The 125,546-nt window shown below is 32.7% G+C and overlaps 1 protein-coding gene across 1 annotated transcript; it reads right to left on the reverse strand.

Moving 5' to 3' along the window:
- Window positions 1–14,349: 14,349 nt before the first annotated feature.
- Window positions 14,350–81,817, reverse strand: nord (neuron derived neurotrophic factor nord). The gene is made up of 12 exons (XM_085952886.1): window positions 81,400–81,817; window positions 65,409–65,591; window positions 48,885–49,000; window positions 38,715–38,809; window positions 37,522–37,670; window positions 22,930–23,105; window positions 20,282–20,376; window positions 18,450–18,620; window positions 17,846–18,064; window positions 15,707–15,843; window positions 14,989–15,135; window positions 14,350–14,780 (listed from the first exon to the last, which is right to left on the reverse strand). Exons 2-12 carry the CDS (start codon window positions 65,588–65,590, stop codon window positions 14,633–14,635), a joined length of 1,635 nt encoding a protein of 544 aa, XP_085809012.1. The 5' UTR covers window position 65,591; window positions 81,400–81,817; the 3' UTR covers window positions 14,350–14,632.
- Window positions 81,818–125,546: the final 43,729 nt, after the last annotated feature.

Below are 125,546 nucleotides of genomic sequence, written 5' to 3' on the forward strand. Positions count from 1 at the left end.
GTCCGCTCCAACCCTCTGACAGAACAGAAAAGCGTAGTATTATAAAAATAATATACCTACTATGACACCCCCGTATGGTCCCCATTTGGGGATGTCTTTGTGTATCTGGAGACGCCCGAATCGGTATCAAAGCCAACAAATAATAAAGCGCTGATTACGAAAATAAATAATGTTAAAAGTCGGCCGGCAACATTGTCTTTGACCGTTGGAGATATGCAACGTCGCCCAAGAAAAAAAACCGTTGGGAATGATTTTTCAAGATGGCGCGGAGATCGCGACAAGCAGCAAAATCGCGAACGCGTACATTTCGCCCTCCGTAGAATTAAATTATTAAAAAAATGTAACCATATAGTATAATAAACGTAAATAAACTCGCCGCTTCCATCACAATTCCGGTGCCTTAATTATCCACCTTCATCCCAAATACAGACGATAAAAAAGAAAACAAAACACAAAGTGACAGTTGAGAGAAATTCTCTTACCAAAATGGAGGGAAGTGATACTACTTAATATCTAATTTAAGCGATAAAAATAAAATAAAACGTCAAGTTGTCAACTTGCTGTAGGTATAAGTGAAACAGATGTCGGTCCTAACAAAATAAAAATGACTATATTAACATTGGTCTAATAAAGTTTAGAGATAATTAATTATTCAAACGTAAAAGGGCCCCGCATAAAATTTCAACCAAACCTTCGGAAAGGATTTATCATAATAGATTATCGAACATTGAAAATGGTTTTTATTGTAGTATGGTCATGGCCAAGCCCTTATTAATTGATCATGCATAATAATAGGTAATATTTTTTTGTTTGTATTTTTTTTTACATATTATGGTAGAATATGTCGATAAGTATTATATAAGTAATAATGCAGTAAGTTGTATCATAGGAAGATGGGTATTAAACCAGGTACTGATCCGATAAATCAATTACATGCATACACAATCTATCTACCTTTACATTATATTATATGAATGTATTATAAATATTTATATGTGATGTGTTTCTTTAATAAATAATATTTTTAACATATATTTGTAAGACTCAGAAACATACATGATATTTAAAAAAATCCATGCATCAAAAACACATTCTTAAAACGAGTATTTTGACCAGAGCTGGAAACCGGAACCGGGAACGGGACCAGAGCCCTAGATTTCTTGAGAGCCCCGAATCGAAAACGGAACCAGGTAAAAATCTTGGGGTTCTGAATATGCCATTGCTTTTTTATTTTTTATTTTGTCATAGTACTGTTCTACTTTGGTCTTCCTTCACTTATGATGGATCCAGTTAAAAACATATTAATTAATATAATACATATTCTGTTATAAATATTCATTTTGTAGGTGGAGTATTCAGCAATATTAGGTTAGGTGTATACTGCCAGTGTACGATACTACGTTGTGGTTATTAACAATGCGAAATTACTTTCCTACAGCTAATTTATCATCAATCTTAGAGCTGTTCAGACGGAGACACTAGTGTGTCACGCCATGGATACAGCGTCCCGCGGGCGGCTCACTCCTTGAGCCGCCGACACACTTTTTATTACAGCAGCTAATTTTTATGTCTCCATTGTTGGTGTTTCTAATTTATGACGCGAACATATGCGTTGACTCATCCGCTACTGAAAAAGGAAATGGGACTCGTGCAAAAACGAGGACATGTAATTTTGACTCTGACGTCAGAGACACATTAGCTATTCGGTGGCTGCAATAGCCACTACAGTGTCGAGTAGCTGGACACAGGTGTCCGGTGTGAAACGGCCCTTAGTTACATGGAAGTATTTTCGGGTTGTGACTGTAAAAACGTATTTTACTAATTCCTTGATTGACAAAGTGACTAAAATTTAAGTCGTCAAATGAATGGTAAAGGGCTGAGAAATTCTGCGTAGCATTACAACTAGAAAGTTTCATTACCTCGGCCACATTATAATATGACAAAAGTACTAGTACTGCATTTCCCAAGTAATCATCTACGAGCAGATCAACGGTATCCATAGCAGAGGAACATCCGTATTTCGTGTATTATGAACGTTCGTGATTGGAATCAGTGTTTGCGGGTCTATTCTATACACAACACTGTTTTTGGTCCGCTACGGCAGCTAAATAGGGTAGGAAAGTATCGAATTATTAACACTTATTGTAACGATTACAATAATTTAGTTATACTTGTTAAAATAAGTAGGTACCTACTATGTTTTTAACTGCACCTGTCGTGGTTGTAATAAATTTTAGACCGAGACGGTTTTGACAGTTCAGACGGTTAACTTATTGTAATTGTTACAATAAGTGTTAAAAATTCGATACTTTCCTAACCTATTTAGCTGCCGTAATGGACCGAAAGCAGGCTTTTGTATAGAAAAGACCCGCAGCTCCAACAAAGTGTTCCGGTTATCAAGCGAGAAAGTAAAGACTACCTACCCTAATGATAGCCAACAATAATATGAAGAGGTATTCCTACAATGCAGTTGTCATTTTATTATACTGAATGTTTAGTCGATACATTCAAACATATAATATGTATCTACCTATCTAGGTACCAACTCAATATATATATCGTAAATGTATGCTCACCTTGTCGTACATTCCTATCAAATATTACGCTAATAAGTCAATGTTAGTAGGCTATGAAATGCACATTATGCTGTTTACCCGCGTACTTGTTTATATAAATAATTTTCACTTATTGCATTTTTCCGACAGTAATAACTGCCTTTATTAAATTATTCATTACGGCCTTTTGCTTTAATCATAACACATTTTATCTTATCGCGGAAGTATTCATTATCTATGGATTTAATCTTAATCCATAGATAATACAAATATATTTTTAGCAAAACGGCAGGTTAAATATATAATATGTATGTGTATAGTATAAACCTACTATATTTATTAATAACTATACAGCAGTAGCGAAGGGTGGAGGTAGGCTTTTGAGATTCGCCATATATAGTGCACATTCAATTTTGTTATTCATACGTATCGTATTTGTATTTATTGAACAAAGACTATAAATTACAGATGGTTACTTAGTTTTTAAACAATAATTAAACCCTACCTAACGAAACTATAATAATTTGGGTATATTTTGGGCGATAAGACAAAATTGTGCACAGTTTTTAATTCATACTAATTTGTTTTCGTTGGATTAATAATGCATATAACACGTCATATTGATGCTTCATTTTTTTAAATTCATTACGCTCTGTCAAAACCAAACTATAATAGAAAAAAATATTATTCTATCTATAAAATATCCAAAGTTATGTATGATTTAATTGCATAATTTTAGATATTTTGTAGATGGACGAGTATTTTTTTAATGTTATCTGTTATGTCTTGGTTTTCATCGTATCCGGAAATTTGTACGTAAACAGTTCACCGCAGGACACTTATTCGTGCGCCGCAGTACGTGAAACATGAGTTCGTGCAACATTTAATCAAATGACGAGTTCTTCGTTGAACATTTCACCGTGGAGTATTTATATATAATAACCGGAAAAAAAATCTTTTTTTTCGGTTAGGTATATGTTCAAACACGCGCGTTAACATGATCTTACTCCCTACTTCAGTTTTAGTTTGTCAATTTATGGCTACGGCCGTATGTTGTAGCTTAACCACTGGGGAATGCCAAAAGAAATGGCGTATTTCAAAAAACTATACCTTATTCTTAGGTCAATAATTATTATAAAGCAATCATCATTCGTAGGATGTTTATCACACTTGAATGGTCAAAGACATAGCTTATAATTAGTATCTTTAGAAATCTTCAAATGTGTTAATCTTGCCCATTTTTTGAATAATAAAATGCCTAATTCTTGTCAAATTTGGGATCACAGATATTATCAATGTAATTTTTTATCGTAAATATTTCACTATAATAATGTCGACATAAATTATACTAATGCTTTTATAAATGCGTTTAAAAATTAATAAATGTAAAAAATCTTAACACCACTGCACATGTATGTACTGAAATATGACTATATTCTAAAACATTAGAGCGAGAGGGTTAAAAGAATACTATTTTATGTAATAAAATACTTTATGCAGTCATCAAATATTTAAAATAAATATAAAGGATAATAAGGCTTCAAAATTATATAAATAGATTATCTACAACGTTTGAGGGAGGTCCAGTATCATGCTTTGAAAATGCAATAAAAGCTCTATTTTGACCTACGCTGAGCATGTCCCCCCTTAGCAATTAAGTCAGTTATCACTGTCGGAAAAATGCAATAAGTGAAAATTATTTATATAAACAAGTACGCGGGTATACAGCATAATGTGCATTTCATAGCCTACTAACATTGACTTATTAGCGTAATATTTGATAGTAGCATACATTTACTATATACATATTGAGTTGGTACCTAGATAGTTAGGTATTCATTTTATAAAATGTTATACGAACTCATGTTTCACGTACTGTGGCGCACGAATAAATGTCCCACGATGAACTGCATACGAAAAACTTACATGTAACCGGTTTTTGTAGGGTTTGATTGAATTTTCAAAAACTAACCAACACCATCGCTAAATTGTAGTAGTATTTAAATGAAAACAAATACGTATGAATGACAAAGTTTAATGTACACTATTTATGGCGGATCTTAACAGCCTACCTCCACCTTCCGCCACTGCTATATAGCCCGGGTGGGTACTGACCGCCTCCGAATGTACTTTTCAGCATCTACTCCCTTTTATCTTGGATCACCAGTTGGACATGAAGAGAGTCCGGATATCCTAATTATGGAGATTATTTATGTGTGCATTTTCTCCTAAGAATATTAAGACGGGTTAAAGAAAGCTAAATGTGATGGGCAGACAATGTCAAGAGGGACGAAGGGAGGCTGAGCGTGACTGATCGGAGATTGAGGTATCTGGATGACGGTTGTGTAGTCAGTTATATACCTAAATGGTTTGTAGTGCCAGATTATATAAGTAGAATGTTCTACTTTAATCATATTTTTAAATACAATGGCCTCCCCATGATCATTTTCTGGATCCAGCCTTACAAGGGTTCTACTACCATATCCAGTGACGTCTCTAGATAAAATGCCGCTCCATTTTTTATGCAGTATTTTTATCATCGTTTCATGAGTCTAATATCTAAGAAATGTGTTGTATGGATACATTACTAACAAAATATCAGACTGTAATAATTGTGTGTCGTTTCTAGTCGCCAGGGACGTCGAAGGGCAACGGACGTAAACTAGATATCGCGAACCCGACAAAATCAGTGAGCTGATTTTTTAATGGAAAGGTGTTTTCGTTATTACTAAGTTTAGGTAGCTATTTCTATATATTCCAAATGATTCTCCTCGATTATCCGCCCTTCGAGTAACTGCCGCCCCCCAAGCGAGGCTCAATCTGCCTACCCCCACGGGACGTCACTGACCATAATATCTCATTTATTGTTTCGAATAATCGTTTTTATTTAATTAATTATAGATTATCTAACTTGCAATATTTAGTTACTATCCATGCGTCTGATGTCTTCTTTTACTTTATTTTCCATATTGACTGATATATTCAAGGATTATATATATAAAGCTAAGCTGGAGTGCTTTTGGCCGCCTGAATAATGTCTTCAAAAGTGACCTTCCACTGTGCCTAAAGCTCAAAGTGTTCAACCAGTGTGTGATTCTCGTCATCACATAATATGCGTGTGAAACATGGACCCTAAGTAAAAGAGAGATTCAGAAACTTAGAGTAGCACAACGTGGCATGGAGAGGTGAATGCTGGGCATAACGCGAAAGGACAAAAAGAAGCAGTCAAAGGTTTGCTATGTGATAGAGTTCATTAAAAGCCTCAAATGGAGATGGGCTGGACACATAGCTCGAAGAAGAGACAATCATTGGACAAATTTAGTCATCCAGTGGTATCCAAGAGGTACAAAACGTCCGCAAGGTAGACCTAGAAGCCCGTTTAATCGATGAAATAATAAAGTTCTGCGGAAGTACGTGGCAACGCAACGTACAGGACCGAGAGAAGTGGAATCAGTTTGGAGAGGTCTTCATCCAGCAGTGGATAGATTCAGACTGATGACGATGATAATATATAATGTAAAAAAACTAGAAATTTTTACTAATAATTAATTATGTTCAATAATAATAATATTATATTGATTGCAGAGTGATTTTGAATTTGTTCTATTATGAACTATTGTTCAAGAGAAAACCTTATTTTCCGATGCATTTTGATAGTTTTCAGTATACAACCAAGGATTTCCCTGTAGAATATACGTATGATATTGTATTTGGTTTTTTTCAAATATATGTATACTCTTTTTACTCTGTATAATAATATAGTAATCGGAAATAACGATAAATTTAATAATATTTTTCGAGACATAACCTTGATAATATTATATTCTATGAGTTAAATATTTATTTATTATCTTTATTTATGTATTTGATTTTGACAGTCTGCACGACCTTGATATACATTTCGAAGAGGTCTTCTTTGAAAAAAATAAATATAAAATATCAATTGTCGATCTTGATTTTTTCTGAGGTCGTGCATTGAACTCACTGTCTTTTGTTAACAGGGTCGAAATGGTCATTTAATATTTTCATTAATTGAAATGAAATGTAGGTAAATTAAGGTTTTGTCAGGTGATATGTCATTAAAACTATCGTTATAATATCTACGTATTTAAACTATATTTATTTCTTTCATGACATATAACGAACATATTCAGAGAACAGCATCATATTATATTCCATAACACGGACGATTGTATGCTACATCCCTAGTGATTCAACTAGGAATTAGTAATTTTGAGTAATGGGTGATCAAAGTTTTGACTTACCTAAACTAACTTGCAGAAAAGTGACAAAAAATCAGCCCTACGAGGACAACTAGTAATATTTTCGAGTTGTGCTTTTGTGGAACTGTGGAGCAGCAAAACTTGTAATTTTTGACTTATCGTACTAGCCATCGATACATATATCAGTCATCGCATGAGTTATGAGGATCCTCTGTATCAAAACAATGGCGGAAAATGGGCGTCAATTAGCAAGGAAAACTGGAAAGTATATCCGAGCCAGAGGATTAGCGTTGAAATCCAAAGAAATAATTCAGTCACTATCTTTATGTAGATTAGATATCATAGAGATGTTGGTGAAGGTATGCGACCTGTTGGTAGTTACGTAATGTGTCTATAAATTTAGGAAACTTTCTAAATGTAGGGAAGAAATCTTTTTATATCCGTTTTTTGTTATTTTATTTTGTATGTACTAACTGTAAATGACCATGAGAATACATCATTTATTAAAAAATATTTAAATTCTAATAGATTTAAATGCAAATACCATCAAGTACATTCGGTCGATATTAGTAATATAATAAAAAAATATTTATCAGACATAACGTTTCGTCTATAAGCATTCTGACAATATTTTCTTGAAAAAAAAATGGATAGATCTGAAAAAATACTACACACATGACGTTGCCGACGGTATATGTACATGTGTTGGTTTTTTTTCTTATAATTATGAATTATGATTCGATATCATGAGCAGCCAAATTAGTAGAAAAATGTTCGGTTACTGTAGAATGTAGATGTATCTTGTATAACTAAGTTTGTCCAGCAAGTAACGGTAGATAGACTTCGGTGATTTTAAATCTGCCATATTTGAATCACTTGTAATTTATAGTAAAAACAATTTGAGGATATCGCGGAGCGATTAATTTTACTAATCTGGCTGTTAAACCACTAAATATAATAATTCAGTCAAAATAACGGTAATATAATATATTTTTGGTACAGTTCGGTTATGAGGAATACAGCGGAAAACACATTTTGAAAATACCCGATATACTGGATTATTTGTTAGTTTGTATTAGTTTAGGTAAGGTTAGGTTTGGTTAGGTTAACCTAACAGATAATTCAGTATATCGGCTATTTTAAAAATTCGTTTGCCGCTTTATTCCTCATAACCGAACTGTACCTAACATATTTTTTATGTAAACAAATTACGTAACCATTAAAAATTACATGGTTATTAATTTGGATTGAAAGCCGTTACGTATTCATTTATTTAAAGTTTCACTGATACTTATTGAGATTCAAGTAAAGGTATTCCTATTTAGAACATCATCATGTATTCAATTTTATGAAGATAAAATAAATAAGTATATTATTTGTATAATGATTTAGTGTTTACTAATTCGTGCCTGGAATTATTAGTATTTTTTCACAGTGCAGTGCGAATATTCTCACATATCTTAATTTGCATACTATCGACGAAGGTCGCTTAACAATAGATACCGTAATGACTTGTATTTATATTCCATCGGTTAATAAATAACATATTACAACTAAAAAACAGCAATATCTAGTACATTTTTAAATATCCATATTATGACTTATTTATAACGTTTATCTATTAGTTTCCTTTCCGTCCACACCAGATTTTTCAAATTCCAGTCTTTTTGCATTATTCCAGGTCAAACCATCAACCAGTAACTCCGCCGTATACACTCAATAGATAGTATTTAACGACCTTCTAGGACGCCGGAATCAGGTTGGCTTGAAGAACAGGCCAGCCAGGTTGAAGTTCTCTTCTGGCATCCGCAGCACGTGGCCGAGCCAGGTCCAACGTCGCCTCTTCACTTTCAGAGTGATGAGAGGCTGCTTGGTGCGTTCTTTTATCTCCTCGTTAGTGGTCCTAAAATCATACCACCCGCACATCCAGTATCCGTCGCAAACACCTGTTTTCGAAGCTCAGTATACGGTTGCTCTGAGCTTTCGTAAAGTTTCGAAAGTAATTTATTTGCTTTAAACACATGTTGTGTCTAATTAACATTTGAGACTTTAACAGTTGTTTGTTATTGTAATATATTTTTGGGCTTCCACTGCGTGTTCTTTATCCTCCATTCCTCGACATGTGAGTGAACACGAGAGGAAATACCGACTAAAACACTACACGATGCCAACGATTTCCGATTGTCCATTCTGGACCACGATAATCAACCCTCGCATAAGTTGAAATATATTAGGATACTTAAACTTTTTGTAGACTTCGTGATTGTGAAGTATCGATACGATACCAGGTCGAATTTTTTTTGTCAGCACGTATCGATAGATTAGATATATTATGTTAGAATATTTAAATGATGCTTTCGATATAACAGCCCTAGTTGTGATGTGTGCGCCACCCTATTTTACAACGTTTTTATTAGCTCGTATTCTTGTTTGTCCAGTACAAATCTTGCAATCGATTTTTAACTAACTTCCCGACTAGCTAGACATTTGAAACTTTTAGAATATATCAGAACACGATGCCAATGCATTCTTTTAATACGTTTAGCCATCTTTAAGCAGAATTGAATTCATTTTCAGTTAATTCTGTTTTGTATGGAAAGTTATTTCAGAAAAATCCGTAAAAAGTAAAAGACTATTATTGGTTGCTAAAGAGGTGGTAATAGCAACAAAATTATTAATATATACGTGCGTTACTATGGAAACCAAAATGAAATGTCAAAATGACATTCCAGTATTCTATATTTGTTTGTTTGTTTTTTATTTACTTCATATCAAGTACATGCTTGAGCATATTGAGCGTAATAATTCAACAGAAAATTTAAAAACGTTGTATATAAAAAGTCCTTTTTTTATCTTGTAATTAATTTCTTTAAATTGTTGGTTTCCATTGAAATACAGTCTAGTAAAATATAATACCTATATCCGATAAATTATAATAATGTTATAATAGTAAATAAATTTATGACATATGTGTTATAATTACATTTCAATCTATATATCCGCCATTCGCACTAGGTCAGTAGTCTCGGCAAATTCGCTGCAGTGAAAGTATTGTAATACCATTTCCGAGTTCATCGTATCGCTTTACCCTTCCGCCCGATTCCAGCTAAGCTCGCCTGCTGATTGTGTTCCGATAGCTGATTAGCATAGAGTCAATGTCACAGGAATCAGTCATCGCTGTCAGCATGAGACGTCGCAGCGGACGGGGTCGAGTACCTCCTGCATGCGCCGCGGAACTCACTAATCGAGAATAATGTTACGTTGCGAGTGTTTGCGCCGTTCACGGCCACGCGTTGAACTTGGTGATATTTTACGTAACTTACGTTATAGTTGATTAGTATTACATTAGCAATTTAGCATACTAATTCTGGTAAAGTGCTAATTAACACTTGATTTTCAAATGCTTGTAACGTAGAAATTCGTAAAATAATTTAAAAAAGAGGATTTGTAAACAATTACCATTCATGTGGAATAAAATAAATGTGTCAGCTAAAGCATATGTTTGCCAGTTGAATGGATAAACACGATTACCACATCAGAATAATATTAATACTATCGATCGAGGTACTTGATGGAATTTGAATTTAAATAATTCTTATGGATTTAAGTTTTGTAGGCACCATTCTATTGAGCTAGATAGACCAGAGACCAAGAGAAGACCTGGACGGCTGAAATTGAGATGTCTGGACTTATGGGAGATTTAAAAATGATCGGATAAAACAATTGGAGAGTGTCGGCGCTGGTTCATCAAGGATGAAGGAAGTTTTTGAAGGAGGCCAAGACCCACCAAGGGTTGTAGTGCCATAAATGATGATGATTCCATTTGAGTCGTTTTTTTGCGACCCGGGTTCACATTTCGGCATCTTTAGGCACGAGGCAGTGTGTGACAATGTCAGTGTGTATTTACCTTTTGGTGAGTATGCATCGTGCCTAAAGATGCCGAAACTTGAAACCCGAGTGAGTCGCAAAAAACGATTCAAATGGAATAGTACAAAACTTAAATACATTAGAATCTCAGAATAAGTTAAATCAATATTAAGAGACATACACTGTAAATATCAAACGATTATAAGTACACCGTAAATTATCCATCGTCATAGATGCGGACTTATTAACTCATTGAATCAGCATCCACTTACATAATATTATGATAAAGATTTATGGCATCTATATACAATTTTGATTTTTAAATGCCATAACAATATTAACAAGATTGGAATAACGTTGTATGGGAACCCCATGTTCGGAGCATCGAATATTTTTTTTTTATATACTTATAAGTATATTGAAGTATATAATATATTCTCATATTTTCTGTTAACACCACTTTTGAATGTATGTAGGTACCGAATTTCAACTCAGGGTACACGGAAAAGGGCGATAAAGTAGTTGACTGTTTGAATACAGATAAGTATTAATTTGTTTAAACATAATAGTGTGCAGAGTGAATTTAATCATACGTATTGCCCTTAAATTATTCAATTTTGACCATAGGTACCTTTCATATTCATTTAACGTTATATTATTAATAATTTTATGGGAACTAGTTGTTAGCGACTCGCTGACTGTTGAGTTCTTACTTTTGATTATACATACATTGAAATAATAAAAGTGTAATTTTTGGTTATAATATGTTATAGGAAAATGGCTAATGAGAATTCCTAGTAAAATGTATATTTATACAACCTGTTGAGGCACAAAAATAGCAATTCACTAATAAATAATTACACAATAAAAAGAACTTTTTATATACAACGTTTTTAAATTTTCTGTTGAATTATTATGCTTAATATGCTCAAACTTGTACTTGATATGAAGTAAATAAAAAACAAACAAACAAATATAGAATACTGAAATGTTATTTTGACATTTCATTTTGATTTCCATAGTAACGCACGTATATATTATTGCTAGAACCACCCCCTTAGAAACCAATAATAAATAGTCTTTTACTTTTTACGGATTTTTCTGAAATAACTTTCTATACAAAACAAAATTAACTGAAAATGAATTCAATTCTGCTTAAAGATGGCTAAAAGTATTAAAAGAATGCATTGGCATCGTATTCTGATTTATTCTAAAAGTTTCAAATGTCTAGCTAGTAGGAAAGTTAGTTAAAAATCGATTGCAAGATTTGTACTGGACAAACAACCACCGGACAAACAAGAATACGAGCTAATAAAAACGTTGTAAAATACGAGAATCCGGGAGCATCAGTTGTATCTTCTGACAAAAGTGTAGAATTAACTTTCAAAAAATTAATTTAACCGTTGGTGATGTAAATTGGAAAATCAATAGTTATATTCAACCAAAATGCTTGGTTACAATATTACACTTACATAAGGGTAAGTTTAAATGAGCATTCTTATATAAATTCGGTAGATGATATATTATTGACACCATGATTACTTTAAAGAATTCATGGTTTTTTATTGAATTTTTATATAATATTGTAGTCTCATCCATACCAAGTAATATATTATGAAGTAAAAATATGTTTTAAATCTGAACGTTTATTAAATTCATAATAAAGTATAATGTAAAATAAAATCACAAACCCTTAATATAACTACTAGGGTGCTTCTTAAATAAATAAATATACAACTTATTAATAATTAAAAACAATATTCTATAGCATTAAGTACACGGTATCTGAAAATAACCCTTTACAAAAGTGGCTACCAACTTAAATCTGGGAAAGTTGTATTTTCTACAAATACGTTGTATAAAATTGTGGGGTGTGTTTTTTTTTTGTCAAAAATAAAAGTTAGAGATAATAAACACTTCGAAGTTTTAGTTATAAATAAGTTTTATTAGTACTTATTCTACACTAAAGGCTTGTTTACATGGCGTAGTACTAGTTATTAGCACTCGTTACTCGCATCAATACCGACTTAGTACGTACTCTACGACAACCTCACTTGCACTCGTAACTTGTCGCAACGTGTAAACCACCCAACTCTTAGCAATGCTTCAAATACACTCTATGACGATCGGTCATATATATGTCGAAAAACCCGTTTCTTATGTTGGCGTCCTGTGTCATAGGGTGTCACAGAGTGTAAATACGATGTCATAGCTGTCATACAATATGTATGTATAAATGTCGGAATGGCATAGATTTGACCATAGACACTAAAACGCTCTTAGCATATATGTGCCCGATCGTCATATAGTCTATTTGAACCTTAACTACTGTGTAATTATTATCTATGACTACATTTTAGTGGCTAATAAGAATACGAGCAGACGTATGCATTTTTGAATTTTCTTTTGTGCTACTAATACATTTTTATTTATCTGCACGTCGTGTAAACTTTACGCACCGTTTACGGAGTTTAGTGGCTAGTCCGAATTGCGAGTACTAATGATTGTTATCAAGCCCGTGTAAACAAACCCTTAAAGATGAATTATATTAATTCATTTAAAAATAAGTAGCTAAAGTACTAATAAATCTTATACCTAACTAAACATTTGAAATTGGTGAACATGTCGTTCCAAAATAATTATTTATTTAAATATTTTGTTCAAAATTGAAAATAGGTTATGTTGAAATAATAATATTTTTTGATATATACTTTTTCATAAATATGTCGAAGTGCTTTTCAACCATTTTTGTTTGCGCACCTCCAAAGAATTTCGTTTCAATTTTTATAAGTATAAGTCCCATATACGTATATAATATACTACATTGTAATCAAAATCTATATTACCTACATTTCCAAGTACTTTAAGTGAGTTATTTTTTTTAATAATACATATAGCATAATATAAAAAGCAAAACATTTAGATATAGTTATGCACGTGTTTTGTATTGCGCGAGAAATTAACTTAAAACACTAATATTGTATTTACTGTCAATAGAGTTTAAATACCAGAATTTCAGAATAGTTTATTAAACTCTTTTGTACCTCCATGGGTAGCTCTCCCATACACCCGGTTGAATAACGTTGTTCTAGAATAAGACTGACCAAGCGATACTTCTTAATTATTACAAACATTATTTTTATTAAGCAGTTTTACAACTAGTAATATGTTTTTATATAAATATAAAACAACTACTAACATAAAATTATAAATTATCAAAAGATTCTATGAATTAATTTCCGTTTTTTTTTATATTAATATATTTATTATGCATTGTATTGTATTTCACATTGTATGGTTTATTTAATTTAAGTACCTATCTGCCATTATAATATTATAAATTATGTCGATTATATCGATTACTACAATCGATTAGGTATACACTACGTAAAATATTTTTTTAAATAGGTATAAACCCAAAGATTAAATGGAAAATAAAACATTATATTCAATTTTAAAATGACACTGGCAATATTGATTTCGGCATATTTTTTAATATTATGTAGGTACCTACGTATTTTTTAAATTTTTCTAAATATTTTTTATTTTAGCCAAAACATGAAATTCCAATACATATATATATCATAAGGTATATTTCAAATAAAGCTTTATTTAAAAAATATATTACACTTGAAATATAATTACTATTATTAAGAGGAACAATGAGATTACGATTATGAACAATAATTGTATAAAATGCCTTCAACAAATAATTATAAATCTATTATTAAATTATGATCTACCAACTAAATACCACTCGTAAGATTATTTAATACTAAAACTTAAATAATATTATTTACAATAGGATAGAACTTTTTCGGAATAAAACATCTTGGGATTTAAAAATAAAACTATCTACAAATAATGTTTGTTACAAAGGTAGGTATAAATGGCTCTTCTACAAAAATATGAAATAAATAATATTGGGGTTGTAAATGCGCGACTTTTTCAAGATAATAGTAAGTATTATTATTGATTTGTTTCAATCTAATTATTAGTACATGTAGATTTTGTGTGAACAGTGAGTAGATCATATGATAAAGTTTTTCCTCCGCTCTTTTTAACAGTCACCTGGACAACGTATCTTCTTCCAGCTCGAAGACCGCTAATTCTTTGTGTCATAACTTCTTGTTTTCTGCGAAAATCAGAAAAAAAATGTTTAGTTACCGGAAAAATTATCATGGATCTCCTAGCGAATTTTCCATATAATTTGTAAAAAAAACTGGTTTGCGTCCGTGGTGGAAAAAATTGTTTTGCTATTTTTGCAGAGATGCCTCTCATATAAATTTTATTTACAACTGTGTATTAAAATTACGTGTAATCAATGTTTTAAAATATAATACCTGTCAGTTGGTACGGTCCAATCCCGGCAGTGAAGAAGGTGAAAATCTGCAGAGGCACTTTTCCTAAGGCGGGTTTCCAAGGCGCACTGATCTGGAGCACGAGTTTCTGCCTCTCTTCTGCGCGATTCTCGAGCCACAACGCAATACCTAAAACAACATTGAAATAACATGTTTATGGTGAAGTGAAAAGTAACACTTTGTGCAAGTTACATATATGTGTCAATTTTATACATGTCGATATTAATAAAATTAAACATGTAATGTAGAAAAATAAAATTGTATAAATGATTTCATAGGAATATGGTGAATCTGAAGATGCTGAAAAGCAAAACCAAAGTCGATAAAACTCATTTGGAAAAATAATTTAAGTACATATATTTTTTTACTAAACAATCAATTACCACAATTATTATTATTTTTTCCGCCAATTAACCTCAGTCGATACCTTGATTTTGATACATGGTACTTAATCATAAAATAATATGTAAAAAGATGAGATCCTATCGTTTTAAGTTTTTTTTTTTTAATCATTGTGATTGTGTCTTTGACTTTAAATAAAACATATTTTTCTTATTAGGTAATATTTTTAGATACGTATTGACGAATTGAAACATTTTAAAACGTAGATTGTCTCAAAGGTTTCGTATTTTTCCGCTATGTGTCTCTTGTCGACGGCGAATTCACCTTAACAACAATCTGAATAGTCTTGTGTGCAAACCTTATTGCCGTAGGATCAGGGGAAGGCAGCCATCCGACTGTGACGGAATCACAGCTCTTCAAGGAGTCAAACTCGCGAACTTCCGTCTGACTGGGAAGTTCCGGCAGTGGAAACTTTTGCTTAGTTGTGGCGAGGACCTGAAAATGTAACACAATTGCATTTATAATTTTAAACGGGCAAGGGAAAATGAATATTGTGCAAATTTTTAGCGACAGATGTTGAATGCACAGCGAAGCTCTTTCTACAATCGCTGTAATACCAATAATTTGTGGCTTAATATTTCATAATTATTCAAACAGATGGCACTTTGTGTTTAATTTTTTAGATCATGCAAATCAATCGACAGTGGCTAGTAATTTGAGTTTAAATTCGAATGAGATAACTCGCGAAATTTGTATGTGCGACCTGTCGATCACGGCCTCGGCTAGAGCGAGAAAACACGCTGAAGGCATAATATAACCGGTATTCTTCCAAGGAGCCGTGAAATTTTTCATTAGCATAGTATTGAGGTGTTTGCATTGCAACGCAATAAAAAAAGGGAAGTTTCATCTTCAAATGAGAATATAAAAGGGAAAAATTCTAATAGCCGAATAGTTCCACCCTTTTCTTATATAAATATTTTGAATTACGATAAGTATAGATATACGAATGTTCGAATTTAGAAATAAGCTCAGTACAATTATACTAAAAGTATTGAATGCTATGTCAAAAGTTAGCATATGGCGCCTCACTCAACTGACAATTAATACTGGTGGAACTATAGTAATATTATGTTATAGTAGGTAACAGTTTTCCCACAAATTTGTTTTATGGATTGTAATAGTATTGTAGATATAATTAAGCACATTTGTCTGATGATTATTTATTATCTATATTAACTATTCACTGTTTTACTGTATTATTTCAATAAAAATGTATTATACGTAATGCTAAATAAAGTAGGAACTGTAATTCGAGTACTGCGTCTTAAATTTTTTTTTCTTCGGAAAACCTTAATTTTAATTTACAGATTTAACGGGTCGTAGGTAGGTACTATCAAAAAGTTTGAGAAGCACTAATCTACTGAATATAGGTGTAAAATTATTTTGAGTATACTTTAATATTATTGACATGATGTGATTGACAATACTTTTACTTGTAAATTTAATGACGAAATATTACTCCATAACCATAACCATGGTTTGTTTTCGTAAGAAGTCATTTGAAGCACGATAAATCGATCAAAATAATGAAAGTTTTTAAACGATTCTGAATTTGCCACGTAAAATGGCACGATTTATGGAACTTTCAAAGATTAATATTTTCACGATGCAATGGGAATGAGGTAACGTTGTATAAAATATATTTAATAATATACAATTTAATATTAATACAACAAGAGAGCACAAATTTATATAAGTACTTACTTATTTAATAAAAAAAAAACTTACTGCTTGTTTGAGTTAATAACTATTGAAATGAATCATTAATTTCGCTACAGAATAATATTCATAATTAATTGTGTATTATTCTACGAGTATCTATACAGATATAATATATCCCCATATACTTAGTCATGATTCCCGTTTACTGCTGCAGTGTAGAAATTGTGTAACAATACCGTAACTCGATTGTATATAAATAATAAAAGAATCAAGACACACTTTTTTAAAAATGTTTTTGAAATAAAATACATTAAAACTACGAATCAGTCAAAAATCTCACTGACACTGCCAATGAACTTAACTAGAGACCGGGAAGTTTAGCGTGAGGCTCCGCGGCAGCTACGCCGCAGAGCCTCACGTTAAACTTGTCGGTCTCTACTCTTTAATGATAACAATATTTAACTATAAAATAATATAGAATAACAAGAGGAGACTGCTCAATAAATAGGTACACATTTGATAACGTTTTTTTTAATTGTAAATTTATCTTTGAATTAAAATTTTCTTTGAAATAATTTTAGATAGGTATGTATTGATTAATAAAAACACTGTTCATTATCAGTAGTTTTCATTCAATTGTATGCTTAGTTGTTAGACGTACGTATTCTCTCCAGGAATAATCAAAATCAAGATTTTTTTAAAATGTGGAATATAGTTAAAGATTATTCAATGTTTGTATTTGAGAGAATCTGTCATAACATCAGTGAAATCTCACCTCTACTCCTGACGTTCTCCTCAGTTCCTCTCGATTCGTAGCTAAAACAGTGATGATGTAGCGCTGTCCTTGTCGAACAGCCGGCACCAGAAGCCTCTCATAAGAATTTATTCGGCGTTTCTTCATCACGACTCGTCCTTTCAGGAGAATCTCCACGTCCACGGAGCCACCGCAAGGCATTATTGACACCAACATCGTATCAGTTGTTTGTTTGCCGGCCTGTAAAAATCAATTGGATATGGTAACACACAATAAATTGCTGCAGAGTTTAATAAAAAATCTTAAATGGGAATGAAAGGGCATATATTATCAGTCTTTTTAGATATCATCCATAACCTAGAGGTAAAATATATTTGAAACGTAGACCTAGTGACCGATGGATCGTTCTGCTAAAGTATACACAATATGTCCGAGAGAAATGAACTCAGTTTGAATACACTTCAATCAGCAATGGATTGATACAGGCTTATGATAAACCAGATTATTTTACGTGGTATTAAAATAATTAATTATTATCAATCTCCCGGCCTCGTAGTCGTCGTTGAGTATGTCAATGCCTGTTGTAGGCTATTGTGGCATAAAATGTATAAAAAATCATAGTTACCTTAAATCGGAAAACTGCCTTTCCGTCCAATTTTTTGAGATTTACGTTTTCAGGTTTTCCATCTTTAAGGCGAGATTGTTTTATCTTTTGGTCGTATTGATGAAAAGTTGATCCGTATGGGAAGGTGAGGTTGGTCTGTTTGTTCACCGCAAATAAATTGAAGTAGTACATCTGTGGTGAAGAAATATTTAATAACACATAGCAAGTGAGTAGACGGTATGTTTGTGTATATGCTTGATAATATAATATAATATGAGACTAGGGGTCGTCCATATATGATTTAAAAATCAATATTTATATACATATATATTTCTTTTATCGTGTTAACTGTCAATTTATGGTATAAATGCATTGTATTAAGTATTAATTTAATTTAATAAAACGAAAAATTCTTTAAGTACTTTTTCACTTTTAATAAATAAATCTGGACCGGTTTCGTCCGCCTCAGAGGGACGTTTTCAACTGAAGTAAATTAAAAGTACATATATATTAATTTAACAAAGTGAAGTTTGAAGTGAATCAATAGTATAGTTAGTAATATAAGTGAAACAATCACAGACACACAGGTTTTGAGAAAATCACATACATGTATTGTGATCTCACTGGGATCGAACCTGGAGCCCTCAGATTAAAGACCAACGCCTTACGTACTGGAATGCGAGTGATGATAAATTACACCATAAGGAAGAGGTCCGATATAATGTGATGATTTGTGGGTTGGAGGGGGTCGTAGAAAATATAACGTCACAAAACTAATCAAATATAAACTCATTATCTTCTGAGAATAATATATTTCGTGAGAACATTATGCTGAAATCGATATTTTTAACGAATTGATTTAGAGAGAGTTAAAAATTTTACGTAATTTTGACAGGGGGGGGGGGGGTAAAATATTTTGCCTTGACATGTGGCGATAGAGTAGGTGAGGGTTTGAAAATATCAAAAATCATGCGACAGTAATTTATGGGCGATTCCCAACTTTTATTCCAACAACAAAATTCATGTAAATATTAGAGAGGTAGTAAAAAAAACATACTTATGTACTATGTATATACCTTTGTAATGTATTTATTTGATTGAGTTTAACGTTCGGGGTAGAATAGAGGAAAAGCTTCCGCCTTAAAGTCCGTGGATCCAGTATGAAAAATTCACGTGTTGAATTTGAATCAGAATTGGATCAGAATAATTGAACCAAAAGTTTGGATCCAGGATGTGGACGTAACAAGCATGTGCCGAAAAAATATTAAACAGTTCTTTATTTAGATATGGGTAACCGAAGTGCTAAGATAGTCATACTTACTGGTTGTATTTGTGGAAATTTGTTTCACCCCCTGTATTTTATTGATACAACATACTGTACATAAAATTAATATTATACGTATTACATATTGATTTATTTATCTGTTGTCGAAGGCTTCTGTAAAAACGCCTACTTTATACATCAAATCTGGAATATTATTTGTGACGTCATCGGCGTGTATTTTAAAATTTTGTATGCGTGTAAAAGGCTGCTAGTAAACGTGAGATTTTTACGACTCCGGGACATTTCACTGCTTATTATTTAAATTATAAAACAAGTGAATATTAATTATTCTAATTGAAAGGTAAACATTAAATGTTAAATAATTGAGTTGATATCGAGTCTTCACAACTTTACCGACGTCTATAATTTAAAAAATGTATTTTTATTAAAGTAGGCTGTAAAGAATCGTCTAGTAAGGAGTCTTCGCCACTACCAGGGTGGATTACAAATCCAGTTATTATAATATAGTGGAATTTTTTATCACAAACACAATGAAAAGTTACAATTTTAATAATAAAATGGTGCCAACCTTTCCATGTTCTAGATTATCAACAGTATGATGAGTTCTTGCACCGACACAAGAAATGAGTACATCGCCCACATTTCCCTGATCGACAGATTTTCCTGAAATTGATAAAAAAGAAAATAATATACTTACGAATTTCCCAGCATTTAATAACCTTCTAGCACATAATATAAGGTATGTATGATAGCATGGTCATTGGTAACACATAGCTGGAGATTAAGACTCACTATTATAGTACGGATGTGACACGAAACTGTAAATTGCGATGGTAGTGCTAGTTATTACACGTACCTCGAATGTAATATGGTAAAGTTGATGTGATAGAAAGTGATGATTGTTATATATTGAAATAAATGGTAATAATTTGAACAAAATATGTAATGTATAACAGGTTACCTGGTTACCACATTGTATTTGAAGATAATAAATAACTAGTATTACCATCGTAATTCGCAATTCAGTGCCACAGCCTGAAAATAGTCAGCATTGCTAGAAACGAACACGAGATCGTATTTTATAGTGAGACGATTTAACTTTGAACATTCGCAGATACCAAGCGAGCGAATGTTCATTCTTCCCCCACTCCTCGCCAAAAAGCGTTTACGTTGACAGAATTTCGCTGGAGTGGGGGAAGAACGAACATTTGGTCACTTGGTCTAAATCAGGACTTATCGTGGGTAGGAATTACGTACAAAACATATATTTATTGCTACGCCCCACTTATAAACAAACCCTATTGTTTTTCTTTTTCATGCTCGTCACTACGGCTGTCTAGTTTCCTGTCAAAACTATTGAAATTCACGCTTATGGTGATATTTTCAAAAGAAATGTTGACAAAGTAAAATTAAAACGTGTCATAATTGTAGTCTATTACATATTCCATCATCCCTATCTAGCGTCCTGTCATTTTACCCCCTTATTCGTAGACATTGAATTATAGTGATTCTAAAATGTCACTTCAAGCAAAACATACACACAACCACGCATGGAAAGTAGGTATACACTACGGACTGTATTTAGCAATACTTGTTAGTATAGGACGCTCATACACTACTGAACGATCGCACCCTCTCACGTAGATTTGGGTTTCGGTAATTTCCCGATAGTAATTGTAGAGAAATTTTCGAGATTTTCCATCCCGAATCTCGAGAATTGAAATATTTAACATTTCGGAAAATCCCGGATCCTCGGGATTTGAGATATCTTTATTATCAAATATTAATTGAAAAAACGATTTTTTTTAATTGAAATAAATTAACAAAATTTGAGTTCGAGTATGTTACACAGGTCACACAGTATGCAAGTGTGCAATCGTGTGATTTTAGTTCTATATACGATTACGTCTTTAACTTTATTTACGTTTAAAAACGAACTAAATGTATGTATAATATTATGAAAAAACTGGACAGAAAACACAAAACGTTCAAAGACTGGTCGGGGCATTTAACACAATTAAGCCAACGCCGACTCAGAATGAGCGCATTTTTTCAACATCAGGGAATTTTGTGTCTCAAAAGCGTACGCGATTGTCAGACGCAACCATTGACAGTCTGTGTTTTTTGAAATTCTATTTTAATAAGTAATGTTTTGAATTATTTTTGTTTTCCTGCTTCTATTTGTTTGTGATTTTTTTCGAACTTGTCCGTTTTTACATTGATTTTAGGATTTCTTACCGTTTTTTTTTTTTTTTTTTTTAATTTTCTCGATATCTCGGGAATTCAAAATTTCATGATTTCGGATAATCCCGAATCTGGAGATTGAGATTTTCTCGGGAAATACCCAACTCTACTCTAACGCGTACCTACCTCGCTCAATGCAGTGAAGGCATAGACTGGAGTTACCAGTGGCGAAAACTCCATACTAGGCGATTATTTGAAGCCTACCTTCTTAAGAAAAATATTTTTTAATTGCATATTGACTTATTTATATAATCACTTGATTATATATTCTATAAAATAATTTATTTTGCCAACGAGAGACGCCGTATGTGTAGGAATGTATTACACAGATAATTACAAAACAATTTGCAAAGGTTTTAAAAATATACCACAGCGCGTCATCTGTCTTGAAGTAAATAAAGGTCGGATTATGTTTCAAATAATTCTCAATTTTTTTCATATATACTTTACGTCTCGTAGCCCCGCCCAGTCTATCGAATCATATGAACTAACGCAAGCTCCAATCACAGAGACTAAAACCGAAAAAAAATCTATGGTGTTTAATCGAATATTAATAAATATAGACAGTTTTTAAAAATAAAAAAGAACTTTTATCTAATGATTTTCGACGTTTTGAAAAAATACGTAATTTAAACTGATCGCTTATTTTATGTCGTCAGTGAGTTTTTGAAGTTACATTAAATTAGTGTGTCGTTGTCATTAGTGTGTACCTATTCATTAGTAGTAATATCGTAATAACTTCTTATTTCTCGTAAGTATACTTGACAAGTGTGTTCTTTTTATCAGTTCTCCACAGCCTACCTCTTTCCAAAAGTCACCCTTCGCCACTGGGAGTTACAAGTAGCGACAGCTTGTGTCTACCACTGGCTACGAGTGGTTGCATCTACGCTAGGATTGCCAACCGATAAAATTATATCGTTCAAAATTCACAATAAACGCTGCCTCCTGATGTATAAGCTCATTGGTAGATACCTTTTCGACTGTTGTTGAGTCTTTGTTTAGCATTAGGGCGCCCTTCATTTGTTTTCATAGCTGGTCCTGCGTTGAATCCCAGTGCGGCTCTGTCTCCGCGAGCTCCGCAGAGTGATGTATAGTTTCGCCTGCTGCTCACCACCAGGCAATACTCCGTAACGTGAGGGTCAATTGGACTGGAAGTAATAAAATCGATATATTATTATAGAGTGTTCATATTTAACTCAAGTAAACTAATTTATATATAACTGCATAATTCATTAAGAAATATATTACTATTCTAGTTAGTGCAATATATTGTCTAAGCCGGATCGCACATGTAAACTCGTCTTGACAATATGCCAATGTGATTTTGATGGACTTCACAAAATACTTGTAATTTAATTTACCTCCGCACACAGCTGGAATGTGACATTTAGTTTGAAAATTAAAAAAAACAGCTGGTGTCGCAAGCAACAAATTTTACGCGACATGGGGTGCAGGTATAATACCAACATTTCGCTCTTCATCATTCATTTTGGCTAGCCGCGTGACGTCTCGGCATGGCCTCGCCAATGCGCATGGAAGAAAGTTGTCAATTTACAAAAGATTCAGAGACTATTTATTTGTTAGAAACTACATAATATTCGTCTATTAATCAAAAGCCGCATACATATTTACCTTTAATAATTGAATTGCATGTAAATTGTAAAGTTTACATTTCGCCGTACCACAGTTCACCGTGAGCTGTTTTACCAGAAAGAGATGGCCGAATAGCATTGGGATAAAAAATACGCGTTATTCGTAGATACATACAGTAGGTAATGTTCCAATTTTATTAGATTCAATAATAATATTAATATGATATTAATTGGTATCAAACACCAATGGTAGTGTATCAAACAGCTGAGCGCTGTCATTATTAGCAGATATTTCACGACTTAATACTTATGAGCACCCACGACATTTTTATATAAATTATAGGGCATGATTGTATTTATAATTTATTTGCCAATTTATTCTCTTCTGCGTTTTCCTTGTATTCGTATTTTATTAATACATGAATTTGATCTTAATACTGTACGGTCATCTCTTTCCGATATAACAATATCTCACGATGAAGTGTGATACAACGTAATGCATATGCAATGATGCAATGATGCATACGTAAAACTTTTCGGGCACGAGTCAAGACCAACACCAATACGTAGTGTCAGAAAAATAATTAGAAGCTTTCACGCGAGCTTTTTCGTGTCTGTGTGGTTTCCGAGGACAAAAATCTCATCGTTTCATTTCCGCGATGAGTTAGAAATGTAAACTGGTTTAAAAAAGCGATGATTGATTGGGTCGGTGTGAGAAAATGCTGCCATGCTGGGGTCATTGTAATGACGAGTGAGAGATGCGAGGACTGTGTGGTGATCGGAGTACCTTTGTATTGTTGACAGTGACGCACCAGTCGGACGTAAAACAATCACTAGATAAGACTCAGGTAAATTATTAATATGACGAAGTAAACTATTTTTTTATTCAACGAATTAATCACATGATTTGAGAATTAACATTCTACATATTGAACAAACATAATTTGAAAATACCTCAGATATATAGGTATCTACCAGTGGCAAAGGGTGGAGGTAGGTTGATAAAATCCGACATAAATAGTGAACATTTTTTTTATTCAAACGTATCTGTTTTCATTGAACTAAAACCTTTTCAATGAAACCCCGACTAATCCAAGCCATAGTAAATAATAGTCAAAAAATATTCGTTTATCTATAAAATGTCTAAAATTAAGCCATATCTACATCATTTTAGATATTTTATAGATACAAGAATATTTTTTATCGATTACGGATTGGTGAGGCAGGGCTTAATGAATTAAAAAAAAAAACTACCTTATACCATCTGTAATATTATGGATTCTTAATTCAATGAAAACTAAGTATGACTGACAAAGTTTATTGTGCACTATTTATGTCGAATCTTAACAGCCTACCTCCACCCCTCGTCAGTCGTGACGAGTCGTCACTATAATAATTTTATAAAATAATATAATATCATCTTTGTATAAGCCACATATAAAAATCATTTATTACCTCTAACATATTAAAAAAAACTTATTTATGTGTACTTTTAGTCTAATATTATAATTTAACTTTTTTAAATTTACTGAAATCCGGCATGGTAGTTTTTTATTCTGATTTTTGAAGAAATGGTTCAAATATAAATTTTAGAGGTACCTAGGTAGATAAATGTCATAAATGAAATATAGAAACTAACGCCACTTAAATCAATTGGTGCTTTTCAATTTTATAAACAATATCGTTTCATTAATAATTGTAGATTTTTACAGATAAAATAATTGATATTAAACAATACTTTCTTTCGATCATGTCCGATACTAATAGGATCATATGGGCCTACTCAGAGTGGAGGATTGTATTGACAGATTTTGTTTTTACGAGACATGGATGTCAGCTACTTGCTCAACCTATTAGGTCCATACTCTGATTCATACACAAATTGAAAAACAATATGTGTACTTGTCAGACCCAGGATTCGACCCTGAGACCCACGACGCAATAGACCAAAGCTTAAGCCACGCGGTCATCGTGGGTGACAATACTTAGGTATGTATAATTTAGTCTTTCGCTATTACTGCGGACGAGATATTTTTTTGTCAAATTCGAAAACAGCGAATAAAATGAGATGATACTTTTAAGTGTGCATAGATCTACTATGCTACAATCTTGAGCCTGTAATTAAATTAATTGAAGACGAAGAAAGTCTTTCCCCCGGATTCCAAGAATTAAAAAAGATATTTACTGCCACTAACGATAATGGAGTTTGTTGGCGCCAAATATCATGACGTAAATCCAATCCCATATTTCCACCTTATCTACTACACTTATAATTGTTGTCATTCAGGCCCTTTAATCGATTAACGAGTGACTCCTCAACTGTGTTTGTAAAAGTTACCTGTAGACCACGAGAGTGTCAAGACTTGCACTAATTTGACCGCCATAACGTCATCAAACCAGTGATTCACAAACAATCATAAACTTATTATTACCCACCCATCCGCCACAAGTACAGTGCAACCGTGAGAGTAACCGTCGTACTAGTTGCGGGAGTGCGTGAATACGGAACCAACTCTTGCGCTCTAGCCATCTTATCATCAAAGGTTAGTGCCTGGACTAAATCCCTGTGTAACCGCCCTCCCTCAGCATTCAAAACCTACAGTCCACTAAAAATCTTCACCAGAGTTGATAGAGTTAAATATATTATATTATGAATATCGATTGATTTTAGAACAATACTCCTAAGAGTAATATTTTGAAAAAAATGCCAGACTATATTTTAATAACCTATTTTTAGACACCTAGTTATAGTATGTATCAGTCCAGAACAATTAAAGTCTGTAGGTATCTATTAGTTAAAGTGTAATCCGGTTCTACTTCTTGATTGTGAGGGTAACCTAACACAACGATGAATAAATGGTGTTGTACATAATTAATTGATTAATAATTATTAGTATTATTTCCATTTCTATAAGGAAACAACTAGAAATTTCAAGGTTTTCAGTTAATAATGCCATTCGATATGGAAATGTATTCTCTTTACAATTCAGTAAAAAGAATAGGTAGTCAAAAATTTCTTCAGTGTATCATAAAATCGGAAAACCCTTTCAGAGTATAATCATTAATTCATTTATATACTGGAAATTCTAGATTAATTCCTTATAAAATTGTAAAATTTCATTGTGGATTGCTGAATTCCACTAAACTAAAAAAAATCGGTGCGTGTACGTACGCGCGTTAGAAGTTATACTTCTTTGGCGTAACAAAACAAAAACAAAACTTGTGGTAACCTAGATTCTTCGACTAGCTCTTAATTATCTTGTTATTTCTCGTTGTTTTTATTTTTAAAGTAGCAACTGTCACTCTGACGTTTAATCGTTTGTTAACGTAAGGAATTGCAAATGGTCGACAATAATAAATTCGTTGCCTGGCTAGGCAACGGAACAATTCTACTGTTAAACTTGCGTTTGTATACACTATACAGCTGACTGCTTCGCAGATATTTTCATACTGTCGTAGCGGTGTGCGCGCGCAGCTCTCAATTTCACTCTCGCCCCAAAAGAAGTATAACTTAAAAAATATACAGTTCCTCAAAATCAAGGTTTTAAAATTAAAATGAGAATTTCTGCGAAAAATTCAAACACGATTATCTTGGAACAAAGAATATTGAAATATGGTATCGATTTGTTGGTGCGCTACTGATGATTGGTCGCAAGGGCTAGGTGAGTTTTTTTATTTTATTAAAAGCTGTTGCGATTTATGGGCAAGCTTGAATTGTGGCTGGTGTCAGATTACACTTCTTCGCGTAATCCTGACGCACGTTTCAAATCGTTTTGCTCTCTGCAATAACCGTTAAAAGCAACAAACTAACTGTTTTTGTCATCGATTTTGTTGCAATTGTTTCAGGTATTTTTTTTACAAAGTTACATTATTATAAATAAACTATAATCGATTTAACTTTTGTATTATTCCATTTTAGTCGTTTTTTGCGAAGTGGGTTTACCTTTCGGAAACTTCATGCACTATTAATTGTAAGTGTTCATCTAGGATCTAGGTATATAAAATTGGTGAATATCAAAGTTTAAATTAAAGTACCCTCAGTTGATAGTATTTGACTGCTGACTAGATAATTACTAATTAATTACCACATTTAAATAGCATGCTAATTATATCTAATGTCCACCTACTCGTTATGCGCTAGGCGCGTCGTTAGCATGTTTTATGTCATTAGTGTGTTTTAATATTGTTATTTACCTGTTACATGCTCTGTTACAAGGTGATAAAATTGAAATTGTATAGAAGACGCAAAGAACTGCTTTATAAGCTCAAGAATAGACTGTTTTATATAAGCCTTTAAATTTTTGGTAGAAGAAATAGTAATTATATAGGTAGTATGCGATTATTTAAATAACATACTTACATTTGTTTGCATACAAATATCACGTTTATTCAAGCCTACTCGACCTTTTCAAAATCTAAAGAAACACGGTATTTACACCATAAACAAAATTCAGCTTTGTTTGGATAAAAATAGGCTAATAGCGAGGAGCTTATACCGTGGGTATCAGAAAAAATGAAACTATGTTTGTGATATAATGAGATTTGTATAGGAATACATAGTCTGATACAGATTTCGACATCGGTTTTATTTTTCTGTGTCTGCTGTTGAATACAATACTTACCTATTATCGTGAATAAAAATATATATTAACTAGCTAAAGTACCCGGTTTCGCACAGGGTCGCTTCGTGGTTATATTTATCGTAGATATTTAAAAAATAATAAGAGGTAATTATTTTTTTAATATCAAAATATCTGTGTAATACAATATGGCAATATGAAAATAATTCTAATATGAGTAAAGGTCAAACAAAAGAACACTAAATTAAAATCGAATCCAAAATATGCAAACGTTATTAATATGTAGTAAAAAAAATCAAAATTGGATGGAACAAACAAACAATAAACTTTGTATTTTATATAATACTAATTTAGAAACCTTCGCAGGTGTGCGCACAACAACTGACAAAAGTTTCATCGCAATCGGATGAATGGTACAGGAACGCATACGAATAGAAGAAGAAGAAGATGGTTGTACTTATTCAGAAACCTTCACGGGCGTGCACACAATTGGTCAAAATTTCATCGCAATCGGATGAATGGTATAAGAACGCATACGAATAGAAGAAGATACTCGTAGAATAGAAGAAAAAAAGAAGAAAATGGTTGTATCAATTCAGAAACCTTTGCGGGCGTGAGTACAACTAACACTTGATCAAAATTTCATTGCATTCGGATAAATGGAATAGGAACGTATACGAATAGAAGAATATATAATAGAAGAAGAAGAAGAAGATGGTTGTACTAATTCAGAAACCTTTGCGTGTGTTACCACAACAACTAACGAAGGTTTCATCGCAATCGGATGAATGGTATAGGGACCATACGAATAAAAGAAGATAGAATGAAGAAGAAGAAGAAGATGGTTGTACTAATTCAGAAACCTTTGTGGGTGTTACCACAACAACTGACGAATGTTTCATCGGAATCGGATGAATGGTATAGGAACCATACGAATAAAAGAAGATATAATGAAGAAGAAGAAGATGGTTTTTCTAATTTAAAAACCTTTGCGGGTGTGCGTACAATAACTGACGAAAGTTTCGTCGCAATCGGATGAATGGTATAGGAACCATACGAATAAAAGAAAATAGAATGATGAAGAAGAAGAAGATGATGATTTTTCTAATTCAGAAACCTTCGCGCGTGTGCATACAACCACTTACCAAAATTTCATCGCAATCGGATGAATGGTATAGGAACGCATACGGGACAGACAGACAGACAGACAGACAGACAGACAAACAGACATACAGACATTCATTTTATATATAATAATATATAGCTTATACTCTTCGCGCAAGTGCAAGCAATACGTTGACAAAGTTTAATCGCAATCGGATGAACGGTATGGCAGCGCATAAAACACGAACAAACAAACAAATATTGTTTTTTATATTACAGATTAGGTATTATAATATTATTTGTAAATAAAAAGCTATGTTATTTAATGCAAATGTACACACGTGAAAAATACGTTTACGTCTGTGAACCAGTAATAATTGTTAATCCGCAAAATGCTGAAAACGAAACAAAAAGTATACAAAATTTTCTATTACTTACCGCCACTGGCTAATAATTATGTATATATTATTTGAATTTATAATAATTAACATTTCTCTCCCCTATTCCGACAAATGAAGTGACAAGACAGACGTATACGAAGAACCAGAGATTGAATAAAAAAAGAGGTATCAATCATGTCATAGTAAATCGATTGTTTCATTCGCTGGAGTGCTCAATTTTCCAAGAAATCAGAAGAATTGAAACAGCTATCATTGCCTTTTTTCTTGATGGTATACATTATTGATAGCTTCTAAAATATGCCATTGTGTAAAAATACGTTTCTTGTAGAATATTGCTGCCAATTGAAGCCGCCAGCACTGGATGATAAATATACTGAAATAAAAAACCGGTGTGTGTACTTATGTACGCGCGTTAGAAGTTATACTTGTTTGGCGTAACAAAACAAAACTTGTGATAAACTAGATTCTTTGACTAGCTCTTAATTATCTTGTTAAATTACACACTCAAGAAAAAGGACCGCTTATTGGAACGCCGTTGGTTTATTTCTATACACTTTAACTTATATTACTAAATTATATAATGGTTCTCGTTTTTTTTATTTTTAAATTACCAACTTTAATCGTTTGTTTACGTAAGGAATTGCAAATGGCCGACAATAATAAATTCGTTGCCTAGTTAACGGCACAATTCTTAACTTTATATTATACTGTATAATCGTAACGATTGCAGTATCATATTGTGGCATAAAGGTAGTGCGTTCGGCTGATAACCGAAAAATAGATGGTTTGAATCCAATCGAGTGCGTTTTTTTTTCGTGTGAAAAAATAAATTATGCCACACGCCAAAATACACTCTGATCTGATTTCTCAAACGCGCCAAAAGAAGTATATCTTCAAAAATAGGTATCCCAATACACTATATCGCATTCTCAATACTATATAATTATTATATAATATATAGTATTGAGAACGTGTTATAATATATTTTCTATTTTCTTCTGTCTTTCCGATGGTTTTATTACGTATTTTAAGTGTTATTTCATTTAGAAATGAATATTATAGGTTAACCGAAATATTAATATTTACTTCAATATTTTAAATAAATTGTATTGAATCTAATTGGAACATTACTGTTTGTAAACTAGCGCCAAATTTGTAACATACGTATAATATACTCCACGGTGAATTAATGTTCAACGAACAACTTGTCATTTGATTAAAAGGTATACGAACATATTATGTTTCAAAGACAACGGCTCATGAAGAAGTGTTCTACGGCTGCAACTTACATGTAAATATCTAAGGACCGAACAGTGTGAGGGGAGCTAAGAGAGGAATTCATCCAGCAGTGGACCGTCCCCGGCTGATGATGATGACGACAAGTCTACGCACGATATTGTGTATTGCTGTTCTGACCTGCGCAATGGCAGTTGAATTGCGAGGGATACGTCACCCGTGAGTAGTCGTAAGTCGTTCCTTCAATATCAACTTTGGAACAACAATTAATTTTATTCATTCAAGCCGCCAATCAAGGACATCATAAACTGGTTTTGGCTTTATGCTCTGCGTATTTTAATGCACTAATGCATTATTTTTGTTTGCATATTATTGTCATGAAATATGAGGCGAAGTTTTATTGCGCGGAGAAATACAGCTGGGGTGACCATACGGATAATATTAATTATTGTATTGAATTTTTAATTTACTACGTTTGATTATATAAAAATACGTGCAAGCTACGAATAAAAATACAGTCCTCTGCACAGTAAGGCCATGGCACAAGCATAATGATGACGTAGTACTCGTAGATTCGTAGTAGTAAATAAACGGTGTATTGATTTTACATTTTGAATTAATGTGAAATCATTTTCGTTTGTAAAATTTATCAAAGTACCAGTAATTGAAATGATAATATGTACTGGAAATTATTGGTCACATTTAAAATTGTTCGTAATAATGAAGTAAGGAATAAATTTACTGGTGTTTTAAGTGTCAATTCTTGGCGGGAAAACATTATATTTATTGAGTCAGTATTAATTTTCTTCGTAGAATTACATTTTACAAATGTTCATATAAATTATATTAAATTCTAAAGGATGTTAAGTCGATAAACTAGTCTCGATAATGGTGCTACAGCCGAAATTGCTATCGACATTGAAACATTCTATAAAATTTTATATAATTTATATTATAAGCATTCATTACAATAAAATAAACTATAAATACTACAGTCATACTAGGTCAAAATAACTCCATATCTGGAAAAAATCTTCGTAAAGGTGAGACTTTGAAGATGTTTAGTGTTGGTGCCCAACCCCAAGAATAACATACTAAAAATCAACATTCGTACGTGCAGTGATACTGCCGCCATCTTGGAAAATGGTGGGTGATACCCAGCTTTCGAGCTATATCTTACTAACAGAGTTAAATATATCGAAAAATATTTAAAAAAAAAATATTTGTTGGCTTCAAAGTAAATTTTGGATTGGCAAAAGTAAAAAATGGATTTAAAATGTTTACGAAGTCCAAACTAACACTTTGTCTTATTTTATGTCTTCAGATTTATATTTCCGTCCGTTCCGGTGATGTCACATCGGGTTACCATACTGAGTTGACTATATTACTGTAATTAATCCTTTCCATGCGGACGGAACGCCTGTTGTACACTAATTAATTGGCCATTCGATATAATTAGCATGTTATTTAAATGCGGTAATTAAAAAGTAATTAAATGCTCCGCAGTCAACAAGGGAAATGTCTATTTTGACAACATTAATCTTTTCTTCTCTTCATTAGTCTTTTATGGTTTCATCATAATTATTTGCTATTTTTTTTTACATAACATAATCAAAACTGAATTATAAACATATGAATACACTCTTATAGCCAAGTTATAATAATTATTATCTTACTTTCATATATCTTTCTCACAATTAATAATTGAGACGATTTACCTATACATATGTCTACCGTTGTCTCATACGTGTTTAGATAATATTATATTTCTTTTGTTTGCAATGGAATGCGACGCTCTGTTTGCAATGTGCATTTATAATTTATAACAGGTTAAATAAATATAAAGGCTCACAAACTTATGTCAAAATAAAAAAAATGTACAAAATATTTAATATGAGTAAGCACAAGCGAAAAAGAAAGAGGATCTTACGTTGCTGTATTGAAGACATCTTCTTCTTCTTTCGACCATGTCCGATCCTAATAGGATCATATGGGCCTCCACAGAGTGGAGGTTTGTATTGACAGATTTTTGTTTTTACGAGAAATGGATGTCAGCCACTTGCTCAACCTATTAGGTCCATACTCTGACTCATACACAAATTGAAAAACAATATGTGTACTAGCCAGACTCAGGATTCGAACCTGGGACCCTCGACTCTATAGGCCGGCATTTAAGCCACTCGGCCATCGTGGGTGTTAGACATAATGGCTATTAAAGATCAGTTTATTTCACAAAACAACTACACTCCATTCTGTTATGATTATAAAACAACATTTACTTCAATTAATGCTAATACTGAGTTGGGCCATACTCTTCAAGGCTCTAGTAACCCGAATTTGGAGGTGGATGATACTGTTTCCCCGAAGAATTGCTACGCAGTTTATACAGATGGCAGTAAAGTTAAAGGTTCCCCATCAGTTGGAACCGCATGTATTTGCCCGAAATTGAACTTTCAAATAAAGAGAAGCATTGATCAAAATGCATCTGTATTCACTGCGGAATGCATTGCCTTAAACGATGCATTGGACCTAGCTCTGGATCACACTAACAAAACATTCCTTATTTTTACAGACTGCCTTAGCGCCTTGCAATGCTTACAATTTCCAAAATTTGACGTAAAAACTAACTTTTATATCTTTGAAATAAAAAGAAAATACAATAAATTTATACAGTTAACCTTAAATAACAGTACAATCACATTCTACTGGATTCCTTCACATATTGGAATTCAGGGAAATGAAAATGCAGACAGTTTAGCCAAAATGGCAACGAAAGAGTTGACTTTAGATAAGCTCCGTATACCATATACAGACTTTGTTTATTCTTTCAAAAATATAGCTAAAACCAAAACAGAAATATTTGTAAAAGAACAAGGCCAAACAAAAGGTAAAAAGTATTTTACCGAATATTACAGTGGTAAAGCAAAACCTTGGTATGCCAATAAAGGGCTTGATCGAGAAATCATTGTTACCGTGAATCGCTGCAGAGCGGATCACTACAGTCTTGCATCATCCCTTTATCGCATAGGGATAGGGAACAGTCCAAAATGTCTATGTGGAAATGCCAATGAAGACCACAATTACGTTATTTGGCAATGTCCACTCTATGACATACAAAGAAAAGAGCTAGTTCCAAGGTTGATAAAGAAGGGGTACCAGTTGCCTCTGGATATCGAGTTGTTTTTGACCGAGCCCAATATTGAGGTCTTTTTTATTATAAAATTGTTCCTTACCAAATGTTCTATTGATGTTTAAATATTATTATTGTTATTATTTATCTTACTGTAATCTATTGAAAAAATCTGTTATAAACATGTATATAATGTAACAGCTGAATAAGCCTCCATTGAGGCTTCATGGCTTTTAATAAAAAAAAAAGGTTAAATAAATCTGATGGATATCTGTTAATTATGTTTTTAATGGATAATGCTATTTTAATTATGTGTGTAATATATTATAATATGTAATATATTATATGTAAAAGCCGAAATATGAGGAGGATTAAGTGCACTTTTTAAGTGCACTGATTAAGTGCAACGAAATATTTGTAGATTAATGGGGTGGGTAATCTAAGATGATATTACAGTAACGGGGGTGTAAATAAATATCTTTTAATGGCGCAAATAAAATAGTAGAAAAAATACTTTATTTTGAGTAAGCATATAATCAAAATGGCCAACGCGTGGTCTTCGTAAATCTTAATCGCTAGTCGCTACGGTTGAGTGCTCGCCATTTTTGAGCCGTGTAATATTTTTGCATACACATATTTTAATATATCGTCTAAAGATAAAAACATGTATCCTTTGTTACTGGAAGTTTTTTAAGGCCGCCATAAAATAGAGCAATAAAACAATCATGGTCAGAGGTTAAAGATACCTCATTTCATCAGTCATCACATCGTGGCTTTTGCGAAGAAGAGGAGTTAAAAAATAGCTCATATTCAACTAAAATTACTAAGTTTATTGGTAGCTTTTTATTCAATATATGCGAAAAGGACATCAATCGTACAATACGCATCGCGAAAATACGGAAAACCATTGTCATAATATGACATAAATTATGCGATATTATGACAATGGTTGACATAATAGTATTAACAGGCCGAATCGGCCACATATTGCATAGTATGCCGGAGGATATACCGGCGAGGCTATATCCAACCCCCGATGGCAAGAGAAGAGGCCGAAATTGAGATGGTTGGATTGTGCCACGGGAGATTTAAAAATGCTCGGTCAAAGCAACTGGATTGTGTCGGCGCTGAACCGTCCAGGATGGATGAAGTTTTTGAAGGATTCTAAGACCCATCAAGGGTTGTGTGCCATAAATGATAATGATTATCATATTAAAATATATCAAAGTTCACCTGGACAAGTATTTTTTTAAAATTCATAATTTTTCAGAGGATTTGACTGCAAACAGGTCCGCACACAGGAAAATGGTACCTATGCGAAAATTATCCATAATATTTTATTATTGATTTTTTAGGCCGGCGGGGGGGGCAGGATTAAGAAAATCTAGCAGGTGATAATGACATCGCGTATGTATTCAGTGGACTCCCGCGCTTTTCTGGATACATACCTATTACCCAGACATTCCGAATTTTCAGTCTAGCGATGAACACCTAGCCTGCAGTTATAACTACTGGTGCTCACTTACGAGTTATTGTGACCTGTCGTATCCACAAGTGGTAATATAACGCGCTTGGCTAAATGGTCATGACTATTAGGGTTTTTAGTAGCCGTTTGTGTCGTATGAACTGTCTTGTTTTTAAAACAAACCGCGTGAGATTATGAAAGGAAACATTGAATTCCCCAGATGATTGCAATTATGCCAATTTATGAGTGCCACGGGTGTACCACTGATATAGATCTTGTGAATGGTAGAATACCGAGATAAGTAGAGCCAACCCATTGAGAATGGCGTTTGACAGTAAATCACCCGGGTCACGATCCTCAGTCATGAAGTTCTGATGAAAAAGAAGAAATAATATTCTATTCGCCTGAAGTATCTTTATGTTTTCGTTTCTGGGGAAGGGGGGTCCGGTCAGACCAAAATATATTTTCAAAAAGTTCCACAGTTAGGTAGGCACCTATTTGAAATCACATAATATATGACGACAATAATTTATAGTCTGATTATCGGGGGTCTAACAAAGTGAAGTGGTACGTTCGCCACGATTTCTCGGTATATTATTGTTATGGAGACGGTAGCATACAGAGATCACTGGAGATTTTTTTTTACCATAATATCCTATCCTATTATGAGTGGAGGTTACGAGATGTGTACTTCCAGACTCAGGATTCGAACCTGGGACCCACGATATTATAGGTCGACGCTTAAGCCACGCGGCCATTGTGGGCGTATAGTGGGAGATATATATTATAGTAATGAGAAACTGAGTCACGATATTCAGTAATGAAGAATACGATATGAAGGAACAATTTCGCATACATAGCGTTGTATGTAAATGAACGCCTGTTGACAGCGGCTCAGTTTTTAGTTAACTAAAACTTTGATAACCCATGAAGCCATCTATTAATCGTTTAATTATAAAGCTGGGAGCTTTTCTTTGGCGGAGTTTGAAACATCTAAGTTATTGGCAATAATTCGCACAAGTCATAGACGAATCAATATCTCAAAGGATAGGAGCACTTTCCCGAACAGTGAACAGTGAACACCACTGCATATGAATATACCGAAATATGACTATATTCTAAAACATTAGAGCGAGAGGTTTAAAAGAATACTATTTTATGTAATAAAAATACTTTATGCAGTCATCAAATGTTTAAAATAAATATAAAGGATAATAAGGCTTTAAAAATATATAAATAGATTATCTACAACGCTTAAGGAATGTCCAGGATCAAGCTTTGAAAATAGGATAAAATCTCCATTTTGACCTACGCGGCGCACGTACCCCCTTAAAACTTGTGTACCTATATTCAGAATTAATCAGTGAAGCCCTTTAAACAAAGCAGTTAATAAACTAATATTGTTTATAATAACATTGTTTTATTTTATTGTTATTGTAAATTTTATATTTAAATGAATAATTAATTGTTAATTAAAATTTTTATTTTATTAAATATTGACTAATCCTACATATTTGTGTTATATTATTTGAATGTTATTGTAAATGCTTTTTGTTTAATTTTTTGTTTGGTGGTAGGTATTTTAATAATTTTAGAATATTTGTTTAGCGTCCTTAATGATGTACCTACCTAGTAATAAATAATATCCAATCATTAATTTTAATTTAATTGTTAGTGACAAATCACTATTGGACGGATAATGCGATGCATTAGTAGATTATTTATGTCGTCTTTATGATTTTGTTGTGGTAAATACCTGTTTTATTATTTAGTTAAAAATGTTTCTTTGGGGCGGACGAAACCGGTCCAAATTTATTAATGTAAATCATTAATAAGTTAATAAACATTTAACTTCCACATTGTAAAACTCCAGATTTCCAGAGGGCTTGAAATTGATTCAAACAGTCCCAATTTTTAATTCAGGCACCTCAAACCTTTTAATCTACCTCACTCACCCAGCTTGACTGGCGTTAATACAAAGGTATTGCAAGGTAATAAAAATACATAAGACTGAAGATTGTGTTAGTGTTTAGATTCCCAATGATATTTTAAATACCTTTGATCCCACATGACGGTGAGTCGTTTACGCCTTTGCCGCCTCTGCAAACGCATCCTGGGCATCTGAGCCATCCGGGCAGTGTGAGGGGGAACCGGCTCGCTACTTGCAAATAATTGCACATCACTCGAACGGTCCACCGCGGATAACTAACATAACAAATAAAGACAACAATTAAAAGTTAAACACAATTAATAACAGAATTGAAAATTGAATGGAGCAGCATTTTTTTACTTATTTAATAATGGGGAATATAATGTATTCGCACAATTAATTAGACTGTTTTCACAAAGTGCTGACAATATTTAAAAAGATGATATTCACATCAGAAATAGATGGTTTCAAAAAATTTTTTTTTTTTAATTATCGAATTACTAACAAAGGTGGTTGTTAGTATTTTTTGAACAATCACAAGCACCCACGCTTTGAGAAAATCACATATTTTTTGTGTCCTCACCGGGATCGAACCCAGAACTCTCGGGTGGAAGGCCAGCGCCTTACGCACTGCACCATGAGAGCCCACTAATTAACTTCAACTACAGCCAAATGGTAGATTTTCACTAGGGAAAGAAATAGTTATAGTAACACTAAAAAATGAATAGGTGTATCGACGGAAAATAATTATATTTTGCTGTTCTTTACTGTTACTCGTATATTAATTAAAATAATATTTTTAACATGAGTATTCTTAATAGTGTTGTGCATAGATATCTATTATATTCAGATATAATATTTAATTAGCTATTTTTTTATTCAACGAATAATTCACAAGATTTAAGAATGTAACATTCTAACAAACGAATGTAACAAAATTTTGATAACATTTCTGAGAAAATATATTATAACCAATAGAAAAAATCTTTTTGAAAAAAGAAAGACACCCCGCAGGAATCGAGCCTGCATCTCTCGGATATCGCACCCACGCACATAGACCACTATGGTAAAGGAGTCACACTTAATTTCGACAAATTTTAACTAATGGCTTTTAATACTTATTGAAGAGCTTTCCAAATTGAGCTACTATTGGCGATCGGCTTTTGTTTTTTTAAATCAAAGTAGGTATTACTTTAATTAGGTGCTAACCGACGTCACGGATCACTCTCTTTTGTTGTAACTATAATATTATTATATCGGTGATAAAGTATGTAGGTAGCTAAAATATTATTTTTGTAAAAAAGATAAACAATTATTACCTCTACGATGTATTGTCCAATTTTTGCCGAACCTGTCTTGAAAGTCTCCAACTCATTGCTTTTGAACTCTTTCAGTAAGGTGGTGTCCTTGATATCTGAAAAAAATACAATGTGAAAAAAAATTAAATACCTAAGTAAAATTTAATTTATGCTTTGGTTCATATGGGATTCCACAGAGTGGAGATTGTAATAACGGATTTTTAACGAGAAAATGATGTTGGTGATTCGCCCAATATTTTGGGTCCTTGCTCTGGATTAAACACACATTGATAAAATAACATGTAATTTTTGCGCGATCTGTACCCACTACCCATGACTGAATAGTTTTGCATAACTATTCCATTGTGTGGATAAAAATATTAAAATGTAATGTTGGTTGAGAATGGAAAAATATTTTGAATATTGGAGTTTTTAATAAGACATTTTAATGATGTAATTGATTTAGAGAAGGATACATTGTATTTAAGTATGTTTAAATAATAAAATTATCGTATTTTCCAAAACAAAACAAAAAACATGGAGTACAGAGCTTGTTTCATCATTCATATAATATAATGCTTGTTCATTTTATTATGTTCCGACCTTGAGACTAGGGTAACCATGTGTCTTCATACGATTAAAGCACCAAACTATTTAAGTATTAATATGATGACAATGGATAACAAGGTAATACACGGATAAATTATATCATATACCCTTAGGAATATCATGAAAATTTTAAAAAAGTCTAGCTGTTCGAAAAGTAAATCACATTATTTATGTATGCATATTATTTTCATGAGAACAAAGATTAAAGACATTTATTTTATTGTTAACATATTTGGTACAAATTATGTAAGAATGTCGCTTTTTAAGTAAATTTGGTGTAATATTCTAGTCTTTTGATGAAAGCTGTTCACGGTGTCGAAAAACGCTGGCTTTAGCGCCGTATGCTATATTTGACAGAAGCTCGCTTAGTTTGTAACTCATATTCAGTCAATTCAAATAATAAATGAGTCGATTATTTCCAAAATTCACCTTGTCCATTTTGTTTTATTTTGAGATATTCACAAAAAACCAATATAGAATCTCTACATAGAAATTTTTTTCTTGGTCGGGTGATTTTAATATTTAAACTACAAAGCTTTTCCAATTAAACAATTGAAAGTTATTTGGAACATGATATTATACTTTTTCGTATTGAGCGAAAAATTCAAAATAACAATGTAACAATGGAAAAGATGATATTTGAAAATTGCCACCAGACAGACAATATGCATTTTGAAATTGGATGATATTTTTCAACCGTTATAATGACTGCGAACAATTAGTTTTGGAAAATGTTTATAGAACAAAAGTGTGTGCCACTATAAGGAATACAATTATTGCATATTCAGTTCATTTTTGGTCAAAACTGGGCAAGATGATTTTTGGAAATGGGCGATCATTAAATCATTTTATAAAACATTATTCTACCTTTAGAATGTATAAACTATGGTTGCCATATGTATATATTACATATGAGATGACATTTTCATATAAGTAGGTAGACTGACAGTAACAGATTATATTATGTTATGTAAAATGCGCAGCTTCAAAAGAATGAACATGGTAAAAAAAACATTTCAAGAAATGGTATGACTCAATGGCTATGCACTGAAAAAAAGAATGCAAACGGAGGTCTGTAGATACTCGTGACAGGTGTGTTGACCAATCGCTCTCAAACATTCAGAGAAACAAGAAGACAGGATAGTTTGAACAGCGATTCTTTTCGGAGGCGTCAATAATTGTTTCTGTCAATACCACAGGCTAACTTATTAAAAATAGACAGATACGTAATGGACACAAATATTAATATATTTTTGGCTGCACGGTACTGCTCCCTATGTGATCAAATGTGGTGTGGGAATTGTTATTTTGTAGTGATTTTAATATAACATCAAAGTAGATTGTTGTTGTCATAATATGACATATTATATCACTTTAAGTAACCGATTTCTTATATTTGACCATGCCCGATCCTGTTGGATGTTTGTATTAATAGATTTTTGTTTTTACGAAAAATGGATGTCGCCACACGCTCAGCCTATTAGGTCGATACTATGACTCGAAACACAATATGAAAAACAATATGTGTATTTGCCAGACCAAGCATTTGAATCTGGAACCCACGACATTATAAGCTGACGCGTAAACAAGAGTAAATCAGTAAATAAGTAAATCAAAATTAGCTTGCCCACTCCAGACGCAAGCAATGATAGCAAATGCCACATTATATTGTTTTGAATATCTTCACTCAAAGAATATTAATAGTAAAAATACATAAAAATAATTATTAGGTACTTATAAAAAAAATATTTAAATAGGTTCGCCTGTGGTTTTAATATGATATGATTTTAATACCGTTTGTGTACGAATGGAACCATATAAGATTGATATTGATATGGACAGAGCAGACTGAAAGATGTTCCTTCAAGGTAAAGGGATGAATTTGCTACAAAACCTTCGTAAATGCGTGTTTTCCGTATCCGTGAGATGTTGTAACGGAAATAAATGGTCGTATAGCGTTGAGGTTAAATTCATATCTCAAATAAAATAAGTACTCACAAATGTGTAACAAAAGCCGCCGGAATATTTCGAAAAGACATAAGAAAATAGATAGGTAAGTGAATTAGAAATACAATCATATTGTATAATTTATATAAAATTCTGGTAGGTGCTCGTAAGCATTAGGTCGTATCTATCAAATTACTGATAAAATGACAACGTTATTATCAAATATTTAATACTAATCAATATCAAATTAATGGTTTTATTGAATCTAATAAAATTGGAACATTGAAACATTTGAAAACAAAATACATAGCACGTCACTGAAAATGTATGGGATAATATCTTTGGGGAGCGCATTGACTAGTCTTTCACCTTTCGTTAATGGTGCTTGATATGCTTGACACGAGGAAACGGTTCCGACCCAGAATCGACAATGGCTGCGACCACGTAGGTAATTGATAGGCGCATGTAAATTCAAATTATTTTAGGACACGAGGATTGGAAACCACCCCTCGCGATAACAGGAAAAAATGTCTCAAGAGCAGAAGTGACCTACAAGATTCAAGAGAGTGATAAGTAAGCATGCCTTGTAGAAAGGCAGTCGGAAAATAATCATTTGACGAATTATCTAAAGGAAAATAAGGAAGAATTTTCTTCTGAACGCGCTCTAAAATAAGCTTGCAGAAAACCTCATAAGGACACCAGATAATCAACACTGAGGTTCTATTAACAGATTTTTTGTTTTTACGAGAAATTGATGTTAGCCACTCGCTCAACCTATCAGGGCCATGCTGTGACTCCAAACACAAATTGAAAAACAAAATGTGTATTAATTGCCAGACTTGCAGAGAACCTGAGACCCTTGACATTATAAGGCGACGCTTAAATCGTATGCGTTATCTACAACATTTTTTAATATACCATATTATTGTAGTTTATTGGTTTTCATCGAGAGTTATTATTGTTAGTTAACACCAATAAATAAACAAATTTATTTACCAATTTAACCCTGCATCTGATTGAAAAGATGCGGTTTTAAAAAGCCGAAGAGATTCGAAGGTCACAAATCTCAAAAGATGCACTCACAATGATCCATAAAGAGATATTTGACCCGCAGAATCCTGTACATTCAATATTGGTCACACACATGCGGACTTTCTATGGGATAATATATTGTGCGCATATTAAGAGGTTATGTATTATTTATTAGCTACTACACGATGTAAATAAATAAGACATGGATCAAAAATAAAAATAAATGTAATATAGTAAATAATACAGTTGGATACAGACGCCAATGGATTGGGAAGAGCTAGTTGGCGTTAATAGTAGCAAAGTTCATTTTATATGGATGCAACATAATAACATATTATTATCGCCATATAGGGACAAAACTCATTAAGTGCATTTAATGAATTTGTCATTTGATACAAGGAATATTATTGTTTTGATATGGATAGTATTATAGTCTGCGGTAAAAATGAACTAAATAATAATAATTATATGATTTCTAATTGACGATACATACATGGTAGGTATACGATTATACATTTTCAATTACCTAAAATCGATTCGGTTTTAGCAACTCTAGTTTTACATTTTGGAATTTTCGTGCTCTATGTAACTGGTAAGGATTAGAAAAAATATTATATTATGTATTTATAAATAAATCTTAGTTTTATGAGTCTTCAAGTGTTATTAAAATATAAAATAATTCCTATTAGGTGTAGGTTAGGTAAGTTAGGTTAGGTAAGTGGTTCGTCGACCCAGTGCAATATAACAACATAGTTTATTATCAATTTTGTCTTTGAGACATTTATTTTGAAATCTACGTACTTTGCGCCTTTTTTTGCAAGCTCCTACATATTTTAGATATTTTCCAAAGACAATAATTTCATCTGAAAAACAATGGTGATAGAGGTATTCGCTGTTAATAGTGATTACTCTATTCTTCCAGTCAAATCGCTTTAATGTATTTTCTAAAGTGCGGTGAATAATTAGGGTAAGATCGTGTCACCGTGCTGGACACATGAATTGCTACTAATAATGAGTGATAATGTGCTAATCCAACAAATATTATTTAAAGTATGGAATACGCAATAACTTATCTTTATAACCTGTTTGTATACCTACACTTTCATATATTTAGGATCTATCTCTCTATGATGTTTTCTAGAAGGTTTCATTCATCTTTTTTGAAGGTCTATTTTAAAATACCGATTCAAAGTCAACAAATTCAATATTATCAGGCGTAAATGCTTGTTAACTTATGTACTTAAGCATTTTCATTGTATTGTGGTCTCGATTAAAAATAATATACTTTTATTGTTAGTCGATTAAGCCCTTATTAATTATTGTTCTAAATATAAATAAATAAATTTGGACATAACGGTATCATTGTATCATTTTCATTAATCGGTTTTTGAAAGTCATTCATTACATTAAAAAAATGTAGCATTATGCTTTGGCATATTTTTTATGGATTAATTATATATACAAGGATGACTATGTTAATGCCATATCACTGAATAGCGAATTACAATTGTAGTGCTAATTATCGATTATCTTAGAATGCAATGCAGTAACCTGCTTGCAATAAATTAATATTTTCGATAGCAATTTTCGTTCAAATAAGCAACAATCATCTTTATAATATAAACAGTTTACCATATTATTACATTCGAAGTATGAGCAACAAATATAACTAACATCGAAGTTTACAGTTTCGTGTCACGGCCCTACAATAAGCCTTGTATGGCATTAGATATTGTGTGAAATTACACACGAACTTATCGGTTTTTGGAAATATAATGACCTCACATTATTGCAGATTCTAAAGAAAATCAATTAGTGTATGCGCCGGGAATAATAATTATTCTTAGGTAACGGTCGCCGCATAATATGTGTTACTTTTTGTCACGAGACGAACAAAACAGTTTTAAAAATTTCGTAATACATTTAAATATTTTTTTACCGAATGTCATATAAACAGACGCCGAAAATGACTTTTCAGTGAAATCGTCTTGTAGGCGGCACATACACGATATATTTATATAACACCATACTATAGTGAAGTGACATTACAGACACTTAATTGGATAGAAGTGGTTTTAATATTAAGTTAAAAATCGATGTTTTTAAATTTCGAATTATTCAAAAACTAAAAAAAAAATTGAACTATATTTTAATTATTAAAATATGTAACAAAAAGATCAGGGAACACAACAACATTGCGAGTTGGGTTGCCTTCTGGGCGAGGCTGTAACAATATTTAAATCTCGAGTGTGAAGAATTATGGGACAATCTGTTATTTTATTCTAGTCACGTCTGTATTAAAATGTAATGCATTACGTTTTGTGACATAAACGAAACGCGTGTTCAATAATGGTAATATTTGAGGACACCGTCATAAAGCAATAAGCCGAATCCGGCTTTAACGCCATGGATCATGGACTGGCCACGAACGCTTTTTGTATATTTTAAATAGCAAATTATTTTTTTTCTTTATTGTTTATTACGTCATGAAAAAGTATGTTGGCCGAAATCCGATGGATACAGGTTTGAGTAGGTACCGCTTTGTACCAATATTGTTCTAATAGGTGTTCCAAATTATGTATCTATATTCAGCGCTCGAAATGGAAAAGTTCACGAACCGGAGCGTTCGACAATTTTATAAAGGTATTACATAGGTATCAAATTGTATGTGTATTTTATAAAAATAAATGTGTTAGATATTTTGTTATATGGCATATCTAGCTCAGACGGTAAAACTATTTTTTCCACGAGACGGAGCGATAATATTATCGATTTCACGAACCGGAACGGCGCTCCGGTCTGCTCCGGTCCATTTCGAGCCCTGCCTATATTTATTAATTATCTTCGATTAATACTAATATATTGTCTTATTATATATATTATAAGTAAAATGTATTATATTCTATCTTTCGTATTTTGTCGCTAGATATCTCCAGTAAATACAAAGTAGCTCTGCACTTTGCCTTAATATATTTAATGCATATCAGATAACTTAGGTGTCATTTATAAAAAAATGCAGAATCTGATTTCTTTTTTGTTCGATTGCATTAAAGAAATTGAATAAATGATCTATTTTCGTATTTACAGCATCAGACCTGATCAATTAAGTACCGTTCTAAATGAAGCAGTGTGACTCGCCGATATATAAGATCAATGAATGAATGAAGCGATCATTGAACATAACTGAATAGAAGAATATAAATCGGTTACCCATTGACACATTTGAACAGGGGATGGTAACATGTCATACAATATTATAATTAATGATAAGTAGTATTAATAGAATCTTATAGCTACTAGATGTATAAAATACGTTTAGAGCTAGTGTAATCCTGGGTATTCGGGAGAAATCGAAAATGTTTTTTTGTATTACCGGTAAGTCATACGAATATATGAAGCGCCTAGTTTCAAAAGCCCCTAAAACGGTTTTTGAAAATTTTTGAGTTAGATATGTATTTAGATGGATATTTTTGTTACCTATATGATGGTCAAAAATTGAACTTAAAAAAACGCCAAAAACCGTCAATACCTATGATCGAAAAATACGGTAAATTTCAAAACACGCTAAAATGGTTGGCTGTGCTTTTCAAATACCCCTAAAATGGAAAGCCAAAATAGTCTTTAGAATGTAACTAATTAAAAAATAAATACATAAAGTTCACAGATTTAATAGATGTTTTTTTCTCATTTTTCTCAAAACTACCTAAAATCATTTTTCTCATTTTTCTCAGAACTACCTAAAATCGTTTTAGGGGCTTTTGAAACTAGGCGCTTCATATATTATTATTATAGTGTGTTTTTATGATTTTCTATTTCTGACGAACCAAATATTATTGTAAGTATATTATAGTCAATAGTGTCACCCTAATGGCCCCACGTCTTGAAGCGGGCCCCTAGGTCTAAGCTCATCTTTGTCGCCCCCCTACTTATCGCTAGAGTTAAAAGCAGTGTAACGCTCTACAGAAACGTTTTCCAAATAATGGTCCAGTTAAAATTAAAAGAGTATTCAGTGTATTTTTCGCGGATTTTTTGTATTTTCAATAAATCCACTTGATTGTTGTTTAATTTAATAAACACATTTTTTTTAGTACTTATTCCACTTTTAATCAATAAATTCCGAGGCTGACGAAATCGGTCCTAATTTATTGATTAAAAGTGGAATAAGTACTACAAAAAATTGCGTTTTATTAAATTAAACAACAATACAACGCAGTTCCACCATGAATTGACAGCTAACAAAATAAAAGAAAAATCCACTGGAGTTATGAAGTTTTCGAATATCGACACACAATAATCAAAATTTTCATCACAGAATCACATATTTTAAAATATTAAAAACTTCAAAGTAAAATAGCACCGCAGGCGACTTCTTTTACCATTAAAACATATTTGTGATCGTTATCTCACTTATAAGGTAGACGCGCCACGCGGGCCCCCCCAGAATCCGGCCCCCCAGGCTAGAACCCTGTCAGCCTCCCCCTTGTGGAGGCCATGGTCACCCATGTAAGATTTTCTCGAGATTTTACAAAATATTTAAAGGTCCCTTAAATTTAAAACAACAAAATCTTATGCATATGAGCGTATTCTAAAAAGGGTTATACTTATATCCCGAAATTTTACTGCACGAGTACAGCCTCCCGGTACCGTTTATGTGAATCGAATTGAATTTATCATTATTTATCAATCTGGTACCTATAATAGATACCTTTATAATAATAATAATACTCCTTCGACGGGTACCTTTAGACCACACTTCCGCGTATGACCCTCCGCGGCCCTCGTAGTTCAGTGAGTAAGGCAGCGGTCTTTCATTCAGTGGCTCCGGGGTCGATCCCCGTGAAGTCACCAAATATTTATATGATTTTCTCAAAGCCTGGATATTTGTGATTGTTTCACTTACATTACTACACTAAAACCATTGGGCTTCATGACCTGTTGTAGTGCGAAAAATGACAGGTATGTAATACAAGAAGTATTGAAAAAACACTGGAGCAATAAGGAGGGGAAAAGGCTTCGACTGATCAAATTTGAGGGACGCAAAAGAGGCTTTTATTATGACAGATATTTATCTGCAATTCTTGGTTTAGAATACAGATCAAAGACTAATCGAGCTTGTCTATGTTGGTCTTGATAGCAAATTTTGGAATTTTTTTAGTGTGGTTGAATTAGCAACTATATACAAAATACAATTTTCGAAGTTGGCAGCATTGTATTTTATAAAACTTACTTTCGAACTGTTTATTAGCGATTTTAAATGATGGTTTACTATTAAAAAAATCTTCTCGAACGCCTGTAACATTAATTTTGAAATTATATTATATACTTACGTCAGATTTCATATTTCAGTACGGCATTGGCAAATAAATCTCAGAGATAGACCGTGTGAAGTTTTGAACATATTATGAATCTCCAGGTAATTTAAACATAGTGGTAATAGGATTTTTTAACATTCACTTTCATATAATACTAAAACTGAAGTACCCGGTTTCGCAATAGGTCGTTTCATTGATATCCATACGTTTATCTTACTTAACTAAACAATATTAATAACATTCTTCAATATTAAATTAATATATTCTGTATCTAGGCATACAACAATATGTCAAAAAAAATTCTGACAGGAAAGTCAAACAAAAGAATCAAAAATCGAATCCAAAATGTGCAAACTTTATCTTTCGTGAAAATTTAAAATTGGAATAGGCAGGAAAGGTAATTTGAACAATTAACTATTTTTTATTACCACGTTTTTATTAGCTCGTATTATTTTTTGTCCGGAAAGATTTTTTCTTGTGTAGTACAAATTTTTTCTTGTTTGTCTAAGATTTTTAACTAACTTCCCGACTAGCTAGACATTTAAAACTTTTAGAATATATCAGAACACGACGACAATGCATTCTTTTAATACTTTTGGCCATCTTTATACAGAATTGAATTCATTTTCAGTTAATTCTGTTTTGTATGTTTCGGAAAAAAAACGTTAAAAGTAATATTTACTACTCACTATTATTGGTTGCTAAGTGAGTCCTATCAACTAAATTATTAATATATACGTGCGTTACTATGGAAATCATTATGAAATATCAAAATGACATTTCAGTATTCTATATTTATTTAGTATTTCTATTAAATACAAAAAAAAGTATTTATTAACACATAGTATTGTCAAGTTTATGTGATTCAACAGAAAATTTAAAAACGTGGTACCTATATAAAAAGTTCTCTTTATCTTGTAATTATTTATATGTATAGTTATTAAGTCAGCTGGGGCCAAGTGGGAAAAGAAAATCAAAACAGACATAATGTGTTGACTTTTATATTTTAGATAGATAAATAAAAGCTCTGTCTTCGTAGAAGATGCGGTTATCTTATATTGTTTATTCACAATGTAGCTACCCACAATGGCCGAGAGGTAACGTGTGTAAAATTGTGTTTATTTCAATGTGTGTTTCGACTTAGCTTAGATCTCATATGTTGAGTGGTGGCTAACATCTATTTCTCGTAAAAAAATCTGTTACTAAACCTCTTTGTGAGAGATCCCATAACGGATTGTAAAGCCAATTAAAAAAGGTAATTAAGCTGTAATTTAGTTAATAAAGCGATTACCTGCCAATGCAGAATGGTTATTTGGAGTATATCTGACTGTCCAGACGACGGTTGAAGAACACGGAGTTACAGCAACGGATAGAGGAATACCAGCTCGTTCTGATCGAAGAATGACTCTGAAAAATATATAGAAATTATTTAATAAATACAATGCTTAAAGTAAAAAATGAGGTATAATTGATGGGAAATGCATATAGGTTAATTTTAACTGTCAGGTTTCAAATAATTGCAAGTATGTATTGACGATTGAATCCATGCTCAAAGACTTAAATGGAAATGGGTGGGTCATGTAGCGCGACTACAAGATGAGAGATGGACAAAAATAATTACTTCATGGAAAGGCCCAAAAGGGAAACGCTATAGAGGAAGACCCCATGCGAGATGGCAAGACGACATCATAAAGACAGCGGGCCCAAATTGGCTACAAATAGCCAAAAACAGAGCCCAGTGTGACTCTTTGGAGGAGGCCTTTACCCGAAGAGGGGTTCTTACAAACCAAAAAAACTAATTACATTACTATATAAACTAGAAAATCAGTAGATAATACAATCATAGATAGGTATATTTACATAATAGATATATTCATAAATTATATATATATTCATTAGATATAGTCAATTAACTGTCATTTACTTTTGTTTGTAAGAAATAAAAAGCCTTTTTTATTTATTTATGTATCGACGAAAGTTCCTATGAAAGTGTCTAAATACGTAATGTTAATTAATTGGCGTTTAGGTCAATGATTCCCAACCGCAGGTTCAAAAATAGTTGTGGGCTATTTAAAAAAAAATAAGAATTTTCATCTCTGAGTTTTCAAAGACATTAAATTATTGCCCGCATTTTCAAATACCTGTTCATGACTTGTTCGGCTATGTCAGTAATAAAAAGGAAACAGAGCAGCAGAATGATTGTCAATGTGGTAATTCGTTTTTCGAAATATTGAAGGCATGGCTATCAACTACCTACATGTTCTAGAAAAAACTTAGCAGCAGATGTCGCATTATTTTTTGAAAATTAAATATTGATTTCTCGAAGTTCCTAAAGATCTGTAATTAACAAATTATTTTTCGGTTTATGATTATTTCAAATAACAAATTAAAAAACTACTAAAGAAATACCATATAAATAATAGTTTTTATTTCTGAATTAACGGTCCGCGAAATACTTTTCCAATTTTAACCGGTTCCCAGGTATACAAAGGTTAGGAAACACTGGCTTAGATAACTAAATTCTATTGGGCACACATTTTTACAGCATACTTTAAGGCTATACTTCAGTTGAGGCATGGTCTAAAAAGATCGTGGGTAGGCGATGCGTGGATTGTGCAAATGACGCGTGCCGAACGAAATATAATTTGTCATAAAAAATCAACATGCGTCCATTTAATGTTATGTTTATTGTTATATTACTAATAATAATAATAGTATATTCATTGACATGTTTTCTTTTTCAAGTAGGTACATACGTTGTAAAGTTTTTTTAGTCATCTTTACACGATTTAAGAATATATTCATCCGACGCCATGACAAAACAAATCTACGTGCGCACACCTCAACTGCCAGTCTCCGATTGACGACGAGTGCCAAATTTCGTCGCACCTACTGTTTAAAATTATTTGCCGTTTCACTGAAGTACGCTCTTAAATATTGGTATTAATATATCATTTTAATTTTTAATCCGTTATACTCATCTTTAAATTGATATATTTTTAAAATATCACTGTGGATATAATATATTACATATTCATTTTCCCTGAACGCATTATGGAGATTTTTAATTATTTTGTACATCTTGCTTTATACATCACCAATGAGAAAATATTTTTCAAAAAACAATTAATTTGCAAGTGCAAAAGTGCCACCGATATTTATGCTAGTTTTTGAATTTACTTACATAAAACGCAGACCAATTTCGCGAATGCCATTTTAGTTCAAAGCAAGTGAGCTTTTAAAAGCTTCCTCTGGAGTAGGCGTAAGGATTATATTATTTAAAGTGACTTTTGTTAGTCGCCGACCCAGTTTGATGAAAATCGTTATATTTACAAGATTCATGCGATATGCCTTGCACTGCACAGACAATAAATCAGCCAAGCTGTAAATTATATGTGACAATTTTTGTCGTTTATGTTTTGATGTGTTAAGAGCCAAAATGTATGTAGGTACTTGCTAACGTATTAAGTCTAGCAACGAAATATAATTTATAGTAATTTACCTTATTTTTATTCATTAATTGAACTAGCACTCACTTGGTAGAGCTCCATTATAACGTCCAAGTTTTTTGTTAATTCAATAATATTTGACTTATTTATTTTTACAGATTTTTTAGGCTTATCTTCGGAACATATTTTCAGAACGATCTTAAAATATCTAAATAAATAAAAAAAACCGAACGCCTCCAATTCTAAGTCATGTCAGAAAGAAAGGGTGTATTATGTTTAACCCTTGCACACAACAGTGGCGTAGTTTGATTTATTTTTAATTTTAATATATACGAGTATTATTTTATTTCACTACAAAGATTTACTTTTAACATTCAATTAAACAGGTTCATTATTATAAATACATTAGCATTATTTTCCTATGAATATAAACGAGTGTGTTGGAAAAGTTGGATACAATTTCTGCCTATCTGACCGGTGCAAATTGCTGGATAAGTTCCACACTGTAGAAAATATACTTATAATTCAAATGTCATATTTAAAATAAAACTCGGCGCTTCACCCTTAAACCCTGACGACTAAAATTATTAAATATGGAACATGCTTTGCCTACTGATTCTCTGAATGCTCGTTGTCCAAATTTGAAAGAAAATTTATTTGTCAAAGTAATCGAATCCAAAGAATTCAAACAATTTTACTTTTCTGAAAATTATGTTATTACAATAATAAAACTAAAGAAGTTATAATAACAGACGAACAATACGTCGCAGTAGCCTACTAAGCGTAAAATAAAAATAATCGGCGCGCGTAAGTAATCGGGGCAGGGCGCAGGCCGCGGGCGGGCTGCGCGTCTATAGTTATTCTACGTCCATTATTCGTAACGCTTTTGCGTCGGAGATCATGAGTAAAACATGTTCCATGTTAAAAACATCATTGGAACTCTTTTGGAAAATACTGTATATTTTTCTAGTATTTCAACATTTTTATTGACTCCAGAACCGGTATCGTCATTAAGATATTCTCAATGGGAATTATTTTAATACATTGTTGACGTCTTAAAGGAAAAATAGGTCTTGGAGTAGGTGTATACGAGACATTTTATTCAAATCTGGGGGCGGTAAATAATTAGATTAATGATGAAAAAAGTGTGTTTTTTTGGAAATTTTTCAGTGACTATCTTATTTTATCGGGAGACAAAGCGTTAAAAGCTTACTGTTACTTGCAACATCAAAAAAACATGCAAAAAGCAAAAGTTTTCGAAAAAAGCATCGTAAATCGTGATGCGGTCGTCTGGATCGAAAAGAGTTTAGCGGAATAATATTGTTGGGAGCGTATATTTGGAAATGCTCAGACATTCGTCATTCGGTGAGCGCGGGACCTCCCATTCGTACATAAATTAGCCCCTGACATATCCACGCACAGGGTTGGCGAATTTCGCCGTCGAAAAATCGCGGAAAACTTATCTCTGTGCCCCTGCCCTGATTGAATTGATTGAATACGAAAACATAAAAATATTAGGTAAATCACCAATGATAATATATAGGTACACATCTAAAAATTATATATAACTAGAGACCGGATTATATGCAACATAAAAACCTTGAAATATACATGAAAAGTGTCAAAATATGCAAGATTAAATAATAAAAAAAATAGTAAGTTTTAGTTTTTTTAATTAACATTATTATTATTATTAATTAACAGTTATTTAACATTTTGTTACTCTTGTAAACGTTAACAATCGTTCAAAATGTTCAGTATGTAGTAAGATTATGTCTTCGATCACTCAAAATATGTTTATATATAAGTGGAAAAGGACCGTTCCACATCCACTGTGGTAACTGGGCAGTATTTGAATTTGGGTGCTATGTTAGTACTTATTGTTTCTAGCTAAAGTTCACCCGTCCCAATAAAAAAAAAACTATTAATTGGACACAAATGTTGAAAGCCTGGGTTATTGTTCAAAATGTTTTCAAACTTTTCTCTAAGTTTACGCGGAAATACCTCTGGCAACAACGTATACTACACAATATTGTAAAAAAAATAGCGAAAATATGTATCATCACTAAATTTTTGGTAAAATATGCAATAACCGGTGAGAATGGGCTAAAAAATATGCAATTGCATATAATCCGGTCTCTATGGTCACAAGAACGGTGACCATATTTGGAAGTAATCAAAAAGTTTATTTGAAAAACATATAGTGAGTGAAGCGTCGATGTGACTTAATTCTAGAAAGTACAAAATACACTGAATAAGAACGTAATCTTATACTTTATTATATAATTATCATAAAATAGAGTTTTTGCCGTAATATTATCAACTTTTCTGTATTTGATGATGGTAAATTTTGCGTACTTACGATTCTTTCATTCTATTTGCTACACTAAAACTTTAAGTTATCAAATATTATGTCAATAGGTAGGTACTTTCAATTGTTGATTTTTTAATGAAAGTGAACGAACTATTTTTATAATCCTGTATCGAGACACTTTTTCTGTTCATACTCATGACATTTAAACGCAAATAAATGGTAATAGTAACAATTTTCGATAGTATTATAATATATTTTAGAGAATATCAATTGCTACAATGTACATACAGAAATCACCGTACATGTATATATAAAGTATATTGTGCATATACGCAGTTTGTTGGCCTAAAAATAAGCAAATATAGGGTGGCTTTCAAAACCCCAAATTTAAATTTCAAAACAAAAAACAAAAGTGGAGCTAAAATAAATAACTGTCATATATAATGACTTACGTATGGTCACAATATGTAATAATTATAAGTCATTCGTTCACACCATTTGGTCGATGTCTTGCATACGATATAGGTAAGTGAATTTGACTTATTTAATGAGATTTTAACCAGTGATTTAACGGCCAGCAGAGTACGGTGCTCCAGGGTGGGCGATGGAGGTCCTAGGAAGCTAATTATAGGGTCACCATACGCGTAGGTACATATTAGTAATAAATGTGCGTTTATTTTTATAAATAAAAGTTTCCATGAAGTTTGGTGAAATTTTTAGTATTACATTTTCTAATAGACGTTAGTAGGTAAAGCATTATTTTGAGAACAACCTCATTTAGTAGTTATTCGTATAGATATTATTATAAAATGTTGAAGAAAAAAGTTCTATGATGATAGAGCCATGAAAGTGAAGCTGAAAAAATAATAGTAAGACAAATGATTAAATTGATTACAAGTGATTTCGCATTACAGTGTTACAGGCCTAGTATAAACTTATTTTGAAAATATAAAATATTTATTTAGAAGAACAATCACGAAAAATCGTAAATAAGAGTTGATATCGGGCTGCGGTTTTCATTTTATTTACAAATCAACGCATTCAGTCCTGACACCAGAGGAAAATTAATTAGTTTTTTATTTACCAATTTCCACTAACATAAAAAAGGTTGTGGAAAATTACCTCCTCTATAATACTCGTAGTTAAAATTCTTGGCTTGATATTGCTTTTTCGAATATTTTAGGCGTTCCAAATATTTGAGAACTGATTTCAGTACACAAAAAAAATTCAAGTAAGTATGCCAAAAGAAGATTTCTGTTCATTGGTACGCTAGTGAACAGAGCATTTGAAGAATAAAAGTGCTATTATAAACACATGAGAGAAACTTCTGAGTTTTCCGAAAGTAATTTTATTTCATTATGTATTTTTCGTAAATAAATAAATACAGATGAATGCGATTAAATAAGGAACTGTACCTACATTGCAATAAGGGTGCATATTAAAAATTGACTGCCATATATTATCAGCATCATTTACTTATTTTGCTAACGTGTTCATATGTTCTCTCTTGCATATTTCCACACAAATTAGGTAGGTTGTTATATTATTGTATGATATAAACAAAATGAATTCTACCTCAAATGAAATAAAGGTAGGTGCACGATATAAATTCGCGAACACGTCTTTGTATGTTGCATGGACAGCTGAATTATACTAATTATACTCCGATTACACGTGCATGGATTTCCTGCTGACATATTATCGTGCAAATTGGAAGATTGCATGCATGTATCAAAAACATTCAGGAGCTTCTGAATTTTCACGCAATAGTTAATGGTACTTGCATGGCGACGCGCATGCGCAGTACAACGATAGTGGCGAACCTGCGGAAGAAATACGAAATACACCGCAAAGAATATTTTCACGTCTACTGATTATCTACGAACTTCAGCGAACCTGTCCGAACATGTACGAACCTGTCGAATCTGTCAAATAGCACAACATGGCGTCTCGCTAATGCTTGAAGAATGAGATTGGAGAGACAGTCAGCACTTTTACGTGATTATCGCGATAGTTTAAAGTGCAAACTATTAGTGCAACTAAATCCCTGCACGTGTACAGGCGCTATTTGTACAGGTCAACGTTTATAATATTATTGATTCCCATGCTAGATACTTAGTAATATTTAAAAAAATATATATATATATATATAAGTAGGTATATAAGTAACAAGTATTCAACGAGTGTTTCCCTGCTCCAACAATATTTAATATTGAAAGTATCTTGAAATCTCGCAAAATAGTATCTCTTCATGTTAAATATTTTCAAAACGATCCCGTTTTGTTTTGAGTAGGATTAACTCTTTTTGAAAAGAAAAACTCAAATTGCGTTGCGATGGATGTTTAATTTTGACACATTCCTCACAAAGCACATTTGATTAATCTTGATGAACGAAGACATCTGTTTTTAATTATATACAGAGATATATTTTGAATTTCGCCAATTAAGTTGTAATGTTTATTGCATTTTATTCTACACAGCTCCCATAGTAATCATAGTTGAACATATTGTACGAATGTTAGAATATAGGACTATACTTGAAGCGCAAAAAAAGTATAATATACCGCCGTCATCTAATTTAGCTAGAGGCTCCAATTTTACAGTTTTATTTTCAATATATATGTTACGCCGAATGTGCGAAATTGACTATTACATGAAATGGGCAAAATTTTGCCTAAATCATGAAAAATGCAAGCCCGTTGCCTTATTCACGAATTAGGCAAAATATCTGTTAAGTGCGTGAATTCGGTAGTATTTTTCTGCCTAGTTCATGCATTGGGCAAATTAGATAGTAGCGCTACAGTGGTGTTTTTGCAACTAAACCAAATGTGTTAAATGCTCATACATTGGTCAAAATAGATGGTCGCGCTCCGGTGGTGTATTTTGCAACTAATAAAACTAACCAAATGTGTCAAATGTCATTGATTATATAAAAATATACCAATAACTACAATGACGTTCATATCCATTTACTATGCCCAAAAAAATCTAGAACTATAATATGATAACGGAAGAATTTTATTAAAAGGTATTTTCGCGATGTGATTCGTGCTTGGGTATCAATCGTGCAATGGTCGATTGTTTGTTTGCGATAGTATGATTTGATAGTTTGTTGACACTTATTAGCTACCCTCAAAATGGACATTCAGTTGAATTCAGAATTACAAAACCTAACCTAACCTAACCTAACCTAACCTAATAATAATATTATATTATGTCCAATTATAACTAATAAAACCATCCGTATTAAATTTACTTTTTCTACTGTCATGTTGACAGTATAAGAATTTCATACCCTGGACAATTCACGCAGTTGGCAGATAATTTACCTAATTCATGAATAAGGAAACGGGCTTGACTATTACATGAATTAGGCAAAATTTTTCCCATTTCATGTAATGGTGAATTTCGCACATTCGGCGTAACATATACAAATTACTTTCACAATCACATTAAATTCAAAGTAAGCATTAAGTAGGTACCTATATTGAGCTATAACTTGAGGGACACATTTTAACGTATTACGAATACAGTAGGTAGGTACTTGTTGTCGGTTTATAGTGCGACTAAATTGTTTGCCAAACATCAATAAAGTAATATTCTGTTCGTTGGCGCATTAAAAGATGGTCATCACCGGCGACCCGTTTTGACATTTCGTTTCAATGACGTACCTACTATTTTTTAAGTTTTTTTTAAAAACCTAATAAATTAAAGTTTCTTTTTTAGTAAATTTAAAACAGTAGAAATGCTTTTGACTTTATGAAATTTTATATATACCTATGATGCGGGTGATATTGTGTGGCGTTGCTTATTATTGAATCTGCAATGCGAAATGACGTACAGCTAATTTAAACAACAGTCTTATTTACAATCTATCAGATTCCTTGTCATAAAATTAGGTTCCGCCTATACATGTTAGGTTTTTTTCAGCGTTTTTATGAAAAACTAATAGTATTTCTTTTTATTAACACACATCGTCTGTAAGCTAACTACAGCTTTCTTAGAAATATATTATGGTCTTATATTAAAGACCGTGCAACTTATGCGGGTCGTATAGTACAGAGATAAAATTCATGTCTAAATAAAACACAGTTCTTGTCGGTTTACAGGTAGCCAGCGGCAAACAAATTTTAAAAATAGCCAATATACTGGATTATTTGTTAGGTTAGGTTTAAATTGGAACATTTTTGTCTGCAATGCTCCACGAACAACACGTATTTTTTTCATCTCGGTGCTATAGAGATGGCCATATAGTATACGGATGATGAAATCATTCAAGTTAGGTATCTACGTGAAGATGAGTGAGGTGGACGTTGATTTATAAATTCTTAAAATCGGATCTGTTTAGTTCATCCTCGTACTTCACGCAACTACCTATTTTATATATTTCAATTTTTTTGTTCTTTAATACTGTTTTAACAACATTTATTTATTTCCTTCTTCCCTATAACATGTTGCAAACGTCTTGAGTTTGTAATTTGTAAAGTTCTCTATTAGTAAATAAATAATTTAAATTTGACTAAGCTACAATAATTTAGCCTCGTATTTGCTACGAGCGGCCCTTATCGTAATATTGTCGATCTGGCATTTATAGGGTATACTTAACGTTTAATTGTTAAAAAAGGTGTTAAGAAACTGGTAGGTACATGGGGACGATGACAGCAGTCAGCAGCGAAAAGATGCGGAAGATGCTCCAAGCGTGCCAAACCGCTGCATTCTTTGCGGAATTGGTCCGGTGCAGTAAGATTTCCATGTCACTTCGACTATATCGTCGGCTGCATAAATTATTGCCTTTGTTCGAAAAATGTATGCCGCGTGATTTACCGCTCTTCGGATTATACAAAAAAAAAAAATCAAAATCAAAGCAAAAAGGCGGGAAACTTTGTGATATGATACATATGTCTGAAACTCTTGGACAAGGTATTTCTTGTAAGTAGTTTTTTTTATCAAAATGCATTTTGTTTCGGCTTGATTTATACGCAATAAATTAAGTCGATTTTTTTAATGAAATAGTTTTTTTAAAAAAAATATTTGGCAACATTTTCCATTGAAATTTACATGATACTCTTGCATCGTTTTGATAAATACAATAAAATTAGATTGTACGTATTTTTGAAGGATTAAAATTTAATATTATAATTATACATATATGAAAAACATGACATGAAAAAGCATAGAAATGGTATTAAAACTGTACCTGATTTAGTGCTGATAATGCGACTGGCGCGTTTGCATTAGTTGGCCATTATATATATTTAACATGATACTTAAATGTGCTAATTAATTAGTAATTATCTGGTGAGCAGTAAACAGATATATTAGTAGTATCAGAAAATTTAAAATTTGGGTGAACAGAGTGATTGAAGATACACTTGTTTTATCTAACCGACTAAAAATATAATATATTTTAATGAAGATTTGTGTTATTTATCCATTCTGCGAAATTAATTACAATCTTATCTATTCAATACCTATAAGAATTAATCGACATATAACACAAATAGTATGCGATTATAAATTCTATATAACTTACTGTTTTTAACGTTTGTAAATGAAGCGTTGTTCTCAAATGGTCCAGTATTACTATTTAATATACATATATATTATATAAGTTCATATATATATATATATATGTGTATATATGTGTTTAGTGTTAGCCAAACATTTTAAAATACTAATATTGAGCAGATTATATCGGTATTCACTTTTTATAATAATTTAGGTGATAATGTGCTTGATGTGAAATTCTCTAAATAAATAGGTAGGTAATCATGAAACCAATAGGTAGCTAGAAACGATTTATTTAGCGCATATGACCTCTGAGGGCCTCGAAACATATCAAATCAGTCATACTGTTATTAAATTTATACAAAAAAATTGTAAAAAATATGTTGGTTTTTTTCACACACTGAGTACTCTATTAAGCATAAAAAAATCATGCAAAAAAACATCAAAGGTTCATATAACACAACCACTCAAACATATACGTAGAATGGTGTCAGATTCTTCTGTCAGTGTAGGCGATTCATTTAGATGTTGGCTCGTTACTTTCAAATGACAAATGTTCCAAAGTCATTTTATCGTGGCAGCAATGCCGGAAGAATTTGTCCTTCCTCTACTTGTGTACAACAAACAGACCACTAAGTAATATTGTTATGTGGTTTCACTGTAATCTTTAACAATATTTTTTTTAGGTACCAACACGATATTAAGTAAGTATCATTCTAGAACAGGGGTATATTTTTACTAAATTGGTAGATAGAGTTTATGCTTTTTATTTAATTTCTTATCGTGAGGGCTTCCATGTAGGTACCTAAACCCGCCCTGTCAATATCCCAAATTATTAAAATGTCACGATATTTATCTGTATAATGATGATTTCTATGTAATATATGATGACCTTGATTGTTTTCTAGCATATATAGACACATAATCCGTTATTAATACTAATAATACTATAAATAAAATATTGACTTACCAACTTTTGGCAGCATCCCCTCGATTAATACGAGTGCTAGATTTTAAAAGACGTCCATTTCAAGATAGTTCTGATAATACAGAAAGCGTCAAAAGTAGGTACGCCATCTTGAAAATCTGAAGCGTTTGAGGTTAAAAACACAAGTACATTGATTTATCCTTTTGAATGGAAGCGAATTCTCGAAAGGCTCTGATTGGCAGGTTATTCAATTTGTTTTTGACGATCGTGCGAGAGTGAACTTACGCATTTTCACTTGTCCAGCAATTTCAGATGCGGCAAATTTTTGCACTAATCTAATTTTACACGTTATTTAGTTTTAACGACTCTCATAAATCACTACGAAGCGCGGCGGTTTTGCCTTTGCCGCGAGATCACGTTCGATCGTATCACTGAGATCAGCGTTCGGTGATCACCTGTAAACGATTAACCTACCCGTCCTTTAATGGATTGCAGTATTAACACATTCACTTCAACTACATGGAAAGATACTCAAAATATGCAAACACATATGCCCACCCAGAAGTTGTACGTAAAAAGCCTTTTTTAAAAACTATTTATTTAAGAATAATATATAAAATAAAAGAATAAGCGATTGTCTCAATAACATGCAGACACAGAAAGCATAATTAAAATTAAATATTAAATACAGTTATAAAAAATACATTAGAGAGAGCTATTAAAAGTGATTACAATACACATAGGTAATAAGATAAGGGAGTGAAAAATAAAATATAGGTACCTACCGAAAAATATAAAACAATATATTATATGACGGATAGTCAATATTAGAAAAAAATAAGTTGTACATTTTGGAGCAACTTAATTAAAAATTAAAAGAGGCAAGAGAACAAAACAGTTTCACTCGATCATTGTTTCGTTTCTGCAGGATAATATATGTTTAGACGAGCATTTTCTTGTTATGGCAGCAGTAAGTTCATGTATGTGTAAACGGGATATTACCCTAGTAAATTTTTCTGTTCTTTCCTTCCTGAATAACAGTTTGTAATCACACGGGCTTAGTACTAATCATTAGTATTCGCTACTCGCACTAATACTAATGCACATTACTAATTCGGCCTGTTTACAGGTGACGGTATTAATGCGAGTAGTAGTTACTAATGATTAGCACTAAGCCAGTGTGAAACAAGCCTTAATGGAACATTCTTGAAGTAAATAGAGAAATAGTAATATTGCATTGTCTAGGATTAATTTTCCATGAACCGATAAAAAGTATGTAACAAACTGTGCTAATTATGTCATAATGTGAAGCTGGTTGGAACCAGCCAAGTTTAATTTGAGAAACAGCATGCAGTTCGCCGTATCACACTATAATATCGTATATATGTACACACTATAGAAATATATGGCCATATATTAAAGACCGTTCAACCTCTTTAGGTCGTATAACACTGACATAAAATTCATGTCTAAATAAAACACGGTTCTTGTCAGTTTACACTATACAGGAAGCCAGCAGCAAACAAATTTTAAAAATAGCCAAAAGGTATACTTGATTATTTGTTAGGCTAGGTTAGGTTTTCATTATTGAATTCATGAATCTTGCCAAAATTAGCTATTAAAATTGAATTAATGTCCATAATGAATCTAATAAAATTTGAAACCGTATAGTATACGGTCATCTATTTCCGGTAAGAAAGCTCACGGCGAACTGTGCCACGGTGAAATGTTTTACGTAAAACTTACATGTAACCCTCATTTTTATAGGGTGCCGGACGAAATCCCGAAGGCCGAAATCCCGAATGCTGAAATCCCGAATGGCCGAAATCCCGAATGGTGGGAATCCTGAAGGCCGAAATCCCGAAAAATAAAAAAAATACAAACAGCAATAATTGCGCAAGCTCAACACTTATCATGAATTGCGCAATTTTTACAAGAGAGACAAAAACCATTTTTTAGAACAATTTTTTGTCGCTCTTATCTTTCGGGATTACGGCCTTCGGGATTCCGGCCATTCGGGATTTCGGCTTTCGGGATTTCGGCATTCGGGATTTCGGCCCAAACCCGTTTTTATGTATTGTGATACTGTTGAAATGTTTACTTTCCTCTAAAAATTGATTGTAATTGTAATAATTATTACCAGAATCGGATTTATATTTGAAGTGACCTTGTGCTAATACGTAATGGGAGTCCCAACTACTCAACTTATTCCGGTTTATCATTGGATTAATAAAATTTTTGTAATAGTTGATATTATTATGTATGTTTAAGTTAGTTAAGTAGTTAAGTTAAGTAGTTAGGTAGAAATATAACCTGAAATGCTTTCCTCAATGATATATTTGAGTCGCCCAGAAATTGTATGTGTTTTGTGATATGTGAACAGGGGCGGTGTTTGATATATTTGTGCATTGCAAATAATTTTCCAGTGGCATATTTTTTGCTGCAATTGATTTCACACCCACGATGGCCGCGTGGATTAAGCGCCGGTCTATAGTGTCGAGGGTCCCAGGTTCGAATCCTGGGTCTGGCAAGTTCATATATTGTTTTTCAATTTGTGCATGAGTCAGGGTATGGACCTAATAGGTTGAGCAAGTGGCTGACATCCATTTCTCGTAAAAATAAAATCTGTTAATACAAACCTCCACTCTGTGGAGGCCCATATGATCCTATTAGGATCGGACATGGTCAAAAGAAAAGAAGATTTCAATAATATTATATTTTAATGAAAGTATCTACCTTCCTACTTTTGTCGAGTTTGTCGTGGAGGCAGTTGTTTCCTCTGAGTAAATATATTTTCGTGAATCTTTTCATTATATTTTTCTGGAGTCAGGGCCCCTACCGATTCGGGATCCATAGGTTATAGCTCTTTAAGCTATATGGTAAATCTGGCCTTGCGTAATACACTCCCAAGTTTTACGATACTATTGTAAACACGGAACAGATTAATAAATATAATTCCGATAGGCTATATTCAATACAATACATTTTGGTGCAGGGTTTTGAATGTGTGAGTGTCGTACGAAAATGAAACACGCATTATGCACGTGCAATAGTGTGTGTAATACACTAATATTAAATGAGCGTCAATGCATAAACCGAGAGCAGTTGTCAGTATTCGACGTAGGTATGACGTAGTCTTGACACGTGTTTAAGTTTATCCCGGTTCTTACTTACTCGAGATCAGTTGCCTGCTTCTCCTTACCCGTTAGGTATTTCAGTTCTCATTATTTAGTTCCCTGATTGTAATTAAGATATAGTTGGGTAAGTTGGGATGTTCTTCTTTCTCTTTGTGTGGATGCCATGACTGAGGTTCGTGACCCGTGTGATTTAACCGTCAAGCAGCCTTATCCGCAATTTAGCTTTACTGGCATTTTTCTTTAATAATACAATATACATATACCCATCTATTAACCTCCATTATTTTGTTCACTCTATTTTTTAAAATTTATATTTTAACAGGGGGTTCACTTTAATAAAAAAAAATACTATTACAATTATGAACTTTATGTTAAGATTAGAAGGATTTTTTTAGATGCGTTTTTCAGACTGCTGAAAGCTTTAGAAGTCCTCTACTAGTTCAGTAAATCATGATTCATTTATAATGAGGGTGACTGCGATTTCTTTATTTTTCAATGCACATTTTTGCTACGCGCGTCTACATCGACGTGGCGGGGTCAGAATGGTGACCCTGGCTATTAAAGGATCACACATTACGCACTCAGCTGTCGTGCGAAATCGCATTAAATCTTTGCGTTTGACTGAAATTTGTTTCGATGAAATTGCGGATTCCTTTTCACCATTTAACTAAATTGTAATATATATATTCTAAATTGTAAATAATCTGCCCACGTCGTCAAATTAAGGATAACTCTAGCTTAATAAAACTAATGATTTAAATCTTAAAAAGCCTCCCACCATAATATTAAAGAAGCGATGTATACATTACTATAAAAATATAACCTTTTAGTTTTTTTATTCCTAAAACTACACTTAAACATTTCTAACAATAGGTCGGTTTCTTTATACTTCTTACATACTTATGTATTTTTATATCTATGTAAGACGTATAAGTTATTATAAATTTGATGTTAAGTGAGGTGTGATAAATATTAATTTAAAATCCAAAGCATAGTCGATATGCCAGGGTATATTGCAAATTATTAAAATATATTTTTTATTTACACGTGATTAATTTAAGCGAAAGATATTATGTTTGACGTTTCGGTGATTTCCTTCTACTTTAGTTTTATAGCAGATGGTGATTTTTAAAATTGGTCGATTCGGAGGAATCTTTGTGAGATTTGGAGGTCAGTTACCTTTATTTGATTTTAAAGTGTGGCGGTTAGTACGAAAATTTGAATACCTACTCATTTAAATAAACAAAACTACACAATTTTACACGTATATATTTAAATGAATAAAGCTGACCACATGTTGAACGTATGGATGGATTTGATTTAAAAAGTAGTGGTTCTATAACTGGAAACATTGGGTAGGTACTTTTTATTATCAGTATATATTAGGTTTATGATTTTATATGACATTTACTGTTTGTTCCCTGAACAGAGAGTGTAAATAGAACCATCTATGGACAGAAGCCGAAATCTGCAATTTAATACATTTTACTGATTCTTTACGTATGTACATTATTTAATGTATTTAAATATTATGTAATAAATGCATATGTAGGTAACAAAAACATTAAAAAGAAAAATATTTTTAACCGATAAAACATTGTTTACAGTAGGTAGTTAAAAATACAGAAGCACCTGTACGATTGGTTCGAGCTTTTAATAATATTTTTTTGTTTCTAAATGTCGTGTTGTATACGTCTTGAATTAATAATTTGTAATGTTCACTATAATAAGTAAAAATAAATAAAATTTGAATATAGTTTTCTCTTACCGTCGCGCAGTAGCCTCTTTGCTTAGTGGGATAATGTTTTGAATATATGGGTACAATGGTATCCAAAAATAGAATAACATTTATAATGAAAATTGAATGGAAAATTTGTGATAGTGAAGTGTTGTTTAATTGGTATTTTGTTCGGTGTCCTCAGTCAAATATATTGTTTGTTTAAAGCTATACCTACTTCAGCTGAGGCGTGGTCTAAATAGCTCGTGAGTACGCGACGTGCAGATGGTGCAAACGACGCTAGCAGAACAAAACATAATTTGTCATAAAAATTCAACATGAGTCCATTTAATGTTATGTTTATTATTATATTAGTAATAAAAATAGTATATTCATTGACATGTTTTCTTTTTCAAGTAAATTCGTAACGTTTTTTAGTCATCTTTATACGATTTAAGAATATATTCCTCCGACGCCATCACAAAAGAAATTTACGTGTTCCCAGCTCGACTATCGCTCTCCGATTGGCAACGAGTCTGAAATTTCGTCCCACCTATTGTTGAAAATTATTTGCTGTTTCACTAAAGTATGCTCTTAAGTTGAAGACTGACAATGGAAAATCACTGCCAGTTGTGATACTGGATAGAAGATCATAGCCAACTTGAAGTTGGACATGCCTGGTGTTGTATATCTAAATTCCAGTAGTAGTTAAAAATTGTCAATTAAAAAGTATATGTATGTAATGAATTTGGGTAAACATACCTCTTGACTTCATCCTTTTTTAAGTAAATGGATACTTGGTGCTCCTTTGGAAGAATTCCTGTCTGCTGGAAAACTAGGTCAGGTGCTACGGTAGCCATTTGTCTTAAAGGAGACGGGGAGCACTCGCTAAGGTCAAAGATATTCGAAATCAGCACCGCAGTCAAAAACCACCGAAGAATCATTCTGAAAATGACAAACAAAATATTATTATACTTACATAATAGTTTTAAGAATATATAATGTTTTGTATTAGATTAGAATGTCATAGGCATTGTCACAGATGGCTCCTAATACATTATTTTAAAGGAGTACTACATAATTATTGTCTTTTATTGTTTTAATTAATTAATTGTATAATGTTTTTTGTATTATTTAGGAAGTACTGTCCGACAACAAGAAATCGGCGATAACAAGAAGTCGCTGTAGTCGCATATAGAAGACTTCTCAGTGACGTACCTGTCATGGCGGCAACGCGTGCTAGAGACGTGTTTAAACTGCGTCCAACGCAACTGGTGCGTTGCCTATCAGGTGGCCATTAGATATAATTAGCATGTTATTTAAATATGGTAATTAAATATTAATTAAAAGGTCCGCAGTGAATGGGAATGTATCGTCTCTCATTTTAGATGCTACTCTTTTTCTTCTTTGCAATAAACCAAAAATTTACTAATAATAATCCTAACATCACACCTGATCGTTTTAGAGATATTATTATTATAAAAAGCTTCAAATTACGTAAATTGATAGATCCGTACACCACGGGAGCGTAAAATAAAATGATAAATTTGGGGGCGTTCCTCATTTGAAAACGGAAGTGTGCTTAGCTGCACAGGATGGGGATTGTTAATTCACAGTTTGAACACGTGGACAAGAAGTTCTTGTTCGACTATAGTTTTCAAATTTGGTCAAATCCACTTTTTGAAAAAAATGAGAAAATGCGATATTCCCATTCCTACTTTGTTTATTTATCAGCAATAAATCAAACCCATCAGCTCTCTGATCACCTCCATAACCTAGGTATGGCATTCAGCAAGATGGTATCTGGCTTTGCAATGACGCGATTGGCTGAAATGGATTTGATGCTGTTTGAAAATAAACCTGCTGGATTTGGTTGCTGAATTAATGATGTTTTGATGTTGAATTTGGTGTGTTCTGAAAATTTCACATGTATTGTAATTAATACTTAAAGTGTCAACGTTTTGATTGTTAACACCAAGTAACATGGTGTTTTAATTACAGAATCAAGATAATGACATACGAATAAAAGAATATATAATAATATTATGTAGATATTATATTATATATATATGATAGACTATCGCCCCTTCGAGTCAAAATCCGGCCCTGTATAGAGATAATAACATTAAAATTGGATTCAGGGAAAAACAAAAATCACATTGAACAGGGAGATAAACTGCATTTTTTTAACCAAATACCCAGAACTTTTTCATTCGATTTAATTTTTATAAATTTTGACTAATTCATATCTATGAGTATTATAGTATTTTTAACGCTTTCTATATTCACCAGCGGCCCGATTATTAAAAGTTTGCTGATCTCTGTTCTAAACGATATAATCCCACAAATAACTCATTTCCCCCTAAATGTCCTTCACGCCCTTGGCATAGCATAATATTATGTAAGTATAGAACAAAATATTTTCAGAGCTTTTATGGCTAAGATGGTTGTGCGAATTGGTGAAAAACATAAAGCTTTATCTGTAAATATTTGACTGAAGAAGAACCAAAACTGATTAAAAATTTATATAACAAATCCTTAGAATACTGTTTCCCGCAATAATATTTACCACCAACAATATAGGGTGATTTTAGCGTGGTTATGATAATTAACGTATTATTTTTAGTTTCCCTTTAGGTATTGTGCATTTACATTAGTGTTTCTTTTTGTTTTAGCCTTGTTTGCACTCCGATGGAAAGTTTTTTCTGTCACTTAGTGCAGTCGTCGTAGGGTTTGGATGTTAGTCAACTGTTTATTTGCATTTGTAATTTTCCAAAGCACATCTCTGTATTAACACTTCCATAAGTAAGTATGCATCAAGCTACATTGTTGCATTATTATTACATCATAATAATTCTGTATCTGAGAGTCAGTTTACCTTTTCCTCAGTGTAATGCACTTACGGCTGTATGGTTTTTATAATTTTGGGTTTCCGTTATAAATAGACTAAAAATGTGAATTGGCCCTGAAAGATAATATTATGACAATTTATAATATATAAATTGGGTAAGTATTTAACTTGTCGACGCGCATCAGCTATTTATTGTTTATTTTTCTATCTGGATCCCACCAGATTGCTACAAGGGCACATTGCAATACTTTAATTTTAATTTGTTTGTATTGAGGTATTATAAATGTTACAATAAGTTAGCCGTCTCTAAACAGTCACTATCTCGCTCTAAAAGTTAGCACAGCTAAGAGAGGTGCTGTTAAAACATAGCACTTATTGTAACGATTACAACTAATTTATTGTAAGAATTATAATGCCTAAATACAAAAATATAAAAAAACTACCATCGATAGCCGCCGATAGCAGTCTTGTGTATAGAATAGATGCTTTACTGCACCTAATTAAAATATAAAATTTAATTGTTGTTATCTGTGAGAGTTAAGTGATATTTTATTAATATTTTTTTGGGTCGCGAAACCGAAGTTATTCTTCTTCTTCTTCCACGGCGCTACATCCCGGGGTGGGATTTGGCCTTCTCCACAACCGCTCTCCACTCACTCCGGTTTCTCGCCACACTTCTCCAGTTACCGGGTCTTCCTATATGAAGCCAGTCCACTTCTACGGCGTCAGCCCATCTCCTTCTTGGACGGCATCTGGGTCTCTTCCGTTGGGGTAGCCACTTCGTCATGATCCTTGGCCTCTAACTTCAGGCATTCGCTCCACATGTCCCGTCCATCGTAGTCTTTGGGACTTACAGTATGTTATGATTGTTTGCTGTTCAATCAGCTCTTCCAGCTCGTGGTTCATTTTTATTCTGTAGTTCCCATTTTCCAACGTGGGTCCAAAGATTTTGCGGAGTTATTACCATAATCTAATAATTTGGATTACAGATAAAAAGGTTAAGAAACCCCGCTTTATATTAAATGTTACTGTTGATAAATAATTAATTATTTAATGATTGATTATTTGGTCCGCTTGTATTCTAGTTTCGACCTTTTTACAAGACTGAATAAAATAATGATTAGAGTATACACGTCATCACAGTGGTTTCTCACGTAATCATTGATGAATGAATAAAATTCGATAATGATTAATCATCCGAGTGAGGTCTTTCGCTAGACGCGCAGGCTAATTATAAATGGGTCAGCGTTTTGCACGCACGTTCCGCCAAGCACGTGGTCTCACCCAACCGTTTCCTCGATCATAAAAGTCAGAAATTCATATAATTCATAACGCCGAATGTGACGTCTTATTTGAGACGTGTGTAAATAATAAAATAATATGGCAGACGGCGAGCCTTGCTCTGGCACTATTATGTTGCGGTAGGTCCGGCATTTTTTATGGATCTTGTAATATAATATTTTTAATTCGTTTGTTCGCAGGCTACAACGGATATGTGAAACTATTAAGTATGGTTGTGGTGGAGTGACGTCTATGCGACATAAATACTATTTATTTTATTCAACTAAACAGAACTGCCTACTGAAATTACCATCGCTATCAAAATTTCAAATCTGTTTCAAAAATGATATACATATATATTTCATATTTGTAAGTACTTCTTTTTGCTATTGTGAGAAATAAAGTGTGTATGCTGATTGAATATACTGACTGCAGAATCTCTCAAAGATAGTCAACTGTAGGAACTTTTGGTTAAATTAGAATAGTTTGTCAAAAGACAGATAGATGTCGTCTAATTATAATGACATTTTTGATGACGTAGGTAACAGATCAGTCGACAATGTAATTTGACGAGGACAAAGCCACTAGTGAACTAATGAAATAATATGATAATTATATCATCATCATCGTCATCGTCTTCCACTAGATTTCTCCAGTGATTGTCCCTTCTTCGAGCTATGTGTCCAGCCTATTTCTATTAGAGGTTTTCAGCGAACTCTATTACATGGCAAAATGATAGGTATATTATAATATAGTAACATATAAACAAAGGCTTCGATAGGTATAGGTGATAATTGTCGCAATATACCTATCTATCTACGCCACAAATTCAATACTCACGTGTTTAAAGGCTGTAATAATCTGTACCAACGTAAATGTATCAATTTAATAAATCAGGGTATCTACCGGAAAATTATCGCAACAGATAAATTGCACTAAATTTGAATGTTTTTCATAATCAGCCCCCAAGTAAATAATTTAATAATAGACCATTGCAAAATAGTTTTTTCTACGCTGTTGAATTAAATTAAATTTCAGGTACTTATTTAAAAAATGAATAAAATTGAAGTTATATTTTTATATAATTATAATTATTAAATTTAAAAAACTTACTAGCACCATCTATTTAATTAATTTTACGTTGACATTTAATTAGTGTATGCCTATTTATCAGTAGTTGGTACTTATTATCAGGTACTATTATTAAGGCCCGTAAGTATGTATGACAAGTACTTAGGTATGCACCATGACTCCCATAACCTACCTATTTCAAAAAGTCAGTCTTCACCACTGCAGTATTAACTACATTTTCTTATCGTATTTTACACCCAATTATAATCTGAATTCGCGATATCAAATTTCATGAGTTACAAATGGCATACTTTAAACGCGTCATATTTCTATAAAAATAATAATATATTCTAAATATAGCAAGGTCAACCCAATTACACATTGATTGATTAAATAAACCGATAACAAGAGACATCAGAATTCCAAGAAAACTGTTCACTGACATAATTGACTTTATTAGGTCATAAAAGATGAAGGGACTTGTCCGAAAAAAGAACAATTTTCCCGAGAGCGATACAAAATTGGATCTAAGTATGTCTTATATTAAAAGCGTAGGATTTTTCTATGTGCAAATTTCTCGTCGGCAAAATGCGGCTCAGCAACAAACAATTTGTAGCCACAATAAATAAATCGTCTCCAAAAATAAGCCGCCCACACAAAGTAACCAGCCTTGCAAGCTTACATAGTACCTAACAAATTCAATAAAATATTCTTATACACAGTAACATGAGTTAAAGTGTTGGTATTAGCATCCCCTAATTATAATTCTTCTACATTTTTACACGATAATGCTGTTATAAGACTTATAGGTAATATAGAAATTTCAATATAAAAGGAAACATGAAGGAAAGCTCAAAAAAGCTCTCGGTCATTTTGAACGCAAAAAAAAAATAAGCGGAATTCTATTGCATATTCTAAAGATTGGAAGGACGAGCTAAAACAAAGGTAAGTGTATATATTATCAAATCGCTAGAAACACTAGAGTTCGTGAACGGACACAGCAGCCCTCAGTAATCGTGAAAAGATACTTCATGTAACTAGGACGGATGCCACCAGTGCATATAACACTCCATACCCCTGTGGCACAACCTCGAGGGTTCCATTGCCCGTGGCCGGGCCTTCCGTGCTACAAAAGCGATTTACGCGCTGCAGATCTCGCATGGCGGGAGGCACGAGAGTTGGCGATAGACCGAGGGAAGTGGCGTGACCCGTACTTGCCCTATGCCCCAATACTTACTTAAGAATTACGAGCACATATTGGGTGAATAACTTTCCCGTAAGACACAATGAGAGGTGACTTTTGAAAATATCATTCAGGCGTTCAAATGACTTGATTGGTAGGAAAACTTTCGTGAGTATTGACTTAAAATATATATTTTGTTTATAACGATAATATTCAAAATAGAGTTGAAAGTGAATTTTTTTTTTAATTTTATGGAATTCTGAAAACTCTTCATCTGTATTGAGAACATAACATGTAAGTATAAATACAATCATATAATATATAACACGTATGACGTATTTTATTATACGATACATACAAAAAACTTGAAAACTAAGACACTAAATAATTGAATGAAAAACAAACTACATGATGAGATAAAAAAATATTAGAGTAGACAAAATAATTTCATTATGGAACTAAAGAATTTCATTGGCAACATTTTCTTTTCGGATTTTATTTCATCATACTGTATTATTTTTAATACAGCAATATTAATTTTCGGGCTTGTTTATGACAGATAAATTTGGATACTGATAGACACAACACTATAAGTAGGGATTCCAATCCCGGGATCCCGAGATATTTTCGATACCTATGAATCCCGGGATTGATAAACATAATCCCGGGATTTCGGGATTGATTTTTTTATAAATTTTTATGGAAAATAAAATAAAAGCGAAAATATAACAGAAAAAAAAACTTTTAATAAAAAATAACTACATTAGAAATAAACTGAGTTTGAATGAAGTTTGATTTATACCCATGTGTAGGTTGCCGATTCATTTTATTTTTTCACATAAATTATTAAAAATGAGAAAGATTGGAACAAAACAATGCTTCGCACTTTTAACAAAGTAATTCCACCATGATATCATACTTTTTACGGCAGTTTCATATTTGGTTGATTAATTAGATTTATGAAGCGGAAAGGCCATAAGTACGCCATGATTATTTGCTTTACTATTTTAAATCTTGCTAATACATTCATTATGTCTTTACTATCAGAAACAGCAATCTCATATTAAATTCACATTATTATTTATATTACAATATTATTTACTCCATTAAACTTGTGTATGTCCAAGATTGGACGTATACAATATTAACAATAAATGTCTTAAATAGTATAAATTATACTAGATTTATTTTTGACCGATTTTATCAATGTTATTTGTAAATATAAATTTTTTATATTAACAATGGAAAAAAATGCCAATCCCGGGACCAGTCCCGGGATCCCGGGATTGTCAGATTGTAATCCCGAAATCCCGGGATCAGAATTTTGGCTCGGGATTGGATTCCCTAACTATAAGCAATATAGTTCAGATTTGACAAGACAATTATTGTTAAGTAGTTAGTTACTTTATTCAGTATAATTACTTATTTACTGTAAGTGCTATTAATTAACATATCTCATTCATTTAATAAATAAGTTCAAAATTCTACGTATAATGTAGCTTTAGCGATATTTTCCTTTCGAACCTCAATCTATAATCTGGAGTAGGTAAAACCTTTTAATTCAATCAATACGCCTCATTTATGACTGATGATAAAAATATTATTTTGAAAAAACTAATTTTATTAGGATTTTTTTCCCATAGTAATGGCAATACTGACTATTTTTCCAACGTATAGCCACATCCGGTTCCCGCCTTCACACGTTGGTAAGACTATAGTTGCTATAACAATGTTTGTTGCTGTGAGGGTGATATACGAGATGCTGTAGGTATTATTCGACATTTGGAAAATGTCGATGGGCTTTAATATTTTATGTGAGATTCTGAGAAACAATAAAAACCTTCCACCGTAAACGAGAGTAGTATATTAAATTAAATTTGATAGCGATATTGATTTCAAGGCGTTGCGTGAATTCTTACGTGAAAATGAACAGCTATTTTATGTAAAATGTTAATCTTCACATAGCACTGATAAGTATTTTTTTATTTGAAACTATCTGGAAAATAAAATTATTTTTAAACACATGTTATTCTTCAAATAATATATTTAATCGGGTACCTACATCATGGCCCCCACAAGGAGGGAGGCTGACAGGGCTCTAGCCTGGGGGCCCGGCATGGCGAGTCGATGTGTGGTGTAATTTTTAATTGTGTCATTACTTGATAACTCTTTAATTCAAGTGGATGTAAGTATTAAAAATACACTAAAGACCCTTAATTTTACCGTCAACGACATTTGGAAAACGCTACTATGGAGCGTTACATTGCGTTTAACCTTTGCGGTAGGTAGGGAGGCCCGACAAAGATCCTAGCCTTGGGGACCGCTTCAGGATGTGGGGGCCATGACCTGCATAGTTTTTATAAATCATTGAAACTTCGAAACAATGAATAATTCACAAGATCTAAGAATGTAACATTCTTTATATTGAACACACATAATAAATTTGAAAACAAGCTCATTGACGCGAATCCAGTGGTTATATTATGTTCAATTCCTGTCGGACGTCGATATTTTTCAAAAAAGATTTTTTCTAGTAGGTATTAATCTGTGGTATTTTCAAATTATGTATATTCACAATAGGTATAACCAGTTTTGATTGGAGGCATCCTTGAAATATTATATCATATCACGTCTGGTTAACTAGTTACAAATATATAGGTATTATCGTCATCTCATTACTACAACTAGATAACTCTGACGCTCATTGTTGGAAAAATGGAATTTAAACTTTACTTGATTAAGATAAATCTAGGCTATAATTACTATCTTTAACAACAATGGAAAGTGTGCTTATCTAATTGGGAACAATCAAATAATGTTCAATTGTATGAAAAAATAGAATATATATTATTATTTTCTTTAATGCATTTACGGTTTTAAAGGTATGTATCTAATATTTTCGAACACAAAATTAATACAGTTCCCATTAACTTCTGACTTACCTAGTTTTATCATTTTGTAGAGAAATAAATGTAGAATCATATTCAATAGTTATCCCTAAAACAGTGAAAATCAAGTTATCTAGTTGTAGTATTGATGTGACGATATTTATATAATAATTAGGTATATTGTAAAGATTTTCTCTTTCTGGTAGATATGTTTCTTGTATATTAACTAAACATTACATATTACATAATAATATATTCAATAAAGAATGCTACTTTGTTTAATTTTGTGTGTTATCTAATTGAATATGAACATACTTTAATTATGTATTGAGAGTATAATTGAGAGAATTTTGACATTCGAAAATTGAAACTTGTAGAAAACGCGTTTGTAGAAAATTATTAGGTTGAGTGTAGTTAGTGGCGATTCCCATGGCTTCGAGTATTAACGGAAGTAACTAAATAGCTATATTTAACATCTAATTTATTGCATGGTGAGGATGAATTTGAAATTGATCATCATGAGTAATATCCCGGCATAAATGGATTTCTTTTTTTACCTCTTATTTTGTTTACTGCGCTTCATTGGTTTAAAAATAAGGCGGGAATTAGCTTACCGATTCATAAATTATTTTTGGACATTACCGGAGAAAACGCAGGTCAGTACTGTGACTACCTATCTACCATATATATTTAAATAAAACAAAAATAACATAGGTGTTTTTAGAAAAATAAAATGGTGCGTTTTAAAGTATGTAAATATGTTCATCTTCGTCATGGTGGGGTCTCATGAAAATTATAAAAAATAATACATAAACCGACTGATTTTTCATAGAGCTAAACATGGCTCCTGTACCTCTCTTGGCATTTACCATCTCGAGCCACAAGCGACATCTATATGATTGCAATGATGACGAATATTTTCTATGAGATTGTTCGAATGTAGTCATAACGTATATGAAAAATGCTACCATAGTGATAAGAAGCAAATAAAAAAAGAACTATTCACAAATCAAACCCATTATAAGCGGCATGTCATTCGCTCAAAGCCACCGACGACTTGATTTCGGTCTATGTCACATGTATATTTTATAGAATGTGTTAACTATCCAAGTGTGCACTATTATGTTCATTAATGAATTGTTTATTATATATATTATGATCTAGTCATCACCACTGCCTTGTATAATAAAGTACCCACGTTGTCCGTGTTGTCAATTGTTGTCTAAAAAATATACCAGGAAAAAAGAGGCAAAATAAAATTTCTAGATTTCATTTTGCTCGTTGCTTTAACCAGATTTTCTTGGTAAAATTAGTGATTTTTTTCTCTAAGAAATGATTTGAATTTAAAAACTATATATAAGTATATATAGTCTTTATAACAGTGTAGTGAAACAGTGGTGTATTTGGTAATATAAGTAAAACAATCACAAACACCCAGACTTTGAGAAAATCACATAAATATATTGTGACTTCACCGGGATACGAACCCGAAACTCCCGGATGAAAGGCTATTGCCCTACGCATTGCACCATGATGTGTCCTTTTATATATCTTCTTAATTGAAAATATCCATTTAAAATCAGATGTAATACCCTTGTTATAAATTTTATGAGATGCCAATAGAAATTTTTGCTTTCAGATAAATTTGTTTGGACTGTTTTTTTATGAAAGAAAACTGGCAATTTAATTTAATTTTTAAAAAGCTTTAAAGCTTGTCGCTCGTACGAGATGTGATTTTTGGAAACTGGATGACTAGTAAATTTTCAAAAAATTGGCAAAAAAAAACACTAAGGTACATGACACAAAAATAAAGATTTTATAGCGTAGTTTAACGATTATTCATAATTCATTATAGGATAATAAGCAAAGCTGGCTCTGGTCACCGATGTCATGGCTGAGTGGTAAATTTCACGCATATGCACTTGATAGACGAGGGTTCAATCATCATTATCGCCTATCGGTACTTTTCGGGAATTCCCGATGCCAATTTATCGCCAGTTTTATTCGCTAAAACTAAATGAGGTAACTACAGATCAATGTTTGAAAAAAATGAATGAAAATCGTGCAGCCATTAGCATTTTATTCATGCATTGTCAAACCGAAAATTGCGGAAAACAATGATAACAATTTAATTGATTTAAATAAATTCTGCGTTTACTCGATGTTTTATACATTGTCAATTATATTTACTGTATGTACGAAACACGTGTTGTATTATATATTATATTTTACGTCACGAATAATGAGCGATAGATATGTTTAATTAAATTTAATGACAATTAAAGTTTTTATGAGAATTATTTTACAGGTATTTGTTCTTTGGGCTTATGTTATATATGTTTTGATTTAAAATAATGTGTTACCAATGTGAAAAATATCCCTTTCTCTCAAAAATCATAATGGTTAATAAATTAAGGAATTCATAAAAAAAAATCAGTAGGTACCTACACACTAAATATGATCAATATATTATGTTATATCGATCAATTCGCAAACGGCTAATGTGGTTATAAGCTTCAGTCAGGTAATTAATTATTTATTGATTTATGCAACATAGCGTTTTAAATTTAGACGATAGTAACAAAGAAGGTAATCGAAATATTACGAAGTTTCCAAATAACCCTACGATGGGTTCACCTACGTACATTTTTTCATTGGATCTACAATCCGCGAGTGTGGACTTTGACTACCTTTACGGTGCGACAAAAAGTCCAAACACGTAATAAAATAATTACAAGATAAAAAGAACGTTTTTAAATTTTCTGTTGAATCATATAAACTTGACTTGACTAGCGTAAACGATCAAAAAAAATGTACTTAATAATACTGAAATTTCATTTTGACATGTCATATTGATTTCCATTGTAACGCACGTATAAATTAATAATTTAGTTGCTAGGACCCAATGACATTATCAATGGACAACGCACTCAGTACAGTAGCTAGAAAGTAAACTCGCGCATAGCGACATTCGCACATGTATAGGTAGACGTCACGCAATTTCCATTATGCGATATCACGCTTCGGGAATTTATAGCAATATCACCTTTATTGTAATGCGTTAGAACAGTGTTCCTAGTGTCAATGTTAATTTGAGCGAACCCGTTCGAACCGAACCAATCGGCAGACTCGACAAAAAGCATCGGGAATTTATAGCAATATCACCTTTATTGTAATGGCGTAGGAACAGATTATGCCATTCGGCAGACCCGACAAAAAAGTGAGTGTCATTTGTTTTTCCAGATCCATATTAATGTCATTGCTAGGACCCCAGACCCCTAGCAACCAATAATGGTGTCGAAATAACTTTTCATACAAAATAAAATTAACTGAAAATGAATTCAATTATACTTATGGCTAAAAGTATTAAAAAAATGCATTGGCATCGTGTTCTGATATATTATAAAAGTTTCAAATGTCTAGCTAGTCGGGAAGTTAGTGAAAAATCGATTGCAAGATTTGTACCGGACAAAGAACCACCGGTCAAATAAGAATACGAGCTAAGAAAAACGTTGTAAAATAGCCCAGAGATTCATGACCAAGTGGATACGTTACCATTCAGTCATTGCGGGCGCAGCATGAATTAAATTATCTCACAGTCAATAATTATGATAATGTAAATTTATGAATGTAACAATTAAAGTATTAGAATAAGTACATTCATTATTTTCGTTGTCGTAAAACGTCACTTGCGAAAAGACATAATAAGAATGAGCTTTCAAAGCTTTCTCACTCTGAACAGTTAACAACTAAAATCTTTTCCCCTCACAATGAAATTCCTTATTTGTACCTAAGCAGGATTAAAACAAAGCTTAGCGAGGGATAACACGGTTATATTTATTTCAAATAACAAAGTATTACACGTACATACATATTATGTGCCTGTGACATTCGATATTTGCAAGTCTACCCTTTGTTACACTCGTTTAAAGCTTTCGCAATTTGTACAAAAAAAAAAAATTGTAAGAACACCGAAGTGAAACCATACATTGTGAAATCATTCGTAGAGAGTGTTTCACCCAAGGATTCATTCAACATCATATTACCGATAATATTAATAAAGACGTTCTGCCTGTCTATCTTTTCGTCTCCGTTTGTTCTATTATATCTTGAAAATTCTTAGACTATAAATTTTAGTTCGTTTTTCATCTGGAAATCATCAAATTACAAGATAAAAAAACCTCTTGAAAATAACGCACTAGGTAAAATGGACAAATAGTAGCGGTGGAATGATAAAACACACTATTAAATAGCTGATAATTTAAGGTACGTGCGGATTTGACGATTAGAGGTCTCGTTTTGATTTTTTTTAAAGAATTATCTCGGTACTTTTTAACGAAGCGACCACATGGCCCGCAACAAGGAAAATCGCGACTGCTTTTAGAAGTTGTAATTGTTTCTTCGTTTGCGCCATTTACCTATAATTTGCCACCCCAAAGCAACGAGTGACGTGCCGTCTACCAACACGGGATGTCACCGAATGCGTTGTAAGAATTGGGATAAGAAGTTGGGATTCAATTTGTATCATTTGTAAGTAGAGTACGGACAAATCCATACCAATCGCACATTCGTTTAAGATAATATTTTTATGTCATGTATGTTTCTTAGTTGACTGTTCGAAAACACGCTGACATGGAACTATTTCTGACAATATTTTGGCTACTTTGGTTATGTTTCTGTGTTCATATTTTTATGTTTTGTTCTATACGTCATATAATCATACGATTGCAAGGTTTCGTTGTAAGTAAATAGTCAAATCACAACACAAACATAATATTATTAATTATTGGATAAGCGAAGTCGAAAATTGCAATTTGTTTTTATTACTTATGTTCATATAAACATATTATAGAAAAAGTATGCAGACATAATATGAGAAATGCACACCTACATATCCTTGAACGAATGAGTAATTTGCAATGTTTGAGAAAGTATGTCGTTTTCGATTTAGCAATGCAATTTTTCGAATTAAATTTTTATTTTAGCATATATAATATATGTATTCAAAATAACGAAGAGAGTTGTTGAATTGAATTTGATTGTTTATTAAAAATACTTATTCAGGGGGGACGTGCGTCGCGTAGGTCAAAATGGAGAATTTATCGCATTTTCAGAGCATGATCCGGGACATTCATTAAACGTTGTAGATAATCTATTTATATAATTTTAAAGCCTTATTATCCTTTATATTTATTTTAAACATTTGCTGACTGCATAAAGTATTTTTTTTACATAAAATAGTATTCTTTTAAACCTTTCGCTCTAATGTTTTAGAATATAGTCATATTTCAGTACATAAATGTGCAGTGGTGTTAAGATTTTTTACATTTATTAATTTTTAAACGCATTTATAAAACCATCAGTATAATTTATGTCGACATTATTATAGTGAAATATTTACGATAAAAAATTATATTGATAATCTTTGTGATTCCAAATTTGACAAGAATTAGGCATTTTATTATTCAAAAAATGGGCAAGATTAACACATTTATGCTATTAAGCTACGTCTTTGACCATTAAAGTGTGATAAACATCCGACGAATAATGGTTGTTTTATAATAATTATTAAACTGAGAATAAAGTAGTATTTTTTTGAAATAAGCCATTTCTTTTGGCATTTCCCAGTGGTTAAGCTACAACATACGGCCGTAGCCATAAATTGATATACTATAACTGAAGTAGGGAGTAGTGTTTGAACATAATTTTGTTTGAATTTGAAGTTTGATATTTGAACATGTTTGAAATGAGTCACTTCCACTGCCACAAGAATTTTACACCACTCTACTTAAAGACAATTTTCAACATTTAGTGTGTAATTATATGTTTTTTTGTTAAATATCTACCGAATGTATTTTCTACAATGTTAATTTTACTATTTCTATTTCACTAAATCTTGTAAATTGTAAAAGGTTAAATATAAAATACTATTACATTATTATTTATTATTAATATTATAATAATAATTATAGGCTTCCAATTTATTTTTATCGAAATAATAATTAAGCTGACGAAGGGTTTTCTTTCATTATTTACTATGAATATTAAGAAAAATTTAAAGGTTTAACTTTAACTTATGTAATATGTAGGTTATTAGCTCGAATTATATAAAACCATAAGGGAGACACTCCAATACGTGTTATTAAACGATATTAAATTGTGTGCTGCTGAAAAAAGTAGTCAATAAACAATTTGTATATTGTCATGGTGATTAATTTTCTTCAGTAGTTTGGTGATTAGCTAACAGTGTTTTTAATAAGATTGTGAATATATCCACGCATTGAATTTGTGCAAACGTGGTGTATGACAATTTGATATATTATGACCACGTGCACAATATTATTAACATATCGTTTACTCCTGAATATTGGATCAATTAAAAACTGGATCTCGAATGTGTGTTAAGTAGTTTCAAAATACGATAACGTAGCCTGAAGTATTTGTATTTCATAATTTATAATTCACGCTTGCAACATAATAAAAAAAATATAATATTGCATCATTTTAATAAAGTTAATGTGTGTATTACGAATATTTTAAAAAGAAACGGTTACTGTGTTTACTTTGTAATAATTTATATATAATTATTAAAAAAATAACCATGCGTACTTTCATTAATTACTATATATTATTTTTACAAATATTGACGTCAAAGAAAAATCTATTTTCTTTCATCAAAGTAAAAAGAGAGGAAAATTAAGATGTCTTTAAAACAAATTGCAGTGGCTGTTTTCTATGAAGCAGATGCGTTTGTCGAAACCCATTCACTGCGGATGTTTTAATTAATATTTAATTACGACATTTAAGTAACATGCTAATTATATCTAATGGCCAACTGATGGGCAGCGCACCAGTTGCGTTTGGCGTAGTGAAAGTGCATTATTTATGGCGGATCTTAACAGCCTACCTCCACCTTTCGTTACTGCCACCCATGGAGCAGACATGTACATTGATGAAGATGATTTCCAATTCATAATAATCTATAAAAAATATTTACCTAATATTTTTGTCGTAATTTTTAAAATTTAAAATTGTAACTTTATACAACACATTCACTGCTGACCAGATAATTACTAATTAATTACCACATTTAAATATCATGCTAATTATATCTAAAGGTCAACTAATGGTTACGCGCCTAGAGCGTCTTTAGCACTGAAAGACTTTTAAAAGGAAAGTATTTTTTTAAAGATATAATATGTTTGTTACAATATGAGTGTAAAACATCAATTAAAGCATACAACACTGTATTAAAACATTGTATTGTAACAAATTGATATTGCTGTTGTATTTGTAACACTCAGTGGTACTATGTCGTATACATATTTTTTTAAATGTTCGCAAGGGGTTTTCCAAACATGTCAATGATAATTATTTGTATATATTTATATAGATTCGATATACTAAAACATTTAATACTTGAGTGCATAGTTCATTCGGAAAATTTGTTTATATAATCTAAAATATTTATGTACTTACTTAGGTTTATATGAAAACGTGAGTCCACGTGGAAAAATTGGTGTGCTGTGGTGATTTTTTTCTTGTTTTATCTTCGTTAGTTTTTCACAAAACTAAATACAATAATTATCGTCTTATTAAAGTTTCTTGAATACTTATAATTGTATTATAAAACGATTGTTTTAAGAGGTATTTTTTATTAAGTTAGTATATTGATTTATTATATAATATATATTTTATTTGTACACAGAAAATGTTGAAAAAAGGTTATTTTTCCTTTCAAAATGTAATGTGGTGTTAATTTTGTAAGAAGGTTTAACAAAATTTGTTAGGTTTAGTGCTGAATTTTGATTTAATATATTTTTAGAATTAAGCTCAATTAATAAGAGATATTTTAATAAATGTAGAGCTTTATATGGATAGGTAGTATTTACGTATGTTTTATTCGAACAATTATAAATAGTATCGATAGGTAAATCATTTTGTAAAGGTAAAAAAGTTATATTTTAACGAAATGTTCACAGTAGCAGATATGCCGATTGCTTGTGGTTATTGTTCGAAATTATTTGAAAATTAAAACTTTTATACGAAGCGCGCGCTTTTCTGCGACCCGTTCGAAAGCTCGGCGTTCGACGTTTGAATCCGGCAATAAGAAGCGACGTCCGCCGGAGGTGATTTCCGACTGGCGATGGCGGTAGAATGGAGATCGCATGGCGGATAGATAAAATAGTCGGCCGGTGCAGTTTGCGCAATCGCCGACAGATAGCAGGAGTTCGTTTGTCACCACTACTATTGGTTCGGCATGCATGTTTGAATTTCGAACAACAAACAACAATATACTGAGCAATTCGTCATTCCGTGACGCGGCTTAGTCCACTTCTTGGGACATGACTCCGCGTTCAAACAATGGACATTGCTAATGTGTTACCTACATAGTTAAGGTAGAACATATTATTTTAGACTGATTTGTAAAAGGGTTTTCCGAGAATCCAAATGAGTTCTTAAATTGAATTTCCTTCTACTAAAATAGTTTAAACTACGGCGGTCATAGTTGTCACCAGTCAAGTCATGAATAAAATCATAAATTACTTATATGAAAAATTCTCAATTTTAGCTCATTAAATAAGGGTTGAGGACACGGCTAACGATAAATCCTCGGAGAAGTCTGTTTTCTTCCCACATTTCTGCCGTTCATATTATGTCGGACAATGATAATTAATGTACTTATGTATATCTGCCGAAAACGAGGAATAATAAAATAGCCTTTAATTATTGTTGTGATTAGTGACGTAAGCATTAGCCTACGAATATGATTAACATCAATAATTACTAGGTTAAGTGTTTCTTAAACGGTAAAACGCGTGCTCATGGACCATGGCGGTGCGTATACATTTTTTTGACCAAACGCAAGATCGAACCAGGGCCGGCCATGGCCAGTGCGAAGCCCAATCGTAGATTATGCAAGGGCCCTAGATATGTGGCGCATATATTAATATATTCCCAGCCAAAAATGGTTTATGGCGAATACCTACGTCATACATAAGTACTTTTTTTTGTAAAATGTTCATTATTAAATATAAAAAAGTATACTATTTACGTTCAAATTAATCAAAATTACATTTTACCAGCAAAATCATTCTTGATTTTTAAAAAATTATTTGTCTTTTCTCTTCACTACTTAATAATAATTATTATTTAATATATAAATTGCAAGACAGAAAAATATTTGGCATTTTTTTTTTTTTAAAGAATATTCGTTTCTTTATTAAACACCACAATATGCCGTTAAGCCGCTTAGTCTTTAATGACAAAACTCCCAGGCTTGCGGAATTCACATAATAGGTATATAAGTATAATATTATGTATTATATATATATATATAAAATATTATTAATAACCATGGCCTTGCATCTTCGTACAAGGTGGTTGTAAGTAATTTTGAATAATATATATATATATATATATATATTGTATCCTCACAGGGAATCGAACTCAGAATAGATGGAAGGCTAGCGCCATATGCACTGCACCACGACAGCCGCCGGAATCCACATATTAGAATGTTGTAATGATGTAAATATGTATATTTTAACCTCACTGGGAACCGATCCCAGATCCCGGTGAAAGGCCAACGCCTTACGCGCTGGACTACGAGGGCTGACAATGTTACACAACTGCCCATATCCCCAATTATTATTGGTTAAAGGTTAGGGTTCGCTTGGAAAAAATCCATTTCTCTAAAAATGAACATGTTTGGAAACGCTGTTTGTAAGGAAGCAGTAGGTAGGTACAATCTACCTAAAATTTAAAAAGAATAATTTTTAATATTTCTTTATGTAGTTAATTAGTATATTATAATCAAGAGAACTGAATATAAATATTATGTAATTTCTAGTTGAACTAAATAAATTGTACCTGGCCTTATAGATTTCCGTTCATAAAAAATTTGATAATACGTACATAATATTATTATGTTCAGCACGTGTACTTAATTTGATTCGACGAGATATTATACTTTACCATGGCATTGTATGGGTAATGAAATTGGCCAATAAAATTGCAAATTAAAAAAAAATACTTAAATATACTTATCCAGTGGAGTCCTATCAGTAGTAGGGGATAATTTTCCGAAATCATGAAAATAAATGAATATTTGATGTTTGAATGAATGTTTACACCAAAGATACTTACTAGAGTGCTCTAAATACTCTAAATGAACCGGAACGTAGCTCTGGTCAGTAAAATCCTCGAGACTATTGCTCCGTTTCGTGGAAACTTTATACATAAAACGTAATGTTCGTTTTAGAAAATATTAAATTCATTTATATTAACACATTTTAATATTTTCGAAAAACATATTAAACTTTCCGTTTGGTAAATTTTTGCATTTCGAGTACTGCTTACTAATGAAAATATTGAATAGGAAAATAACTGTCACCAAGGACATATAGTATGAAAACATGACGCGGTAAAATTTTGTGTGGAATGTAATTATTGTAATATTTGAAAGTAGTTTTATGGCGGTGACAATCTCTTTCGCCTGCGGCGTTAACAAACCGTTTCCTCAACCCATAGGGTTGTTCAAAAAATACACAATATTGCATAATATTTTCAGTTTGTTCATCCATTTTTACACCCACGGTACATGCAAATAATTATAGTACTGCACCAGAAGTGCAGTGCGTAAAGCGCTGGCCGTTCATCCGGGAGCTCTGCGTTCGATTCCCGGTGAGGACACAATATGTTTATGTGATTTTTCAAAGCCTGCGTGTTAGTGATAATTTCACTTCTATTACCAAAAAACAGTACTGTCATTGGTCCTCTAGGCCTGATGTAGTGTTAATTTATATATATTATATTACGTATATATCAGTGTCAAAGACTCCATACTAGGCGATTATTTAAAGCCTACCTTCTTAAGAAAAATATTTTTTAATTGCATATTGACATAGGTATTTGTATACTTAATCACTTCATTATTTTATGTTCTATAAGAATAATTTATTTTGCCAAGGAGAGATGTCGTATATGTAGGAAAGTATTACAGTATTACACAGTTACAAAACAATCTGCAAAGTTATTAAAAAATATACCACAGCGCGCCATCTATCTTGACGTAAATAAAGGTCCGATTATGTGTGAAATAATTCAGATTTTTTTTCCAAGCCCGTTGCCTTATTCATGAATTAGGCAAATTATCTGCCGAGTGCGTGAATACGGCAGAGTAGGGAATTCTTAAACTTCAACATGACAGTAGAAAAAGTAAATTTAATACGGATGGTTTTATTAGTTATAATTGGACATAATATAATATTACTATTATTAGGTTAGGTTAGGTTTTGTAATTCTGAATTCAACTGAATGTCCATTTTGAGGTTAAAAAATGTAAAAATTACTGCCGAATTCACGCACTCGGCAGATATTTTGCCTAATTCATGAATAGGACAGCGGGCTTGCATTTTTCATGAAATGGGCATAATTTTGCCGATTTCATGTAATACGCAATTTCACACATTCGACGTAACATAATATACATCATTTAATTTTGAGGCGATCGACTAGGTAATTTTCCGTGCTTGACTCAGGCCACCAATCCCGCCCCTGCGCTGCATTATGTGTTTTTGATCTCGTGAAATTACCAATAATATATAACATATTGCACACATATTAGCATGGCGTCTTTACACGAATAAAGCAAATGTGTACATATTGATCACATTATAAATAAAGCATACTGGTTTGCATAGCTTCTTCATTTTCACACAATGATTATGTGGCATGGCTAACCTTTGAAAAAAAACACCAGGGTTCAAACAAAGATAGAACCGCACTTTACGTAAAACGTCATGCTGACAAGTTGAATGTTGGCAATTTTTATCTACCTCTGTGAACCCTTCTTTGTCTTCTTCCATTTTCGGTAGTTTTCTTGCTTTGTGTAATTGTAAGATAATAATATGTATTACAATGTTGTATTGCATCACCAGAGCGTTGCTTGTTAAGAGCATACTTCAGCGAAACGGCAAATAATTTTCAATTATAGATGCGACGAAATTTCGAACTCGCTGCCAATCGGAGAGCGATAGTCGAGTTGTGAACACGTCAATTTTTTTTGTGATGGCGTCGGGGGAATTAATTTTTAAATCGTGTAAGGATGACTAAAAAACGTTACCCATTTACTTGAAAAAGAAAACATGTCAATGAATATATTATTATTATTACTAATAGAACAATAAACATAACATTAAATGGACGCATGTTGAATTTTTATGACAAATTATGTTTTGTTCTGCACGCGTCGTTTGCACAATCTTCGCGTCGCGTAGTCACGATCGTTTTAGACCGTGCCCCAGCTGAAGTATAGTCTTGACGTAAGTATATTGAATGGTTGACTAAATATTACATGTTTTATATGGAGTGAGTGTAAAAATCATAGGTTATTTTAATATACCCGCAATTTTGGATTTCGATAGTTCATATTCAGTATGAAATTATTTAAAAAAAAAAATGAAATTGCACGTTGCTTACTGCTCTAATCAGTTCTATTATAACAAACCAAATATAATGTGAAAATCTGGCACCGCGAGCGCCGAGGTGACCCCTTCACGCCAAAAAGATATTTTTTTTTAAACCATGTCCGATCCCAAGGAGATCATATTAAGCCTCCACAGGGTGGAGGTTATATTAACAGATTTTTGTTATTTATAAGAAATGGGTGTTAGCCACTTGCTTAACCTATTAGGTCCATACTCTGGGTGATGAAAACAACATGACATGGGACTTCGCCAGACCCACGACATTATAGAAATGTTGCGTGACCGCTCGGCCATCGTGGGCATTTAAGACAATAAAGAAAGACAATATGTATAGTAAACCAGTATGTCTTATTAAAAAAGTATTGATTTTTTTGTAAGTTATGATATAACTAAAGACTCGTAGGTACTTACAAAAGTTGAGTACTTATTCCCCTTTATTGCACGTCACTGGTCGTAACAGAATCGCACTGTTGAATAATCTCATGGTGCAATATGCAATCTGACATACTATTTTTCAATACCTATCGATAGCCTATCGAAGCGATCGCAAATTCGGCGCTTATGTCTCGGGGTGCGGTGCAGTGTGGAGAGCGATATTGGTTTGTGCCCGTATGGTCGTTGAGATGTTTTTAATGCAGAAAAAAGGTTTGAGATTTGGGCGTAACCGCTTGTCGCTGAATAGTGGCACATTGATTGCACACTTTTGGCTACAGTGTTAAGATATCTAGCTGAAACGCAGTGGAGGGTTTTTTTAATAATTCACAAAAAAAAAATATGCAAAAAATGTACAACAGTTCGATCAAATGTAAATCCTTGCATTAATTAATATCATCCATCTACTTTGACTCTAGAACTAGATCCGTGGTCTCCAAACTCAATAAGGATGTGAGCAACTTTCAGAATTTCTTTTATTTTGTTAACTGTCAATTCATGGTGGAACTGCATTGTATTGTTGTTTTTATTTAATAAAATGCAATTTTTTTGTAGTACTTATTCCACTTTTAATCAATAGATTAGGACCGGTTTCGTCCGCCTCAGAGGGACATTTTCAACCGGTCCTAATCTATTGATTAAAAGTGGAATAAGTACTACAAAAAATTGCGTTTTATTAGATAAAAACAACTAGGTACTTTCAGAAATTGATGTTGTCTGGTGAGCTAAGTCTACTTATACATATTTCTTCTCGATATATTTTTTTATCATCGTCCTTTATCGTACAATACATAAAATTATTATATTACCTACTTCAAATAAATTAGGCCATTGGATTTCCAATAAAAGGTAAAATGCGTACTTTAATTATTTATTTATAAACAAAATAATAATTGAAAAATATCATGAAATAAATGAATAAAAATAATAAATAATAATTACAAGATAAAAAGAACCTTTTATAATACTTACCATGTTTTTAAATTTTCTGTTGAATCATATAAACTTGACAATTCTATGTATTAATAATTTAGGACAAATAAGGCAATTGTCAACAAACCATTTTTTTGCTATTTTGCAACAAAGAAATATAGAATACTGAAATATCATTTTGATTTCCATAGTAACTCACGTATATATAAATAATTTAGTTGCTAGGACCACCTCTTAGCAACCAATAATAGTGGATTGGATTACGGATTTCTTCCGAAATAATTTTTCATACAAAACAGAATTAACTGAAAATGAATTCAATTCTACTTAAAGATGGCTAAAAGTATTAAAACATGCATTGGCATCGTGTTCTGATAATATATTCTAAAAGTTTCAAATGTCTAGCCAGTCGGGTTAAGTTAGTTAAAAATCGATTGCAAGATTTGTACCGGATAAACATCCACCGGACAAATAAGAATACGAGCTAAGAAAAACGTGGTAATAAAAAATTCACCAGGTTAGGTTAGGTTAGTAAGATTTTATTTTCAGTTATAAATTGAGCAAAAAAATAGTCCGGCATAAAATTTTAATTATAGTTCATTTATCATCATTACCATGCGTTGGGGTCGATATTATATCCCAACTGGGTGAAAACCTTGGACTCTTATCGGTCCCTTTCTTCTCTGATACATTCTTCCGAAGAATGATGATCAGTTCAACAATCCAACTGATTTAACAGCGGCTCCATAGTCGTTTAGTGCCTCTTGGATACTACTATGTGACTATTTTCAAACAGTATAACGGAACCATCGGCATTTTATCAGTTTGGTGACCTCTATACCATTCCGTACCATGTTTTACAAATTATATACGTTCGCACTTCTGGCGAAGGGTAAATTTTGTAAAGAGGTATGCTGTTAGGTATAATTACGGGAAATTATAAGATAATCCGATATTACTATCCGTCCTCACACGGGCCCAATTGATCATGGAGATCTGATAGTAACCGAGGCCAACTTTGCGGCATTTGAGAAATTTGCAGCGTCGTATGGGGAGCGGGATAGTCCCGACTTTTCTGTAGACTCATCCATTTCAATACGTGACACTCAGTATGCGGGCACACAAAGAGCTTAACGTCAGCGGACAGCAGAGCCAGTCCAAAAAACAAAAAAAATCTTTCTTAACTTTCTTCTTTAAGCACTACGGTGCATGGTTGCAGCATCAGTCCCGTACGGCTCCGTCTCGGGACGGAATGAGCACTTAAAATCACTTCTTTCAGACACGTTTAAAGCGTCATAGAAAGCAGCCGTGCATATCCACGGCTGTGCATATATGACGGGTGGTGGTGGACACTTTAACGTATGATGAATAGGCATTACACTGATAACAACGATACACTAAATAGATGAATTTTCAAAAGCTCACCGTCATTATTATCACATATTTTATAGGTGACTTGATACTTACGACCACCTACCAGAATTGTATATAAATATATACGATATGATTGTATTTATAATATACTTACCTACCTATTTTCTTCTGTGTTTACCCTGTATTCAGGTGGAGTTTATTAAGTATTATTAAATGTTTTATTTAGATATGAATTTGATCTCAATATCTAGTATGCGACTATATATTTCCGTTAAAATATTTTTTTCCCGACTATGTCCGATTCTAATAGGATCATATGGGCCTCCACAGAGTAGAGGTTTGTATTAACAGATTTTTGTTTTTTACGAGAAATGGATGTCAGCCACTTGCTCAACCTATTAGGTACATACCCTGACTCACACACAAATTGAAAAACAATATGTGTACTTGTCAGACCGATGAGCTGTGATACTGTCAACCACCGAAACCGGCAAAATGATGGAATCGAGGATGAACAAACAGAGTAAAAACCCCAAATATGATAGAATATTATTTCGTTTTCTCGTTAGTCGTTCAATTGAATTTGAATTTGTGTTAAGTATAAAGATTTTGAAAAGTGCATCACGGACGTCCTCTGTTGATTGGAAGTGTTTAAGCATTGGCAAAGAGTATGGCCGACAATAATTGTGGGTTGCAACAAACACCCAAATTGCAACAACCGGTGCGAGCATTTTTTTATTGTGCATTTAATTCGCAAATAAATATGATGAAAATAAACCAAATGAATGTTGTTATGGGTTCACGGTAATGCCTGGTCAAACAGAGAAAAAAGGACTAACTGCTGCGCCCAATTCAGGGATAAAAAATATTCACGAAACGACCAAAAATATCTTTGTTATGTTTGTGTTATTTAAAATATAGAAAACAAATATATAATAACCACTCAAAGTGTGTTGAAGACATTGGTGAATAAATCAATCAGACTATACGTATTTTCTAGTTCAAAATCATTGCGTTAGATTGAGTGCTTGAAATATAAAATTTTACAAAGAGGATCGCTTAATATTTTTCCGAAAATTAGGTAGGAAAAGAAGATATATTCGATTTTTTGTTATAATATGCCCACTGTGCGATTAATAGTCTTTAAACTCTTTTCATACTTCATCTGTCACTCATAAGCAGTGCATGCTTTGCGTAGCTCTACGGGACGCTAAAGCTTTGTACTTTGTATAAAGAATATAATATTTTCAATCTTTTAATTAGATAATTAATAATAACATGCAATAAATTAACATATTGAAGATATTGGAATTGTAAAGTGATTGATTTCTTCCCTAGTAATTCACGCACGAGACGGAATGATAGTCTTGTAGAATTTACGAACCAGGGCTGCGATTCCCTATGGTTCATTTCACGTTCTTTAGAATTTAGATCATAGGTTACCAAAGTGACGCAACCGCCCTGTTATGATTGACATAATCATTAATTTATCAAGCGGCGATGCTGAACTGATGGTTTTTCTTCATCCGTAATATTTATATTTTTTTATTAACTATGTATTGGACAACACATTAATTTCTTATCTAAATGCAACTTTGTTGATTTTTTAACACTTTCACATCGATTTACTCACTACCGAAATTCTTTCAATTTGAATGGAGCATATTATTCATCATCATATATTCATCATATATTATCAAAAATACATCATTTTCAAAATCGTGTTTCCTATTATAATACAACACCACACTTCTTCATACCTTTGTGTCAATCTTTCACAAATTAATATTGTTATATCGTTTAATATTTTATAAACACTCGATATGCTAGTACTGCACTGTACGCATCTCTCAGATTATTATGAGAGTATTCTATGTATCATTTGTTTTGTTTCACGACCCGATTAATTTGGATGCGAGTTATTTTTTCAAATTTAGAATTTGCGTTTACGTGTTTGTTTTCTCTCACCTTACGCCCTTTAATACGTTTTATTCCTGTCTCGTTCTTTTATACACCTTTACACCTGTTTTCTCTCATGCGTTACAGACAAACATAATATATATATAAAACAAGTCAATGTACCTATAATTTAATGTAATTTTGCATATGTATCCTCGTATTACATGTCTTATACTACTATACTTTATTTTCTATTTGATATACCTACTTATACAAATAATACAACAAATATATAAAAAAAAACCCCACGATGGCCGCGCGGCTTAAACGTCGGCCTTAAGCATCGTGGGTAACAGGTTCGAATCCTGGGTCTGACAAGTACACAAAATATTTTTCAATTTGTGTATGAGTCAGAGTATGGACCTAATAGGTTGAGCAAGTTGCTGACATCCATTTCTCGTAAAAACCAAAGTCTGTTAATACAAACCTCTACTCTGTGGAAGCCCATATGATCTTATTAGGATCGACCATGGTCGAATATACAAAATAACACAAAACAAAATTTTGTTCATGTTGGAATGATGATGTTGATAGGTTTATGGTATAACTTTTGTAATTCAACTCTATTACGTAAATTATAAAAATACTGATTGTTTCTTCGTAAAATAGTCAATATTGATTGGTGTCGAGACTGGTTTCATTCAGTACTTTGTATCAGGTTGAAGAAATGGCGCGGCTTCGATCTGAGGGCTTGAGAGGCATGAAATGAGGTGCCAATTTGAGACCGCGACTTGCGGTTGGAGATCCCCACCGCAGAGTCGTTATCCTTTCACGGGACGATATCAGCTGGGGGCATTGTTTCCACTTTTTGGACGGTTAACTCTTCGAAATCCGACTGCCCGAATTTGGTAGGAGTATTTTAATAAACAGAAAAGACTTCATCTTCGGTATTTTGATTAAATACTCAAATTATCAATATATTGAATACTTACCATAGTAATTATTAAGAATTGTCGCCTACCACGAACTGTGATCTGTGACACACTGAGTTTAAATATACTTGGCCTAATAAAATTGGACGTTATTTTTACAATAATAATTAAAGGATGCCTATGGTCTTTAGTAAAGTGGAAAAATGATAATTATTGAATAGGTATAAATTTTTACTAAGTTTTGTCAATCCAAACAATTGAAATAATGATAATAAGTATTTGGTAGACAGTTTTGTAATCTTTTTTCTCACTTTAAATGGATAATTTAAAAGTTCATTTTTTCCAATAAAACATAATTTTTGATGTATTACTTACTAATCAACCAAAGACCAGGGGACAAAAATCAGGGAACAGAGAATTAATGGGAACTGAAATACCTAACGGGCGTGGAGTAACAGGCAACCGATCTCGAGTTTGGAAGAATATGGGATTAACTAACACCTATCAAGAATACGTCATTCTAAGCTTCCCTTCGTTCCGACAACTGCTTTCGGTTTATGCACTGATGCTCATTCAATATTGGTGTATTTTAAGGTTGCAACACACACTATAATGTATTTCATTTTCGTAGGATACTCACACATTCAAAACTCTACTTCTAAATGTAGTGTATTGGGGTATAGCCAATCGGAATTATATTTATTAATCTATTCTGTGCCACGAATATACATATCTATATTTATTATGTACATCAGAGCTAGTGTCTAATTTGACGACAATCAATTAAGTTTTAATAAACTATTTCTTTTATTTAACGAATAAGACACAAGATTTCAGAATGTAACATTCTATACCTATGCTGAAATTATGTATATTCAGTATGTAGCATGTTACATTCTGTAACCTTGTGTCTTATTCGTTGAATAAAAGAAATAGTTTATTAAAATTATTATCAAGTCTAAGTACGTTATACAAATTAAATAATGGAGTTATCCGCGACGTCGGTTAGGAATTAATTGATATCTACGTTAATGTAATCTACTAAAACCGATAGCCAGCCTTATAACGCAATTCGATAAGCATTTCATGTGACAACTACTAGTTAAAATCGTCGTAATTATCTAAGGCACCCGTAGTTTACTTGTTAAAACATACTGGCGTGAATCCAGCAGATACAGGTTCCCGTCCGGGAAATCCCGTCCGGGAAATCCCGTCGGGTGTCGTATTTTTATCTACAAAAACGATTTTTTCTAGATCAGCATGAGATATTTCCAAATTATGTACAATCAATTAAGTACTGATTTTGTACATGTTATCTGTCAGAAATCATGACGCGTGTTGAAGAGTATGTCACATGGTACAAAACCACTAGTGATTTCCGTCTTTGGATGAATTTGCCATAATGATTATTTTATTATCAAAAAATGTATTAGTAGCGATAGTCTGGATTAATTTGTAAACCTTATATATTTGAATGGTCAAATGTAAATTCATAATATGCTATTTATCAATATGTTTTTGGATCCTGAACACAGATCTAATAGGTTGAAAAAGTGCCTGATATACATTTTGGGAAGCGACTAGGATTCCAATTTCAAAAAATATTTCCTAATAGAATTATTACAAACATTTAAAGACTGTTCGAATTGTTGTCGAAAAAATGATTCAATTCTTGATCCGCAAAAGTTTCTGAAGGTGTTTTCCTCTGGCACGTGTAAACCGATCACCTACAATGTAGCAACATTGCTAAAGTAATGTAGGTACATCATATTTAATAATATACTACTCGATAATGTAATATTGGAGAAACAATAATTAAAACTGTTAAAATATAATTACACAATTTTAGGCATTGCGCGTTCTACGCCTGTAGTGATGCCATTTACAAACGGGGTCTTCTGAAAAGATCTCTGATCAACTTTGAAGGGTTTGTCGTTTCTTCTTTACGCTACAGTGTTCTGAAAAGACGTGGACACGTGGTGGGTGGTGAACGGAAACGTATGTACCGTAACCACACTCTTAAAATTTAATGTGTAATACGTTTTTGTGGTTAAGATACGTAGGTATATAAGTTGGTGTTGTTAGCCTCCGCGGAAGATACGCTGTCATTCTGTGAAAGAAGAGTTTATTTTTATTCTATTACATATAATTGTTGAAGTTATACCTTTTTTGAGGCGTTTGGTAGATAGTGAAATTGAGAGCTGCGTGCGCATACCGTTACGTGTTGGTGCGCGACAGTATGAAGTTAGTTGCGAATCAGTAAGCTGTATTCAAACGCAAGTTTGATAGTATAATTGTTCCGTTAACCCAACCTAACCTAACCTAAGCTAACCCAAACTAACAAATAATCCAGTTTATCGGCTATTTTCAAAATGCGTTTTCCGCTGTATCCGCTTTAACCGAACAGCACCCTATTGGAAGCAAGATTGCTCTAGTATTCGGATGGGATGTCTGAATCGTAAGACAAGGTTTAAATACGTGTTCATGGATAGTTTCCACGTTCAAATTTCGTAGAAACAATTGTGGTATCGATAAAAAAAACATAATTAAATAATTATTATATGTATATTGTTATATATGTCTAAATTTATTTGCAACGAGATTTTTAAAGATTTGTTTATATGATTAGGTATATCACACATTTTCAATAGCATGACGACAACTCTCAAAATGACAAAATTTTGATAATACGTAAGTAATGAACAATCTTTATATACCTGGTTTGAGAGCTAGTTGCCTTCAAAAGGGTCGCGATCAAATATTCGATAGTTTTAGGCATAACCCATTAACCAATGATTTCACAGCATTTCTTTTATTCTTCTTTTATACATCCTATAGTCTGCGGTAATTTGTGATTTCTCGACTTTATATGTTTTTTGAATTCAATAATATTTGATTCTAGAGATTTAGGGTTTATTAATTTCTCAAGATTTTGAGCTACGAGAAAAATTTTGTAACTTTTCTTCGAAAGTCGACAGCTTTTTTTAGCTTTTCTATGCAAAATATACAAATTCAAAATCAATCGCATTTGGACAATTAATTAATTTCTCGAATTCTCAATTCTCATTGATGAAATTATTTCGTCAAGAATAATTATTTCGAAACCTTTTTTACAATTGCGATACAAGCAGTAATGACCCTTTTTACTTTCATCCAGCAGTGGATCGAGAGTAACTGAGATGTTAATATCACTATAATAACTGGGAGTAACAATATTTAATTGTTGTCAACAATGTATGGTATGAAGAAATGAAAGCAAGCTTCAGTTTGTCATAAGTGACATTTTTATAGGTAATATCAACCAAAAACCTTCCACACCTTATATAAAAATTAGATCGTTTTTTTCTACTTCAATTTCATATATTCTTTAGGCTCCATCTCAAAAAAGTTTTCTTGAACGTGTAAGGTTGAAAGAAATGATTCAACACTGTTGATATCATAATTATATTATTATAAATACTATTTTTAACGTTAATAATAGTGAATATCATATTTAATTAAAGGTTGCAGTTGATCCCTAAGGCGTTACATATTTAAAAAAAAAAAATTACCTAATGTTACTGTGCGCCTATGGGTAGAATTATTCTATGTCGGTATTGTAAGTGTTAGGTTCTTTGCTCTGTAAGTTGAAATCGAGGCCGCGGAGGCTATACCGAAGGCCCTTGGCCCCGAAAATCAAAATGGCTAGCGTAAAATTAGGACCCTTCGAATTAAAATGAACGGGAATCACTACTATTACGTTTAATGTAGAGTTTGGTCAGTTGGTCCTTTTGTGTGTTTTTTGAAAAGGATGTTTACGCAAATTGTTGGTTGTTCATATCAAGCTGTTTTGGTTGCAGCAAATTTTGTTTGATGAGACAGGTGTCTAAATTAAAGATTAGTTACGTTTCAACCTTGCTCGGGTATATCTTGGACAATCAATATTCATACTACTCCTTAACAATGAAAGCGTTAAGTATATTTTTCTTTTCAAAATATAGCTTAGGGCAGGGGGGGGGGCAAATTTTTTGGATGGAGGGCCAAATTCAAGAATTAAAAATGAGCGGCGGGCCGCAAGTAAAATACCATTTTTAGATATACACTATTTATTATCACGAAAAATAAACATTACAAAAAATAAATGAGAAGAATGAAACTGATGTACATTTTTTAACATTTTTTTAAATTCAGGTGTTAATTTTGTAGTTGATATTCTCAAAGCTGCTTCTAAATGGGCATCGGAGATATTTGATCGTAAAGAATTTTTATTTAGGTTCATGATCGAAAATGTTTGTTCACATATATAGGTTGATCCAAAAATAACGAACATTTTTCTTTCATAATCTTTAAGTTGGTCAAAATTGTCTGAATTAAGGGCATTGTAAAATTTGGAGATTTCTTCACGACGATGCAATTCTCTTAAATCAGTGTCACACTGCAGATCAATAATCTCAAGTTGTAGCTCTGTCGGCACACTATCAATATCTATTGAAATCGATGTTCAACGTAGAAAATAGTGGTTACATAGTGTGAGACGAGACGCAAGAAAGACGTACTGAGATAATACATTTACGAAACAAGAAATTCTTCAAATTTTAATCTATTGTCAATATTTTTTTAAAAATATATAAAAAAAAGTTATTCGTAATCAGAAGTACAATTAATGATGGCGGGCCGCAAAAAAATACCCGGCGGGCCACATGCGGCCCGCGGGCCGCAGTTTGCCCCCCCCTGGCTTAGGGTGAGAGGTGATTCGTTTTATGCAGTTTTACACAATTTAAAAAATGCACAACTCTGTGATAATGATTTTCTAAGCGGACGAAATCGGTCATTCTTCTCTTCGTCCCACCAATCTTCATGTTATAATCCTCTACCGGAGGTCGACCACAATCGGGGCGATTTTCACGTTGCCATGTGCTGTAGTGGAAACCTTTTAACCATAGACATGCACAGAAACGATTTTTCCCGTACGTAGGAATTATGCAGAGCTATTATGATTATTATTCTCATCATATAGACAGCAGAGGAGATAAAAACCCGCCTTATCTCCGGGAATAAATGATGGCATGCCTGCAAGCGACTGGTGGGGTCGAAAATTCTAAGCCGAAGAAGTAAACTTCTAATTTATAAAACGATTATAAGGCCAGTGGTAACTTATGGCTGTGAGACTTGGTGCTTGACTCAAAACGAGGAAAACAAATTAGCTGTATTCGAACGCAAAATACTCCGCAAAATCTTTGGACCCACGTTGGAAAATGGGAACTACAGAATTAAAATGAACCACGAGTTGGAAGAGCTGATTGAACAGCAAACAATCATAAGATACTGTAAGTCCCAAAGACTACGATGGGCGGGACATGTGGAGAGAATGCCTGAAGTTAGAGCGCCAAGGATCATGACGAAGTGGCTACCTCAACGGAAGAGACCCAGAGGCCGTCCAAGAAGGAGATGGGCTGACGCCGTAGAAGTGGACTGGCTTCATATAGGAAGACCCGGTAACTGGAGAAGTGTGGCGAGAGACCGGAGTGAGTGGAGAGCGGTTGTGGAGGAGGCCAAATCCCACCCCGGGATGTAGCGCCGTGGAAGAAGAAGAAGAAGATTATGATTATTATTATAATTAATATTGCCGATTGTAAGCCTATTGCATCGCTTACTCTTGCTCGGAACCCCTCCAATCATCTAGTATCTACTTATATAGGTATCCAGCGCTCGAAACGGAAAAGTTTACGCACCGGAGCGCTCGACAATTTTTTAAAGATATTTACGTAGTTATCACAATTTATGTGTATTTTATAAAGGTAAGTGTGTTAGATTTTCTATTATATATCATATCTAACTCAGACGGTAAAAATATTTTTTCCATGAGATGGAGCGATAATTTTACAAATTTCACGAACCGGAATGGCGCTCCGATGCGCTGCGGTCCATTTCAAGTCCTGTGGGTATAATGTGTTGTAACCCAACGATAGTGTGGCATGTTTATAGCCGAAACAGGTCGGTGGAGCTCATATCACCACCTGGTTTAGGCAAGATTTAATTGATTTCAAAAACTAACTAACACCATCCGTAAATAATTGTAGTTTTAGTTCAATAAAAACAAATACGTATGACTAGCAAAGGTTAATATGCACCATTTTTGGCATATCTTAACATCATATCTCCATCCTTCGCTACTGAAGTAAGTACATAACGAATTTGTAGGCAATTTGAAACTAAAAATGAAAGGGACAGCATTCTAAGTCCGCTTAAGAGGGTCACTTTAACCAGGGACGTCACTGGCTATATCGTCATACTGCAGCGGGATAGCGAATGATTAGATATATATATATAAACATTAAAAAAAATGTTTGGGCATTTCCGTATACTTTTTACCGAATTTATTTATAGTTATCCTATTTACTACCCAGCACAACGCCCTATAGTAGTATGTTTTAATTAAATCGATATCCACTTTCCATTCTCATTCACTGGCTTATTAAATAGATACAGGCACACGTGCTTGTGAAAATCATGCCAGTATCGAGTACCTAGCGTATCTACAAACATACTAGCATGCTACTCAGCGTTGCCAACCGTACTACAATCTTACTTTCATTTTGATTCCGCAAAAAATCCAAAATAGCGAATTACTTATACCTACTTTAATTTTACGCAAAATACTTGAAAAAAAATACTATACTTTTGAAGGATTTAAAAAATGTCTTCCGTATATTTTAACCTTTTCAGAAATAATAAATATATTTTAAATCTTTGCACCATATTAAACACGGAGAATGATGGAAACATTGTTGCCATACGACGTAGGCACAGCTAGAGTTGGGTATTTCCCGAGAAAATCTCAATCTCGAGATTTGGGATTTCCAGAAGAGAATTTTCGAGAATTCTCGAGATATCGGTAAATAAAAAAGAACTGTAAAAATCATAAAATCAGTATAATTTAAGGGAATTATTCAGCGGAATTTAAAAATACGAAAAATACACATGGATTTTTTTTTAAATAAGCTACACTATGAATAATACACTATTTTAGCTTCCATTTTATATATAAATAAAATTTATATAAAGAGCGGAGTTGTTCCATTTACGATATTGGAAATTTGGCGCATGCAGTTGGCTGTTTTCAAAAACTTTTTTATTAAAAAGGCCTCTCATTTAAATCTCATTTTTGGCCAAAAGTGTAGTTAGCTGATTTGCAGACTAAGTACCTAGTCGATATGCAAATTTTGCTAGCTAAATAGATGCTTATTCAAAAATGCTAGGTTGGCAACGCTGTGCCTAGAGTTGGGTTTAGCGAATTTCCCGACGGTAATTCTCCAGAAATTTTAGAGTTTTTCCATCCCGAATCTCGAGAATTGAAATTTTTAACATTTCGGGAAATCCCGGATCTCGAGAATCTTTTCTTGGGATTCGGGATTTCTTTATTATCAAATATTAATTGAAAAAATGATTTTCTATATGAAAAAAGTGGACAGAAAACACAAAACGTTCATAGACTGATCGGGCAAAAGCCAGCGTTGACTCAAAATGAGCGCAATTTTTGCAAAATCAGAGAATTTTGTGTCTTAAAAGCGTATGCGATTGACAGTCTGTGTTCTTTCAAATCCTATTTTAATAAGTAATATTTTGAATTATTTTTGTTTTCCTACCTCTATTTTGTTTGTCTTCTTACATAAATAAAAAAAATCATATTTTGTTGGAATTTGTCTGTTTTTACACTGATTTTAGGATTTTTACAGGTTTTTTTTTAAATTTCCCGATATCTCGAGAATTCTCTTCTGCTAATCCCGAATCTCGAGAATTGAAAATTTCATAATTTCGGGAAATCCCGAATCTCGAGATTGAGATTTTCTCGGGAAATATCCAACTCTACACGTGAGGTGAATTTAGTGTGGTTCTGATACGTTTTAGCAGATTTTTCTGACTTACACTATGCGTTTTTCGGTTTAATTCTACTATGGGATGGAAGCATGTGTCTGATAACATTGCACAATTTTTTTCAGTGGCGAAGTTACCATAACCTTATGTACTCTCACGTGACGTGATCGTAATGTATTTCTAACATTACTGGTATGTTTCGGCCTAGCTGCAGGCATACGTATATATGGCTTGAGCGCGGTGGCGCAATGAAGGTGTCACTAATGCCGTCCTTTGAAGACCAGTGGACCATGAAGGGTGGTGGGGCGATCCTCGGCTCCTCACATTGGCATGCGTTGACCTTATCAAATTTCGCCTCATTGCTCAACCAAACGTTGACACTGTCTAAATTCAATGACCTATGTCCTATGTTAATACAATAAAAGCATGTCCATATAGAACACTTTAAAGATATATTTTGTAAATTAATCTCAACAACATTATACTGCACTATAAATGTATCGGTGGATAATTGAACGTTTCCTTAGAGGATTCTGGCTTTATATCATAGTTTTAAAAAAATCTCAAAGAAATTTATTTTAGTTACCCACTAGCCTCTTTTCAGAAAAGAGGTCATCTGGAAATCTAGATTCTTTAGGAAAACAAACAGAAAGATGCAGTGAAAAATCTTTTATTTTTGTTTCTTTGTGTACCCACATAATGTAGCAAATAAACATGTTTGATAATATACCCTGACGTTTAAATTATACAATTGTAACATTCTAATTAAACACAGAGAAATATAATTAGAATAACAATTTCGAATAACATAAAAAATACTCTTAATGAGATAAATCAACATTGTGCGCTGCGCTATCAGTTCAATTCTTGATTTAGTAAGTCATTTTCAACAGTTATACGGTACACGAGTGCTTAAATTTCTAGTCGTTATGTACGGTAATTCAAATCTTTGAGTCGAAGGACAATAGGCAAATACAGCTGTTGGCAGTTTATACATACATACCTTTCTAACCAGAGGGATGGAGCGGGCTCTTTTTTAAGTTGCTCCACTCCAGTTCCGCTCCGGATAGAAACTGTTAATCGGTATCATGTTATAAAATTAAGAAATTAAGTAGTTTTAAAATAACGTTAATAAAATTATTTGTCATGTTCATTATTAATTCTACAAAACAAAATTACCGGCAGCAAATCGTCTTTCATTGTCTGCCTCTTCTGTCAAAAAGTGAGGTTATTTATCACCCAGCAGTGTTGTCACTCAAATTATTCCAGTGTTGCAGTGTCAAATAAAATATTTTCATTGGATTTTTGGACGAAAATTTAATAATAATAATAAAAAAAACATCCGAAGCAGTGAAGCACTACAAATTTTCGGTACTCCGGCTCCGGTCCTGCTCCGGGTAAAACCACATTGCTCCATTGCTATGTGCTCCTGCTCCGAGGTCCGCTCTAACTCTCTGATTATAACGCAAGAACAATCCACGCGCTGCGGGACTGACATGGTAAGATGCACTGGACCGAAGAAATGACGTCATCCTTACTTTACCTATGCTCCGATGGTACATGGCAGGGTAAATTCGTAATAAGTACTTAATAAAAGCAACTATAAAATATTAAAAATATGACATAGTATAATTATTATTATTACTGTATGTCTTGTGTGACGTGTTGTCTATTACCTACATGATTTTATACATGTTTTAAAAGCACACGGCTTAGAGCACGTTCGCGACAATGGGCCCTCATGCTTATCGCAAAAAAAAATCATAATTGACAATAACTTCTAGAGGTCATTTAACAGTACTTACTGTGTGTATATAATATTCACAGTGCACCATGCATCATGACATGAGTGTTAACTTCGTAATGGACAGTGGTTTCCGTAAAATACGTCACTCATAAAATACGTCTCATTTATGTACAAGAAAATGATCGGTCATTCGATAAAAGTAGAGGTTAATTAAGAAATAGGCTAAATTTGTGATTAAAGATATCTTATTTTGGGTAAGTTTGCCCCACAAGTCTAACTTTGACTAACATAATTGTTTCATTTTGCAGAATGAATTTTATAAGATATTTGGAGGATTGTGGTGATTTTATGGATAAACATAAATATAGACTATGAAAAATGTGTTAAAGTTAGACCCATGGGTCAAAGTTACCATACATAATTATAATATTAGTTATTTTTATAGTAATACCTGTGTATTTCAGTCATGGTGATGTGCGAGTACCTTAATTCAAGATATGATTTGTTAAATAACGTACTTATAATAATGAATTATATTGAAGTCATAAGGAATATTTTGAAATGTAACATTGTTTTTCCATTCTAATATTGAAATACAATATTTCTACTGAAATATAGATGTTATTAGTTTTTTTAATATTAATAATAACCATATCCTTGCTTTTTCGTACAAGGTGGTTGTTAGTAATGTTAAACAATCACAAACACCTAGGCTTTGAGAAAATCATATAAATATATTGTGCCCTTACTATGCATCGAGCCCAGAGCTCCTCGATTGAAGGCCAGCGCATTACGCACTGCACAACGAAAGCCGCCATGGCGTTATTCGTTGCTAATTAAATTATAATATTATGTGTAAATTCCTCGATAACTTTTTGTGTTTTTGCCTATCAACATGTTCATAATATATGGTGTCTAGTAAAACATAAAATCTACCGCCATTATTATAAGGATGATTTTTTTTAAATATTCTGCTAACGTGTCCATATTAATATTGAGCTTATTTGTGTGAGGAAGTATCCTTGTATTATCATCATCAACGGCACTACATCCCAATGTAGGTCGTGGCCACCTCCAGGAAACGTCTCCAATCCCCTCTGTCTACCGCAAGCTCCCTTCACCGCACCAGTCTCAGGGATGCCAGTTTCTATACAGTCCAGCCACTATCCATCCTTGAGACATATTCTGCCCAACGAAGTCGCCTTACTTTCACGTGTGAGACTACAGGGGGATCTTCATACAACGCATATAGTTCATGGTTGTACCTTCCTCGCCACGTGCCATCTTCCTCACATACAGCTCCGAAGACTCTTCTTAATATCTTTCTTTCAAAGATATCTAGCTTCCTCCCATCTTTTTTTTGATAATGCCCAGCATTCCGACCCATAGGTTAATATGGGTCTGATGAGGGTTTTGTATAACTTTATCTTAGTTTTCTGTGAGATTATATTCATGCTGGTATTATATTTATGGTTAATTCTAAAATACAGGGCCGTCGTGAGAAGATAGTTGCTCGTATGCAAAAAAAATGCCACCCTAAGTAAAAAAAATAGCGTCTCTGCGACCCGTTCCCATTATTTCCGCATACAAAACGATTTTCATGTATAGGCACATAATAATTATAATATATCGATCATTGATGTCGCTTACTGACTTATATATAACTAAATATGTATATATTATATTACTTCGAGTACCGTTTCACAAAATTAAATAAGCTTATATAATGTAACACTTCTGTATAATTACGCAATACGATATATACCTATACTTATATATTTTTTTAAACATAATTTTTGTACCTTTCACTTTACTTTTTATACTGTTTTTGTGATACTGCATACTATTAATTTCTTCTTTGCACAATTTCTCTGTTTTTAAATGTCATGTTGTGAACGTATTAAATTTATAGTTTGTAATGTTCACGGTATGTAAGAATAAATAGATTTGAATTTGTATCTGAGGCACTATAGTGGCACATAAATTAAAGGGGTAGTAATGTCAGAAAAACAAAATATGACAAGACAATGCGTAATTTTTTTATTGATACATATCTAAAAATAATTAAGTGTGTCCAATGAATACCGTCGAATCAATGAGAGTATGGTCCAGGGGCCTTATGTTAGAACTTACGAGTTGTAGTCGCCCGGTAGACATGACGTCATATGACATCATTGTGACGTACTACCGGAGTGATGATAGCATTCGAGAAAATAACGCTAGTCAAATGCTGGCGTTATTCATTGTCCCCATACACAAATAGGTGTTTCAGCGTAATGATATCTATGGTGAGCAGTGTGTGTTGGGCGGCTTGCTTCGAGCGTGTATTGGCTGACGTCACAATTAAGTCATGTCGTCGGGTGACTTGATGTCACTAGTTAGAACATAGGGCTGCAGAAGCAGATTCAAGAGGAGGCATACGACCACCCCTCCTCTCGACCGCCCGTGTGCGCCGCACAGATTGCATATATGAAAGCGGCGTCCCTGTCGAAGGTATAGGGATATTCAGATTACACGGCGACAGAATACCTGTAGGAAGATACATTTCTTGAATAGGTATCTATCTACTGTTTTATAATAGATTTTGTACACAAAACAATCCATATGAATCGGCTATAGTGTAAATGATTGCTTTTGTTATAAAATTCGGCTTCGAATATGTCACTCACTATTTTTAATAGGACAGAACCACGAAACTAATCGAAAAATTAAACAACACAAACCGCCGACTTGATTAAAGTGCAACATTTATGCATTTGTATTATATTTTATAATCATATGAGAGTGGAATGTTTTTATTATAATCTGATTTTATTTATCATGGTAAATATTGATCAGGGCCGGCTTAAGCAATATTTGATTTAAACTGGACTTCTATTCGTCAATTTAAATATTACGAAAATTAGTTTCACTTATTTATATCAGTAATTTATTATGCACCTTTCTACACATATTACGAGTTATCTATTAATAATAATAAATTTTTACGATTGTAAATAAAATCATTTATTTGTAATCATATAAAAAATATTTTTTTTATCTCATACTTAAATAGTTTTTTTTTAATTTCATTAACATTAATTACATAATATATTATGAAAATGAAAACATTTTATTAAGTTCTTCCCCCTGGATACACAATGAGAATTAAGAGCGTGTAGGTATATGTAGGCCTCGGAACGCAGCATACGCGCATTACACAGTAATACACATAAGTTCAAATACTATACCTACGCCCAATGACATTAATATGGACGAAGCATCTGGAAGAAAAATGACACTCGCTTTTTTGTCGGGTCTGCCGAATGGCATAATCTGTTCTAACGCCATTACAATAAAGGTGATATTGCTATAAATTCCCGATGATTTTTGTCGGGTCTGCCGAATGGTTCGGTTCGAACGGGTTTGCTCAAACGAACATTGATACTAGAACACTGTTCTAATGCCACTACAATAAAGATGATATTGCTATAAATTCCCGATGCGTGATATCGCATAATGGAAATTGCGTGACGTCTACCTATAAATGTGCGAATATCGCTATGCGAGAATTTACTTGCTAGCTATTATATTGAGTGCATTGTCCATTAATAATGTCATTGCCTACGCCCTATTTTCATCTAAACACTGTAAACCATGGTTTCCCAAACTATGGGTCGCGGGCGAATATTGAGTGGGCCCTCGCCACTGTATACATGAATTAAAAAAAATTGGTAGTGATAAATTTGATACTATTTATAATTCCTAAAAATTTAATTAAACTTAAGTTACGGAAAATATTGTGATAAAATAATAATAATTTGAATTGCCAATGCACTACAGATGTTTTGGGGAAGAGATGAAAAAGTTTGATTCGTTGCGTTGGATTTGTAAACCATTTCAAGACGACTTACCAACTAGTATGTCAACAAAAGCAAGTGAAGAACTCATTGATTTATCAGAAGATACGTCACTGAAAAATAGTTTTAATCGTAAACAGTTAAAGAAATTCTGGCTCTCAGTTGCTGATAATATCCTTGCCTGTTCGATGAAGCTATGAAAGTCCTCCTCCTCTTTACTACCTCATCTCTATGTGAGGTCGGATTTTTGGCTATGGTTAACATTAAAACTAAATACCGAAATAAATTGGATATATCAAACTCACTGCGATTAAAAGTAACTAGTGTTGAAGTTGATGCTAAAACTGTAATGAAGAAAAATAAGAAACAAATACATCATTCCCATTGAAATAACTTTGTAAAAAAACCTTGCAGGCGTAAGTATTTAAGTAATATTTTTTTTATTTAAGTTGTGTTTCTTATTTCAACAGTCTTTCATTCATATAGGTAACACTTATAAATATATTTTTTTTATTTCAATTATAACAAATAAGACAGCATTAAGTAGTTCTACGACTCGCCAATAGGGAATCAGAGCATTACCAATATTTATGCCCTCTTTTCTCTAAGACAGCCAAGAGGTGGGTCCCAAGATTGGAAATTTTTGTTAGATGGGTCGGAGCCCAGTCAACTTTGGGAACCACTGCTGTAAACAACAAAAATCTTCCTAAGCCGGTAGGTATATAAATCCAGCAGGAGCGTTACACAATGGGTGTTTTCGAGTCCGGATCTCCTACCCAAGAAAAAAAACGAAGGACTCTTCAAACCATACCACCCCGCACCACACTCGGGCTAAGTCGAGCGTATCACAAGGCAAGAACAGAAGAATGTTTAGGTAAATGTAATATTACTTTTTCTTCTTCTTTGTCTGGACCTCACGACTGAAGATTATGACCCATATAATTTGGCTCTCCAACAGCCTTCTCAACGGGTTGGCCCACTCCTTTTGGCATTGGCTATTGGAAGACTCATGGCATTCATGGATAAATTGAATTCATGGGTATCAAATGCTGGCTTAAATATTCTGATGCGGTTTGCCTAAATGATAAAACAGCGCGGTCGAAACAAATGAACACTAACGATTATAATAAATCTGACCGTTAGGCCGCGAGTATCCGATAATCACTTAAATGGACCCCCTCTCAAACTATTTTCTGCGTGCGTGCCTGATTAATCCAATATGTTGTACTTGGCGGCTCTCGTGGTACAGTGGGTAAGGCACTGGCCTTCCACCCGAGAGTTCTGGGTTCGATTCCCGGTCATGACAAAAACGTTTATGTGTTTTTCTCAAAGCCTGGGTGTTTGTGATTGTTCAAAATTACTAACAAACCACCTTGTACGAAAAAGCAAGGACATGGTTATTAATAATTCTAAATAAAAAAAAATATGTTGTACTTTATAATAATAATATACCAGGCTATGCCAACTGACAATTCATAGAAAATCGTTAGTTTTGTAATACTAATATTAAATAAACATTCATAATATTATACAAATCTACAATGTCTAAAGTATTTGATAACAATCGCCGTATAATTACTCGTATATAATATTATTATTATTATAACACAAGAAACTTACATTTTTTATTTTTCGATCACTATTTATTAAAAAAAAATATATTCCATAAATGGGTTAACATTATAAAATGATTTTTTTTTCACAGATAAAATAATGAAAAATTGAATTGTCTCGGAAAAATATACTATACTTATACTTTTTACTTTAGTAATTTTTGTCAAAATCGGAATTAGGATAAACTGGCTTTGAGGTATAATGTTATATAGCTCTATGGTTGATGTCAGATCAATAGTTTTTAAATTATGATAATTTTAGTGTTGACAGTGCGTATCGATATCATGTGAGGAGGCCAGGACTCGACGGAAAAGATGGTTTAATTGTTGTGATAAAGAATTCCTTTGATAACGGAAAATGTGTTCAATCTTTAAGTAGTTTTTGTAAACAGTTTTACGATTTAAATAAATTCCAGACTAAAAATATCGTAAAACATACAATGTTGTGTATCCAAGAAAGGACGTTTATTTGCGAATTAAAAATAAATTAGTTTCTCCATAAAGTATTGAAAATATGTTCTTTTGAGAGTAATATTTTACTACTTTTATTATGACACCTGTTAAATAACTTATCATAAATATTCTCGGCTAGAATGTTTTTTAATCACCACAATACAATCAAAGATAATATTATAATACCTATAGATGTTACATATTATTATAAACCATTAATATGAATAATTATTAATAAAAATAAACACAATTTGAACCTAAATAATATTTCCAACTACAAAATCAGATTGATTCACTTTTGATACAGTTTTCTGCAACAAATTGTTGATCAGTGAAGTACTTGGAAAAATAATACAGCGAATGTTTTTATTTTCTTTCATATTTAACTTATGCTCTTAGAAAATAGAAAAATATAGATAGAGCTATTGCAAGTGTTTGTCCCTCAAAACATGACGAACTTTTTCACGCACTTGCCTTGCCCCCTTCACGCTTCCTCCGCGACCCTTTCCGGGGTTATTCGAAAATATGTGTGAATGTGTGCGTGTCGTAGTGTTGCCAGATATCGAATATTTATTTCAACGTTATAATTTTATAAGCGATGTTTTTATAAATTGTATTATGGCAACACTGCCGTGTTGGCTATGCACTTGGTAAAACATTACTCACTAAAATCGGCTCATGCGGAGGGCTTGCTTATGCTATACAATTGATAATAGTTTTGTATTTATAATTGAGATGCTGAACATTAAAATACTGCAAGAGAAATATAAACAAAAAAATAGTCAAGATCACCACATATCTTACTTATGCGTGAAACAGTATTCAATGGTGTAACTGCTTTTTAGGTATAAAATGTTGTTTTACCTTATCAATATTTAAGTAATTATAATGGATCGTTTGAAAACAAGATCTAACAATTTACAAAATGTTGAAAACAGCTAAGTATGTAGAATTTACAATTGCATGCTATTTAATTTTAAAGTTGATTTCCACAACTCGGTCACCAGTGCATCTGTATATCTTCATTCGTAGGATACTCAATTATTGTTATTAAATGAATATACATTTTTATGCCACCTCAGAAACATACCAAACAGATTTTTTTTAGTTAATGACACTTGAACCCACATCAATCGCAATCTACTTTAGAAGTTTTATTAAGAATTAAGCTATCGGCTTAAATAATTAATACCCATCCAGAAATGTTCTAACTACTAAGCATTTGAGGTGATATTTCAACTTCAAACTTCAAATGTTAAAATTGGCCTCCATTTTTTGAATTTTTTTTAAGTAATCATGGTATCTAGGTATGTATTAACAGTTTTATCATTACCTCATAGTTAACGATAGGATGTCTATAAGTATTAGAAAGTCGCGAAACTTTTATAAGCATGCTTATACCTGCTTTTTTATTTAATCAATTCTTTTCCAATCATGTTATGTATATTTAAGTATGTCAAAAAAGTAGAAGATTACGTAAAGACTTTTCATATTAGGAGTATTAGGACATATGATGACAGGTCCAAATTTTTTTTATTGTGCTATAAAATATTAAATCATAACTAATTTTAAATACCTTGGCAACATTGAGGCATGATGACAGCTTGCTTTGACGTTGTAGGTATTATTATGATGTAACTAGGTAGGTACTGGTATTTTGGTTTATATTATGATTATTGATTACTAAAAAATATTTATAAAAATTATTGATTATCTAAATAATTTCTAAATAACGATAGTTCATTGTATACAAAAATGTATTACGCCTGAAATGACTATACAGCGTTTATATTTCACTGCAGTCCTAGAAAATAAATTGTAAGGCACAGACTATGATGTTTACTAAAAAGTATTATTAAACTGCTCTGCGAAATTACATATTATAATCATTTGCCGAGGATGAACTGCTTATCAATTTTTGATAGATATCGAATTAGGATGTAATGCCAGCTGGTTTTCCCCTGATTACTGAACATCGAAATTTATTATAAATGCATTATCCCTGTAGTGATAATAATGATGATTATTGTAGCAGATCCTTTGGAATTATTACATCATGTCGATTGAGAGAGGTTCACCATTTGACGCCTGCAAATGGCCGGATTTAAGCTTGCATGGGCTCTGGACTATTGGAAAAAAATAGAACGATAATTTACAAAAAGCTAAATATTTTATATTAAATACCTATTAAGAGTCTTCTTTATGATATTGCACGTCTTTCAACCACGAAAGTTTTGGTTGATGTGTGCAAAAATATTTTACGTCTTTGAAGCTTTCTGTATTCTCCACTGCACGTCAATGCGTTCATGTATCGTTCACTTGCGGAAGATGCAACAAATTTGAGAAGACATTCGTTTTATATTATTAGGCCCTTTTACGACTTAAATATTGTCAGCGACATGACGTGAAACAGTATTAAAACAAGCGATGTTTTGGGATGTGATTGACAGGTGTCCCCGGCGAGCGACATGGCGGGCCACCCGCAGTCGACTGTTTTACCGACTCTTTTTGATTCGATATCATTTTCCCAAAAAGCCGACGAGATGCCCATGAGAAAGCTTTGCCCGATGGATCGATTGTTCATCGCACAAACTTTATATCTGGGTGGCACTGGCGGCTACTGAAAAACAAAGGGTTAATAACCTTATGATTTTTTTATGATGTCCGGCGTACGGATCGGTTTTTGTTTTTCGTGGAAATACATCGATCGGGAGCGTTTGATTTATACTGATTTAATCGATATTGTGTTATTTGTTGCAATGCGTATCAACGACAAAACTCAATATAAAATTTTATGTAATGCAGTCAACAGAAAACAAGATTTTCAAATACGTCTTCTTGTATCATTCACTCTTTATAAAAATGTGACCTGTAATAATTTCATGGTTTTAGAAAATAATAAAGAACACCAATATTCGGTTAAATTTTATTTACATAATTGTTATGTAGTTACAATTTTTTACGCATCTGTCTCCACAATTATTATATTATAAACAGGACCAGTTTCATCAGGGCTCGAAATGGAACGGAACGCACCGGAGCGCCGTTCCGGCTCGTGAAATTTGTAAAATTATCGCTCCGTCTCGTGGAAAAAATATGTTGACCGTCTGATCTAGATAGGACATAGAATAGAAAATCTGATACACATATTTAAAAAAAATACACATACGATTTGATAACTGTGTAAATATCTTCAGAAAGATTGTCTAGCGCTCCGGTTCGTAAACATTTCCATTTCGAGCGCTGAGTTTCATCCTAATGCAGAGCGTTGGAGCGGACCCTTTTTTGAGTTTCTCCGCTCTAGCTCCGCTCCGGGTAAAAAGTTTTAATAAGTATTAGGTATATATACACAAATGTAGAAAAAATAAAAAAAAAACCTAGTTTTAGAATAATCGTCATTTTCATTATTAATTCAATTAAACAAAACCGACAGCAAATCATCTCTCATTATTTGCCTCTTCTGTCAAAAAAGTGAGGTTATTTATCACTCGGCAATGTTGCCATATTTAAAATAATTCCAGTGTTGCAAAGTGTCAAAATATACTATTTTCATTGGACGAATATTATTTAATAATACAAAAAAACATCCGGAGCAGTGGAGCACTACAAATTCTCGGTGCTCTGGATAAAATCCCATGCTCCAGTGCTCCGTGCTCCTGCTCCGAGCTCCGCTCCAACGCTCTGTCCTAACGGACATTTTGGTTACGTTGGTAACGGGGTTGTCAACACAATATTCATACATCTCTATATTCACCCACGATGGCCGCGCAAGTACACATATTGTTTTTCAATTTATGTATGGCAAGTGGCTGACATCCATTTCTCGTAAAAACCAAAATCTGTTAATACAAACCTCCATTCTGTGTAGGCCCATACAATGATCTTATTATTATCGAACATGGTCAAAAAAAAGAAATTGACACAATATGTTTATTATTAGAATCTTGGCATTCTATATCGGTAGTCGGCCACCATCAGGGCGATTTTTACTGTGTCAAATGCTACCCGGAACAGTTCGGTGGAGCCGTACTCGTACCAATCACGTACGTTCTTCTGCTCTATTCACTGTTGATATTTCGTTGGATAATGATTTGGGAATGCTGTATTTTTGTCCTCTCATAATATGGCCAAGGTACTGTGGATTCCTGGTGTTGATACTATGCGAAGGTCCTCGTTTATTTTCTTTCCTGTCAGTCCTGGGTTTTCTTTTTATTGACACATGCAACTTCATAATATATTAAGTGTTATGAATATTGATATTTAATGATAATATTAAAAAAAAAATGCCTTGGATGGGTGAGCCACGCATGACAAATAAAGTTGCATTTGGGGAGCCGGAAGGCAAACGAAGACTTTGTTGACCTCGTACAAGTTGGAGGGATGGTGTGGTTGGATTTAAATATATTGGGCATCCTAAACTGGAGGGAGCGTTGGACAGACCTGCATGGAGGCATATGCTGTAAGTAGTATGAGGCCAAGACCCACACAGGGTTGTAGCTCCAGGAGGAAGAAAAAGAATAATAGTTGAAAATCTTTATTATTTGTATACTAAACAGTATTTGTGGAAACAGGTACATAGGTACATAAAATATAACTAAACATGTGAAGTGGTTGTTATTTATAATACCATGTCTTTTAATCAATTATTAACAACGACAAGAAGTAATATGATTTATGGTACTTACCTACTTGTATAAAATAAAGTCCCGGTTATCTGATCATGGATTATTCGACATTCCAGATTATCCTATCATAGTCGAAATATTGAAGATATATTTTTCTAAAATTGAAAAACTGGAATTGCAATGTACCGACATATTGTCTGAAAATATATTTTTCTTTGGTAGGCACATACGGGATAGAGTTTCAGGGGTTGTTACAAGTTTTTCACATAAACGTTCGTTTGTGATAATAAATAGAAGCTTTTATTCGTTTTTTTAAATTGAAAAAGATTTTTTTTTAAATCTGCAGGAACGTGGATATGATCTGTGGATGGACCCAAATCTCTTGTTACTTTCAAATGCAATTTCATCTCAATTTATATTTGCATTTTAAACATTGAGTCAAAAGCTTATTTTTTCGAGTTCAATTTGTTCACCCGCTGAAAATACATATTCATCTTAAAATGTGAAGTTATATTTTTAGGGGTGCTGGGCACAAAAAAACATAGTTTTAAAGTAAGATAGCATATGTTTAGTACTTAGCTATGATAATAAATCATACCTATATTTGTTTTCAGCAGTTCCAGATGATCTTTTACTTCCATTACCAAATAATGATAAAATTCATCACAAGGATAATTTTTTTAATTGTGAAGATATTTTATAGTATGGGCGTAATGTATCAAGTGAGTCAGATAGTAGAAATAAGTGAGATAAAATGATTTCAGGAAAATCATCATAATTCGCTTACCCCGTGAAACGACCTTATAAATGTCATGGCTATATTATGTAACGCTATTCAAAAGACACTAAATGGTCTCATAACTATTGCAAAAACCTGCCAGATTGACGATCTGATCAATTTCGGTGCTTAGAATTGAAGAACTAGGGGTTGGAAACTATTATCAAGTAATGGATTTAACCCGGTTGATGACTATTATAATAATATGTGTAAGTATTATATTATGCAGTATGCACCACAGAACAGATTAATAAGATAGAAAAGTAAAAGCCATTACCGCGGACCAAGGTCTTTAAGTAGTAGGTACTTTACAACTGTCAGAAATTAAAACGTAAGTAAAACAAAGCGCACCAACTGTCCTCGAAAATTTAATGCACGTTACATTTACGTGACAAACTTTAATACATATAAAATATTCTTTCACACGTGTTGAAGTTTATCTCATATTTTCCACATTCGATAACCGTAGTCCATTATATCATACCCAGTAGAGTAATCCAGTTAACACTAATTTTGTCTTCCCTGATGGACACACGTAACTATCTGACATATAAAATTGTTATTAGAAATTTCGAAAAACAAAAACTTAACATAACCTTATTTGAATATTGGCGGTTTTAATTTTTTTGGCGCCCTAATAATACGAATTGGTGAGGAGGGTGAGCTTATTTTTATTACCACGTTTTTATCAGCTCGTATTCTTGTTTGTCTGGTACAGATTTTTTCTTGTGTGTCCAGTACAAATTTTTTCTTGTTTGTCCAAGATTTGTATTGGACGATTGAAGATTTTTTAACTAATTTCCCGACTAGCTAGACATTTGAAACTTTTAGAATATATCAGAACACGACGAAAATGCATTCTTTTAATAATTTTAGCAATCTTTAAGCAGAATTGAATTAATTTTCAGTTAATTCTGTTTTGTATGGAAATTTATTTCGAAAAACAATCGTAAAAAGTAAAACACTACTATTGGTTGCTAAAGGGGTCCTAGCAACTAAATTATTAATATGTATATAGGTGCGTTACTATGGAAATCAATATGAAATGTCAAAATGACATTTCAGTATTCTATATTTATTGAACCTTTCCATCAAGTACAAAAAAAGTATTCATTGATGCATAGAATTGTCAAGTTTATATGATTCAACAGAAAATTTAAAAACGTGCTAAATATATAAAAAGTTCTTTTTATCTTGTGATTATTAGAAATTTAAGATGTAATAAATATACATAAATATACCGTCAGTTCTGGCAGATAAGAGGAAAGTGAAGTTAAGTAAAGAGCAGTATGCTGCTTTGAAATGTTGTTATTGCTTTAAAATAACAGCCACCAAAACATATAAATATATTATCATTGTGACCATGCATCAACTTATTGAAATAGCATTAGTGGCAATAAATTTTCAAGTAGGTGTCTCTCGTGATTACGTGTGTCGTCCTAGGGCGCAGGGGTGGATACATAATTATGTTCAATAACTATGTAATTGTACGATAACTATGTTCAATGAAATTGCTTCGGGTGTTGATATATTCCACCTACGTGAGGATGAGTATAGGTGGACGTTATTTTATAATTTTTTTAAAATAGGGTCTGCTTAACTCATCCGGTGTATTTCCATGTACCTATATAATTAATATTTTTGTATGTACATATTTGCTTAATAACATATTATCTATCTCTTTATTTATGTCATGTTGTGAACGTCTTAAACTTATAATTTGTAATGTCCACAATATATAAAAATAAATAAATTGAAATTGAAATACTAAAAATGACGGTGTTTGGTTGTAGGTTTCAAGAATCCATAAAAAAATTGTTTGTCACTAGGGATAGTATTTAGGAATAAAATCTTTCAATTACTTACAAATTGTTAGTGAAAAAAAAACTCTTGTTTGAATGCAGAATATCACTGATATAATTTTCATTAGGATTCTAAAGATTAGATACTTATAGAATTTCAAAATATTGCCAGAATAAAAAAATAAAAAGATAATACTTGTAAGATAAGAGAAAAAGTCACATAACGAATCTCTGCGTGGACATATTGTGTGTAGGTAGGGGCAAAAACCGAATCGAAAAACATAATAATTTTCATGCCAAAGAGACTTATATTCGGGAGTGTATTTTTTCTTTATCATTGACATGTGGCAATAAATCAGAGTTAGTTATGCGGTTTTCGGAGAGGTTTTTTTCGCGGCAGGTTGGCAGCGTGGCATCTCAAAGCGACTCACGATTATACAATGAACTTTGCGAAATGGTTTACCTGTGCCTACACATTTTAAATGATACAGGTAACCGACTCCGGTTCGGATGTGGGGTTGCTCAAAAAACGTAACATTATTGTTTATTAATATACTAATGTTGTCCGGTATTCTTCATTTTCGTGTTCCCGACTGTGTAGTCCTTCCAAATGTTTTCGTCCTATATCTTCAGTGACAGATTTAAAAAAAATCGATAATCAATATCCATTGAACCTATCGGCCTCATTTTTGAAGAAATAAGATCCGATGATGCCACCAGCGTGTAAACTGCACCAAACTGTGATTTTTTGTGGATGTAATGGATCTGTAGAATCTTAAGTTTGTTATTCCAGTAATATAAAGTCCAGTGGCGGCTCGTGGATATGATATTTGGGGGTGCTGCGGTTGATTAAAAATAAAAACAAATGTTTATGTGGATTATATATTACTATTAACATTAAAATTAAATATAAATAATTAAAATAAAGAACTTTGCATAAATTGCTTGCAGAAATAAATTTTAACAATGTTAATAAATAATTATAGTTATATTTATTTCCTCGCTATGGCGCGTGTGCTCACGCGCGACGCAGAAACGGAGAAATACTGAAATCTGACTGTCTGACCCGCAGTACCGATTAGGCTTCCATTTGCGAGCACCGCTGCCCGCGCCCTCATTCGCCCACTCGAGAATATTCTATTGAAATCGATACTGTTCAAAATCAATTACCTACCGCGGTGTATGATAATATTATTGTACATTGGACGTATCGATGCGCGGTTGAACTGATTGCCCGCTTAATAATATTGATTTTTTCATATAATGTAGATAAATTTATGTATATTATAATATTACATTTGTCTCAATTTGCTTGGGGGTGCTGCAGTACTGCAGTGCATACGGACGAGCCGCCACTGGTTAATCCAAAAATGGTCCTCATCGCTGAGCACCGCACAGTTGGTTTAGTTTCGTTTCGTTTAGTTTCCTATAAGTATTGGTGAGAAATGAACATAATTGTTAATAATTCTAAAGTTTGTTGGGGATAGTCATAGTAGGTACATACTGATACTTAATTTAAACTTACTTAAACTTAACTGTACGTTACAGACTATTCATATACATGGCCGACTGTAGAACCATCATCCAAAATGTATTTCCTTAGCTATCTCTCTCTAGTCAGTCACACTCAGTCTTTTTGCATTTCTCTTGATGTTGTCCACCAATATCCGGGTTTGATCCAAGAGTCGAGAGTCTACCTACTGGGAATCCTTCATAAATATTATGCAGAGCTATATTATATTCATTACATCTAACAACGCGGTCAGATTACAGTAGTCTTAACTATTTTTGGGTTAACATGAACCCTCAAGATTAACTATTTTGGTTATATCAGTGTTTCTAAGGCCGTGGTACACGTGCCCTAAGTATCCATGCACGCGGTACATAAAGGATTTGAGGGGGTACGCGGTTGAGAATCTTTGTTGCTAATTCGACTATAATTATAGCATTCATTTATCATCGTTGGTCCATTTTCAATGATCGAAGTATGTATAAAACGTCACACTACTATAATTTTCCATTTCTGTACTTACTATAGTTTTGATGGGAATACTACGGTAGTAATAATTCAATTTAAAAATAGTAAAGTGGGATCCAAGTATGTTTAAATTTAACTATGTTAAAAGTATTAACCCTAAAGTTTAAAGAAAACAAAAATAAGCGTATGATTAATACTCAGTCTAGGCTCCAAAGCAACAGATGTTAATTTAAACTGATTTGGAATTGTGGGATTTTAATTTGATAAACCATTTTAATTTTAATTTAATTTGGTACCATATAAACCATTTAAACTAAGATTATTTAAATTAGAATATGAACGAGAGCCTTTTAAAATTTAAAGGTTTGACGCCTCTGCTTGAATAACTCTGGATACTTCCGTCATTTTTATAATCGCCGTTTCTAAAAAAAAATACTTAATGTTCAAAAAATTATAATGATGAGAGTGTTAAGATTTATGTGGTACCTACTTATGTAAGCCGTAACAAATAAAGAGCATTGTCACTCACACTTCTACGGTTAATAATTTATGCACTGTCTCAGAGAGCAGGTTTTTGCAAGAAAAAAAATGATAATATTGAACCAAATACATAAAATTGAAAGCCGGATGTTGCAAAAAACTGTTTATTATCTTGAGATATCTCTTTTTTCGAATGCATAATATACGTAAAATATACCTACTTACGATCGAGTAGTGTTCAAAATAATTTCGTACTTGATACTGTTGTATAATAAATAAAAGTAACAAATTAAATAAATATGAAAGGAAATTGGCTCCATGTGAAGTACTTGTTATTATCGGTTCCAGAACCAAATTCTAGGCCGTTTCCTAAAAACGGTTCCAGTCTCCTCTGGATGCTGCAAGTTCTCACCCTCAGAGTAATAATATAAAGAGAGTGGCTATTGTTCGGCAAAATGGAGCGGTATTTCTTACGTATTATAACGCACAGTAGAACCACATTTTTATTATTATTAACATACTCGTAACTATGAAACGTTATACCATCATGTTGCTTCTTAGTATGGTTACCAAATTTAAACACAACATAGTTAACCATATTTTCTACAAATTAACTAAAAATAATTACTACTAACTTTATATTTAACATAAAAACAATAAATTTTATCAACACCCGCTCGTAGTTTTTAAAAGAATGTAGTCATTCAAATCAATATTTATTTTACCGGCGACGTGTACAAAAAATATTTAATTCAGCCGTAGAAACTCTATCTTACTCTAATACATATTGCGGAGATATAAGCGTGCGGAATGCTTTCTCACTCGCACTTATGGTTCGTTTATGTTCAGGCCTTGCTCCCACCATTTCCTTAGCATCAGAAATACTTTGTCCTTTTCTACAAGACCTAACTAGGTACCTAATAGGAATATCATGAATCTATTGATGTAAGAAACTTGAGTTGTTGATTTGAACATTTTGGATTGTACACGGCATTACGAATAGAGATACATGCTCAAGACTATTTAGCAGTGTATTTTCTGTTTAGTGAACAAAATGTGAACACACATAGTGCATAGAACTAGAGTGACATGTGACATGTCATTCACGACTTCCGAGTATTGATGCAAAAAAACAACCAAAAGCCATGGAAGGATTTTAAATATATATAAAATCGATGAAATATGCAAATTCGAATGATTAGAGCGGTATTAAATGGATTTCATTGTTATATCAAAAACATTGGAATTTAATTTCGTAAACACGCATTTCAGCACGATTGTCATATAAACTCATGGGTCTCGGGTTTCAATCCCAGGTGTAACAAATTCAAATGTGTGTTTGGACTTACAGCATGAATCTAATATGTTGATCAAGTGGCTATTATTAATTTCTCGTAAACCAGAAATCTGTTAAGAAACCTCTTCGCCAAACGGCGCAGATCAACATAAGATTATAGAGCCAATTGAAGAAGGTGTTATATTGAAGTTATTTAGATAAAACGTAACTGGAACTTCTATGCATCAAGCCTTTATTTCCTTACAATCCTTTTTGGTGGGTAAACATCTGCATTTGATTATTAAGTCCACAACGTTATTCATTAAAAAAATTCTACGTTGGAAGATTTAATTTTTTGGGTTGAAAAATATATACATTTAAATATTGATATAAAACCTTTTTTCAAAGCTTTATTGTATCTCGTTCATCTGCATTATAATAAAAAATGTCATGCAATAAAAAAATCTATTGTCGAATAAATTAGTCTAAACGATATGGTATCAAATTTAAATAGGTAAGCTTTTCGTGAATAAATTTATAGATCTTTTTCATTCAAAGATATTGCATTAACATAAAATTCAAATGACGTAAGCTCGATGAACCGGAAAACACAAAAGTGGATGCAGTTGAATATGGGACATACAGTTCCTTACACGTGTAAGAAAATATATCTGCCTACCGTAAACCAAGTGGAGGGAAGGACAAAATAGAAAAATGAAATAATTCTACAAAAAAAATATTAAATCATATTGAACATACATAACTTGAAAATACCTACTAGAAAACGTCACGCCTGACGGGATTTGAACCCGTATATCCACTGGTATCGCGCTAATATGCTTTAAATAATTAAACTACGCGCGTCCTATTTAATTACGATAATTTTAACTAGTAGGTCCAACATGAAATGGTTTTTTGATAGTCGTGAAAATTCTTTTCTACTACCACTAAATACTTCACAATACTTACATGTTTTTGTTTTATTACACTTCTTGAATAAGAAAACCATTCTTATAAATAATTAATATATTCATTAACATTGATAAAACGCATGCGAGATATTTATACGTATTTACTTATTATACAATAGGACTAGGAATTACTTTCATCTGAACAGGTACATGGAGCGAATAGTGTTAAACGACAAACATTGTGAACCACTTTTTTATATTAACATTTTAAATATATGTTCTTTTATGAAACATCTTACAAATCATAATACATGAGTATATACTTACAGCGAAAAACCTACCAATTTAGTATTTTGAAAATAGTTTTCATGAATATATATTTACAATTGAATAGAATGAAAGTATGTGAATTACAATAATGAAAGTATATTTAATTAAAACCTTCTGAATATATATAGGTATATATACATACATTAAATTTATAGAACACGATATTAGTGCTGCAGGCGAAAAAAAACTCTAGACTCAAAGATGTGTGTCTGATTTTAACTCCCCTTTTAAATTTTCTCACGAATCGGTTGCGTTAGGGAAACACGCCTCTGCTGCTATATGACGTTGATTATGTATGGATATTATTGGCGACGCAGTATAAGTTGCCGATATTGACATCCTAAATATGGTTCAGCATTGCATTCTTGATGATTAACAGTGTGATAGTAATAAAACTAATTTAAAAATATAATCTAATTTTTTTTATAGATTTAATATTTAGGTATAACTATATTAAGTATATACTTTGATGTCGAAAATTCTAAGTTTGTCCAGACATCTCGATTTATTAGTTATAAGTGAGAAAAGAAAAACTCATATACGCATTCCTTTATAATATTATGTCAAATTTAATAACTACATGAAAATCTCATGTTTTAGATGCCCATTGAATTAAGCAGCTCTTCGTATTTAATACATAGGTATGTAATAGTCACCTGGAAATCATTTGTAACGTATTGTCTTCAGTCACGTCTCATAGAGGTCGGCAGATCATGCGTTGCTTAAGCCGCGTTGACACGGTCTAAGTACGATCCAAGTATACTTGGACCGAGCGCCATCCAAGCGCACTCGTACGGGACATCTTCATATAAATTACTCTTATCCAAGCTACTTGGACCGCGTCCAACTCATCCAAGCTAGCTTGGATAGGAATAATTAGTATGAAGATGTCTCATACGAGTGCGCTTGGATGGCATTCGGTCCAAGTGCACTTGAATCGTACTTGGACCGTGTCAACGCGGCTTTAGGGGTGGAAAATTGTGAAGGACGCAAATTAATGAATGAATATAATCATTACAGCTTTTGAAAGTAGTGACGGTTTTCCAAGCAGCGGATAATGCGGTCACTTCGTAAGAAAGTACCGACATCTCAGTAGAAATCACAAGGGGCCTCAAACTTCTCAGTGCCTCAGACCTATATGCGCATTTGGATTTTAATAATAGTCAGCTGTTTGCGATTTGTAATTTAAAGAAGGTTGCGGAAGAAAGGGTGGTAATCATACTTACATCAGAAGAGTTTAGAAATAAAATATGTTTTCCAAATTATAGTATATTGTGGAATTAGTTACTTTTTAATTAGATAGTATCCAGAAAAAAATCGTTTATATGACAATAAGAATTTTCTACCCAAAAACGAGGTTATTTTTTCGTGAAATATCTATTATCATCGGACATAGGCGATATTTTTATCCAATGTTTTGTTCTGAACAGAGATACTGAGCTTCAACACGCGGGAAAATATAGTTCAATTTTTCATAAAAAAAAATTCAATAAATGTAACGCAAATGGTGTTTCGAATACAAGTATGCTTAATTATTATTTTAAAATAAGTTAATTTGTAATATTTGATCGAACAATGCAATATTGTTCAGGGACTTCTGTAAGTTCTTGTATATGTATACAATGAATAATTCGTAGAAACATTGGTTATCCATTCATACTACTATATACAGCATTTAATTCAATGACACATCCAATTTGTCACGGAGGGCAGTTTACCGTTGATAAACAACAAAAAACAAATTCGAAATATCTACGATTCCATAGATAAAAATAATGTTTAAAATAAAATAATAAATAATCAAGTAGGTATTGTATATTATTAAATTAATTATTATCAAATGTTGTATAGGGATAAACTATAGCTAATCATATTATTCGATTAACCCAATGCTTACGGGCCCTTTTAATTAACGTGTTAATTTGCATTTGAAAAGCAATTAGCAAAAACACAATTTTGTGCGGCCCGGTTTTATTTTTGATAGGTAATATCAGAATTAAAAAATACTTCTCCCTAAATGAATTACCATGACAAAACAGAACAGTGAAAAAACAGAACAACGATAAATATAACTATGACATTTCAGGAAAAATATAAATTTAATATTGAAATTGTCCTATCTCTATTAAGTTGATAGATTTTTAATAGCACAGATTTTCAATACGCCATAATAAATCAAATTATATACCTAATTTCTGCATTCCTAATTGCTAGAAAGCCTCAAATAAACGGGATTTTGCCGGTAAGCTTAGGATATCTCATCTTAATATAATATGATCAAAATGATTGGGTGACTACAACGAAATAATGACCTAACTTAACCTAACCTAACCTAAATAAATTCCACAAAAATTAATGTTTCATTTTCCCCCATGCTGTTCTGTTTTGTCATGTTCTGTTTTATCATGTTCGGTTTTGTCTTGTTCTGTTTTGTTTTGTCCGGTCACCGAATTATTATATCACTGATAGAATTATTGGATAAATAATATTAGTTTTCCGTATGGCAACTATGTATTTCCGATGAGTTAACAGTCGGTTTTCTTTTCGACAGACACTGTCCTACATCGGTACATGAATGATTATAAACACAAATATAATATAAATTATAAATACTGTGTGGGTACATAACATTACATGTTAGCTTCAACCATACTATGGTATTATCATATACTTGCAGGTTAGATTTTCTCAGATATATTTTGATACACAAAAACGCTTTAATGTTTGACTGAGCTATAAACATCTCAAGATTAAGTGATAATTGATAATGTTGACTTCTTTAATTTCCAGAGAGCCTTCATCTTTGACCATCATAAAGCGGATATTGCAAAACAACGTGATTTATATCTTTATTGTCGCTCCCGCATTGATATATTTACTAAAATGCATTTTGTATTTTTTCAATATTTATCTACCGAATCTTTTATATTGTGTATCTGCTTCATACACGCCAATGGTGTATACCAAAGAACAGATAATAAAAATAGAATACCGATAGCCTATATTCAATACGCCGCATGGTGAAGCAGGGTTTTGAATGTGTGAGTGTCCTACGAAAATGAAGCACGCATTATGCACGTGCAATAGTGTGTGTAATACACCAACATTAAATGAGCGTAAATGCATAAACCGAGAGCAGTTTTCAGTATTCGACGTAAAACGTATTCTAGACACTGTGTAAGTTTAACCCGGATTCTTCCTTACTCGAGTCGGTTACCTGCTATCGCCTTACCCGTTGTGTATTTCAGTTCCCATTATTTCTGAGTTCCCTGGTGTATACCTACGTATACTTAAATAAAGTGGTAGGTCACCGCCATCCTTAGATTAATAAAGCCTGATCATAACTTTTTGTACAAGCAACGAGTGGTCCATTGCCATACTATTTATTGATAACGGTACTTGCAAGCAGAGTTTGGTATTCTATAATGACTGAAGAGTATAAATAAGTTATTAGTTATTGTCGTTTAGAATCGACTGTCACATTGATAAACGTCCTAGTGTATTATGATACTATTATACACAGAAGAAGTTTACTTACTTTGATCGTTACTTCCAATTATTAATAACACATAACCGCTAAATCAGATGAACTCCAAGGTCTCCAAGATACGTTAAAATAATCTGAAAGAAATCTGAAAATAAGAATACCCCGACAAGTGAACACGATAGACGCGTCAATATGAGCACTATATAGACAATGACAGGCAATGACAGGTCATCCATAGACAACGGGAGGGGCGAAAAGTAGGACCAGTCGTGTAATGTATCGGCTTCCTTCTTCAGTGGGCAATGGGAAGGTACATAATACAATTTATATTATTATTCATAGATTAACAACTCTATTTTAACACTAATCACTTTCAAGTATGCTACCGTCCTCGCTGAAGTCTTTACCACCGCATACATCTCCATAAAATCAAAGCCAAGATATCATGGTTCTTGGTAGGTATCAATTTATAGCTGTTTATTTTTTGAATGGGTCACCAATTTGAGGTTTCCAATTTTTTGTCGTTTTCACTAATAGAATACGTGGATAATATTATCAAGTAATTACACACAGAACTGATTTTAATTTATGTTTGTTGTTTGATTGTTCAAATGCGACTAACTTTATTAGTAGAAATAAAATCATAATGGTAGCGTTAGTAAAATTTCCTGTCGATAGATGTTACTTTATAAAATGTGCTTTATGTGGCTGGGACATGCACCTACTATCTTGTTGTGCAGCCTTATGGTTTCAGTACTTGCGGCCGACCTCGCTCACGCTGCAGATGTGCTGTAAGAGTTGTATACGAGCTATGGGCTTCCGGGATGTGGAAGATATGTTTCAATGCAGTAGAGTGTGATAGGCTGGAATTGAAAAATATGAAATTATAATATTATTCGCCTGCGGTGATGATTCGCTTTGTCTTCGTGGACACTTAAGAGCGATTGCTTGATAGGTGACAATGATCTATTTATATAATGGTAATGTAATATATTCCTGATTATATAAAAATACAGGTGAACCATATATTTATTGATGTGATGTGACGATTTCATTTATTACTATCTTGCAGCGTATGGCAAACAGCTTGAATAAAATTTGAATACATGGGACTTCTGACAAATGATGTTTCATTTAAAACTGAATGTATTCTAGCGAAAAATTATCACATTTTTATAATGCAAGGCGCCAGCATTATGCAAGAGCGATTTTCTAAACAAGATAATGCATACAACCGAATATTTTACTATTTAAATGCAAGAAAAATAGAATACAAAAATACTGCACTATTCTGTTTTATAATATTGGTAACAATTATTTAAATTTAAAGTTAAAATACGACATTAGGTAAACAATAGGCTACGTTGTTTTGTTTAATATTTCATTCACACGTTAATATATGCCATGCGTTTGGGACCCGCGGAAATTGTACATTATACATAAGTGAGGAAAACAAGTATTCGACCCGGATTAAGGGCACTAACCTAAGCTTTTTTTTTAAATATACGCATAAAGCTCTGGATTTAAAAAATGGAAAGTTAAATAAAAATGTGTAGACGTTAAATGAGGACAGATTTTTTTGAGGATAATCGATCGGACGAAGCTAAAAAATAGGTATAAATAATATTTTCCCCAATATTTCCCCATGACATTGTTAAAAGTTTTGCATATAAGATTAAAAAAACCCCTGACCTATTAAATATATCTGGATTACTCCATGAGTATTTTCTTCGATTCTCAAGAATACACCCAGAGACAATTTCATAGCCTTATTAATAGTATTAAAAATAGTGGTACCAAATAAAAAATGTGTTATTAACAGTGAACGAATTATAAGTCTGACCCACTATAAATATTTAAGAACATTTTTCAATGAGAAATGGAATCATTCTCTGGAAATTAAAACGAGAATTGAGATCGTAAGAGTGCCTTTCTCAAGTATGGATGCTAAGCCATGAGATGTTGAACATAATTGAGGCTTTCGAGATGTGGCTGTATAGATGTATCCTTAAAATTCGTTGGACTGTCAGGGTGGCAAATATTGTCGTTCACAAACGAATGAAAAAGGGCTGAAAAGTTCTACATAGTACCAAAGAAAGAAAACGACAGTACCTTGGTCACATTATAATATTGGTGCATTGAGGGTTGCAACACACTATTCCACGACTATAATGCGTGGTTCATTTTCGTAGAACACCCACACATTCAAAACCCTGCGTCAAAGTGTACTGTATTGGGTAAAGCCTATCGGAATTCAATTTGTTAATCAGTTCCGTGTGTCATGCCCACCGAAGTCGTCTAATCAATAAATGCGAGCTTCGTGATGACTAGGATAATAATGATACACGAATGATGATTACATGAAATACTTATGTGTGAATTTTTCCCGGTA

The sequence above is a fragment of the Rhyacophila brunnea genome, unplaced genomic scaffold (genome assembly GCF_057557595.1).
Source record: "Rhyacophila brunnea isolate RB1 unplaced genomic scaffold, BYU_Rbru_1.0 scaffold_3, whole genome shotgun sequence".
In the NCBI taxonomy this organism is placed as follows: Eukaryota; Metazoa; Arthropoda; class Insecta; order Trichoptera; family Rhyacophilidae; genus Rhyacophila; species Rhyacophila brunnea.

What these genes read in the sequence shown, in the direction of transcription:
- nord (XM_085952886.1), bottom strand. Translation starts at nt 65,590, where the DNA reads ATGATTCTTCGGTGGTTTTTGACTGCGGTGCTGATTTCGAATATCTTT. An exon ending in TAACCATTCTGCATTGGCAG is followed by an intron (nt 38,810 to 48,884) that starts GTAATCGCTTTA and finishes TATTTTTTTCAG; the next exon opens with ATATCAAGGACACCACCTTA. An exon ending in TTGGACAATACATCGTAGAG is followed by an intron (nt 37,671 to 38,714) that starts GTAATAATTGTT and finishes TTGTTATGTTAG; the next exon opens with TTATCCGCGGTGGACCGTTC.